Consider the following 104,166-nt stretch of genomic DNA (forward strand, 5'->3'; position numbering starts at 1 on the left):
GTATTGGCGACATGTGCGCTGGTAGTAAATTCCAATTTTCTTTGCTTTGAAGTTGTTGTTCGGCTTAAAAATAAAAGGGGATATATCTGACAGTAAAAGCTAACATTTTATGGCAAAGAAATGCTAATCTATTTTGTTTGAAAATGTTATAATATTGCTTTAACTACTGCGTTGCAGTGTTATTGGTTGGGTAAAAACCAATAAGTGACATACCATTGGCAAGCTTGGACTATAAGCTTTAAGCAAAATAAGTTTGATAATTATGTAAATTTTATGCAAATTAGATCATGAATAATTAATGAGCTCCTAGTCAAATATGAAAAAATATTTTGATTTACTTTGAAGTGTATGAGTACATCAATGTGGCATTTTCGTGCAGTTTTAAATACACTGCCATGTTTCTACATATAATAAAAAGAAATCTGAGTTTCTTTGGACTATATTTAAAAAGTTTATGGACATTTTGGGGCTATTTTTAGGGCAAAATTTGGCCTAAAAATGGTTAAAATATGCAAGTTTTCAACATTTTAAACCATTTTATGTGTAAATGGTAGATATATTAGGAAAAAAGGTTTTTTGTTGATAGAGAAGTGATAAATTATCAAAACTGTTCAAAAGATAAGACCTTATTTGTGTTAATATTTTTCACATGCATGTTAAGCCATTTTGTGCCATATTGCATGAAATTGATAAGGGGTAATAGAACAGGGTTAAAGTATATACAAGCCAAAATATGATGACTGTAATGAGGATATTGAATAAAGTTTATATAAAATATGGTGGTGATGTTCTTCTTTATGCATTTCTACTTTTAAAAAAATTCTGTTTTTGTCTGCCTGAACTATATATGTGTACATCCATATCAAAACGATGCACTTGTCGGCTGCTACATGTGTCTCATTTCACATAATTAGCTTGGAATAAATACCAGACTCATCTTAAGTGGAGGTCACTTCAAATCATCTCCAAAGTCACATATGGTCAAGGAGTGTCCTCTATTCCTAAAACCTGCGACTTGGGAATGATTTGAAGTGATCTCCACTTGAGATGAGTCTGGTATTTAATCCTAGCTATTATGTAAAAAGAGACACATGTAGCAGCCGACAAGTGCATCGTTTTGATATGGATGTACACATATGTTATGGCGACAATTACCAATCAATAAACCGGCAGTCTGAAGCTTTAAGCGCTTCAGACTCCGAGTATTGTACGTACAATATTGTATGTACAATATGTACGTTATTTAATCTATTGCCATTCTATTTCCAATAATGTTTAAGTTCTAACGAATGTTTGATGACGAAAAATCGATAATATGTTACATACAATATCTAGCAGAAATATATTATCGATTTTACGTCATCAAACATTCGTTAGAACTTAAACATTACTGGAAATAGAATGGCAATAGATTAAATAACGCACATATTGTACATACAATATTGTATGTACAATAAAAAGTCTGTATACTGCTTTAGGGTCCAGAAAACCACAAACTGCTAGATCTCAAGTGAACATTACTTGAGTTAGGCATGCGTTGCAAATAGACCCAAAGATCAGCAGCTGAAGATGCAACTCCGACCTTCACTACATTTCCCAAGCAAGTTTTAGTCGGACCATCCGGAATACAATGAATTACACACATTATAACTTATCTAAGAGTTATCAAAGTTATATGAGGAGGTATCCATAAAAAGCGCCGCATGGTAAATGAAACCGTATGCACCTAACAAAAATGGTGGTTTTATTCAAATGACTATAACTCTCATTTGGTGTAAGTAAATACACCAATTCCTTTTTTTAATTTAAAACTGTTCTTTTCAATGACATTTTCATTTACAGCAGATTCATTCTAGATTTCGTACAAAATTGCCACAAAAGTGAGTTTACTTCTTTTTTAATCAAGCTGATTTTTGCAACTCAAACAAAATAAGTTAATAAATTCTTCTGAATTTGTTAAAACTTAGGGACCATTATTTGTGATGAGATCCTTCATTCAAATTCAATATAATAGTAATACCCTAAATGCTGACCTGTGCTGCCAAAAGTACACCTTTTTCCAAAAAAAGTGTGAAATTGCTAGCATTTGCATGAAAAAGTACCCTTTCCTGCGGATTTCTGCTTGAGGATGACAACACATTTATTCTGAGTAAAATTAAAACATTCAGGCCTGTAGCCGGGGGGAGCTGGGATGCGCCCCCAAAATGCCAAAGGCCCAAAAAGTCCCCTTTTTTACCCAAAAAGTCCCATTTGCGAGCATAGCGAGGGAAATGCCTTTTTGGTCCAAAAATGTCCAAATCTGCCCCCAGCCTAAAAGGTCCTTTTTGGTTCAAAAAGGTCCAATTTGTCAAAATCAGCACCCCCCAAAATAAATCCTGGCTAAGGCGCGCCTGCGAGGAGCACAAAAAAAAAATGGAATGCGCATGCCTTGTCATACTGTTACCCCGGACTTTTAACCCTCAAAATTCTTTGATCCCCTATTAAGGACTGGATTTTTTTTATTCCCCTTTTTAGGACCAATTTTTTTAGATTATTTTCTAACCCCCACCCAAAAGTATTTCTGAACAGTCCCTTAGGGAGTATTCAGAAATACTTTGGTAGGGGCTGGAAAATATCATTATATCAGGGGTCATAAAATTTTAGGAGGGGGGTTAACAAAGTTTTGGGTGTATGAACATAGCCTGAATCCTTCCAGGCCCAGAATTGCGGCGTCTTTATATTACCCACAATCCTTCACGTTGCCTTATTCAGCACAACCCGATGACCGTGCGTAGATGTTGATAGGACTGGAGGATTAAGTCTAGTATGAACAGGGTGGGTTTAAAAGTTTTTGGCACATAGAGGGGGGTATAAAAACTAGCAACATTAGTCTTGAAGCAAAAAATACAAAATAGCCTGAAATTTTACCGTGCCCTGCACGCGCAAATGTTTTAAATCCAGAACAATTTAAGTACATGCCAGATAAGGGTATTTGATCAGGTGCTTAAAATGTATTTTGGTAAGTCATTCAATAGTCAAATATAATTATGAAGTGTTAAAAATTGTCTTGTCTATATAACTTAATTTTGAGGGGTTGTGTCAGTTCATTCTGGTATGCTCTTTAAATCACTAAAAAGCTGCAATATCTTTGTTCTTCATATTTTTACAATAATCTTTCAAGTAAATTTAATTTATTATCACTGTTCATTTACAATCATAGGCAGAGGAAGTTGGAGCAGGCGGCATAGGACACGCAACACGGACGTACGAGGCTGGCGAAGATACAGTGCTGACAGCCCCATTCACAATACACGGTTAGCGATTATAAATGGACAATTAACATACTTGCAGTGGGGTACTTTGCAGAACCCCAACGGTTTTAGAGTAAGATAATTTTGCTTTGACACCACATAACAAATTTAGAATTGTTTGTGAAGATTTCATGATTATGTGTTAATCCAATGGCGACGTCAAAAATAGCGATATCGCATCCACCATCATCTGGTTGGAGAACCGGGGTAAACGCCCTCATTTTTTCCATATGTTGACATCCCCCTAAAAACCCTAGAAGAAAATATAAACAGGCATGATAATTTTCCTGCTTTTGCAGGATTTCATGCTTGTAGTCCAAATTTCCGCACTTTCTTTTAACTTCAACCCGTTTTTTGGCCTTTTTAGCCTCATTTTACGCAATTTTTCAGGCTTTTTCAAACTTTTCAGTTTTTTTCATGGATGACCATTCTCATGTCTGCATAAAGCAATAAATGCCCTGTGCAACATTTTTAGCACATCGAAAAGCACCGTGTTTTGGGCCCAAATAGGGTAAAATTGCAAAATTTTGCGCTTCACTATCACACAAACTGGCCCATCAACTTTAATAGCAAAACATACATTTTAACAGCCAGAAAAAGGGCACAGGGAGAGTGCCCTGACAAAAAATGAAAGAAACAAATGCCCCTTTGACCAAAAATGAGAGAAAATCGGAGGGCAAAGTAAAAGGGCAAAAAGCCCCTTTTCCACCCAAATTCGATCAGTGGGCCAAAATAGTGCAAAATACAAAATGTTTGCACGCTGTGTGCGCACATTGTCACAGTAAAGGCATTTTCTTCCCCATCATAGCATGATAAGCAAAATAGTGAAAAGTACAATTTTTTTCGCATGCTTTGCTGCAAACAAAAAGTCCCAGTTAAACCAACCTACAAAACATAGGCCTACTTGCAGTGGCGGCACCATGATTTTTTTTTCGGGGGCAAAGTGGATTTCGGGGAGAGGGCAAAATCAACAAATTTTTTGCAAAATTGCTGAAAAAAGTGGAAATTTACATGATTTGGGGGTTTTGCCTCAAAAGTGGGGGGGGGGCAAGAAAAGTATTGGAGGGGGGAAAATACCCTTGTCAGTGCCGGCACTGCCTACTTGTCCCCCGACCGCCCCCCCCCTTTAAATTTTTATGCTTCCGTTTCCCCGACCGTTGCCACTGATTCCAATCATAAATGGATATCTACAGGGTTCAAAAGAAATAACTCCCCCTAAAATTACAAGACAATTTCTAAGCATATAACTTGACATACATTTTGTTGATTTGAAAAATTCAAAAAGCTGTGAATAGAGGAATCGTTTTTCAACCCTCCCAAAGGTGTTTCATTTGCAAAAAAAAATAATTTGGTCAAAAATAATCACATTTTCCATAAATGATGCTTTCAGAAAAAGTTGCACTTTACCACAATGTACCGGGTGTCCCCAAAAAAGGTTACATGTAGATTTTTGACAATGATCCAAGTTAATGTTAAGAAATATAAATGTCCCTTTCATGACATAATCTATGTACCCTCTACTAATACCCCTGTGAATGTCAAGTTCACAACTTGTGTATTTAGCCCGCATTCCACGCATTCCTGAGCAAGCTGTTTACGTGACATAATGCAACACGAGGTTCATTACCACCGTCACAGCCACCGTGCTTTTGGCGGGGCATTTGAGTAGGCCCAGTCATAGCATGACTGATGCATGCAGTGTTTAATTTTCGATGAACAGAGAATAAAACTTGTTCAGTTTTAATTCAAGAGTTCAGTCAGGATTTCAACTCAACAAAGCCTAAATGCAAAAGATTGCTATTAATTTTTACTATGTTGATGACAGGAGATGCAGCGTGCAGAAACACATTCAGCAAAAACGTGTTCTTCTCTGATGATCATCTTCCTCTATGTGTTACCACACTATAGAAGCTCTAAAAACTGATTTATTTTCAGTGTGCAATATTTTAAAAAATAATAATTTGTTTCTTTTGTGCAATAAGTTGAATCATGAAAAAAATCAGAGAAAAATAAAAAGTAATAAAGAAAACGTATGCTGGCGTTCAACTTTCCTTGTGCGAAATTTTGATGGTTAGCTACTCTTGACACCCCTGTCATCTTGCGTTCATAAGTTAAGTTGCTTTTAAGATACAGAGTTGAAACTTAGCAGGCATTTAGAAGAAGGATGAACAAATAATATCTGACAAAATGACATTGTTATGTTGAGCCATCACCAAATGCGGTTCATTTTCTACATGTAACCTTTTTATGGGACACCTTGTACAAAGCGTTCTCGATATTAATATAAGGGTCGATATTAATATAAGGGTGATTTAATTTTTGGTATTTTCCTTCACCTTTCTGTCTCTGATCCTTCAGGCACCCATGCAACCGTGCAAAACAAAGATTTGCTGAACTTAATTTTGACGTAAAATGGGATTTTCTTTGAAGTCTTTACCCGGGAGTTTATAATCAGCTGTTGTTTCAAAATGATAAAATCACTAGGAACGGGGAAATCCCGGGGGGAAATGAGCTCTCCATGCATATCCATGCATACATTTGACCAAAAGGGTGAACATTTACCTCAGTGTATTGGTTGAAGCATCTTGCATTTTGATTTAAAATGATGGCTTTCAAAAAGAAGAAGATTGGGAAGGTAGCAAATCTATTCACAAATTTAAATTTTTCAAATCAACCCCGTGAAATGTAGGCCCCTAAGTCAAGTTATCATGGTTATGCCAAAGAAAGGTTTTGTAATTTTAGGGGGGTATTTCTTTTGAACCGTCAGTAGTTTATTAATATTGGGTTGCTACTGCATAAATATACTTATGAGCTAGGCCTACTTTACAAAATGATAAAACATTTCCACAATTCCACATATTTTATATCAATGACATGGGTAGCCTACAATTAATATGTGGAATGGTGGGGGGGGGTCAAAATAGTTTTGAACCTATATGAAGGGGGTCAAAAAAGTTTTAGGTCCATTAAGAGGGGGGGAATTTGCCAATTTTGACATGAATAATATTTTTTTCCAGTCCCCCCCACCAAAGTATTTCTGAACACTCCCTAAAATTAAACTATCTGCATGTTTGCAGTGTGGATTTTAATTAAATTCAGATTTTTTTTTCAGTTCAAAAGTCAAAATCATGTATTTTTACCAATTTTATCACAATATCCGAGATATATATGTTTGGCTAAAACATTAGAGCGAATTCAAACTGTGGCATTTTGGGTTTGCAGTATATTGAGGATCTAATTTTACATGTGAATTGAGAAATATTGCACTTTCTGACAGAAAAAAAAAGTACATTTTCAGCGAACTCTAGAAACACTTGCAAAATTATTATGGACGTCAATCGGAAGAAGTATTTCTTCGGATGCCAATTATTCGTCTTACATTTATTCGACTTGAAGTATGGTTTGGATAATTAAAATGCATCAGAAACGATAGTTCTTTTAAGTAGATACGCTGGTAAGTTTCCGTTAAGAATTTTTGTGAAATGAACGGATAGAAAGTAATGTTGTAACTTGTATCTGATCAACAGAATAAGACAAGCCTTCCGAATTCTGCAGTGCTTTTATTTTGCACATAGGCCGAACACTTTATGGCAGAGAAGAACGTCATTTGTTTACATTTTGACAATTTGAGAGCATGGGGTTCTGATTGGCTGATTCAATCATCTGGCAATCATAACAGACCGATAATGTGATTTGGCCGATCGGATAACGGATTTATGTGTCAAAACGTTGATCGCCGCGCATGCGCGGCGCAAGGTAAATTGAAGGTTAAGGGGAGCTTGCAGTCCCAGACAAACGAGAACCTAGACCAGTGACTTTGACTCGCGTGAGTGAAGCTGACACTGCTTAGCAAACGACTTTGACGGGATTTAATTAAGCAGACATGTTCGCGCTCACGGAACATGTTGCATTTGACGCTGGCGATAACAGTGCAGTAATCACGCAAACGAGCGCGTCAAACATGTATGGGATATTTCTCCGCGCATAGTAACCCCGTTAATCCGTCAATATCACCTTGGATACGGGGCTTCACCTCCCGCTGTGGTAAGGGATGGGCAGTCATAGGTAATGTTGGCCGATACCGATCTGTGAATCGGAAGTCGGTGCCGATATGGACTGCATCGGCCTTGAATCTGAATCGGCAGATGAGCTATCAGCTGCCGATCTAGCTTACCGATCTCTGAACTTGACAGTAATAAAAGTACACAACAATTCTTTAAGCTTACCATTACTTTCTTATGTAACATTTAATAATGCCAATATATTTCCAAAAAACGTCTTTACCACCGCAAGAATCATGTCGTTTCATACTGTATTTTATGTACATGTATCCACCCTTTGATAGACCGAATTAAAATGTAAACAAACAATCACGTGTCTCACTGTCTTGTGCTTGCGCGTGCGCGCAGAGTAAACATACGGGGAATTCCATTAGCTCTTAAGTCATAACTGAGCATGCGCGATCATTTATTTATAGACGGTCGCCACATTGTCAATATTAAAACTAGTGGCATAGAACTACGAAACCGTACGATGGTACATCATTTAATGGATTAATGATTAAACTTCCGACAATCGGAGGCACTGAGCGAGTAACGCTGGGACTTGGGGTGTAAAATGGTATTTTATTTGGGTTGATATTGACATGAAAAACCTCTAAAAACGGTCATCATATTACATAGTTACAGGTTTGGGGAATTAAGCTTTGACTGTTAACATTACTGGGGCCCGACTTGAATGAACTTGTACTGGTTGTAAAATAACATTTAAGGAATCTGAATCGGGATCGGATCGGCCCGATCTGCTAATTTTCAGATCGGAGATCGGCAGATCCGATCTTGGGTTGGATCGGCCAACACTAGTCATAGGTCTAGGTGGTATGTCTATGCTCGCAGTAGGCCCTACTCTGGATTGAGCATGACATCATTTGCGACAGATTGCTTCTTCCCATCATGCCCATTGGTTGCTTCTTCACCATGTTCAATCAGGGTCTTTTTAAATTGAGGGTTGCCCTTCATTTGAATAAAATTGCCTGTCCTAATTTGCCCTTTAAAACATTTACCAGAATCCCCAGATGTCTATAGCCCATTGGGGGTTCAAAGAGTCCAAATATGTGCTGATATGGTCTTCTCCTACAAATCTGGTCTACTAAAAAGGTCAATTAGCTTCTCAAAACATAAAATTTATAATATAGGATAGCATCTGTCAAAGGCATTAATTTTGCCCGTCCCAGGAGCAAACTTCCCATCTAAAATGACGGCCAGACGGGTGGCTAGCTAACAAGCCTTGAACATTGCTCCTGGTTCACTGGGATTTTACAAGAACCAGGAGCAATTTCTGAAGAAACAGGAGCAATTTTCAATATTAAATCCTTTTCTGCATAGCATGACTGCATCAAGTGCAAAACTGTAACCAGGAGCAATTTATTTTAGAAAATTGCTCCTGGTTCATGTGAATTTTACAAGGACCAGGAGCAATTGGTGGCTTTACAAGGGTAAATTTGCTCCCCGCGCCCGCTTATTTCAAGGCTTGCTAGCTAAGACCCTGTGTTCAATGATGTTACTTTTGCCGATATTTGGCTGTTCCATCTCGCCCCCACCCCCGGACACAAATGGGACACTTACTATTGCACTCAATGAGGGAAATCACCAAAAATGCCACAGAATAAATACCTCTTTAGCCTAGCAAGGCTTTTAAATATTAACCAGGCACCCAGGCTTTTTTTACCCCATGGTTGCCCAGTTTTGGCTCCTGGTGTATCTAATATTTTACACTACAAACTATAGGACCAGGAGCCATCTTTGGGACCAGGAGCTCATTTTAGCTGCTGGTCCAGGCATACTTAATATAAGGCCTGTAGCCTAGTTGTGTTTATATCCAATTCATCAGCAAATATTACCCATGATGCATCTTGATTCTGGAATTGCGAAAGGACTTATTTTCTGTGCTGACAAAATTGACTTGAACTGAAATGCCCTGTACTCGAACCAATAGAAGTGGGTAATGCGCAGCAGCCCCGAGGTGTTCGCGTCAATCTGAGTAAGGGACTGCCGTTCTTCTCTGAAACCGAGTGTAGTCTAATCGGACATGACCTCATCATGACGTTAATACAGGTACTTTGTGTGACATTTGCAACTTTGCAATTCTCAGCAATGGGATTCCATGAAATTGCCAATTTATGTTAGTTATTCTGAAGGATTGGTAATAATTAATAGAATATGTTTTATTTTGTCAGTAGTGCAAGTTCAGTAAGTGAGTTTGTGGTTTGGTATGTTATTGTTTATACATGTAGTGAAAACTTAAATTGACAGGCTGTTGTGCAAGCAATCCATTCTTATAATCGTACTTTGGTGATTGGCTGGGCACGTCATACCGTCGTATGACATGTCCACACTGGGTATAATGAACAAGTAAAGATCACCTGTTAAGCTAAATTTATACTCCATCGCTGAGCGACAAGCAATGGGTTTTTGACCAATGAGGTAACACGCTTTTCCCAATGTCACAACAAAAAGTGAGCTTCCTCACTGGCTAGTAACCAATTGCTTGTAGCTCAGTGATGGAGTATAAATTCAGCTTACATGTAAATGTCACTGACGTCGGAGAGTGGATCCAGGATTTTTCAAGGGGGCGGAGCCACCGCCCGGCCCACACAAAGTCAGGCGCCGCTCTACAAAAATTGGGGGAATGGCGCCGCTCTGCAAAAATTAGGAGGGGCGCACGCTTCCCCCCTAAAAATCCGCCTGTGCTACGTGTACATGGTCAGTTATGGCCGACTCAACTTTAGAAGTGACAGGTATATGCCTACCGGCATGGCGTAGTAGGAGCCTATCGGTACAAAACGTTGTTTTCAAAAAGGGGGTCATTGGGTACAAACAAAATGATAAAGGGGGTCATAATATAATATTTTGAAAAAGGGGTCATTTTGTATAAAAAAATTTTCATTTCATTTCATTCTATTTGCCAGATAAAAAACATTAAACATACAGTAAAACACATACAATGATTGCACAATATTAAAAGTACGGTATTTAACATTTTCAATTGACCAGCAATTAACATGAGTTATATTTTTTTAGGAGTTATTAAAAGGCAAGACTCCAGTCCATGATGAGGAATCCAAGACTCCCTCGGTGTGCAAAAACAGGAGAACAAACAAGACACAGAGCCTCTGGCAGGGATAGCCAAGAGTAACAAAAGTCACTTTCAAAGTGGCTAAACCTAAAAACTCTGCAAAAACAACACAGCAAAACAGAGATCACACCGAAGGAGACAAGATTTCTCCCCATGAACTAGAATCGGGTAAATATATAAACTAAAACATATTACATAAGAAACACCCTATAAAAAATCAATTCCAGCTGAGATTTTTGAAGTGCTCTTTGGAATTTGTTAAAAACCTATTTAAACTGAAAAGAAGTTGATTACAGAGATCTTGAGGTAGTTGATCAAAAAAAGCAGGAAATCTGTTGAAAACAGTGAATTTAAAACCCATCTGTGCGAGCATAGGTGTGACTAAATTTTAAATTCTCGTTGTGGCGGGGATTCACTGATATAAACTTAAAGGGATTGATATCATATTTCCCATACAAACGTTTTGAAACAAAAGACAAAGCAAGGTAAATATTTTGAAAAAAGGGTTCATTTTGTATAAAATTTTTAAGGTTTTTTTTTTTAAATGGAGCAAAATTGTTCCAGTTTCCCAAATTTACAATGCAAATATGCTGAAATAAGAGAATTTGAAAGTTTCCACATAATTATAGTGGCATTTTGATGATACAATTCTAGAATAAAAAAGAGGTCATTCATGATTGGGCTGCACCTAAAAAAAAGGGGGTCGTCGGGGGACCTATTGACAGGCACAAACCGTTGCTGTTCTGTAGTGGATAGCTTTCTGCTGGCTCGAAGTTTTTTACTGCAAGCTTTTCTGCATCTTTCTGATGTCCCACCTTCCTTAAGGGCTGGGGTATGAGCGTTTGGACAGTATTTATTTTGGGACATTAGAGCACATCAGACATATCGAATTGCATTCTGAATCGAAGAATGTCATTCTGATATCAAATAATTTTGATTTTTGAAATTCGCAATTTAATACACATTTTATGACAAATCATTCAAAATTGATATTTTTGATATTTAACACTACTTGAAGTAAACTTTATAAATCTGATGATTTATACTTAAAGTGTATGTAGGTGGGATGAAAAGCCCGACGATCAATTGAAAATTTTGACCTTTTTCAGTATTGAAGATATGGATTTTTTTCCCAAAACACCAAAAAAAATTAGGTCTTTTGGGAAAAAATCCATATCTTCAATATAAAAGGTCAAAATTTTCAATTGACCGTCAACTTTTCCTCCCTGCTACATACACTTTAAGAATATATCATTAGATTTATATAATTTACTCGAGGACTGTTATATATCAAAAATTTGAAAAATATCAAATTTTTATAATTTGTCATAAAATTTGTATTATATTGTGATTTAAAAAAATGAAAATTATTTGATATCAGAAAGACATGCTTCAGTATTCAGAATGCAATTCGATAGGTCTGAGGTGCTCTCATGTCCCACAAAAATACTGTCGAAACGCAATAAACGCTCATTTTGGATCCCTTAAGCCCCAAATGGCTTACCAGTCTCTCAGACTACATTTGCATCCTTTACATGCCAGGATGTCATACATTACTCAGCTGGTCTGATCAATATCCTTTTTAGGATTGACAAGGACACTTTTGACTGACTTGTTTGTTGTTTTTATGGCCATTGTAAAACCGTGTGTACAAAAGACTTTGTAATTTTTGTACTGTCCGCATATAACAACCATGCCTTTTTGTACTGGTCTTGTTTGTTTTCTTCAGATGCTGTTTTTGAAAAATTACAAAATTAGTGTGATTAATACTGTATACGCCAATATTTTCGCGGGAATATATTTTCACGGTTTCATGTATCATTGACAATTTCACGGGTTGTTAAATTCGCGGTTGTGGATATCTCCTCAATAGAATAACATAGTAAAATGCTTAATTATCATGTTTTCGCGGGGTTTTATTTTCACGGATGCCTCTTGATCAGCAAAATCCGCGAAAACTAAACCACCGCGAAAATTTCAGCGTATACAGTAGTCAATACTTAAGGGGGTACTACACCCCTGGCCAATTTTGTGCCTATTTTTGCATTTTTCTCAAATATTATAGCACATTGGTGACAAGTAAGATACATGTATGTATATTATAGGGGCAAGGACTACAACTACTCTACTGAAAACAGTAGTTATTGATTTATTGATCAAATATTGGTTTTCCCTCATTTTTGACTGTAACTCCACAACTGTTGTCTGTGCTGAAATAAAATATCCAGTGTAGTACTAGTAGTTGTAGTCCTTGCCCCTGTAATATACATATATCTTACTTGTCCCCTATGCGCTATAATTTTTGAGAAAATGCAAAAATAGGCAAACAAAATTGTGCAGGGTGTACAGTATCCATAAGTGTACATACCAAATCTGTCAAAAATATCTTGTTGAGTATAGCCTGCCTAAATTGTACTTTGTACAAATTTCAGAATTCACCATGTTCTTTTCCATTTTATTTCTTTTTCAGATTTCAAAGAACATCATTCAAAGTGTCTAAAAAACAATATCACCATGCATTGATTCAGAGTAGTGCACTTCTGTATATTCAGTAAAGTTGCGATAAAGGCCAGATTCTAGCATTTTAAGACTGGCCAAAACAGAACAATTCCCAAGCCGAATTCTTTTCCATGGAGGATCAAGTTAGTCGCACGTCCGTCGATTCCCTCTCCGTAACGGAGGAGTTTGTGGTTGTGACACCAACGGACGACAAAGCTAGGAGTAGTTCGTCTCAAGGTTCCAATGGTGGAGATACAGGGCTCAAAATAACTGGAAACGGAAACATGGATGAATTGAAACAGCACCTTGAAGAGGTGCTCAGCGACGATAACGCAGATGACCAAAGTGACCAAAGTCCATCGTCAGCCCGATCATCCTTTAAAACAACGCACATCATCACCTGAGATTGACCACCCTTTGAAACTAGTGCGCTCCGATGTCCGTCCACAAATCCTGATGTAGCGGTCAGCGGAGGGGACAGTAGCATATAACATGCAAGTCAGTACGGGTAGTTGTGAGTCGTATGATATGATGCCCTCGTTGGGTGAGCGTGTCTTAAGTGGTCATGTAGGTAGTAACCAAGGACAGAGTCCTGTGGAAGATGGACAGCCAGATCCATGGATACCAAAGAATAATCCATATGCTAGAGGTAAGCACATTCTATGATACTCAGCGCTATGAACATACAATTTTCCGATTTTTAAGAAATTGTAAAAAAAAAATTGTAAAAAAATGTAAGTTCATGTGTTTTTCATTGATTTTGTATTGAATACTTAGGTCCAAACACACACTACCTCACATTTAGCTACAGGATTTGAGTCTAGATGCATTGGCCATATTTAAGGGGAAAAAAACACTAAATTGTGCCTGAAACCTAATTTTTACCTGGACCCCCAGCCATGAGGGGCGAGACTCCGGTAGCCTCGCTCCCTCCGTTTGCCAAAAACAGATATTTCAAAGACATGCTCAGGCCTGGTACATACATACATACATGTAGATATATACAGTTTTACAAAAACTTGTTCAATTCAGTGATCAGGATACAACGCATGATAGTCTTGAATGTTTGAAGAGTTTGGTGATGAAATGAACAACCAAAGAAAAAAATAATAATGTACATGTTATTATCAACAAATTAAAGGCACCATCACTATTAAAATTACTAAAGTTTTCAGCTCGTAATCGGTGGGAATTGTTAGGCTTTTACCACTACGCTGAAAACTGTAGTCCCACGTTCAGGGCCGGATTTACCTTTTTGGGGGCCCTGGGCCAGGCCAAAATTTGGAAGCCCCAAAGTCACCGTGAGTGAGGATCTATAGATGGGCAATTCCAAGCAAAAGTGGACATGACTCAAAAAAATGAAATTGCCAATATATATTTCTTTCAACTTTTATATTATTCCAAACAGATGTAAGGTTCAAGTTATAAACTTTTTTCGGCATTTTTCTAACATTTTGGTGTTTTTTTTTAAAGTTTCTTTGGAGAGTGTATTTTAAGTGAAAAACTCCTGTTCAACTTAGATATTTTCCAAGTGGGCCTATTTTATTAAACATGGGCACTTTTCTTTTAAATTTGATACATTTTATATCTCTGAAATATGGTCTTCAAGAAACATCCAACACATTTTAAATAATCCCCACTAATTTTTTTTTTTTCTTTCATTGCGTTTTCATAGCACTAAATATGGCGTATACGAGTTACCGAAAGATGCATTTTTTATGTATTTTCAAAATGTTGGCAATGTAATTGATGCCACTTATTATTTTCCTTCTACTAGTAGTGCCTTGAGTAAAAATAAGAAATTAATATACAAAACACTATCCATCACATAATAATGACCCATTAAAACTGTAGCACGAGTTACCAGTAGCACGAAGTTACCGATGTAGCACGAGTTACCATAGCCCACTTCCCCTGTACCAGCAAAGGTAATGCAAAATCTACCACTTGGCAGCAATAGAGGATCTCCCAACTACATGAATATGCATTTATATGTGACCATGGTATTGGTAACTATTTTTTTTCTTTCATTGCATTTTCATAGCACTAGATATGGCGTAGCATGAGTTACCGAAAGATGCATTTTTTATATATTTTCAAAATGTTGGCAATTTAATTGATGCCACTTATTATTTTCCTTCTACTAGTAGTGCCTTGAGTAAAAATAAGAAATTAATATACAAAACACTATCCATCACATAATAATGACCCATTTAAAACTGTAGCACGAGTTACCAGTAGCACGAGTTACCGATGTAGCACGAGTTACCATAGCCCACTTCCCCCTGTACCAGCAAAGGTAATGCAAAATCTACCACTTGGCAGCAATAGAGGATCTCCCAACTACATGAATATGCATTTATACATGTATGTGACCATGATATTGGTAACAGCTTTCTAGCAGCAGTGTAGCCAGTGTGGGGGGGGGGGGGGGGGGGGGCAGCCTGCCCCATGACAAACTAGAATTATGCAGTTCGTAATTAAGGTGCCCATACACACACACACAAAAGTGTGTAAATAACAAAGGTTTGTAAATAAAAAATAATATGCAATATGCAAATAAGCTCATTAATATTCATAAATATGCAAATAACATGACACACAATTATACAGCACATCAGGCCACCATATCCAACCAAACCAAGTTTGAAGTTGATTGGTTATTGAGTTTATAATGCTGCAAAGTGGATTAATGAAAATGTAGGCAAAATTTGTAAATAAGCTCATTAATATTCATAAATATGCAAATAACATAACACAAAACTACACAGCACATCAAGCCACCATTATTCAATCACCATACCGGTACCAAGTTTGTAGTTATTGTGTTGGAGTTGTACAGTGGATTAATGAATTTGCTTCTCCGCCCGGACAGCCGAACAAAGAAAGAAAGAAACAAACAAACAACCAGGCAACCACACATGTGTAGGGGCCAAAAATTAAAGAGAAAAGTGACCTCCTGTCGCAGGAAAATTAAAGTAAAAATATGGAAGGCAAAGATAGAGATAAGATTCAAGGAGCCAGTTTCCACCACGATCATGTGCCAAAATAGTGTAAATTTATTTATACCAAATTTGTGCACACACCAATAAAGTCCTTTTTTTTAAGCTCAAAGACTTGACATTGTACATTTTGTACAGTCTCTCTAAAAAAACATGCTATTTAGCATATATCCCACTATCAATACCTGGTCAAAATGATGCAACCAAAATTTTTAGCCCTCCACCCCCTAGGATCTAGCCTAAGAACCAATCAATTAATATGGGCCTCATGGAAGAACAGAAGATGTACCTTAAAACATCCACTGAATGAGTAACCGAGGCAAAAGAAGAAATAACACAAACAAAATAGATACTGGAAATCCTGAGATTAACAGCCACAGTGACATTGTTGATACTGAGATTTGTATAGTTCTGAGATTTGTATTGGAAATTGGTTTGTTGTTGAGTGTAATGAGGCTCATTTTCCAGCTTAGTGAAGTGATTGAAATTGGGCAAACTAGAGTATTTGCACCAAGCAGGAAATGGTCTCAACCAAAAGATGACCAAACATTCTATAACTCAGAAAGCAATTTTAAAAAAACTTACAGAGCAAATAACCATGAACATTACAAGTTTTGTGAGGGAATTTAGAGTCAAATAACATGGAAGTAAAAGTTTTATCAATTGTTGACTGTTCAATTTAACTGTTTAAATTTAAGCCCTAGAATAAAATATCCAAACAGGATCAAGCAAAGGCGTATGTAAGGCTGGGATGTTTGTATGTAATGTGTGTGGTACATTGTATGCTGGTACATACACTGAATAGTGTTATTTGTACATAGATGGGTTATTTGGGGGGTTATTTGTACATAGATTGAGTTATTTGATCATTACACCAGTTGTTGAATTGTTATCAAAAAAAAATTGACATTTAGATGAACAATACCATTTTATATATGGCGGACAAACTGTAGTACGAGTTACCGTAGTACGAGTTACCATGTTTTTGCCAGTCAATGTAAATCTATGAGGGGCACAACTTTTTAAGGTATACCAAAACAAACCTTATTATAGCAATTACTTATCATATAATCAATAAGGCTTTAGTGTTTTTTGTTTTAGCACACCATCAAAATAAAAATGAGTGATTTTAAGCATGTCCTCTGCTCGTCAGAAAGTACGAGTTACCGATTTTACAGCTGTCCCATACATACAAAAGTTGATATCCTGAATTAGCAATACTATGAGGATCTAGCCTTGAATGTTGGGTATTAAAATACAAAAAATACAGATTCCAATCAAATCAATTTAAAAGCTGGAGCACAAAGTATGTAAAAGGACGCCATAAAGTGTAGCACGAGTTACCGTGGAATTGCCCAGATATAGATCCTCACGGTGAATTTGGGAAGGCATGTGCAGATTGTGCCCTCAAGCATGTGAAGTTTTGGTTTACGTATGGCATGTCGTATGCTATCGACAGTGGCGACGGAAGCATTAAATTGAATCCAGATGAAGACAAGCATATATTGTTCAGATCAATCAATTTCAGACTATTTTAACAAAAAATTTACATAAAAATTGCTACATAAAAGGCTAGTGCGCGCGAAATTTTGCAATTTTACCATAATTTTGGCCCAAAACATGGGTGTTTTTCGGATGCGCAGGGCAAGTTTGGCCCATCTGGCCCGATGGTAAATCCGGCCCTGCCCACGTTAAGAGTGATATAGTTATAAGTTGGCCTATCTGATATATTTTGTGTGTCATATAAAGTTGATTGAGTACAGGACTTTAGACATCTCTCAAAATAAAAATATTGATATTAATCCGCGATTTTATAAGGCCCGCCGATTACAAGCTGATCAGACTATAGCTGTCAGACCAGTCCACCCAGAATTCCCTTGCCCCCTCAAAATTTCACATGTGCTGATTTATGAATATTAATGAGCTTATTTGCATATTTGCCTACATTTACATTAATTCACTCTGCAGCTAAAACACAACCAATCAACTTCACACTTGGTATGGTGATAGTATATGGTGGCCTGATGTGCTGTATAAGTCATGTTATTGCTATTTATTATTTGTATACAAACCTTTGTTATTTGCACACCTTTGTGTGGGGCCATTAACTGCATAATTCTAGTTTACATGTATGTATACATTTCTACTTCTGAAATACAAGACATCGTATATGGTATATGTTGAAAGTCCACTTGCCTGTCGGGCTGACAATGACATGTCAGCATTTTTGATTGCCTCAAAAAAATGTGGTTGTCCCTGGCTATAGGGGCAGGGGATTTTGCGAGTCCTGATACAGCCAGAAATAAGAAGCCCTGTAAGTTACAGGAAACACAAAGGGCTACATTTGTATTCCAGTTGAAATCCACACTATTCCTTTTGGAAGATTTTGGAAACATCTTGCACAGGGGGGAGTATGTTTTTCAAATGTAATTGGTCAGGGTTATTCATTTTAAAACCGTTACTCCCACTGTATTATGGCTTTACCTATATCTTCCACAACTGGAGTGAGTATTTCAAATGCAAGTTACCAAAATGTCTATTCTATTTGAAACTCATACACCCACTGTGGAAGACTTTAGCTAAATCTTCCACTGGGGTAGTGTGGAATTTAAATGGAATAGCCCAAAATCACACTGTATGTATTGATATTTTTATTACAGGTGACCAGCATGAAGGTGGAACAGCAAACATCCCTCCAATAGATAAAGTTTGCACATTGTTTAGCGGTATCATTTACCTTGGGGCAGCCATGGTGAATGCGCCAAAGAGCGAGAGTGAAGCCACAGTGAAGATGGGTATCTTGAAGGGCCAACAGAGTCAGAATGCCATAGAGATTGTGCTATCTGTGCCAAGGACATCGGAGGGATGCTGCAGGTAAGGCAGTTTATTGCTTACAATATTGGATTCATGGGTGCAGTCACCAAGGTGGCACGGTGGGGGGATATTTGCCCCAGTCAGAACTGTTGCCCCCTCCAGTAAAAACCCAAAATTACGAAAATTTCAAACTTTTTTGCTGTAATTGTGTGCAAACTTTGTTGATTCCCCGAAATTAACTTTTCCCCCCTCTCCCCACCCCCCCCCAAAAAAAAATTCCTGGCACCGCCAATAAACTGGATACAAATAAACTGCACACAAAATTCTTGATGCATTAAAAAGAAAGGCTAAATAAACAAATCAACTCATAACAAGAAAATGAGTTCTAAAGATTTTTTTCCACCATGAGCATCTTTTTAGTCAGAAAATAGGTCAGAGGTCATTTATGGTCAACTTGATATAGGCTTGTAATGTTAAATTGGATTTGGGCAGTTCCAAGCTGGCCTACAAGGAAGCTGGGTCACTTTTTGACAATTCAGGATGATTGGCGATTGCCCCCCCCCCCCCACATTTCAGACCGGTTTGGAGCTGATGCAGTAGTGTATACCTTCAGTGTGTGTGGGGGGATGTATTTGTATGTAGGGGTGTATCCATTTTGGTTTAGTTTTTATGCCTCCACCGCGAGGCATACTGTTTTTGCAATGTCCGTCCTTCCGTCCTTCCGTCCGGATGCCATATCTCGGGCATGGATGGGCGGATTGACTTCAGATTTTCAGGATAGGTGGGTCATAGTCGAAAACTCTGGCTACTTTTTTTTGGGTGAGGTTCAAGGTCATATACGGAGGTAAAAGGTCATTTGAGGTCAGGGGGCTCATTTTCCTTATTTACCTGTTTTCTCGGAGACTAGGGGTCGCATGTTCCTCAAACTTGATGGGTGGGTGCATCTTGACCCCAGGCAGAACAAGTTTGTATTGGTTAGTGGGTCAAGGTCACCTGAGGTCATGCAGGGGTCAAATTAGCAAATTTGAGGTCAAATTAGCAAAAACTGTCATATGGCCATGAAACTTGGTAGGTAGAGTCAACATTAAGAGCCGAATTTTTGGAAGGTCATTTTGGGGTCATTTTGGGTCACCCAGGGGTCATCTGAGGTCAAATTAGTAAAAACTGTCGTATGGGAATGAAACTTGGTGGGTACAGTCAACATTTAGAGCCTAATTTTTGGAAGGTCATTTTGGGGTCATCCAGGGTCACCCAGGGTCATCTGAGGTCAAATTAGTAAAAACTGTCGTATGGGCATGAAACTTGGTGGGTACAGTCAACATTTAGAGCCAAATATTTGGACGGTCATTTTGGGGTCATCCGGGGTCACCCAGGGGTCATCTGAGGTCAAATTGATAAAAACTGTCGTATGGGCATGAAATTTGGTGGGTACAGTCAACATTAAGAGCCAAATTTTTGGAAGGTCATTTCGTCAAAATGTCCGTCACATATTTGAGAAGGCTATTTCTCGGAAGTGGTATGGCATGTTGTGATGCACTTTGGTAGAATACAATTGTTTATGCAGTAGATTTCGGTGCAAAATATGCAAATGAAGTACTAGCTAATTTGCATAATGTGCTAATGTACAGTGATGGGACTTGGTGAAAAGGTGTATTGGGGTCAGGAAATTCTATGCTTTTTTGAAAGGTCATTTTGGTTCATCTTAGGTCAAATTCTTAATATTGGGCATGAAACTTGGTGGGTATTGTTACCATTTACTGCCAAATTTTTGAAGGTCATCTGGGGACACCCAGGAGTCATTGGAAGGTTGTTTTGGGGTCATCCAGGTATCATCTAAGGTCAAATTCAGTCTCCTCTTTTAGGCTTGAAGCTTTGTGTCAACTTGTGAGTGCCAAATCGCTCCCTTTGGTGGAGGCATCACGGTCGACGCTAAAAGTGCGTCAAAAACCGCGACATCCGAGAACCGCGGTCCATCTAGTTTAATACAGAAATAAGTTGTGCACTTTTATTTTTGTGGCACCAGGAGTAAAGAATCCACAGTGTCTTAACCCCCTGCCCTGAGCACTACCTGCAAATCTAACAATTCCTCTGATTGGTCAATTACATGATATATCTTCACTTTAATCACCAATCAGAATGGAGCTTTGCAAATAATTCAACCCAATTTTTGTGTGTGGTGAAATTATTCTAACAATGTTGCTGATTGGGCCAATTGATAATAAAGACTTCTATTTGGCCAATCGGCAGTTAGTTCTCATGGGGTTAAATGAATCCGTCAGTGATGAGATTTGTGATCAGTTTTTTTTCTACTTCATTAGTTAACTCATCAGCTTGCACTGGCAATTTCAAATACTGATAAAAATTCCTTTAAAAGGAATAGGGCGGGCAAATGAAAAATTGTCAAGAGAAATGAAAGAATGAGTAAGTCTTCACAATTAAAAACAGGAAAATATGACACAACATCGATTTCCAATGGGGAATAACACAAAGCGTATAAACAAAGTTAAAAGAGTTTTTAACTTTATACGTTTAAATACGTTTGTTATTAACTTTATACGTTTATACGTTTGTTATTCCCCCATTGGAGGTTGTGTCATATTTTCCCTGATTTTAATCTTGTCGATTTGCTTATCCTTTGTTCGCTGCTGGTCAGTTGGAACAGATTTTCCCTGTTTTTATATTAACCCTTCACATCATAACAGAAGACGTTTTATGTTAACATTTTAAATAAAACATTGTTATAAAACTTTTGTAGATAATAGTTATTTAAAACATTTTCGTAATCACACCTAGAGGTTTTTTTTAATCATCAGATAGAAACACTTCTGCTCATCTTCTCTGGTGAGACAACAGGGCTGGGGTATCTTTCAATTCCATATCAAAGTTTAAAAATCTGTCATATCAATTTCCTCAATATGTTGTCTTGATACAACTTATGAGGGGAAAAGTTTGATTTTACAATATTTCTATATAATTTTTTAACTTTGTAACTTTATTATGATTAAAATAACTGTATTTCAAAGCGTCAAACTATATCATTATTTTGTCCCAACAAAAATAATCCAGGGAATAAGATATTAATTCATATGTTTATTTATTTTATTCAACCTGGGCCATTTCTACTGGTGCACATGCATTCTAATAATTTGTCTATATATAATACCTTATACAAGCATCAGCGAGCACTATTTGTCACACGATTTGAAAAGTAAATAGCCTATGTACACACTGAACACAATGCACATACAAGCTGTATTTAAGTACATGCTGAAGCTGTCAGAATAAAATGATATATATGACCTTCACGATGCTATTAATTTAGCCCAAAGATTAGGAAAACTAGCAAAACTGGTGAACTGGTGCTGTTCAAATAAAAACATCTGCAAATCTTGCTGCAATTTCCAAATAGTATTTCTATTACTTAAATAATTATTTTGTTATTTCTTTTAATACAAACACCTTAATGCCTATGACGACTTTATCGTATTACTTACATATCAAAATCAAGTAATAATTACAAAACTCGCCGTAAACTATCACCTCTGTGGGTGTTTGGGATATACCCGGCACGAATATTTTCTCAACACTGCGGCATGTGAAAAAGTAGGTCAATAGTCAGAGAATATAGGGCGGGTGCGGCACGCACCCGCCCAAAAAAGTGGTAATTTTTGTGTACAGTTATTTTTGCAATTTGCAGTGAGACTGAGAGACACATTTTCCCGAATGTTATTTTCATGATTGCCCAATCCTTCCCTATACTTGTAATACATTATTGCATATTCGTGAGGTGTTATTTTTGTGGTTGGAGATCTAATCATGAAAATAAAACCCTCGCGAAAATTACCACTTATACAGTATGGGTAACTCAGACTGAGTTCAATGACTTCACTTGGTTTGGTAGAGATAGCTAGTATTTTGTCATATTTACTGTGGTGTGAAATTAGGGAAGTGATCTACCTTTTTATTCATGTATATGTACATGTACTTCAATAAAATTCTTTTATTATGTAGAATGCATGCACATAGAGGTTGACACACAGTTGAAAAGATGTATACACAGAAATAGAAATACAAATTTTTAACTTTTTGTGTGTGTAAAATTGGTCTTAGTGTCTGTCATGCATAGTTTTCAAAAAGTCATTTATTGCATTATATTTGCCATGTTTTTGAAGGTTTTTGTTTTTATTTTATTTGTCATAATTAATAGTGGTTAAAAATGCAACAAGCCATTTCAACCTAATGATAATTAATGCAGTAGAGTCAGGCAGAAGTCAATGAAAACTGTGTGTTCTTGTATTATTGTAAAACAACTACAGGCCTCCAAAAACCAGCTGGGAAGCGGCGTTCCCAGAAAGGTCACAGAGGTCACAGAAAAAAATTGCAAAAAAAAAAAAAAATTGCAAAAAAAAAAAAAAAATTCCAAAGTTTTCGGCGACCTTGGAGAACCACTGGACCTATTATGAAACTTCAGGATCATTCACAGTTAATTGAAAAAAAGAAAAAAATCAGAAAAAATTACGAAAAAATTACAGTTTGTTATCCTGTATATGCAAACCATTAACTAATGTTTATTTCTTCATCTATCACATATTATAGATGCATTGGTTTTTCATGCATTTATAAATGTGCTACATGAAGAGGTAAATATTAGTTAATGGTTTGCATATTAAGATAACAAACTGTAATTTTTTCGTAATTTTTTCCATTTTTTTTTCAAATTATCTGTGAATAATCCTAACCCTTCAGAATAGGTCCAGTGGTTCTTCAAAGTGGCAAAATACTTCTAAAAAAATGTTAAAAAATAAATAAAAAATTGTTTTGAGTTTTGACAGTAATACTTTGAAATTTTAAAAGTTGTGTTTTTTTGTGAAAAAGGATGTAAATTTTTATAGAAAACTGTTCCAAAATAAGGCTCAGATTGCACGAGAGAGCATCTAAACCCTGAGAGCTTCCAGGGCCCTTAAGCGGGCCCTGGACCCCGTGACAGTTAGGATTTCAAGCGCAGCGCTCGTGATGTCCGCTACGTGCACATAGGCCTATTTCAGTTATTTCACAGAAAATTTTCAGCACTTGTCATTAAGTTCCCAGACAGCAGAACATTTTCTGGAGGCCTGAACAACTACTGTCTTTTGAATCAACAATCTTTGTCTTTTGCAATTAGAAAATAAAAGCATTGTTTTGAGACCCACCCATGTCTTCATTGACCATGTATCATGTTATGCGCAACACAAACGATACACGCAACCACACAGTGAAATACGCACCCAGGCTATAATAGGCTATTTCATTTAAGATCCACTCTACCTGTGTGGAAGATTTTGAAAATATTCACCACATGGGGGGAGTATGAATTTCAAATGGAATGAGCACATTACGAGGGTTGACAAACAGAAGGCCTTAACTCAAAAAGTGTCTTTTTGAGAAAAATGAGTAAAATAAAATTGCATTGAGATGTGACCAAGTATTATTGTGCTAGATGCAATAGGAAGTTGAATTGAGATAAGGCTTATGATTTTAAGAATCTGTGGGTATTACAGATTATTTTGGTACCAAAATCTCAACATGGCCAAAAGTGAGTTGAGGCCTTCTGTTTGTCAACCCTCGATTAGGCAGCTCCAGTTGAATTTCATACACCCTCTGAGAAAGATTCAACCTGAATCATCCACAGAGGGTGGATGAGTTTCAAATGGAGCTGCTAATGTGTTCATTCCATTTGAAATTCATACTCCCCTGTGGAAGATATTTCCAAAATCTTCCACAGGGATAGTGTGGATTATAAATGGAATAACCCAGTCGTCTTGTACAATGTATAATGGACAATTTAACCAATGAAATTACAGGAAAAACAATAACTGTTTAATAAGAATTTACTGAATAATGTTTATTGAGAACAGCTTTCACTGAAATCATTGCATAGCATTCCCGCAACAAAATTTGTGCAAAAAAAAACTGCATTTTAATAATAAAAAAATTAAGCGGTAAATGTATGGTTATCTCCTTGCATATAATATATATAGCATTTCTAGGTACTAAAGGTAGCCACAAGCTGCCACAATCAATAGCCAATACGCCAACGGGTTGTACATATTTTCACACAACTTGTATTTTCACAATTATTCATCAAGTGCAAAATTTTAATTTAATGTCATATTTTTTTTAAGAGTGTTCATTTGGACTATTAAGTATTATAGTGACAATGCTCTTGTATGTTACATATTATTTTAAATCAACAGTCTTGACAATAGAGCTCTTGAAAAATGGCTATTAAAGTTACAGAAATAAAACTCGGCTGTCCGGCAGTCGGACTGGACACTCAAGGTAACATTTTATGCTACTGTTTATAATGGACTTGAACTACACGGATGAACGTCTTCATTAGTGCAGGCCGGTCATGCTGTGAATGCCTAGCGGGTAATTTGCCCTGATTAGATGTGCTTGGCTATCACTCGGGATTTTATGTACATGTCTTGAGTAACCTAAATACAGAGTTGTGGGAGATTTATGTATAGTGGAAATCACTGCTAAAATTAATTGATTGAATTGTGTACAAACATTGAAGGGTTATGAACTTAGGGACCGTTCACAAACACTTGTAGGGTGGACCTGATGCAAAAAAAAATTATCACGAAAATTTTTCGGGCCCCCCCTTTACAGACCTCAAAAATTTCAGGGCCCCCCTTTTTGACATGAAAATTATGGGTCAACCCCATAGAAAAGCAGGAAAATTTGTGGTCATTTTTTTCAGGGACCCCCCTTTTTGCATCAGCCCCCCCTTACAAGTGTTTGTGAACGGTCCCTTAGTTGTAATTGCACATGAGGCATCAAAAGATTAAGTGATGTGATGCAGCATAGGGTCTATGGATGTCATATTCTTGTGGCTATATATGTCTAGAAATTATGCTATACAAGGAGATAACTGATAACCATACATTTATCACTCAATTTTCAGCTTCATATTTTCTTTTCTTGATTTGATTTTAGGGACCGTTCACAAACACTTGTAAGGGGGAGCCTGATGCAAAAAAATTTCATCCCGAAAATTGTTAAGTGCCCTCCTTTACAGACCTCAAAAATGTCAGGGCCCCCCCTTTTTGACATGAAAATTATGGGTCAACCCCATAGAAAAGCATATAAACTCTATTTTTCCAGGAAAATTTGTGGTCAATTTTTTCAGGCCCCCCCCTTAGGAGGGTCAAAAATTTTCGGGGCCCCCCTTTTTGCATCAGGCCCCCCCTTATACTGGAAATGCAAGCGTTAGTCACATAGTAAAAAGAAATACTTGAGAAATATTTTGCCTGTACAATATATCCAGTGTCATTGAGTGGGACTATAAATACATGTATTGTAGGACCACTTCTCATTTCTTTGCCCTCCCTGAAGATCTTTTTAAAAATATTTTAAGGCACTCATATTTACGCAAATTATGTGAAAACATGAGTCACCGTGGCAGTATTCTGATTCACTAAAGATGCAGTCATGCTAAATCACCATTAATATGCCCCGGGCATCACTATCACAACAATTTTAAGATGACAATTTTGCAGTAATGTTGTGTACAATGAACACAAAAAGGGAATGTCCTATTTGGAGTGTACATGTATGTCTCATAGAGCAATAACAAGTGTGCATTATCGTATAAGCTCCTAGATATATGATCAGATTGCATGTTCACATTACTAAATTGTAATAAATTGTTTGAAAATAAGGTGACAATGCATGACCAGTTAGTATGACATCATTGAAGCACACATCAAGATTCTTATTGTGACCGCAATCCATGCTCTGCACAGGTTCATTGTCACCAAGGTACCTGACTGGTACAGGGCTTGATATAGCCGCTGGCCGTAGCCATTTAGTTTTCTCTTTGTGCCAGTAGATTTTCTGTCTGGATGGCCCAGTGAGCCAGTTGGGATTTTGGCATAATTATGAATTTATGACATGTTTATAGAATATTACCGTACTGACGCGAGTATAGTCCCACCTTCGAGTAAAGTCCCACCCCCAAATTTTCGAAAAATTTCAGAAATTTAAAATGTTTTTTTTTTTTTGTAAGTTATTTATTTTTTCGGCTTTGGAGTGTCCCAGGACCTAGACCTAAATGCTAGGATCATTCATGGTTGACCTAAAAAAAAAAAAAAAAAAAAAAAATTTCAAGATGTTTTAGTATTTTATGAAAATTGATACTTGGTATTCATGTCATAATCTATTAATGATTTCAAAATGCATTCAAATTCAATGCATTTTGAAATCATTAATAGACTATGACATGAATACAAATTATCAATTTTCATATTAAAATACAAAATATCTTCTTTTTTTTTTGAAATTCTCGTATAGTCCCACCCCCCAATTTTGCAAAATGTTCACCCAAAAACGGGGTGGGACTATACCCGCGTCAGTACGGTATTAACAACAAATCTGGGCCAGTGGATTTGCCCTTGGGTCAGTTGGAAATCTTCCCAGCTGACCCTTGGGCAAGCTGATTATTGCTCCTTATGTCTACCCCCTGTCGGGTACCTGACTGGTACACACAGAGTACACATAGTACCAATGCTGCTACTGCACTAGATCCACCAGCCATGTGGTGCTGCGCTGGTACTAGTACTCCCCTGGTAGTCTGGTACTAGTACTCCCCTGGTACTGTGCGGTAGTACCTCCTTTTCAACAAAATGGCGATGGTGTACCTGTGCAAACAGCCGCAATAGGAATCTGATAGTGTATGGTTGCTCTCAAGCTCACTATTCCGATGTCAACAGTTACACTATGGACCACTATGGCCTCACCCCAATGGCATACAATGTAGTCCAATAACTTCAATTAAACAATCATAGTGCAAAAATTGACATCAAGTTGCAGACTATGAGTTTTTGTACCCACATTTTCAAAGGTTATTCAATGAGTGTACAAATGTATTGGGGTTAGAACTGTTCACTAATAGATGAGAATGTTTTGGATCCTAGTGCAATATTCTAAACTTTATGCACATTTGAAAAAAGAATTTATGTTGTGTCAGTGCATTGTAGAAATATGAGTGCACTGTACAAGTGTTACTTTGAAACATGTTATTGATTTGTAAGCATGCATGACAATTATAATGAAATGGTCCATATAGTTTCACTTCCATTAACGATGCCATTAATTAATTATTGAATTAATTATACAAGTCATTTTGGTACTGATAAGGTCAATACATAATTTGAGCAAATAATACATGTATGTTTAATCAGGCCTTGCCTGCAGATATTTTTGAGGCTGTGGACATAAATGCTCTAGAAGATCTTACACCACTAAATCAAAGTCCCGTAAAAATATGTGCTAAATTTACCTTAAGAAAATGTCATATTTTCTTTTCACAGGAGCGACTCAGTTCTTAGCGACAGCTATGATAGTTGAAATCAGCCCTTGCCTGGTCCCTCTGGCTGGGAAAAGGTTGAAACAATTTAGATTTTTAGTAAAATATTGGCAAAATTTACATATTAATGAGCCTTTTCATATTATTAACTCATTAACAACATCGATTATTGATAAAAACAATAAGATACAAAGAAAATGTAAATTGATATATTATGAAAACTGTGTGTCCGATTTGCTTCAAACAAAAGGCAATATGGTAGTGCACTTTGTCCTATTCTATTAATCATTTAAAAACATGCTCAGACCATATTCTAGTTTCCAGAAAATGCCTCATATACCACAAATTGAATATACATGTATAGGCCTATATTGAAAAATTTAATAGAACCCTTTAATTTAATTGACCAATTTAAAAAGTGTGAAAAGGTTTCAGCTAGAGTATTACCTTGAAAATGTCACATTTTCTGGCTGAAAATAACTTGTTAACTGTGAAATTATGAATGTATCAAATTAGTAGCACTTTCTATCCAGCGGCGTAGCTGGGATTTTTTTCCAGGGGGGGAGGGCAAGCCTGTATGGGGCGGGGCCCAAATCCACCAAATTTTCCTGTACTTGGGGGGGGGGGGCCCAAATAGACAATTTTGCCAGGCTTATTGATAATAATCGTATGGTATTGCATATCGTATGGATTCCCCATCTCTCTGCCCCTCCTCTCCTCTCTTTCTCCCTCCTTTTTACTCTTTTTTCCTTGCACTAGGGGGCGGGGCCCAAATAGGTAATTTGTGAAGGGGGGGGGGGGGGCAATTGCAACTACGCCACTGTTTCTATCACAGTATTTATAACTAAGACTAGGACATTTTCCTTAGCTGTGTGTAAGCACCATTCACTGTGCATTAAAAGCGTCAATCCGTCTTGGAAATATGGGGGGGCATTCGGCCTAAATTTCTAACCTCCTCCCCCAGGATTGATGCCCATGTCCATATGTTTTAGAGAGACATTGGGAGATTTAAACTAAAGATTATGCATATTTTTTAAGTTAGGCCAAGATTTAATTTTTTCTTTTTCGCCAGTAATGGCAAGATACCACTGATCAAATATCAAATAAAAATCAAATAATTAAATATTTTGTAATTCTCAATTTTCGGTGCGGGTGGGAAACAGGGAACTCAAACTCAATTGTTAAGCCCTGGCCTAATAGGTCTTGTATATAAAAGACAACAGTTTTAGGGTGAAGGAGGAACATTGTACCAAAATTTGTCTGCCGAGTCCATTTTGGAGACATTTTTATTGTGCAAAATCAACAAAACACACCTACGCCCACACAACTATATGTACAAAGGCACAGAACAATGAAGCAAATAGGAACATGGTATAAGCGAGAAACGGCTAAGCATACTGATATAAAATTGGATCGATTGAGCCCATATTTATTGGTCGAGCTATGAGTTTTAAAATATTGGACGAGACGTAGTCGAGTCCAATATTTTAAAACTCATAACGAGACCCATAAATATTGGGTGTAAAGCATCCAATTTTATCATTATTATGTTTTGGATACAATATTTTCACACACTTGGACTCATGAAAACATAATAATGTGTGAACATGGATTCAAAATATGTGCCAGCTTGAGGAATTCAATCAAAATTGAAGCTTTTGACATCAAATTTATGGCTGTCAAGTTATTACATGTACATTCCTTGACATCGTTACATGTATAATGTCTTACATGGTTTATGCTGACTGCACTTATTCACAAATATTTGTTCACTCATGGTGTGTGGAGCCTCGGTAATGCAATGAGAAGCCTAACATAGGAACAGTCATGAAATATGCATGTGATGATCACCACCGTAAAGCCAAAAACAAAAAAAAAGATTGTTTGCTTGTCCTCCACAACTTTTTCAGAATTGGGTCGGTCGGTCGGGATTAAAAAAAATAAATTTTAAAGGTCAAAGCTAAAACATGACTGTATGCCTTTAATAAGCCCAATCGGCATTGGAAGTTTGCAATGCATTGTAGGACAGTTTTTGCAGTTTTAGGACACTTTGTCCTTTGACCTTTCAGAAAATTCAGACATATTGGGTTTTTGTATGTACAAAATATAATCTAAAATGTTTTACAATATTTAAAACAAATATAAAAAATATTAGTGTCTTATAAATTAATTATTTGGTATTTTTAATGATCAAAATTGTGACAATAATAAGAAAATTAATAATAATTACGTAAATTTTCCCGATATGTCAGAGGTCAAAGTGTCCCAAAACTGCTCTCAAAAACCGGAAGTTAGAATGGCGATTGGGCTTATTAGCTAAATAGCCCAAATTGTTGTGAATTGGGATATTTCCCTACTGCATACCACTTCATTTATGTTTTTAAACAGTTTAGAAGTGTGTAGAAACGGTAAAAAAAACTCAGGATGTCAAAAATGTTGAAAAAAAAAAAACCTTTTTCTGGAATTTCCAAAATTGGGGTCCGCAGTAAAACAAAAAAAACCCACTTTTTTTTCCATATTAGAGTCGGTCGGTAGAGGACAAGCAAACAATATTTCTTTTTTTTTGCCTAATGTCAACACGGCAATAGCACATTACTGGTACCATCTTCGTGTCTTTTGGAGCATATGTATGGCATATTGAGTTTGAGAACATTTCAAGTCATCAAGGGAATGACTTAATCACACTAAGTCAAACACATTTATTTACAGTTTCATGAGTTTTAAAGAAACAAAATTTTCTGTTTCAGTCAGAAAATTCAGATACATGTACAAACAGAGGAAAAGGCTTACGCATCATACACTGGAACAGGGAAACATTCAAACATTACAACTAGCGCACAAGATCAAATTAATGATGCTTAATCGTTATTCTTAATATATCAATATGCAGGGGAAAGAAGAATTATGCATCGCACACTAGCACATTTAAACATGAATTTACCAATGGAAACATAACATGCATAGGCAGATATATCAGAGAAAAAACTCCGGACATACCTGCCTGCGCGGGGACTTGAACTCCAGACCTCTCGCTTGTCGGGCGAGCGCTCTACCACTGAGCTACACAGACTGTCCCTGATAAACAGGACTCAAGTCTGATACTTATGGATATGAGCAGTCAAGGGTGAACAGTACAAACAACACATTACATACCAGTGTACGAGATCAATTAATGATGCTTACCCGCCAGCCTAATATAATCATACAAACAGAGGAAGAGGCTTACGCATCATACACTGGAACAGGGAAACATTCAAACATTACAACTAGCGCACGAGATCAAATTAATGATCATGTACAGTTAAATTTTCATTTCTTCCGTAGTTGGAGCTGTGCGTATTGCGTACACGAGCATAAACACAGGTGATAAACAGTCACACTGATTAGTGATTGGCTGATCAACAGTCTTGACAACAAGACGGTTTACCCATTGGTTGTCGGCACGTATTTAAGGTGAGGAGACCTCGCCACTTCAACACGATCGCCGATCACCAGCGTGTCCCTTGACCAAAGAGGAAATAACAAAATTACTTTACAACTGGTTGCTTGAGGTAATTGCAATATACAAAGTTATCCTAATTTTTTTGTTTAATATCTTTCCAGATTATTAGAGCCCGATGGTAAATCAGAAATCGCCCAGTACCGCATCACACGCATCCTGTTCTGCTGTCGTGGACGTGAGGGAACCAACATTAGTGACTGCTTTGCTTTCACATGCAGTCAGGGTACAAGAGAAACGCAGATATTCCAGTGTCACATCTTCAGATGTGAAGTTCAAGAAGCTGTAAGTTGTTTTGTTTTTTGTTGTTTTTGTGTACATTTAAAACAAGTATATTAGAAAGCACAGATAAAAGCACGGCTTTATCTTCTTCTTCTTCTTGTATACGTGCATACCTCAATTTGAGTATTGTCACACAGGCTTAACATGCACAGTTTTACCTAATATGCACGATCCTGGAACCTGGAATTGATTGCAGATATCACAACCGGGGATGGTCCCCCTTCTCTTTTCGAACAGCTCTGACACTTAACATGCACAGGGTTTGACTCTTCCTGAACACGGGACCAACGGCTTTATGTGACTTCCGAATCACAGACGTCACACATACACTGCACGTGCTAAGCAGTGTATGGGGGTGAGAAGAAATTCTACAATTAAATTCTGCAATGTAACTGAACTTAATTGAAGGATTCCTGACCAGATAGGAACTTTTTGGGAGGGAAGAGAATTTTCACCTAAGGCAAGCCCAAGGCTCGAACCCTCGTCGATCGTATCTCCCGACCGGCAACGCAACGCCTTTCCCACTCAGCCATCTCGCCCTCATATATAATGGCGTATATTATTTGTTTAAACTGGGCAAACATCTTTTTCTTTTTTTTAAATAAAATTAAAATACTGTATTCAACCTAATCAGAACCCGCTTGTACTATATCAGTCAATTTGGAATGAGGGCATTATTAAATGATGAAATGAGAGTCAAATTTGGGAAGTTGCAATGTATTTAGTAAGTCAAAATCATCTTGAGCCAGAAGGTTTAGGTGATTATTTTTAGACAACATCATTCTGGTCAATTTCATGTAATTATGATATAATCAGCCAGCCCAATTAAACATTTGATATGTTGCTGGTATATGTCTGAAACATATCATAACTCATGCACAAACTAAGCTTAGCTGGACATATTTATAATGTACCATATCATCATTTGGACTAATTGGCAACTAAAGTTAACATCATTATATAACATCTGTGATAACTTACATCTTTCTTCAGTTAACCCCATGAGAACTATATGCCGATTGGCCAAAAATAAGTTTTCATTAGCAATTAGCCCAATCAGCAACATTGTTAGAATAATTTCACCATGCAAAAAAATTGGGGTGAATTATTTGTAAAGCTTCATTCTGATTGGTGATTAAAGTGAATATATCATGTAATTGACCAATTAGAGGCAATGTTAGATCGACAGGTAGTGCTTAGGGGGTTAATATCATTGAGGTACTAGTTGTGATCTTTTGTTTTATCACATCAATTATGGTTCAAAGTTCATACATGTATCTCATGATACAGGTTGTATCAAAATGATTGTACCCATCTGTTTTTAGTGATTATGGATAACAAAGATAGATCCACTAATGTGTAGTTACATGAACTGAACCTTAGCATGGTATTCTTGTGTACTGGCATGGCATATATGCATGGAGATGAATATCTCGAGTTTCAGTTACTGGAACTACCTAATTTGTAGATTGCATTTGACAGAAGCTGGCTTTTCAGTCAAAATCAGTGATTATTTTCAGTTGAAATCAGTGATTATTTCCAGAGATGCATTCATACTTCATGTTATCCTGCATGTAGTAGTACTATGTCGCTGATGAATATAGTATGCATTGGTTGACAGATGATTACAGACTCTATAAATTGCCCTGCGCAAGTCCAATACATAATGCATACAGTATTTAGCTCCCACTCGAGTTTGGAAGTAATGGGGGTGTGTGGACAGCAGTTCAAAGCAGGGGGTCTTTCTGTGAGAGCCTAATCACCGAAAAAGAGGGTCTTTCAGTGAGAAGGCCCAAAAAAGGGGGTCTTTCTGCGCGACTGGGGATAATCTTACCAAAAAGGGGGTCATTCAGTGAAACTGGGAAAATGTTTAAAAAATTTGATGAAAAATAATGAAAAAAACAGGGTCATTCAGTGAGAAATTTTTAAAAAGAAGGGGGTCTTTTGGTGACTGGAAAACAAAAAAGGGGGTCATTGGGTGAGAGGGAGTTCAGTAAAACACAAAAGAGGGTCATTGGTTGAGAGGGAGTTGAAAAATGGGGGCCAATGTCTGGGGCCGCACATCCCCGTCGCCCATTTTTAGTGAGTGTCCCCCCCCCCCCAGGATTTAGCCCTCAATCAATTTGTCAGCGAGGTTGTATCAATACAGTAGAAAAACATGGTAAATGTTGTGTAGAAATGTGCTGATGAGCTTGTTCTTTTGCTGTGTAAATATTGACTTGCATGTAAATAATCTGTTGGTAATTAATCTGTACTTTTTGTTATCAACAGGTACAAAAAATCCTGAAATGTTTTGGTCAAGCATTCCACAGAGTCCCAAAGAGCCCCGGCCTGGTGGACAGCGTTCCCGGTGCCCTGCCGATGCCACGAGAAACCGTCCTCAATTTTGACATCCCCGTTCTGGTGGACATCAAAGAGGATGATGGGAAAGGGAATTTCAATCCGGTACCAAGGGATAAGAGATGTTTCAAGCTGAAGCAAGGCTGTAAGAAAGAAGTGGTGGTGACAGTTCATCAACAACATCATAGGATACTCATCATTGAAAGGTAACAGTCACATTGAGTTATTCCAGTTAAAATCCACACTACCCCTGTGGAAGATTTTGGAAAATTATTGATACCCTTCAGTGTAAATTTCCATTCTGAAACTTTTCAAAGTTGCTCAAACTGGTTAAAAAACACACCAAATTATTATTCCTCTCATTTCAAGGATCCAGAAAAAGTATAGTTTGACCTACCTGTGACACACTGTTCTTGAGTTATAAGCAAAAAGGTCAAATCTGGGGGGTGGTCATTTTTTTTCGGCCACACAGGAGCCAAAAATTAAAAATGCTCTGGTCTCAAATTGTTCGTCATGTAAAAACAAATCAAAGAAGGAATCGTTTGCACTGTCTAAAGTGCTTCGTTGTTAACAAAATTGGGCAATAAAGGTCAATCCTTATTATTTTTTGTTAACATCTTGAATGTGTTATAGGACCATAAAAGGAAGCTTAAAAAATTGGTTTGTTAGAGTCCTGGGGGGGATGCACATTAAACTTCGGTATATCCTGGACTAATGTGCTTTCATAGTGATCTATATTTAGTGATCCCAAAATAAATTGTCTGACTAGTACTTAGTCTGGATGTCTGTCATTTGTCCACATCAGTTTCATCTAATATTTGTCTTCATCTGTCTGTCATGTTTTATACAGGTGTTTTGGTCTGCTCATATGTCCTGGTAGGGAGGTACCAGACAGGGAAATGCATCTGCTGGATGTGGTACGTATGCCTTTAGTCTAGTGGTGGTCACACCAATGCTAAGCACTGGAGGAAAACGCAATTATGGTATTTACGGCCGCAATTGCGTTTTTTGGGTGCAATTGTGTTTTTTCCACAAAAAAAAAAAACCAGCCAGGGACATATTGAATTAACATGCATTGCTAGCTGTTCAATAGAAGCAAAAAGTAATTAAAATAGGCCTACAATTCATCCAGCTTTGTTTGGGTTTTTTTTAAGACGGTTTTATCCAGTGCTTACCTAATTTCTAATCCAACTTTCCCCTAATCCTATTCTCTTGGAGTGGCCACAGTTTTTCTAAAGTCATACCAAAGTGGAAATGGTATGGGATGAATTCACTCAGTCCCCCATGAAGTTAACCCTCTCCACAGGGGTGTCGTCTGCAGACGACAAGTTCCAAATTTTCTTTAAAAATTCCAAAATTTCACATTTTCATGTCTATATTTGGAATCTGCATGAAAATTGTATTGAATGAGAACAAACAAGTCTAGTATTGGTTCAGAGGCTCTTGAGATAGCTCTTGATATTTTGAGAAAAAAATTCAAAACTTAAGCCTATGGCCAGCATGCAGAGCATCAGGATCCAGTGAATTGTGACTATGCAATATATACAATATGGAAAAGAAAACCTTTCAACATCCCACAGGGTTCTTAATTTAGACACACAGTGTCATCTCAGTCACTCATATTTTCAAGCAACTGCCATATGTGTCTCTTTTACCAAGTGGCTGCCTGCCTGGTCTGTATGTTGGTAAATATAACTTCATGGGCTATTCCAGTTGAAATATATACACCCCCTGTGGAAGAAATGACATTAATCTCTCACACGGGGAGTGTGAATTTCAAATAGGGTTACCAGAATGGGTAACTCCATAATTGAGGGGAAATGCATGTTTTGATTCAATTGCTGTTACAACGACACAAGTCTATCTAAGCACTCAAAATCCTGAGTAGGCTAGGCTAATTAATTCTCTGTGATTTTAATATATTATGTAAATTTTGATAATTAAGGTTATTAAGAGATATTGATACTGATATTAGTCTTTGTATAAGTCTTTGGACTTGATTGTCACAACATACATAAAACACCCTAAACACCCATATGTTTTGGCCCATATTCCAAATATTGGGCAAACTTTTAAAATTTGACTTTCATTGCCAGTTTGTTCCAACTAAAGGATTAGGATTTAGCTATGTTTCATTTGGCAAAACAGAATAATATATTTTTAAACAAAAAACAATTAGGGGCTGGCATTTTCTTTGGAGGGGGGTCCAAAATATACTGGGGGTCATACATAGGAATTTTTGGAAAGAAAAAATTTTTGAAAAAAAAAATAGAGGGGGGTCATAAAATTGTTGATGACCAAAATGTAGGGAATCACAAGATGACCGCAGATAGTATGTTTATTTTATTCAAAGAGACTGATTTCAAAACAATTTTAGCCTGTTTAAGGGGTAAGGGGTATTGGTGGAGGGGGGGGGGGTCATAAAATTTGTGTTGCCGAAATAGGGGGGCACAATTTTATTAATGCTGACTTTTGTAAATTTGGGACCCCCCCCACCTTCTGAAGAAAATGCCAGCCCCTTTAGTGCTTGTATGGAATCGGGAGCAGTGGTTATCACATTTGTTTGTTTTCCGTAGTGACCTAGTTCTGAATCTATTGGGGTTCACTCTTGCGATGATTTTTGCTGGGTTGCATATTGTTATTTATGGAGTGCATGTTAGAGCAGAACATGTCTGTGCAATTATATTCAACTAGTTGATTTTGAATGAACCCATGGGCTGTGTATCTTCACCCAGAGATTTCTCATGGGAATAGGTACATGTATATGCATGATTACAGAGAGTGCACAAACTGGGAACAATTACAAAACCATTAGATTTTTTTCCCCTGAATGAATGTTGGACATATTGTCAAGTTGGTTTTTAGGTCATTGAAGCGTGTGAGCCTAACATCGTCAGATGGGGTGTTTGGTACCAGTTTGGTGGGGGGGGGCAAAGCTGCACTGCTACCAGAGATAGTTGACATCATGGGCTACACAAAAATGCATGATAGCAATTGAACCGGAGTAGCTTTTGGCGGGGAAAAGTCATCAAACTTTAGACAGAGTCAAATTTCAAAGTTGCTCAAATTGTGTTAAAAAACATTTCAATGATTTCCTCTAGTCACAAGAATTCAGAAAATGTATAGTTTGACCTATATAGGACGTACCATTCTTGAGTCATAACCGAAAAGATCAAAGGTCACATTTTTGTCTCTATGGGGGTCAAAAACATCAAAGTGGTCCGATTTTGCCAAAAAGAGGTGTCAAATTGTTCGTTTTGATGAAACAAATTCAAATAAGGATAGGATTGCACCATCTAAGATGTTTTGTTACCAAGGTAACACATAGTGCACATAGTCACTTGTTAACTTGGTCAAGCAGCCACCATTCAACTATTTCTTTTATTACATATTTATTGGTAACTGTTACAGGTGAATCTTGAGCATAGTAACGATGGCAAATCTTACACGGTAATGAGTCGTTGGGATCCAAACCAGGCTGATTTAGAAGTACTCAATACAGAATCACCTCCTGGCTTAGGTAAGTAAACTTTTATCTTGTCTGTATAACTATAGCTATAGTCTTACACTCATGAGTCTGTGTCTGAATCAGTATGAAAAATGCATTGAAATGAGTACAAACAAGCCTAGTATTGGTTCAGTGGTTCTTTAGTCCGACTAGACAAGTCAACATAAGCAAGTAAGCAAGGTTCTTAAGATAGCTCTTGATATGTTGAGAAAATATCTGAAAATCTGGAAAATCTGTTGAAGCCTATGGCTCAATGGTGAAAATAAGAGAGCTTGAACCAGGGGCCACTTTGCCAAAAAAGTGTCCCCTGGTTCACCAAGATTTGGAAGAACCAGGGGCCATTTCCAATTACCAAGGGGCCAATAAAAATAAAGATGTGCTGGATGAGTTAAATAAGCACTATTTGCTTGTAATTTGATATTTTCGTGTCACTATCCAGGGGGCCAGTTTTGTGAGAAAAGTGTCCCCTGGTCAACTAAAATTGAAATGGAACCAGGGGCCATTTCAGAGGTTCTGGGGGCCAAACGGCTCCCGTCGCCCACTTAATTTCACCCCTTCTATGGCTAGCATGCAGAGCATTAATTAATAACAAGTCTTAATTTGAAAAAGGAAGTATGCATATAACAATAATCATAATGTGTTTTCTCTCTCATGTACAGACAAGGGCATGTTCATGACCATAGCGGTCGACCTAGTCATAGCAGGCATACAGGAACCAGTGAGGTTTGTTGTCGAGACCAAAGTCCGCATCTTTCCAGCGCCAGAGAAATTCTGGTACTTCAACAAGAAGCCGGTGCAGGAGATGTTCTATCTGGTCCTCGAAGAGGTTAGTGATTTAATGTGGTAGACACCGAAATACAAATAATATGCAGGCCTAATGACATTGAACCTGCGCAGTGGAAGATTTGTTATATAACTTGATGATAGGTGTCTGTTTAGGCAATAGAAACTAATCAGTTAATGCCCCAGCCTTATTTTGATGAGGGGAAAGAAGGAATGAAGAAAGAAAGAAGAAGAAGAGAAAACCTTTTTTCTCATGTGCGGTTATGAACCAGGGACCCCTCATATGCCAGACACGTGCACAGCCATACCTTGACATGGGGGTCTACCTTGCCCGGCCAAGCTTTCCATGCCCGTATCATATGAGTGTTTGACTGTTAGCATGATGACACAAAGTCACGCAATCACATCATGTGGGATACCTGCGCTTGCAGATGCTTTGTGAATTGAGGTTTTATGATGTTTGGTTCGGTTATGGTTAATAAGCCTTTCTGACATTTTAGTATATAGTAGCCTTTATTACTGGACTTTTTAACATGTTTCGGACATCTTTTGGACATAATTGATTGCAATTTGACACCTTTTACTTAGGAATGACTGATTTTTCAGAATCACTGGTGGAATATGTGTGTGGGGCTCCATTTGATCATCATGCAAGAAATTACAGTTAAATGTCTCACTTCTTTGCGATTATAAAAGATCTATTGACATGAAAGTGATAAAAGGATAAATAAAGCTTTAAATGGGTTAAAAGTCTCAATAATCAACTGATGGCCATTTATCAGTCTATAATATGAATTGATTAATTTAATGAGGACACGGTGGCTCAGTGGTTACGGCCTTGGACTCATAATCTGAGAGCTTGCTCGACGTGCGTGGGTTTGAATCCCCGTCCCACAACTGTGTTGCGCCCTTGGGCAAGTCGCTTTGCCTCGCTTGCCTTACCCCACCCAGGTGCAATGGGAAGCTGTTAAGGGTAGTCACAGTCGTTGTACTGATGAACCCTGCGCCACTTGTAGGCAGCAAACGTGGTTTCGACATATTCTAATGATGGCGGAATAAATGTAAAGCGCTTGGAGGCTGTTTACGGCATAAAGCGCTATATAAATATCTACATTTAATTCAAATTAAACAATTCATCAAGTGGCCATGGCAGCACCATTAGACATGTTACAAGACTTCAAAGTGACAGGTGATGGACCATACACACACAAAAGAATAGGCACTTTTTTGATAATTTTCATGAAAGTTACTCAAAACTTACCTAGCAAGTTGATTATACAGCAGGGGTCTCTGCCCTTTTAATATGTTATGAAAGACTTAATTTTAAAAATATTTACTGACAGCAAAGTCTTGTTATGCTCTGGAAAAATTGGCCACGCTTACTGCTGTCCCATTCAAAAGTACAGGAAGACCACCAACAGCGTGGAGGTCACCTTTCCCGACATCCTGTCTACAGGCAGTAATGGATACTACCCATGTTAAAATCAATGAATTTATTTAAAAAAAATTAAGTTTGACCAATTTATGAAAGCATGTGCAAAGAAGATGATGTAGCAAACACCCTCCACAAGAACATTACAATATAATAATGTATATTCATACGTAGCGGTAAACGTAAATAGAAAGCAAATTTATACTTCTACGCTACTCAAATTTGGTACACTCACCGGAGCACAACATCTTCAAGTTTGACGTCATCAACATCTGTGACGTCATCGGAGGTGTCCTAGTACTACATCAGTAGCAACAACAATCTTCAGAGCAATAACATCCGCTAAAGACGCAGGTTGACCCGGTGAAAGCGCTCCGGTGAGTGTACCAAATTTGAGTAGCGTAGAAGTATGAATTTGCTTTCTATTAACATTACAATAGATTGGTCGTACATTAATACATGTTTGTACAGTATGTTAGTGCTATAGTAGGAAAAAAAAGCGCAGTGATTTATAGTGCGCTACACACAGGCACAATGCCTAGACGTTGATCCACAAGCCTCGGCACACTTTACAGTAGTACCATATGGAGATTTTGTTTTGCATCCTTTATAGGTCAACCCTGATACAGATGGATACATGGAGGTACATCTTCCATTTCAGATTTGAATTTTTCCATTTTACATTACATCACAGTTTAATTGTTTTATAACTGTTGCACATTTCTAGTTATTTTTATTATATGCTTCACTGTTAGAATGGCTGTTCACATCTTTTGAATGATACTGCACAGTTCGCACGCTGACGCTGTTGCATGCATACACATTTTCAATTTTGCTTGTGTATTATCATTTGCGTGATTTCCTAGTGTATGCAGCTGTATTAACATATATGTAAACAGCCTTTCTGACACTGAACATGTTTGTTTTAAGTTCTTTCTGTATTATGTTTTTGATTTTTATTTGTCAGCTTTTTAGGCAGATTTGTACTTTATACACAGGGGTTGATGTACATAGACCGCTCGATCACTTGTTAAAAAAAGTTCAAAAAAAGATAACTAAGTCGAAGCCAACCAATTACTATGTAATGAACTATATGAACGATAATTGTACAAGGATTACTTGGCGACTTCAAACAAAATTTGAAGAAAAAAATCGCCTTCGGCTTATAAATCCGGTAAAACTTGAAAATTTATGAAAATTCAGCTCAAAATCCAAGATGGCGGCCGTAAATTGAAAATTGTCAGAAGAAGAAAACTAAATCGAAGCCATGCCATTAACATGTCTCACATGATAGGTAGTTGCATACAGATTAATTGGGGACTTTAAAAAATGAAGAAAAAAATTCGCCTTTGGTTTCAAAATGCACAAAATGGCAAAAATCCAAAAAGGCCGGATATACCAATAAATGATCAGGGCCAACACCTGTGTATAAGTTTTTATTACATTACATTGTTCAATAACAAATTATAATATTTACTGATTATGTATGTTAGTGTTAATACTAACAATGTACAAATGAATTTTTTCAGACCTGAAATAAGAATGATTAGTTGAAAATGAGTATTGCTTGAGAGAAAGATGGATGCCTAGTTGCTCAGTTGGTTAGAGTGTCATGCTAGGATAACGATGGTCGCCAACCAGATACACTGTTTTGGGGTTTTTTTTTTCAACATTTATGTGTGCTGGCTGCTCTGGGTAAAGATTCAAATTTGCTCATCGATGATATTATTCTTTTGCAGGTTGAGACCAGTGTGGAGAACGAGATGGCATACAAGGTTCTGAGTCTTGAGAGCGAGATGCAGCGTGAGAGACGACGTAACACTGCGACCATCCATCAAACCAGAGCTACCAATGTCCAAATGATGGTCCAGACACCGGACAGTATGATATCTTATGTACTGGAAGAAGAAAGTGGTGAGTGAGGATGTTCCATTCCAAAGATTCAGTAGCGTAGCCAGCAGGAAGGGGAAGGAGAGGGAGAAAGAGAACAGAAACAGGGAGGAGAGGGGAAAGAGAAGAAGGGGAGGGAAAAAGAGAAGGGAAAAGGAGGAGAGGGAGCGTAAAAATAGGGACGATACTGACGTTTGGCCCCCTTCCCGACTGACATTGCTAGCTATGCACCTGCAAGGATTGTTACACACCGGCTTCCATAGCCGAGGTATTCCTTATTAATGTAATACTGTAGTATTCCAACTATTTAAGTTTACTTCGCCCCCTGTAAATAAATTTGTCTTTATTACGCAATGATCATGACAATAACAAAAATATTGTCAAACTTGAATACAAAAAGGCCCTTCATTATGTTCAACCGCACCTTCCGAGATTCTGTCAAGCTTGTTACCGAACAATAGACAGCCTGGAAGGAGAAATGTATTGCAATGAAAAAAATAAAGCGCTTCAATATCAATAAAATCATATCCAGTCATTAACTTCATTTGTAAACTACATTAAAGGATGTATAAACAGCAAAAAAATCCCTCATTAGTGGCGCCCCAAAATTCCCATTTGCAATTTAAGTGACCTAGCCTTTACTTTGTAGGTACACAGAAAGATGTGCACATAAATGTGTTCGTAAAAGGCCTGTCTGTCCTCAACCGAGGCACCCAGATTTTTATTTTAACACTTCTTTTACATGTGTGATATATACGGAAATAATTCAAGATTATAATGATAGTACTTGCATTTTTCTTCTTCTAAACTTTCAGAGGACGATGAACCACTTCAGAGTGGTTCCGGCATCGTTGACAAGGACTGTGATGAAAACATCCTACTCAGCTGGGGCGACCTCTTGGCAAAATGGCGAGCCGACTTGGCAGTGCGCCCAAAACAACTCAAAAATATGGTGCGTAAAGGCGTGCCCGAGGCATTGAGAGGAGAAGTGTGGCAGTTACTAGCTGGTGTTCACGATAACAAGGGATTGATGGAAGATTACAGGGTACTCATAACTAAGGTAAGATCTTGGGTAATTTGTTTATCATCGCTGGACAGGAAAACTTCCTATGTAACTTGTTGGCAGATTTGTTTTAAACATGTTCAGGGGCCACAAGCACATGGGAGGTTTTTCCTGCCCAACGATGTTAAATTCTTCCCAAAGCACATCTGGATATGTTTTCAGCTTTGTCCAGTCTGTGACATCAAATCTTTGATGCGTTTGTAATGAACATGCAAAGCAGGGTTCCCACGGTCCTTGAAAGTCCTTAAATTTGAAAACACCTTTTCAAGGCCTTGAAAGTCCTGGAAATTTGCACAAGGTCCTTGAAAGTCCTTGAAATTTGGAATTTTACCTTAAGTATAATTTTGACAAAATTTGGTAGGTGGAGAGGAGCTATCATTTTCGTTGATACGTGCCGCATGGAGAGCTGCTTCATGATTTTTGTGTTGTGGTAATTCCTTGAAAATCATGCTTTTGGACCTTGAAAGTCCTTAAAAAGTCCTTGAATTTTAAAGGCTTCAAGGTGGGAGAACCCTGGTAAAGATGCATGGGTGTATATGACTTATTTACTGCATGCTGTAGAAAACACACTTATTGCACTAAATTCACAAGTTGAAAAGTGGTAGGAAATGATATGACTACAACAACAAAATATTACCAAAAGTGTAGGGTTATATACAGTGGTGTAGCCCTTTTTGCTCTGCACTCCCCCCCTTTTTTTTTTTAGATTCTTGAACGCATTGGTCAAAATAAATTGGGTTCAACAGTTCACAACTTCCGTCAGCAAAAATATTTCTGTCACCACTGGTGGTACCAACAACAAAAACTATTGTGTTCATAAAATGTATTTGTCTATCAAATATTCCAAAAATATTGTGATCCTGCCTTCTAGGATTTCTGTAAAACAATCTTGTTGAAGTTGACTAAAAAATACAAAACTAAAAAATGGAGAGGAACTTGGCAGATAATTTTCACACCACCAGCAATAGTTCATCTTATTCCAGAGATGCCAACCCTCCCTATTTTAGAGGGAGACTCCCTATTTTTGTAAACATTTTTGTACATTTTGACACCCAAATTTGGTTGGCAAGTTTTGTGCCATTGAAGTTGCGTGTAATAATTTTGAAAACCTCCCTATTTTTGTTTGAATCCTCCCTATTTTCTGGATGTTATTGTTGGCATATCTGTTATTCAATGTTTAATTAATTGTTTGTCTTATTCAAAGTGTTTAACTGCATTTGTAATTGAAGGATGAATAAGGTATGACTACTCATCAAAAAACCCCAGCAACCTGGAAGTAAATGAAAGTGCTAAATTGACTTGTATAGATCAATAACTGCGCATCAGGTATTTGGAGAACATTGCGAAAAAATTGAAAGATTTGGCCTTTGGAACCACAAAATATCCTGTGTTCCGGAAGATATTCTGAGGTCCAAAGCAAAATGTTCAGATTTTTCACAATGCCTTCCAAATAACTGATGTAAAGTTATTAACCATGCCCATTACTTTTTAACTCCTCACACAATCAAGACCTGAATACCCAATATTTTTATCTGGGGTGATGGGGTCTATATATATATCTGCCTTATGCCAGAAACAGTAGTTACTAATAGTAGTTACTAATGAAAAAAAATGTAGAAGAACATTTTAGGTTCGGTGACTTTAAGACAAATATTATTAAAAAAGTCATCAAAACTATTATACCCATTATCCCTCCAGAACAAAAATTCACAGTTGAAAGGGTGAAAGAAATTGAATATACCCCTTTGGCAAAATGCTTAAAGAAAATCCAAAGTTTGATTTTGTCTGACTCCACTCCCTTTAATCATAAATTACATCATTTCTTGCTATGAACCTGCATATCAAAAAAAAATCAAGAACATTGCAATTGAATGAAGTCAGTCGGTCTATGATGTCTTCACTCCCTGCATGTGCAGACTGCCCTCTGTTGACAGATACATAATGCTGTTAACATATGTTAACATTATTTTGTTTGCTAATTTCAACCGAGGAGCCTTTTAGCCCTTTGAGCACTACCTGCCGATCTAACATTGCCTCTGATTGGTCAATTACATGATATCATTACTTTAATCACCAATCAGAATGGAGCTTGGCAAATAATTCACCCCAATGTTTTTGCATGGTGAAATCATTCTAACAATGTTGACGATTGGTCCAGTTGATAATGAAAACTTCTTTTTGGCCAATCGGCAGGTAGTTCTCATGGGGTTAAATAGCCATATACCAATACCTATTAATCACAAGGAGTCATTTGTCATAAAGATTATTTATATATGCCCAGTTAATCATACTTCACTCCATAAAAACAGTTGGCTATTTTTAGCATCAATTCAAGTACCTGTTATGAGCAAGGCACTTTGTGTTACTTTTCTTTTGAGTGATCTACAACTACATGCAGACAGAGTTTATATAAGACAACTCAAACTTTATTTGCCCTCTTTATTGTCAAATATGCAACTATAGATTGGAAATTTTTGTGGAGGTTATTTTTTTACATTTCTTGATTTCACATATTGAAAACAAAAGTGTGTACGAGGGGGTATCAAAAAGTTTTAGAAATCACCCAGAAGTGAAGGCGCTATATCGTTGAAATGTTGACAGTGTAATCACTGATCCTTATGTACAATATGGTGCAGAATGGTCTCATAAGTATGGCGTACAACCAAAGTCACATGAAAATATTTTCATGAGTCCGACACAATATGAACGGTAATTTTTCAGTCAATACAAGCATGACACAAATACATGGGCATTGTAGACTAGGGGTGCGATCCTTCAGGGTGTTTCCTGATTTCCTGATTTTTTGTGGCCAAAATTTACGCAAATGTATTGTTTGTTCTGGGGTATTTTAGCCCAATTTCAAACTGTTTTTTAGGATTTTCTACTAGTTTCAGGATATTTCACAAGCTTTGAATCATTCCTTGAATAAATTCATCAGGTCTGTAGTTAGTCTATAACATTAGATCGAATTAGATCAAATTTCATCACATTAAGACCACATCAAGCTTTGAATTACACCCCTGAGACTATGAAGGATTCAGGTTACCACATGGTGATTCAAGAATTATTTTGTTAATTTATAAAATCCTAACAATCAAGCAGTATTAACATGATTAACCCACATAATTTTTTTTTTATTAATTCATTCTTGTAAATTGACAAGGGTGGTTTTTCTTTTGTTTTTGGTATGCAAAATTGGCATTGCAATCCTTTTTTAGTGCATTCATTTGGAAAATAATAAGGTACTTTTTAGGCCTAAAACAAATTGTTTGATTGGCGTAACCCAACTGACCCTAAAAATATGCCTGACCCTAAACTTTTTTTCCTTTCGAAATTTTTTTTAAAATTTAAAATTAAAAAAAAAAGAAAAAAAAAGTTGCAAAACCTTTATCATACGCAATTTACAGCTTAAAACGTGCGTGTAAAAATAATTAAAAAAAACAAAAACAATTGCCGACCGACCTACCCTAAAAAAAACAGATTTTTTTTTTTTTAATTGCTGACTGACCTACCCTAATTTTTCATTTTATGTTACGCCAATCATACAATTTTTTAGGCCTTAAATTTGAAGATTTTTAAGCGGTAGAATACTAGGAAACTTTGTTAAAGTGATTTACGATGCTTATCAACTTTTTTAACCATCATAATGAATTGCTGGAGCTTTAAATTGAAAAGTTACACTTGAAAATTAAAAAGGAAAACAAATATGAACCAACTCCAGAAAACGATTCAGGCCGGGACAAAAAAACAAAACATTAATTTTATACAGCATGAAACTTTACATTAAATTGAAAAGCTGTTATTTATTATGAAGGGAATGATTATCTATTGCACAATGCCCTAAGGGATGAAATCAAAACTCGACCGGTGGTTGACCGCTGGTTCCGTCCAGTTGCTATTTTTTAAAACAATGGCAACCGGACGGAACCGAATGTTACTGCCAATCGAGTTTTGATTTCATCCCTAAACGTAAGTAATTGAAAGAATAACAATATATTTATATATTAACATATCACATATCATGTGAAGACGAGCTTCACAGTCTGCATGGGACATCATCAAGGGCCGCATCATCAAGGGCTGCATTATGCGGCCTGTAGGCCCCTCTATTAGAATATTATCTTGATGTTACAAAAGTAAGAAATTTATGGTAATTGTGAGAGTAATGATAAATAAATCTTTTACATATATGTCAAATATGTTTGCACCATATGTTTACTTATGTGGTTTGCATCTGTCAAAAAAGGAAGGATAGTATAGACCACTTGACATCACTGTTTATCAACAAAGACGAGGGACTGGTCTATCGATATGCTTGTACGAACCGCTACACTGTCTTGTGCTATATGAAATGTGGTGGGCGATTTAAAATGCACATGCCCTGAGCAAACTATGATGCGTATGCACACTGCAGGGCAAAGAACAATAGAAATTGCCATAATTCGTGCACATACTGCCGGGCAATGACATCACATGTCAAGTGGTCTATAATTTTTCACATATAACTAAATTCATATTCATTATGCAGAAAACAGAAAATTACACTTCAAAACTGTTCATTTTTGTTAAATAAGTTTTTCACAAGTTATTAACCTTGTCTTGTCCAGTTTCTTACAAACTATATCAGTATTTCAGTTCGCTTTAGTATCCGTTTACACTAGGATTCACAACATGCTCATCTATCAGGGTCACAGTTCTTTAACCCCAATACATTTGTACATTCATTGAATGACCTTTACTGTTTAACTGAGGTTATTGAACTATGCCACTGGCATGATGCTATTGTGGCATGTGGTCCATAGTGTTAACGTCAACACTGTCATTGTCATGTCAATCGTTTGTCAAACAGCATCTTCATCATATTTTACATTGTCAGCATCCTCATCATCATCAGCAGCTGTAGTCTGTTGAGTCCTTATCCACTGCTGACTTGTCCTGGGCCCACCTCTACCACGGGATGAACTCCTGTCACAAGGAGCAAGACATTTCCCCCATAGTTTTAATGCTAAAGACCCGCAGCCTTTTCTGAATGGTCTGTGGCAGATACTGTATATGAAACAGTTGAGAAAACTGTTCATCAGTCCGAGCCAACCAGTGAAGAACAAGAGCGCAGGCGAGAGTTCCGTGTCGGAGGTTCCTTTAATGATCCGCACCACCACAAACGGTATCCATGTGACATAAAAAGCGCTGATGATGATCAGGAACATTTTTGCCAGAAGTTTTTCGTGCCGCCTCTTGAACGAATCCGGGTTAGGCTGCTGTAATGCTAGTTCGTACTGGCGTGTTTTGCGTTCCTGAATGATGCAGACGCGTAGGATCCAGAAGTAACAGAAAGCAGATATGGCAAGAGCTGGCAAAACCACGATTGAGATGAGATAAAATGAAAATGTTACGTTATCTTCCCAGTGCATGCTGCAGTCATACGTAACAGAATTGTAATAGTAATTATTATCACCCCAACCGAATAGAGAAGGTAGAAATATTATTGCACTCATGATCCATATCGTAATAACGTAAATTCTTGCTCTGCGTTTTGTCAGTAAAGAATGATATTGAAGTGGTCGAATGATAGCAATATAGCGATCTATAGAAACACCTGTCAAACTTAGAATAGAAACACCAACTGTGACGGCGATGAGATATCCAACAAGCTTGCATAAGATGAATCCATACGGCCACCCCCCTGCAAACCACGAATGTACAGAAAACATACAGTTGATGCCGACTCCGAGGTCTGCAAAAGCTAAGGATTTGATAAAAACACTGGTGGTGTTCTTGAGTGAATGCGTGTAGTGGAACACAACCAAGACGATGATGTTGCCAACTATAATGAGTATAGTGGAGAGTAGCATAAGTAGAAGCGCTAGCCATCCGAGCCAAAGTGGCGGATGGTATCTTGGCGTCATCTCTGTTGCACCTAACGTGGTCATACTGGTAGTCTCCATGTTCAATGCAGCTGACCGGTAGAAATATTTAAACATGTTTTATTTTCTCCTGCTTTCAAATCGTCTATTGCCAGTTTGATAGTAGGCAAATAGTTCAGTTTCACATTAGCAACTTGTCCAGGCTGTAGGCTCAGTCTGTGTTAGTTTCAAAATGATGAGAAAGTTACCCACTCAGTGTTGCTTTATATGAGCACCAGCATTAATTTAACAGCTTATATGATTAAGTGTTTTCCATTTTGTTCAAAATAAGTAAGTCCCACCAAACTGCCTCCTCTTCATTCTCATCACAAACCGCTATCATTAAGAACCGTGTCAGCAAATCTTATGTATCCAGTAATTCAACAATATCCTAAAAAGCTTTTAAGAAGCGCTGCTTTGTCAATATAATCAGTGCAAGTTACGATGTCTGAGTAAGATGATACCTAAATGGGTTGTGCGCGACTGGTTGAAGACATTTCAACGAGGAGGATCACATCGTGATTAGTCAAAGGGATAATAGTGTAGACAGCCCAACTGTTTGTCTAAGCGCCAATAACAAGGGATAATTCACTGTTGCAATTTACAAGTATGACCACAGTCAACTGTTTGATCCAAGCGCCAGTAACAAGTCATAATTCACTGTTGCAATTTACAAGTATGGCCACACATTGTAAGTGAGCTCATTTTCTTCTGCGAAATCAACTCCTACTCATATTGGCATGTAAATAACGTTATTTGAGCAAATCCCCGTTGGCAACTATCGTTAAGTCATCTTCGTGGAAATGCGATTCTTCATGGAATTTGAGGCGACAAAAATGTTGGTGATATTTACACGTAATTTTCTTTCTTTTTTTGGATTCAGGCATACTGTCATTTTCATGTAGATGCTATTTCATTGGTAAATGTAGGTTAATGATCATGTTGCCAGTTTTGCCTGTAGGCACTCTACCCACACATTTTGGGCTCCTTCAGATGCTAAAAATACCACAATACATTGGGCATACAAAGCAATGGTTATGGTAAACATTTAGCTGGTTTTAAGCTGCACCTTTCCAGGAACAAAACTTGAAAACTTGGCACAAAGTTTATTAATGGTAGATTGTTATTGACATCAATCAAACTTGCTAGGTGGTAATAATTCTGTGTTGTCCAATCTTTTGTAGTATCAAAGATATTATGTGCAGTTCTTTGTGACATCCATTTTGATTTGAGTTCATAGGTAGATTATTTCATAGGCCTTTTGTTTTGTATAACCTTTTCTGTGGATGGCTTGTCTGTTGGTTATATGCAGCAGGTGAAGTTTGCTTTTGTTATGATAACCCCACCTGGATAGGGAATACAAAAGTACAAAATTTAAGTTCATAGAAATTAGTCAATATATTTTCAGAAATCAAATTTATTAATTCACTTGCATACGTGGTAGTTATCAGCTTTGAATATGTACATAACCTAAATTGTTTGGCTCGTTAAAACCATTCATACGTCAGTGAATATTGTGACCAGCTCCAACAAAACCCGGAACAAGTCGCCAGGCATGTTTTTGAGTTATAGGCCTTTAAAGATGACATTCCCATAAAAAAAAATCAAATTTTATTTTGGAATTCTTAATTTCATGGTATTTGACTGTGGGACTAAGTGGACTTTCAAATTGTTGAAAGTACTTGTTAAAAAGAGGTTTATTTAATCAATAATTAACAGTTGAACTATGATAATCTTAGCCTATCTGTATATTCAATCCTGTGTAAGACAGGAAACTAATTAGCCCATTACTCAGAACAGCAATTTGGCAAAAATATCGAGGCATCATTTACAAAACTATCCATATTGTGAAAAGTATTGATGCTATGTATATAATTTTGGTATCATTTTAAAGCTTATTGTGTAATGCTTACATTTGTATTCAAATCATGAAATGTCAAATTCCTGGTTTTGTCAAAACTGGTCACAATTAACAATGCTTAACACTCTCCACACGGGTGTCGACTGCAGACGACAACTTTCAATTTTTTTTCAATTCAAAAATGTCAGAATTGGCCATTGTCATGACCATATTTGGAATCAGCATGAAAAATGCATTAAAATTAGTACAAACAAGCCTAGTATTGGTTGAGTGGTTCTTCAGATAGATCTTGATATTTTGAGAAAATTATCTCAAACCTTGGACTTTTTATGTTGAAGCCTATGCTAAATCAGAAATTTAAAAAAATTAGAAAGAGTAAAGGTATGTTAACTTTTAAAGAGCATAGGTGAGTTAACATGCCATGCAAGTACAACGACCGAACACGACCTAAAAGTAAAAGGTCACATTTGAGTCAATGTTGGAGTTTGTCCTACTGACACTTGTAGAGCAGTATTGTTTGTATTAAACGCTCCCCCTCTAATAAATTCACACTCCCCCTTCCACAGGGGAAGTATGCATTTCAAATGGAATGAACACATTAGCAGCTCCATTTGAAACTCATCCTCACTCAGGGGAAGATTCAGGTTGAATCTTTCGCAGAGGGTGTATGAAAATCAAACGGAACTGCCTAATGTGCTCATTCGATTTGAAAGTCATCCACCTTGGTCTGGGGCGGACATTTTAAAAATGAATTTAGGAGAGCAGCAACGACATCACTTGCATTACATTCCAGATGTTAAAACTACATCATATGCAAAATTTGAGGAAATTCCTACGAGTCCGTTTTATTTTCGGGCCATTTGTCTATAACTGGTCTTTACATGTAGCCCTATGGAGAGAGTGCCCGTTGAGGGAGCTATAACCAACATTTTAGGAACAAAATGTGATTTAAAAAAAAACGGACTCGTCATGAATTTTCTAAAATTTTCAGAGTAAGTAGTATGAACATGTAGACATATAATCAAGTAGTTGCCCTACCTGCTCTTCTCCGAAAAAATAAAAAGTCCTATACCTCAATGATAATGAAACCTAGGTGATCCCCCATGTGAAAGATATTTCCAAAATCTTCCACAGGGGTAGTGTGGATTTTAAATGGAATAGCCCAATTTGATGTACACTCAAAACTACACATGGCATAACGCAACATGTATATACATACTATTGTCTTTAATGATAGCTTTTAATAGACCTGTGGTGTTAGACTTTGCCATTTATACAAATGATGTTATGATCATTTACAGAGCTTTAATATTACATTATGTATTTAGTATTATATTTCAAATTCATATAGTAATACCATACCTTAATAGCACTGTATCATAAGAGTGTACCATTCACCATGCCACATCAAAAGTATGCCTGCAGTCCTCATCTCATATCCAGCAACAACAACCTGACAGTATGAAATAAAGAGGGAATCCAGGATCAGAGAAGATATGTTACACTTCCCACAATGCATTTCTTCAATATCAATTTTCTCAACTGATTTGCTATCCAGTGCAACGTGAGTCGATAGTGACAAAAAGTACCTCAATGAACAGAGCACATCCAGATCTTGCAAAATATGTTTATTTCTGGACTATCAACCAATGTTTAGCTAATCTTTTCTCAAAATGAAAACAGGGAACCTGTACAAAGTAATACGAGTGTTATATGATGTAATGAGGTGATGCATCATGTTGCAAAGAATTCTGGGAAGGGTAAGATAGCTTCTGTGATCTAGGATGGTAATAGTACTTGAACAAAGGTCACTCACTGGTAGATTACAACTTTGTAATCAGGAGTTTAGGAGTTAAAAAGTTCACAAATGACTTATTCCAACATTATGTTGGTGATGAAGTAATTAAACATGTGGTGGTTTTAAGGGACCGTTCACAAACACTTGTAACAGGGGGTGCCTGATGCAAAAAGGGGACCCTTAAAATTTTAATCCCTCGGAAATGGGGGCCTTTAAAAAAATCACCTTATTTTTCTCTTAGAACATGAGTTTATACTATTTTCTATGGGGTTGACATGCTATTTTTGTCATAGAATTTATGATTAGTACAATAGTCTGAAACAATCATGAAGACAGGCTTTATTGCTTGATCACCTTCGACTTCCTCTAAGTTCCAGAGGACTTCCAGTTTAGCTCAAATGAGCTGCTATAGGAGGTAAGAAAGGAAAGGAAAGGACAGTATTGCCTAGTTTTGATCAAAATTTGCTGTCAAAACCCATAATATACAGTTTCTGTCAAATTTCAGTTTTGTTATTTGTTATCAAAAATGATAGTAACAACTGTCAGGAAGTTTTACACATGGCATTTTGAGCAGAAATAATGAGGCACATTGAAAGAAAACTCACTGTCTTTGCTGCTTAAGGGATCGGATAGCAACATTTGCTCAGTATTTTTTGTCGGACATGAGAGCACATCAGACATATCAAATTGCATTCTGAATACAAGGAATGTCCTTCTGATATCATTTTTTTTTAAATTCACAATATAATACAAATTTTAAATACAAATGTGACATGATCAAGAGGAATGAGTCACATGTCGGCAATTTAGTTTTTTACATCAGTTTATGAATGCTACAATGATGCAAACCCCATCAAAATTGGACATCTGGTTACCAAGTTACAAGCAATTTATCAATGGCTGAAAACAATATAAAACAAAAGAATTTGAACACTGTTTTTTCCAATATCTCAAAAACAATATTAGCGACATCCGACTCCTTCCTCTTGATCATGTCACATTTTATGGCAAATTTTTGTATGGGGAATTTAATAATACAACATGAATTCAAATTGTTCTGTTTTCCAACAAGCACAGTGGCATCGGCTGAATTAATTTGACATAAAAAAAACCTGCATGATTTTTTTTTTTAATTAACAAAATTCAATTTTAAAGAATAGACAGTTTCATTAGATAAATAACATAGATGCCCTATTTTAGAGGGAGGCTCCCTATTTTTTGGAACATTTTTGTCCATTTTGACACCCAAATTTGACAACATCCCTATTTCTGGCAAGTTATGTGCCATTAAAGTTCCATTGAAGTTACATGTAATTTTGAAAACCTCCCTATTTTTTGTTTGAATCCTCCCTATTTTTTGGATGTTAATGTTGGCATCTCTGAAATAAAATAATGATTAAACATAAAATAAAATAAAAAAGAATAATCTCTTCAGTGACATAGAAGACCTGTAGATGCAGGTCTCAAGCTCTGAAAATAGTAAGGAAATCAGTAAGACTGTTGTTTTAAATCTATACTGCTGTACTAAAAATAAAAGTTCATTGTTTATTCAGCAAACACACATGAAATTAATTTGACTGAATTTTTATTCTAGAAAAGGATGCAATTCAATATTGACTGAATTAAATAATTTTTTATCTTCCTTCCTTATTTGAAAGTCGTAATGGGCTCTTCCATTTAAATTTCACACTACCCCTGTGGAAGATTGTGGAAATATGATCCACAGAGGGAGTATGAATTTCAAATGGAATTAGCACATTGGGCAGCTCCATTTGAATTTTATACAGACTCTGAGAAAGATTCAATCTGAATCTTCCACAGAGGGAGGGTAAGTTTCAAATGGAGCTGCCTAATCGTGTTTATTCCATCTGAAATCCATACTCCCCCTGTGCAACATATTTCCAAAATCTTCCACAGGGGTAGTGTGGATTTTAAATGGAATAGCCCATATTGAATAGCACCTGTACCCGTATACACTTTACTTGGCACTGAATTTTGATGATGAATTCAGTCAAAACGCAAATTGAGACTTTTTGAGATGGGTCATTGACATTTACCCACCGCTGAAAAGGTGAAAAGGGTGGACTCCCTGTAAAACATATACCTGGTGTGTCCTTATGGATGGCATGTATAGACACTAAGTATTGCACTGAGTAAATATATAAATAGCTTACAATAACATAGTCGAATGCAGACTAGCTCTAAATCTGCTGCTGTATAAATATGTAGATTTACCTAGGGCAAACAACCCTGAGCACATACAGGTGGTTTCTGCGAATCTGTACAATGCTCAGCTTTGCATTTTGGGGCGCCCTCTACGGAGGCGTCCCACAATATTGGCATGTACTTGTGAGTAGCTTCTAATTTCAGTCTTACTAGATTTACTCCGCAATTGTTGTGCTATTTTGCTAAAATTATGCCCTTGCTCAGAAATAAATCCACAATATGCTTGGATTTTATTTTATTATTGTTTTCTGTTATGCACAGGATAAAATGGTGTGCGATATTCTTTGTTTAAAAGACAAAATTAATGGATTTGTAAAAACACCAAATAAATCGAGACCTTTGACCTTTGTAACCACTTTGACCTTTGTAACCAGTTTACCGCCTCTTAGAACCCGATAGACGGTGACCAACACTTTGGATTACAATAGCCTAATCTGAATGGCATAGTCCAATAAGCTCAAATAAACAATCATAGTGCAAAATTTGACCTAACTTGCAGAGTATGAGTTTTTGTACCCAAAGTTTCAAAGTCAGGCATCTTATCAAGATCAAGATAGTGATAGTGACATAACAATTAACACGCTTATCTTACCAAGGTCTTATCTATCTGCATGGGGTAATTGGAAATTATGGTGTAGCCTATTTGTTTTAAGGATGAAACAACTGGCTCCTTTTGCATGGAAATTAGAACAAATTACTATACAAGCTGTATCAAAAGTTTGGTACCCAGCAGTTTTGATAGTAATTGAAAAGCCTGGTTCTTCCAAATGCAATATCGGGTCCCCTTAAAATGATAAAATGATCAGACCATAAATCTTTTGTGACTGTTTATGACATTAATCAACAAATTATGCGGATCCTAGATGTGTCGAGGATGTTATGTTTATGAACAAAACGTTACGTTTGTATTTTCAACATTGTTAATCATTGCTACGTGTATGTTAACAAATGAAAGTTCTGTAATTATTTTAATTCTTCAATGCTAAGTTAGTAAGTATTCTTTTGGATATCATCAAATTGTAAATCTCTAGTCAGATTTTCAGTGTGTTAACAACTATGTATCAAAGATGTTACGTTCATGTACAAAACATTAACGTTCTTATCTTGTAAACATTGTATACCCATATAGCTACTTTTGAAGAATGAATGTTCTGTAATTGTCTTTTATCCTTCATCTCTATTAGATTTTCAGTGTATTAGCAAGTAGATGATGTATATGTATCACAGACGTTATGATGTATATGTATCACAGACGTTATACATTCATAAAAACTTTTCTTTTGGTCAACATAGGTGTAGATCCTCTTCTATACTATCCATCATATACCCCCTGCATACGAAATTCAACAATATTCAATATCCAAAGCAATATCATCACTACAATATGCCCCAAAATTGAACTCCCCACCCCACATAATCGCAAATTGACACGACAGCTTCATTCCAATTCAATTTATTTCATCCAAAACGGTCCTGTGATACACCTTCCCCAATCAAACACATTTGTCTTGCATTTGATCATCTTCTACTCTTCCCTAGAAAAAATCATTATGATACCAAATCCCGGGACCAAATCTAAACACCATGCCATGGAATTCACCATATCACGTCCAAGCTCACATAATTTGGGCGCCCCATTCCTTTTTTAAAGGAATTTTTATTTAAGAAGGAAAGTGGGAGACCACCGCTTAGGACTGGATCCATTTTGGAGGACAATTTTGTATTTTTGGTGAATCTCAAACTAAGACCCTGTTTACACAGAGCCTGAAGTCTTTGAACTCGACTTCATTTGTGTGTAAACAGGGTTGTCGTAATTTGAACTCGACTTCGGAAGTCGACTTCAAATGACGACCTGGAGCAACATTTGTCGAATTCAAAGTTGACTGCAAACCTGACTTTTGTAGTGTAAACGAACACGTAATTAGAACTTGAGTCGAACTTCATAATGGTTATTTGAAGCATGAGCATGTGATGGTATAAAAGTTGAATTCACAATTTGTTTTGAAGTCGACTACCGTGCAAACACCCCGTTATAATTTATGCTAATCCCTAGTCGCAATCTGAATTTGATGTCGCAATTAAAATCGATTTCTCTCTGTGTAAACGGGGTCTATATGTTATCATATGGGTAGAGTATTGTCTTCTGAATTAAAAACAAAAACTGCACCTTTTGTAGTTGGATAACTATAGTATAGCATCTGCATCATAGCATTAAGCGTAACCCTAAACCCCAAACAAACCCTATCACAAATCTTAACTTTAACCCTCCCCCCATGCACAAATTCTGCTGTTGTGCCTACATGTATACAACTTACCTTAGGTGTACCATGGTGATGTGTACAAGCAACACACAGATTAGCGGGTTAACCAGGTCTCCCACCACCTGCCATTATGCCGTCTCACTGTTAATGTCACACCAGGAAACTAATACATGTGATTTCAGCTTTATGTCCATTACAAGCTTGTACCACTGTGATGCAAAACCAATAACACTGGTATTATTATATGGATGGAAATGAGTTGCTCTGTTGTGATTGGTGCAAGTTGTATGATGTCATCAACATCAGGTACACTCAATCCAATGTGGCCATTTAGGAAGCAAAATATCAGATATATGCCTTTTAACTGATTTGTTTTAATTTGTTGAATGGGTGGTATGATTCGAAATTATTTATTCAAAGAAAAAATTAATTCCCATCACATGCTCATCTGCAGGGCACAGTTCTTTAACTCCAATACATTTGCACATTCATTGAATGATCTTTGAAAATTTGGGTACAAAAATGAATACTCTGAAACTTGAGGTCAAATTTTGCACTATGATTGTTTAATTGAGGTTATTGAACTATACCATTGGGATGAGGCCATCGTGGTCCATAGTGTATAGGTATGGTTACTGTCGGCATAATGGTCCACTTTGTGTGCCACATTGAGTTTTCATAATTCCTTGAGAGGAGGACAAACATGCCTAGTCTAGATATGGTCAGTCAACCTTGAGATAAATTGGGCTATTTCATTTAAAATCCACACCATCCCTGTGGAAGATTTTGGAAATTTCTACATCAGGGGGAGTATGAATTTCAAATGAAATTTGAATTTCATACACCCTCTGAGAAAGATTCCACCTGAATCTTCCACAGAGTGAGGGTGAGTTTCAAATGGAGCTGATAATGTGTTAATTTCATTTGAAATTCATACTCCCCCTGTGGAAGATATATCCACAATCTTCCACAGGAGTGTGGATGTTAAATAGAATAGTCCATTTTGACCCAGTCCCCCCCTGTTTAAATCTGAACACATTTTAAAAGGGAAATGAAGTCCCAACAGGAACTGTGAATGGAAAATTTAATGGGGCACATTATTTATGTTACAATAGTTGTGTTCACAATTTGAGTTACACCCGGCGTAAACTTACACTAACAGCAATAAAAATTCCACAATTCCAACCGTGTGTCCATACCTAGCCTTCTCCTAGCACTACGCCGACCTATTCCACCAAGCATTCAATTCTGGTCAGCATAAACATTGACTACCACTCCCAGTGTTTCTGTGACCTTTTTTCAACCTCGCAAAATGTAATTTCTTAGCTTACACCGAGTGCCAGGTGTAGCAGCGTTCACATTGCAAAATACACCTGGTGGAGATTGCATCTAACTCGCTATGCCTGACTTTTGTCAGGAGTAAATCGTCAAATTTATACCTAGCGGAACTTATGCTGACCATCGTTCACACTGCCACTACTCCTAGCTGCGTTTACCGCTACTCCTAGCAACTTGCGCCAACCAGGTTCAGACGGGCATACATCTGACAATGTGAACACAACAAATAATAAACAAACATAATTATCATGTTGCTCTGATATATAGTGTTATTTTTATAAAAGCATAATATTGCATCCTGTTGAAAGGTATAATAGAAATAGGTGGAGAGAAACTGAAACAATATCTCTCATACCGATGTGAATTAAAAATAAATATTTAAAAGATTAATATTTTATAGGAAAATCTGTTTTTAAGGTGCTATATGAGGACATTTCTGGAGATCAGGATTTACTCTGAGCATGATTTCAATAGATTATTTGAGTAGGGCAAAGTACACTGATCAATATGCCTTTTGTTTGAAATCGGACATTCTGTTTTCATAATACATCAGTTTATTTTCTTTTTATCCTATTGTTTTTATCAATAATCAATGTAGTTAATGAGCTAAAATGACTGTAAAGGCTCAATAATATGTAATTTTTGCCAATATTTTGCTAAAACTCTATGCAGGGTACTTTTATTTTGCATATTTTTGCCTTGACTTGTTTTTGTTCAAATGTATTATATGGTGAAGCCTCCCTCCAATTTTCATAATTGCATAATTAGCTAATTTGCATAAATGCTAATTAATTAAACAAATATGTAAATTTGGTAGTTAACAGCATCTTGCGTAATGGTAGTGAGCTTTGGTAAAAATTACATTGATCATTTCATAGCGAGCATGTGGAGAAATTTAATATCACAGAGATATACTTTTGTAGATCCTGCATGTGGTTCTTGAGTTATGTTGTAAAGAGGGCTGAAACAACAACACTTTTGTAAAACGTACATAACTCATCAACAACAATAAATCAAGTATGTTTTCAAAGTATATGATACTAGTTAATCTTTTAAATTAAATATAGTAATCAGAACTATAATAGATTGGCTTCTAGCATAAGAGATTATAAGCACATTCCATCCAACATTGTTAGCACCGGAAAGACGTGACTCAGTACTTATTAGGCACATTCTCCGATACAGTGTTCAAAATGCCAAATATGTGTCGCCCATAGTTTCAAGTCGTATTCAGACTTGTTTCGTCAGAAAGAAATAACTTTTATTAATATAACTTATACTTAGGAGTTGCTTTTTAAAATGTGTGAGGCTGGAGGTTGTAACATGCCTAGAAAGTATAAAACAATAAAGCTGATTATGCATGTCCATTGTTTTCCTCCATGTCGCCAGCCAAGGTGTGTTCCGTATAATGTGTCCCTGCTCTCTAAACATGCACGCATATAATGGATTATATTACCCCCACGACCCATTATTCAAAATCGCGCACTGTGATTTGTTGAAACGCGTCACGTGACAGACCATTAATTAGCGATAAAGTGTCAAGGGCAACAAACTTTATGTTCTTCTATCATCACAGCGCACAGCAGAGCGCACAGCACACCTGCTTATGTAAGGGAGAATGGAATGTCAGGGGTGTGTTATTGTATGTGCATACCTGCTTATAGGGGAGAATGGAATGTTAGGTTGTGTTATTGGAATGTGCATACGCTTTGGCTACGCGTATGCTCTCCACCTTGAGGTAAACAACTTGAAATATTTGGGCAAAAAATTTGATATTTTCTCTTTAAATCACACTATTTTGTGGTAATAGAATAGAAATAAAGGGTGCAGCATTATCCTTTACACGCAGATATAATGTGTCTCGGCAGTAAAGCGTTTAAATAATGGGTTCGCCGCCTCACCCATTATTTACGCTTTTACTGCCTCGACACATTATTTTCGTAAAGGATCATGCATTACCCTTTATTTCTTAATTATAGGCCTTACCACAACAGATAATTTTTATGTTAACCATTCTGGAGGATTCTGGAAATAGGCCTATATATGCACGTGTTTGCTGGAGGATTCCGAAATAGGCCTATATATGCACGTGTTTGGTGTGTGCACGTGCTCGGTATTGAAATATGTGTTGAAAATAAGGCCTATAATTATTGGTCTGATGAGATGCACTTGTTAGTCACACTGTAATGCTTTTCCGATCGCGCAAGACTGTACTCGCGCAAGACACTCCCGTTGATACTCCGCGATAGAAGATCATGAAAGCACGCGATAGTGCACAGCGTGAAAGCGAACCGCATACGTAATGTGATAAGGCATGGACGGACGGACACGCCGTTATTAGTATTAAGATGTAGAATGAACTTTTGCAAAAAATTAAAGTTATTTTTCAATAATTTTGGTTTAGATAATGAAAATCAATATTTTGGCTGCTTCAACCAACAATACCCCATCTGCCCTTAAATGAGTGGAAACCTGACTGTAAAAATCACTGTATCTAAAAATCTTCGCATTACAATTACCACTTTACAATATTGTACCATCTTTTAATATTTTGAAGGATTTACTTTTATTGTTTGTTTGTGTGAGTCTTGTTTAATTTTTTCAGATTCTAAAAATAAGTATCTATTGTTTTGTTTTTGATCTGTCTCCAGGATTCTCCCATGGAAAATGTGATTCTTGCCGATATAAGCAGAACATTCACAGCACACGATAAATTCAAAACAGAGAGTGAAGGAGGACAAGATGCAATGTACAAAATTAGTAAGGTATGGAATAAATCTGTCAACCAGTACATTCATTTACAATGGCTCTCATTTATTTATGGCTCTGTATAATGCATGTATGTATGAGGGTAAGAGTGCAAATAACCCTCTCCATGCCGGCAGGGGTCAAAACAAGAAAAAAATCCAAGGGTCCTTCAGACCCTTGCCTTTGAAATGTCAAGGGTACTCACTAATTTTCAAGGGTCTGACTATTATGAAGTATTAAATGTTGGTGTAGAAACAATAACTAGCAATACCTCCTGCTTGTGCACTATAGCAGTCTGAAGTCATCGTTGTCGATAATAAGATAATAGTATGATCTGTACTTGAAAGTAAGTTGAAATCGTCATCATTTAATGTTGTAACTTGAAGTGTAAATGTTTGTTCAAACATAGATCATCATCTTTCATACACATCTTGATAACACGTTTAAGATAAACAGACAGTCAGTTTCAAACTTGCAACTTACAATATAGCTCAGGATGAAGAATAGGATTAAGGGTCCAACGATTTTTGCGGCGGGGAATGAGAACTTTGCAGCATGGGGAATCATTAAAAAAATTATGCAACCTTGTCAAAGGTTGGGATTCTCTAAAGAGAGGGCGCTTTTCAAAATGGCCACCAAAATGCCTAAAAATTGTCAAAAATTGCCACATAGTGTGATTTAGATATCATATTGCTAAAAATTATATACTTTACATGACACGGTGTATAATTTCATATTTTGACATGTCTAAAATTGACATGTGTAAAAGTTACGTGCAATCTCCACATAATTGGCTGTTTTTTCCATGTATTTCCGCACAATTTGCCTTTTTTTGCGCAATGTGCTATTTTGTTCGTGCAAATCATTTGTCCTGCAGATGACAAATGAATAAACACACAAGGTGCCATATTATATGTGCACATAGTTTTTGTAGGGACATGATTTAACTAATAACGTGGAGGCATGTGTTCAACTTGCATAGTAAATGAATCTTTATGGTGATTTTTCTTTCAGGCATACTCAGTGTATGATGAAGAAGTGAGTTATTGTCAAGGACTGTCCTTCCTGGCAGCCGTCCTATGGTTGCATGTAAGTTGATTATCTTCTATTCATTCCAAATATATATCATATTATGAAGAATATTTTGATTCTTGATATAACGGTATTTTCAAAATTGTTAAGTTGTCCTGATACCACTATCATGAATGCATACTAGGACTCAACCGATTATCGGATAAGATATCGTATCGGCCCGATATTTTCTATACCGGTATCAGATCGGATATCAAATTTTTGAAAAGTTTCAAAGTTTTCAGCAACTTTGGAGAACCACTGTCCACTGGACCTATTCTGAAGTGCTAGGATCATTCACAGTTAATTTGAAAAAGAAAAATAATAAATCGCATTCCTTATGATCATTTAAGGAGTGCGATCGCACTCCTCAAAACTCAAAGCCTGAATCCAAACTCTGTATGCATTTACAAATTGTTAAAGATGGGTGATCTCCTAGTAATAATATTTAGACACTTAAGGTTTTATCCAGAATTTGAGAATGTTGTCCTCATAAAGCTGGACCTTGAGAATTATTGGGGAAAAAACACAATGTTGGGTACCAGTTGGTGTGGTTCCATATGTTTTTTGGAAATTATGATTTGCATTAATTGAATTGCTATTTAATCATAATTTTTCTATGTATATAATTAATATAAATTTGTTTCAATATATAATTTCGGAAATTGCGATTGTGATTTGCAATATAACCATTTAATTCTGTATTATCCTTCAGATACATTATGTTACCAACTTAATTAAATTTGTTTTGTTATTGATGCTTAAATTTTGTATATAATACAGGGTGAGTCAAAAAAACTGCAATAGAGCAAAGAATCAATATTTATGTAAGAACTAAGTTGAACTTTCCCAATATTGAAATTTTTTATAAATGATACACTCATTCTGTGAAAATATGAAGTGAATCGTGACTACCGTTTAATTTTTATGAGTCCTTTTGCTGCGATACCCAATTTTGTTATTTGTCCACGAGGTACCATGGATTTTGAATGAGAGCACACAGTGCACGCTAAAGACACCAGATCTTAAGCTGACTTTAACTTAAATAAGGTTGTTTTGGCATTATTTTAATTTCTTTTTTTTTTTCTGTTCAAACAAACTTTCTAACATTACTTTAAGTCCTTCATACCTCACTTGACTCCAACACCAGTTTTTTCAATCCCAATATGTCCAACTTTTTGGATATTTTGAAATTCACTCCACTTCAATTTGCGCGCATTTTATTTTGACATTTGAAAAACCCGCCTACAAATTTGTATCTTTTTGATAGAGAATAAACTTCTTTAAAGTAAGGGTAAAATGAAAATAACATCAAATAATGTTTCTTCTCCTTAAACAAGACCAAGGGCAATAACACTTTGGGTGCTCAATTTTATTTTAATGCCAATGAGGTTAAGAAAATGGCAGTTGTTCCAAATCTACCTAACACAGAGTGGGCTGACATTCAAATTTTAGATGTCTCTTGGACAAACATTAAAATTGGGTAGCGCTATAAAATGTGTCATAAAAACAAAACGGTAAATGCTAATTTCTTACTTTTTTCACACAAGGTCACTGATGGATATACCATATATAAAATGTTTTAAAACCTATAAAGTTCAACTCGGTTCTTAAATAAAAATGGATTCTTTTCTCTATTGCACTTTTTTTTACTCACCCTGTACATATTATATATATGATTTTGGAAATATTGTTAGTATATATATGTGAAATCATGTGTGAATAAATTTAATGAAATTGAAATGAGAATGGTGACTTGAGTCCTATTTCTAACTATTGTCCAAGCCTAAATGGGCTGTTCCAGTTGAGACCCATATACCCCCATGGAAGACATGGCCTTAATCTCCTACACACAGGGAGTGTGAATTTCAAACGGGGTTACCTGAATCAGTGACTCTATTTGAAATCTTCACCCCCTGTGTGGGAGATTATGTTTGTCACAGAGGGTGTATAGATTTCAACTGGAATGGTCCAGTAGGATGAAATTGAGTAGCACTGGTATTCAGAATTTGTTCTTGCCTTGAAAAGATGGAGGATAATTATGTTTCAATAAAACAATTAAAATAAGTGTCCAAGATAATCATTGTTTTAGTGCATAACAGTTCTGTTTCAATGTTGTTTCCTTGCAGATGCCAGAAGAACAAGCCTTTGCTGTGTTGGTGAAGATCATGTATGAATACCAACTGAGGGACATGTTCATGAATAAATTCATTGAACTTCATATCAAACACTATCAACTGGAGAGACTTATTGAGGTAATAGACCTTTTCAAACCGATTCATTCCGATGAAACCTGAAGCATGAAATAATTCCGATTGTGCGCGTGCATAAAATAGTACCTCTTCAGCATCATGTACAGTGCGAAGTTGCTATGTGTAAGAGGCATCATAACCATGATGAACTTTCAGACCGTCAATTATGGATGAGAGAGGTACTTTTGCCAGGGATACTCAATGCTCAATCAAGCGTGTAGTGGTACATCTTGTGTAAGAGACTTACTTGTGGAAGAGGTGATGCATATATTTTTCGTTCTGTAAGAAAAATTTAACTGATGAAAAATGACGAACATTTGATCATTTCTTTCCATAAGTACCATATTGTGAAAAACCAAGTTGCTGAGGTGTTAGCTCAATACGCTAGAAAATATTTAAACCGATGATCCCATGTTCCCATTGGCTGAAATTCGCAAAAGGATACCATAATTCATGACATCTCTTGCCCGCCAATTTGACCCCCTAAGGTACTAAATAAATAGTGTGGTTTACCGAACTTTTACAATCTTGATTTGAAATGGTCTATAGAGACAATTTTGCTTTCCTCAAATGCCACAAATTACTGACTGTTATAGCCCAGTGACTTCAGCACAACGTCTAGACGTTGATCCACAAGCCTCGGCACACTTTACAATTAGTTGCTGACCACTACAGCCCCACATCATTCCATAAACCATTTAACAACAGCACAGAGCTTTGCTGCTAGTGCTTAGAAGCGCACACCCTAGACATTCCACAATTGACCTTCACAGCCAGGATCAGATTCCCGAGTTACGTACAGGTTACATCAAGACAATTAGCAGGAAGTTCCTTGTGCTGGGGTATTTCAAACTCAGTTTGAAAGCGCACACCCTAGACATTCCACAATTGGCCTTCACAGCCAGGATCAGCTTCCTGAGTTTTGTACAGGTTACAACTATTAGCAAGAAGTTCCTTGTCCAGGGGCATTTCAAACTCAATTTCAAAACTCAATTTTTCCATGAGAGCGTACTAAACCACCACCAGGGTTCGAACTTGCAACCTCTAGCACCATATTCGAAGGCTTTATCAATTGAGCTAACTTGATTGCAAGGACAGCTGTGCAAGAAGAAAAGAACAGTTTTTCTTAATTCAAGTAAAAAAAAAGTCACAAAATAAATTATCAAGCTGTAAATAATGTTAGCATTTCATCTTATCTTAACAATTGTGTCAGTGAAGTAAAAATAAGCTTCTTTGTTTATGTTGTGTACAGGACAATCTTCCAGATCTTCATTCACACTTCATGCACATTGGTGTTGAGACCCACATGTTTGCCTCACAGTGGTTCCTTACTTTATACACAGCTAAATTCCCACTCCATACAGTATTCCACATTATGGATGTCTTCCTCTCTGAGGTAAGTTACAGGATTTCTGTGGTCGCTGTACGAACCAACAGGAATAGCGACAGTATGTCATGCACATAACAATTTTTCTGCCTGAATTTGCCAAGTTGTTATAATCTTGGTGTTCTGTTGATTAGAGTCCGCTAATTTGTCAGGCCAAATTAAAAAAGGTTTGTCTCAAAACTATCCAACTCTGAAAAACCAATGCGAAATGCATTTTTCTTCCCAAAGATTTTATTCAAATGTGAAAAAAACCCAAAAGTCCTATTCTACTGTATGAAGTGTTGTATTGAACAATAAAGTGATGCTGCTATTGTATTGAAGTGAAGTAATCTAAGAGCAGGGGTCTAAAATTGTCAAAACAGCATTTAGATCGTATTTTTTACACTTTTTCTGAAAATAAATAAATAAAAAGAAGAAATTTGTCTTTTTACTAATGTGGGTGAATAAACTAATGTATGCAGGAGCTTTGAGACAAACATTTTTTTTTTAATTTGTCCTCAAATGAATAGCACACTGGTATGTGTGTAGATTTTAATTATTTGGTAGAGCTGGGTCTTTTTCTTTAAAACATGGTAAGATATATTGTTGAAATATTTTTGGTTCTCCTTTCTTTTTCAGGGTATGCCAGTAGTCTTCAACATTGCTCTGGCTTTACTGAAGGTAAGTTATACTATAATAAACATAATTACAATAAATGCCACTGTTTTTCCATGTAAGCAATACTGTGATTTCCCACATGAATTAAACCAATGAAAATTAAGTTTATTTTAAATATAACTTTTAAAGATCTTGACCTTTCTTAACCAGAGATCCTCAGAAATTTTCTTCTTTGACAAGAAAAATGACAAGACTAAAATACTATACAGCCACGTTGTTTAATTCCTTGTTCTTTGATGTTCAATCAAGATGTATTTTTCACAAATTTGTTTTAGGCTGCAAAGAAGGAGTTGTTGGGACAGGATTTTGAGGGTGTTTTGAAGTACTTCCGTGTCACATTGCCAAAGAGATATCGTACAGAGGAGAGTGCTCAGGAACTCATGCAATCTGCAATGTCTACGAAGGTAAATAAACTGAGCTCAAAAAGAAACTTATAATTTTTCATCAGGTCATATCTTGAAATCCTGTCTATCAAATTCTACCAAAATTACACACAGGTTTACTTCAATACTCTACTCTTAACACATGTCAGTAACCAAGCAGTTATCCAACTGACACAACAGCAAAATGCACTGACATGGAACAGCTTCCTGGAACACATTCACAGCCCAGCCCTGTTTCATGAAAAAAGTGTATGAAAAGCAGAAAGCAGCACCGTTTTATCATCTGTGTAAGGATCTTGTGTGCATTCTCACAGATTTTTTGTGCTGGGTGCCAAATGTTGGGCTGTGAAAGTGGAGGAAGTTCAGGAAGCTGTCCCATGACAGTGCATTTTGCTGTTGTGTCAGTTGGATAACTGCTTGGTTACTGACATGTGTTTTGAGTAGAGTATTAAAGTAATCCTGTGTGTAATTTTGGTTCATTTTGATTGACAGTATTTTAAGATATGACCTTATGATTCACGCGTTGCAAAAAAATTATAAGTTTCTTTTTGAGCTCAGTTTAGTTACGATAATGTTTGAAACATAAAGTGTATTCTCCTGCAACAGTTAGTACAGGGTGTATCACATCAAAATGCAGTCAAGCATCCACCGTTTGTCATAAAAGGACATTAAACTATAAATTGTAGTCATTTCAAGAGGGTCTAACGCCGAAGAAGCAGACATTTTATTGTCCGAGGTCACCCATGGGTCATCTGAGGTCAAGTTACTAAAACTTGGTGGGTACAGGCAACATCTTAAAGCCAATTTTTGGAAGGTCATTGTGGGGTCACTGGGGGTCATCTGAGGTCAAATTAGAAAAAACTGTTGGATGGGCATGAGACTTGGTGGGTACAGTCACCAACAGCCAGGGAATTGTGCCCAGCTGAGAACCACCAAAATTTAGGGGTCAAAGGTCAAATTTCAATATTGGTCCAATCAAGCTCAAATTGAACAGGCAAATCACCATGGGTTGTTCCAGGTTCATTTACTTCTACCAAAAGTAATCGCGAAAGCAGGCGGACGCAAAAGCAGGCGAGACTCATGGTTCGAGAACCGCCTTGTTAGACAACAAAACTGATGGGTACCAATCATTTTGATACACCCTGTATGTTGGTGTAATATTTGGCTGCTTTGAAAGAGTATAAATGATGTATTTTATGCATCACAAGTAACTCCTCAAGCAAAGTGTAAAGTTTTCATAAAATTTAGGTGCCAAAGTTTCCATTGGCACAGGTGCATAATACCTGCCCGTCTGAAGTAAAAAATATTAACAATTACATTGACAAATTGCTGATAATTGGCTGCTGCCTCCTCAGATGACTTGCAGTTGGCTAAAGTCCAGTTGAGATATAACAACATGCTGAAAACCAATCTTACTTGGACTTAATACTCTGCGTACTGGCTTCAACATAAAAAGTCCCAAGTTGTGAGATATTCTCTCATCATATCAAGAGCTACCTTAAGAACCACTGTGGGAACCACTGAACCAATATTAGCCTTGTTTGTACTCTTTTTAATGCATTTTCATGCTGATTCCAAATATGGTCATGGCAATTGGAATTCTTAGATTATTCAAAATTTGAAACTTGTTGTCTGCAGACGACACTCTTGTGCAGAGAGTTAATATTCCTTAAATGGGGCCTTTTATCTGATGGAAAGTTTAAAGATCAATGAATTGCAAATGTGTGATACTTACTTCATGAGTAATTAATCATAGCTTGTACTCTTCTTGCAGTACCATTTAGTAAGAAATGTATAGGTGAACAAGCCTTCTCTGTTGCAGGCCCATCACTTTGGAACTCACTTCCGCAGCATGTAAGAAATGCCAGCTCAACTGCAGTTTTCAAAAACCTCCTGAAAACTCATTTGTTTTAATCTGAATTTGTATTTTTGCTTTGTATTATATTTCATGTGGTATTGTTTGTTGTATTTTGTATGGCGCCTTGATCATACTGGATATTGCGCCTTATAAGAAATTAATGTGTGTATGTATGTATACCATACAGAAGACTAGAGTACTTGAGTCTGAGACCCAGTCCACAACAGTATATTTTTGTCATCGTGTCGTAATTAACCGATTATGACACAGTTATGATAAATGAATGGTGAGAGTGTCCAGAAGGTCAGCACCTCGTCATCTGGTTCTGGTTATACACACACCACAGCAATTACGAATTTTATTGAGTAAACATAAATACAATGACAAAATGTGTAAATACAGGTAATATTTTCATCTGCAATTGCGACAAGATCATGCTACATATCGGCCCAATTCATCATTCCCAAATGATGACACGATTCTAGTATGCCGACAACATTGAGTGGACACACGGTACTAATATCATAACACGATTATGACATAATCATAATCGACTGGAAAAAACACACTCATTGTGGACTGGGTCTGATCCTTCCTCATTAGATATTATCTAATGGTAAGGGCTGTATGGTAATCAAAAGGCATTATTGTCAAGAAAGATTTTGCATTAATTCCATTACCTAATGCATCTCATTTTGTTTATCTAGGTGAGTCTCGGAAGCTGAAGAAGTATAAATTGGAATTCCAAGCCATCAAAGAAGAGGAAGACAGAGAGGACCCTGCAGATAAGCTGGAGGTAAGAAATTATTTTAAAACAAATAAATAAAATGGCTATTTTATTGGACTCTCTGACATTATTGTTATTATTTTCATGACATTGGCTTTAGCCAAATTAAATACAATTACATTTGATGTTGTTAAGGGGGTACTACACCCCTGGCCAATTTTGTGCTTTTTTTGCATTTTTCTCAAAAATTATAGCGCATTGGTGACAAGTAAAATATGTATATTATAGGGGCAAGGACTACAACTACTGCACTGAAAATTCAGCGCAAGTAGTTATTGATTTAGTGATCAAAATTGGTTTTCTCTCATTTTTGACTATAACTCTACAACTGTTGTCTGTGTTAAAAGAAAATCTGAAGCTTTCGTCAGGAGTAGCTCTGACTTCTGCAGGACAAAGTACCTAAGAATGAGACATGTTGGCCCCTATCTGCTAAATTTAAAGCCTATCCCACAATTTAAATATTGCATGTTTCATCTTGTTTTTAAACAGCGTGAAAATAAGCAGTTCCTGCAGGTGAATATGCGATTAGAACAAGAGAATGACGAGTTGGCTAGAGAGCTGATTACACATAGATTGTCTATGGAAAAACAACTAGATAGGGTAAGTACTAGTAGTCCCTTGGTCAGGTCAGCAGTATATGTCACAAAGGCTCTTATATGTGTCACAAGACTTTAAGATACATCACAAGCTTCTTAGATATGTCACAAGGCTCTTCAATATATCACAAGGCTCTTCAATATATCGCAAGGCTCTTAGATTTTTCCCTACGACTCCCTAAATATGCCACAAGGCTCTTAGATATGTCACAGGCTTCTTAGATATGTCACAAGGCTCTTAGGTATGGTATGTCACAAGACTCCCTAAATATGCCACAAGGCTCTTAGGTATGTCACAAGCTTCTTAGCTATGTCACAAGACTCCCTAAATATGCCACAAGGCTCTTAGGTATGTCACAAGCTTCTTAGCTATGTCACAAGACTCCCTAAATATGCCACAAGGCTCTTAGGTATGTCACAAGCTTCTTAGCTATGTCACAAGACTCCCTAAATATGCCACAAGGCTCTTAGGTATGTCACAAGCTTCTTAGATATGTCACAAGACTCCCTAAATATGCCACAAGGCTCTTAGGTATGTCACAAGCTTCTTAGCTATGTCACAAGACTCCCTAAATATGCCACAAGGCTCTTAGGTATGTCACAAGCTTCTTAGCTATGTCACAAGACTCCCTAAATATGCCACAAGGCGCTTAGGTATGTCACAAGCTTCTTAGCTATGTCACAAGACTCCCTAAATATGCCACAAGGCTCTTAGGTATGTCACAAGCTTCTTAGCTATGTCACAAGACTCCCTAAATATGCCACAAGGCTCTTAGGTATGTCACAAGCTTCTTAGCTATGTCACAAGACTCCCTAAATATGCCACAAGGCTCTTAGGTATGTCACAAGCTTCTTAGATATGTCACAAGACTCCCTAAATATGCCACAAGGCTCTTAGGTATGTCACAAGCTTCTTAGATATGTCACAAGACTCCCTAAATATGCCACAAGGCTCTTAGGTATGTCACAAGCTTCTTAGCTATGTCACAAGACTCCCTAAATATGCCACAAGGCTCTTAGGTATGTCACAAGCTTCTTAGCTATGTCACAAGACTCCCTAAATATGCCACAAGGCTCTTAGGTATGTCACAAGCTTCTTAGCTATGTCACAAGACTCCCTAAATATGCCACAAGGCTCTTAGGTATGTCACAAGCTTCTTAGCTATGTCACAAGACTCCCTAAATATGCCACAAGGCTCTTAGGTATGTCACAAGCTTCTTAGCTATGTCACAAGACTCCCTAAATATGCCACAAGGCTCTTAGGTATGTCACAAGCTTCTTAGATATGTCACAAGACTCCCTAAATATGCCACAAGGCTCTTAGGTATGTCACAAGCTTCTTAGCTATGTCACAAGACTCCCTAAATATGCCACAAGGCTCTTAGGTATGTCACAAGCTTCTTAGCTATGTCACAAGACTCCCTAAATATGCCACAAGGCTCTTAGGTATGTCACAAGCTTCTTAGCTATGTCACAAGACTCCCTAAATATGCCACAAGGCTCTTAGGTATGTCACAAGCTTCTTAGATATGTCACAAGACTCCCTAAATATGCCACAAGGCTCTTAGGTATGTCACAAGCTTCTTAGATATGTCACAAGACTCCCTAAATATGCCACAAGGCTCTTAGGTATGTCACAAGCTTCTTAGCTATGTCACAAGACTCCCTAAATATGCCACAAGGCTCTTAGGTATGTCACAAGCTTCTTAGCTATGTCACAAGACTCCCTAAATATGCCACAAGGCTCTTAGGTATGTCACAAGCTTCTTAGCTATGTCACAAGACTCCCTAAATATGCCACAAGGCTCTTAGGTATGTCACAAGCTTCTTAGCTATGTCACAAGACTCCCTAAATATGCCACAAGGCTCTTAGGTATGTCACAAGCTTCTTAGCTATGTCACAAGACTCCTAAATATGCCACAAGGCTCTTAGGTATGTCACAAGCTTCTTAGATATGTCACAAGACTCCCTAAATATGCCACAAGGCTCTTAGGTATGTCACAAGCTTCTTAGCTATGTCACAAGACTCCCTAAATATGCCACAAGGCTCTTAGGTATGTCACAAGCTTCTTAGCTATGTCACAAGACTCCCTAAATATGCCACAAGGCTCTTAGGTATGTCACAAGCTTCTTAGCTATGTCACAAGACTCCCTAAATATGCCACAAGGCTCTTAGGTATGTCACAAGCTTCTTAGCTATGTCACAAGACTCCCTAAATATGCCACAAGGCTCTTAGGTATGTCACAAGCTTCTTAGATATGTCACAAGACTCCCTAAATATGCCACAAGGCTCTTAGGTATGTCACAAGCTTCTTAGATATGTCACAAGACTCCCTAAATATGCCACAAGGCTCTTAGGTATGTCACAAGCTTCTTAGATATGTCACAAGACTCCCTAAATATGTCACAAGGCTCCTAGATATATCACAAGGTTCTTTGATACGTCACAAGGCTCCTAGATGTGTCACAATGCTCCTAGATTTGTCATATTGCTCTTAGATATGTCACAAGGCTGTTCGATAAGTTCATGTTATGTGAATCATATATTCCATCCAATGAATAAATATGTCTTCATTGTGCTATAATAGAGGATAAAGGGATGCAGTTTTTTACACTTTGCAAGGGACAATATCTGTTCCTCCAAAAAAATAGTAAAATGATTGAAGACAAAATGAAAGAGACTATTGGAAAAGTAACAAATGTGATGAAATTTGAAGCTCATTTGAGTCACTATAGTCAAATCGTAAGAATCTTAAATCATGAAAAGCACCTTAAGGTTAGCAACTATTTTAAACTGTTGTGATTTGGTAGTTTACAGCATCTTGCAAATGGTAGTGAGCTTTAGCAAAAATTGCATTGATCATTTCATAGCGAGTGTGTAGAAGAATTCAAATATCACAGATATACTTTTGTAGGTCTTGTGGTTCTTGACTTGTGTTGTAAAGAGGGCTGAAACAACAACACTTTTGTAAAATGTACAAAACTCATTAACAACAATAAATCAAGTAAGTTTTCAAAGTATATGATTTGTAGAATCAACTTTTGCAACACATCAAAGTGTTATTTTTCAATAATATATTGATTTCAATAATGAAAATCAAATTTTTGGCTGCTTTGTCTACTTTTAAATTGGCAAACTATTCTGAACAGCCAGGATTCCCAGGAACATGTTGTAGCAAATATGTGATAGACTACACAGAATTTGCATAACAATATGTTGGTCTTTTTAATATTTGTTTCAGGAACGAGATAGAGGTGATGAGTTTGAGAAAGAACTGAAAGCTACGAGACTGCAGGTGATAGAATTGGAAGAAGAAAACAGACACTTGGAATCGGAAACATCACAGGTATGTTGTTTGTACCAAATACAATATCTGAAATATAAACAACAAATGGAAATCAATCTAGAAATGTAAAGTGGAATTGGTAGTTTGCATTTGGCCATTTCATTTAAAATCTACACTCCCCCTGCGGAAGATTTTGGAAATGTTTTTCACAGGGGGAGTATGGATTTCAAATGGAATGAACACATTAGCAGCTCCATTTGTTACTCACCCTTCCTCTGTTGAGGTTCAGGTTGAATCTTTCTCAGAGGGTGTATGAAATGCAAACGGAGCTACCCTGTGTGTTCATTCCATTTGAAACTCATATTCTCCCTGTGGAAAATCTTTCACAGGGGGAGTGTGGATTTTAAATGGAATGGCCCATTTTGTTCTGTCAAAACTTATAGATGAGCCCAATGTTGCTGGGAGTTATTGCATAATCATCTGTAATAAATATATCATGAAATTGATAATAATATCTGCCAAACTTATACTATATAGAGCATTATGCGAAACATAAAATTCCTGCAAACATTATCATTCAGAAGCACAGGACACCACAGATGTTTATCCTTTCATACAAATAAAAGAAAGCTTTATTAAACGAATCTTGTTTCTCTACAGCAGTAAAATAGCTCACCTTTTGGGTAGTTTTCTGTCTGCAATTCGCTAGACTTTCTTCAGCCCCAATTAAGAGAGCTCTGTGTACAGTTTGTCCACTGTGAAGTACAAAGTGAACAGTGTGCAGTACTGCGTCTCTGCTGCAGGTATGCTTACCTTCAAAGTCGGCACAATGTGGGTGTCCGCGTCGGTACTTTGTACTTCAGAGTAGACTCTGACTGTAGATGTATACTGTGACACAAACAGTTCTTGTATTTTCAGTTCAGTTATAATAAATTTGTTTCATATGAATTTTTTTTTTGTATAGGTGAAAGAGTTGTACAGACGAGACATGGATAAAGCTGAAACTGATGGTAAGAGGAATACTGCCATCATTGCAGACTACAAGCAGATATGCTCCCAGCTAAGTGAAAGATTAGAGAAACAACAAACAGCATCCAGACAAGAGATGGCGAGGCTTAGGGTAAGTCTAGATTAATGAGTGGGATTGGTGGGAGGATAAGGGTATGGTGTGGTAGTGAGAGACTAGAGAAACAACAGACAGCAGCCAGACAAGAGATGGCGAGACTTAGAGTAAGTCTAGATTAATGAGTGGGATTGGTGGAGGATAAGGGTATAGTGAGGCCTTGTTCCTTTATTGGTTTCCTGTGACTTTGTTTCATCAGTGATGCCAACGCGCCTTAGGCACCTAATTGGGCTACTTGGCGATCACTCAAAAATCTGTGCCGCTAGTTACCTAAAATTGAGCTACTTTGCAAGAGTCAGGTCGTGGCAGTAGTTCAAGGTATTTTCCTTTCCTTTCAAGGTTTTGAGTCTTGGAAGCTCCCAATTGCAATTACAAAGGGTTTTGTGACCATTTATTTGATCGGTCTGTGACTTCCCATTAAGTACCGGAAATCTAAAATCAAGTGCTTTGCCGCCCAATTTGGTGATTTGCATTCTAAATGCGGGCATATCTGCCCAAATATCCAATATTGGGCACTTTTTGGAAGCTTAAAAATTGGGCTACTTGTGACTCCTTTAACGCGGCCTGGCGAGCCAATGTGTCTGTCTTGGTCAGGGCCGTTCCTTGGGATTTTGCCGCCCTGGGCAAAGCCTCTCCCTGCCGCCCCACCAGTGGCGTAGACTTCTTTTTGACATTGGGAGGATGGAGTTGGATTTATTTTTTAAGTATAGTGAATCCAGCACCTTATATATAAGCTTATGGTACAAATGCGCGCAAAGCGCGCGAAACATTTTGCCATATGGAAGCTAAACCGATCATGTGCAAAAGTGGAAAAAAAATGGGCACTTTGGGGGGCTAAAATTGCCAAATATGAGGTTAATTTTGTCAGAAACCCACACACAGCATCAACATGGGGTGGGGGATGATTGTATGGACCATCCCGCCCTGGCAAAATATTGGGGGGAAATTTTCCCCACATCTCCCGAGATCTACACCTATACGCCCCACCATACCCAAAAAGTGTTAAACCCTTGAAAATTCATCATTTTTGACCTATTTATATACTGTCCACGACCGTTTTCCTTCTTTTCTGTATTTTTTTAATCCCACTTTTTGTTCTTCTTTGGCCCTTAGTATTTTGGAGGGACCGGACACGACCCCCATCGAAGTACTTCCGTCCACCACCACTTACACAAATTAAGAATAATACACATGATATCATTTATTTTTCTTCGCAATTTTTCTTTTTATCCGCCTCATTTTTTCTTCCCTTCTCTTTCTCCATTCACGTTTTTTCTTTTTTCGACCCCTTCTTCTTCTTCTTCTTCTTTTTGCGCCCCTCTGCGTTTGCCGCCCTAGGCAACCGCCTTACCTGGCCTAATGGTCGGAACGGCCCTGGTCTTGGTGCTGAAAAGTTTTGGCAACACTGTGTTTCATAACCTTCCACTGACCAAATACACAGTAATGTGGAAGTAGACAAAGATGCAAGAAGCAATAGATTGTTATACCAGAGAAGATACAAATTCATGCTATTCCATATTTACGTTATTCTCAAACAGGTTAAGGTCCAAGATTGCGACACATGTTCCAAATTCTTCAATGAAGACGGCAAATTGATCATCAACCCGTTAGATCCGGATGAATTAAATGAACGAGTGGAACCGGATCTCGCCGCGGCACAGACCCTAATCCGGGAACTGGAGTTGGAGCTTGCCCAGACCAAACTGCAGCTGGTGGAGTCAGAATGCAAATCGCAGGATCTGGAGCACCAGTTGAATTCTGCCGTGGGAGAGATCCAGTCGTCGCGTACCAACAGCTGGTTGACCAAGACGTTTACAACTCTGAAGGAGGCAACGACGCAGAAGACTGCCCTCAAGGAGCCTTCCACGCAGAAAAAGGAATAAAGCAATGTGTGTACTATGTAAAAAGTGTAAGCTTTTGTGATATTATCAAAATATTGTTTGCTGGCTAAGCAAGTACTGATTATAATGTATTAAGAAGCATCTCCATATTTTTGTGAGAGAGTATATTGTTTATAAATCTCTCTGGATATTGTGTGTATATTTAATAGCTAATGTTACGCCAGATGTGTTATGGATATTTGTATCGAAAGGTAACAAGCCTGAAACTTGTGCCACTTGATCAGAAGGACAGAGACGACTACATTCCATATAATGACAATTTTCTGGTTCCTTGTATTTCAAACGGAGCCTTGTTTGTGTTTTGAATGACGTACATTGAACAAAGTGAAGAATGTATAGTATGCATTTGTCATGTATGGTTGCAACCTGTCCCTGTTACACAACCAAATTCCTACTTTATTGGAGTTCCGATTTGTTGGGATCCGGTAAGGTAACGGCTAACAAGGAATTTGGCTGTGTTTAAGATTTTTACCTATACTGAGTGCCAAATTGTGGTTTTAAAGCGAAAGGCGAAACATTGACAAGGTTTTACGCTATTACTTGTCCAATTACATGTAATTAAATTTTAAATTACGAAAGGAAGGTATTTCTGAAGATGGTTTTAAACAAGGTCATGCACATTTCTTATATAAGATAAAATGCTAGTTCATATTGTACAAAGATTTGATGCAAAACTGTTTATATGCATTTGCAATTGTATTTATTGACATGTACTACGCATTGAGCCTGATGTTTTGAGAGAGTTGTAAGAAACACATGATAATGCTTTGCGATATTACACCGGTGTCATGTTTTGCTGTGCATACTGCTCCATGTATTACTGACCAAGCCTGTGCTGTATAATTCAGTATCAATTGTCACCATGTAATCTAGATTTTAATTAAATTATGGGACCATGTGATAACAGTGTCATTTGTGGAAGCCTGGTACTTATTTGGAATCAATTGTTAAGAGCCAATTGGGCCATTCCATTTAAAATCCACACTACCCCTGTGTCAAGATTTTGGAAATATCTTCCAAAGGGCGGAGTATGAATTTCAAATGGAATGAACACATTGGCAGCTCCATTTGAAACTCTCCCTCCCTCGGTGGAAGATCCAGGTTGAATCTTGTCTTAGAGGGTGTATGGATTTCAAATGGGGCTTCCTAATGTGGCAATTCTATTTGAAATTCATACTCCCCTGTGGAAGATATTTCCAAAATCTTCCACAGGGGTTGTGTGGATTTTAAATGGAATGGCCCATTGTTAGGCAGATAATTGCTGGATTTCAATTGGCTCATGTTTGTGAACGCTGCATATTGCTGTACATTGTATATGTTCTGCATAGAGACTAATCACAGACTATTAGAAACTGTCCCTTTTGTATTGTGATGAACAGTGAGGGCAACATGATCATATTTATCTTTTGCAGTGAAACCAATTGTTGCCCTCCTTGCTTGGTGTCACATTTAGGGCTTTGTAATTTTGAAATTGTCCCTACAAGGAAGGCAGGACAATAGCATTGACATTTAAAAACAAAGCAAACAAAAGCCTCAACCTGTACATGAGGACAAGTAGCATTAGGAGTAAAGATTTCAATGTACGCTGAAGATATAATCCAATCCAAGCGTAAACTATGATTTTCAAGGACTTCCGACACATCAGAAAGGTCTAAATCAATGGCAAGTGCCTGAACTTATCAATATTTTGTGTTAGACAAGGTTGAGTGCTTGCATGTTAAATGGGCTACAGAGGGAGTACGAGTGTCAAATACTCACTCCAATTGTGGAAGATATTGGTAAAGTCGTAATACAGGGGGAATATGGGTTTCAAAATGATTAACCCTGACCGATTACATTTGAAAAACATACTCCCGCTGTGGAACATATTTCCAAAATCTTCCACAGGGGTAGTGTGCTTTTCAACTGGAATAGCCCATTGTAGCGTACCTTCTGATTTATTGGACCCAGCATGCTTTGATGTGTGCATGTTTGCGATATGCATAAAGCATTGTACTAGTCATGCACACTAAGTGCTACTCATGCTAACCTTTGCAAAGGCTTAAGTTTCTGATTATATTTACATTTCTAGCCTTTACAGCAAAATGTACACAATTTTGGTCCCTGTCGTGACAATCCAAAGTGGCCAGTTTCCTGAAGTATAATTTTTGCACAGGGCTATTCCATTTAAAATTCACACGCCCCCTGTGGAAGATTTTGGAAATATCCGCCACATGGGGAGTATGAATTTCAAATGGAATAGCACATTAGGCAGCTCCATTTGAATTTCATACACCCTCTGTGGAGGATTCAACCTGAATCTTCCAATGAGGGAGGGTGAGTTTAAAAATGGAGCTGCTAATGTGTTAATTCCACAGGGGTAGTGTGGATTTTAAATTGAATAACACATTATAAGAGAGCTCTGACTTGGTATAATACAAAGTCAGAGCTCTCTTATTCAGAGTTGCAGCTCCCCTAGTACTTATGCAAATAATATGAAACTAAACGTAAAAGTTAACAAAAGTTTGTGTTCAATTGTGACAATGTCACCTTATTTAAAATGTAAAAATAAAACCCATGTCTAAAAGCTGAAAGGAAAAAGTTAGAAATAATATTATTTTTAAAAGGGCATTTTGTGATCCACTGCATCATCCCCGACTTTTCTTTAAAAAAGTTGAGATTTGTACACCACTGGAAACCTCTGGTTACATAATGTTTATGTGCAAAAAATTTCTTGCATATTAAATCGTTTAGCAAAAATATTGTATACCAGATCACTGGCCTGTGGAGCATTGTAATACATGCATAACTAAAAATATCATAAAAAAGAGGATGCTAGGATCACGTAAATACTCCTTTAATTGAAAATACGGTAAAAGTAAAAATGTTCCATTTGTAGTGTTCTTGTCTTTCATCAGCTTCAATGATAAAAATGTTATGATTTTCTACAACTTACTCAGAAACCACCCAGTGCTCCTTCACCGTTTTGGTCGTACAAATTTTCTATTTATTTAGTTGAATGAATCATTTCATATGTTTAAGTTGGATCCATTTTATGCCTACACATTTTTGTATTCAGTAAATAAGCAATGTACCTGTACATAATTCTATAACAGTTTGTGTGACCTTACCGTGACTTCTCTCTAGTCTCTAGTCCGAAGGGTCGCTAGTCCGAAAACTGAATTATGTTTGCTAATCCGAAGGTTCTCTAGTCCGACTATAGAATAAGGGTTAATGTTAGGGTTACATTTAGAGTTAGGGTTGGGGTAAGGGTTAGGGTTAGCAAGCCGTATTCTATGTTCGGACTAGAGAACCTTCTTTATCATTCGGACTAGCAAACCTTCAGACTAGAGAACCAGATATTCTGACTAGCGAGCCTTTCCCAGAATTCCGACTAGCGAATGGTAAATTACGTGTTCGGACTAGCGAACTTTCGGACTAGAGAGTTGTCACCGACCTTACACACTCAGTTGTGCTAAGTGCTTTGTTTGTCCATAACATAATACAAAATACCTATTTTTATTGTATATTACAGATATTACCGTTGACCGTAGTCTGCAAGAATAATGGGCCATTGTGGTTGAAATCCTTACACCCCCTGTTGAAGACATGACCTTAATCTCCCACACAGAGAATGTGAATTTCAAAAAGAGTCGCCCATTCAGGTAAAGCCATTTGAAATTCACACTCACGGTGGGTGAGATTAAGGTTGTGTCTTCCATAGGGGTATTTGGATTTCAACTGAAATAGTCCCAATGTTTCATAGTTGCTGAAGCATGTCATAATCTTACATACTGTTTAATACATGTGAAATAGAAACTGGAGAATGTTGTTTGATTAATGTGACTTAACCCCCTGAGCTGAGCACTACCTGCTGATCTAACATTGCATCTGATTGGTCAATTACATGTTATCTTCACTTTAATCACCAATCACAATGGAGCTTTGCAAATAATTCACCCCAATTTTTTTGTGTGGTGAAATTATTCTAACAATGTTGCTGATTGGTCCAATTGATAATGAAGACTTCTTTTTGGCCAATCAGCAGGTAGTTCTCATGGGGTTAATCAACCACACTACTCCCTTTTAGGGTTTATGTGGTTTTAAATAATATATGTACGGATGTATGTATGAGTTCACCTGCAAGGTTTTTGAAATGGTCCATGCGCCCTGTTCTGAGTATTGACTTTTTCGGTAAATCCCATTTAAACCTTTGCGAGTACACCTGAGATGTCATCATTTCATGGTTGGAATTCGAAGTTTGTCTGTTACCAGTGTTGTTAATGGTATTTCAAAGTTAACCCTGAGCACTACCTGTCGAATTAACATTGCCTCTGATTGGTCAATTACATGATATCTTCATTTTAATCACCAATCAGAATGGAGCTTTTGCAAATAATTCACCCCAATTTTTTGTGTGGTGAAATTATTCTAACAATGTTGCTGATTGGTCCAATTGATAACAAAAACTTCTTTTTAGTGAATCGGCAGGTAGTTCTCATGGGGTTAATCAACCACAGTGCTCTCTTTTAGAGTTTATGTGGTTGCTTTAAATAATATATGTACGGATGTATGAGTTCACCTACAAGGTTTTTGAAATGGTCCATGTGTCCTGTTACGAGTATTGACCTTTTCCGTAAATCCCATTTAAGCCTTTGCGAGTACACCTGAGATGTCATCATTTCATGGTTGGAATTCCAAGTTTGGCTGTAACCAGTGTTGTTAATGGTATTTCAAAGTTAACCCTGAGCACTACCTGTCGAATTAACATTGCCTCTGATTGGTCAATTACATGACATCTTCATTTTAATCACCAATCATAATGGAGTTTTGCAAATAATTCACCTTGATTTTTCAGATGGTAAAATTATTCTTAACAATGTGGCTCATTGGACCAATTGATACTGAAAACTCCTTTTTGACCAATAGGCAGGTAGTTTTCATGGGGTTAAGGAAACTTATCAATCATGCTATCCGCTGCTTAATAATGTACTGGCAGGTTTCATAAAGCCCACTATTAATTGTGTGTAATTAATATCTACCATGTTGGACAGGGCTATTCCAGTTGAAATCCAGTATGTTTTTCTATGTAATTGGTCGGGGTTAATCATTTTGAAACCCATACTCCCCCTGTATTATGGCTTTACCTATATCTTCTACAACTGGAGTGAGTATTTCAAATGGAAGTTACCCAATTGTCTCTTCTATTCGAAACTCATATCCCCTCTGTGGAAGACTTTAGCTAAATCTTCCACAGGGGGGTGGATTTTAAATGGAATAGCCCATTGTAGGGAATAAACATAACTCGCTGAACTTGAACTATGCCAAGATTAATCCCCTGGACACTACTGGTCATCTAACAGCATTTCTGATTTAGAGAATAAACGATAGGAATTTTTATTTTGCCTATCCTCTACCGTGTGATAGACGACAGGCAGGTCCAATATTTTGAGTAGTGGATGCCGGCGCAGCTTGACATTTGAGTAGTGGATGCCGAGTAGTGGATGCCGGCGCCAGCTTGACATATCATCTTCGAAACCTTTCTAGGATCCGTAGGTGTCTTGATCGTGATACTTGCCATCTTGTCATCCGTGCCCTCATCTTGTCTAAAATAGACTATGGCAATGGACTGCTCCTAGGGTCAAACAAAACTGACATTCAGCGTATTCAACGCATCCAGAACTGGGCTGCGAAGATGATATGTCAAGTCCGTAAACAAGATCATGCAACTCCATGTTTGGAAGAACTGCATTGGTTGCCTGTGGAAAAAAGAATTGTGTTTAAAGTACTTTTATTTGTTTACAAATGCCTGAATCATACGGCTCCCAATTACATCTCCTCTTGTATCACTCTCAATCAACCTGGTAGAGCTGGACTGCGCTCAGCATCTGACACCACACGACTGACAGAGCACAATACATCTAAATTGCTGAAGTCTGCTGAGCGGGGCCTTCTACTATAATGCTCCCAGAATGTGGAATCGACTGCCGATCAAAATCCGTGAATCTGCATCACTTGCTGTTTTTAAGAAGGCTTTAAAGACACATTTGTATAAATCTTCCTAATTGTTCTGTTGCTCTGTATATATTTTGCTTGTGTTTATATTTTGGCCTTTTGCCACCTTCAATATTGTGTGTAGCGCTACGCTCTTAATGTAGCAGCGCTTTATAAATGTTCAATATGTATGTATGTATGTAAATATTATTTTAATAACTGTAAACAATTTTTTTAAAGCAAAAACTAAGTTACCGTCATAAAAACTCCCCTCATTATAAAGTTAACGAAACTTGTTTACAACTTTCACGTATTCTGTTGCGCTGTGACTGCTAGCGTCGCGTATTCCGCACTAGTCTCACGATACAGCGCGATACATACGCCGCACCTCTACAAGCGTGTAAAGCATTATCAAGACGCATGATGACGTGGGGTTGTCTACGGCCTGATAAACGGCACCCGAAATCTTGTGATTGTCCAATCAAAAATGTGTCTACGAACTAGACCACTCCCACTGACTAAGAATGGTTGATAACTTGAAATGCTCATTTCAGTTGCCAATTATGACTAGGCTTTAAACTACTTATGGTCAAACTTGTATTTGCAGATAATATTATTAATACCCTCCTTGATTGGTTCAAAATTGGACACAATATTCATTTTGGCCAATTGGCAGGTAGTTCTCATAGGGTTAACTAATTTTAGAAATTTTACCCATGCCATATATAGAATAACTCCAAATCACTGCACAAATAGTGTAACATTTACTGTAGATTTAATAAACCTGTACATATAAGGTACTGTGTAGTGGTAAATACATTGGCCCTCATATATTATATAAGCATAACAGGTGTAAACTAGGGTAATAGGTAGCCCTATTCTTTGTGCAATGCTAGTAATGTAAACTATAGGTAGGGAGGAAATATGGAAGATTATCAGGTGTTTAACGGACTGTAAAATAAACAGAATAGCTGGTGGGAAAGTACCTTGAATTTGTTCAACTGTCATTTATTTTAGCTTTGCGTAGCAGGAACAGCACTGCTACAACATATTGGGATCAATTAAAGCATACCAAAACCACTTTTTGCCATATTGAAGCTAAAATTGTGGTGCAAAAGTGGAACAAATTTGCACAAAGAGAGCAAAAATTGGCATTTTTTAGGCTAAACTGCCAAATGAGCATCAAAATTCCACATGCCAGTCGGGCTTGTACTTACACGCCCGACAAGTTACACGTCCAACGGCAAAAGTATGTGCGGGCATACATGTGTAAAAGTCAAGCCCTGATACCAATACTGTGCATTGAGTTTCAGCTAGAAACAGATCCAAACAAAAATGCAATTTTAAATTGTCTTTGTGTGTGCATTATTGATTTACATCTTTGATTGGTACCCAAACTTCAGCTTAGCATCAAAACAGTTGCTTTCCACAAAAGGTTCTTTACGTGCACCAAGCAGGGTGCATTTCACTGACATTCAGGGCACATCATAACTCCCAACCCAATGGTAAGTCTGGAACTCATTGTAATTCTTTCATAAGATTTGAATGTAATATTTACAATAAATTTGGACATGCCACCAGTTACTAGGCTTACAATGTGCTGTAACAGTGAAATGCACCCCTGGTAATCAGTGGCGGTGCCACAGGGGCCATGGAAATGACCCCCAGTCAGAACTCTTGTCCCCTTGTTTCCCCCCAGTAAAAACAAAATTATGAACAATTTAATTTTTTGTGGCTATTTTGTGCAAAATTTGTTGATTTTGCCCCAACCCCCCTGAAATTCACTTTACCACCCCCCATCCCCTGCCAAAACAATTCCTAGTGCCGCCACTGCTGGGAATAAGAGAACAATATGTAGTTCAGCCTACAAGCTTGTGATAATATACAAATACAAGTTTGTCACTCTGAATATATCATGATCCAGCCAGGTGAAAAGTGTCCGAGTTCCTGGCAAAAATATTAAAATACTTTGGAGAATTGCCATTGTATCAGTTCATAATGCAGCCTAGTATGTTTGGGATTTCAGCAGCAGTATGATTGGTTACTGGGTGAATTTGTTTAAACGGTTGCTCCATGTGGAGACACACTTGAATGCTGATGGGACCAGGCACAAACAAAATGCCCAATCCCAGGCTTACATGTGATACGTTACAGCAAATGTACCTTATGCAGACTAGTTTCGAGATATTAATGAAAAAAATTCACTTGTGTTTTCTTCATATCTTCACAATAGAAACCACTATGAAAACCAGAATGGTATCATTTTAAAGCTTATTTCATTTCTAACAAATTAACATACAATGTACAATCTCCAAAATCCAAAATATTACCCCTAAGGTACATAACAGGTCACATAAAAGCGCAGCATGCTGGCCTATATGGAAAGAGAAATGAGAAACAGATTTGATGATAAAGAACAAGGGAAAAGGACACTCAACAATCAAGTGGGCAATTTATTGTTAGCCTTTGGGCAGAGGGAACAGAAATTCTTATCCAATCTCAACTGTCACCGAGGCTGTTGATAATGGGGTCTCCCTGTCAGTCTAAAACACCGTCAACCCTAACCCCCATCAGTCCAAAAGCCTGTTGGGGTTAGGGGTAACCTTAACAGGTTTTTGGACTGACGGTTCGGATTGACAGTGTTTTGGACTGACAGGGTGTCCCCGTTGATAATAATTAATGATAGTAAATTTTTAAAATTACCTTAATGGATATGGTCGGATTAGGGTGTGTCACTGTAAGAGATATTTTTTCACTCATTGTGTGAAAAATTGCTGTATGTAATCACATCCCAGTATCCCTATGATTGTATACATCCATTTATGTATAGAGGTTATCCACTTTACTCATGCGTGACTTCTAACAAAAGGCGCTGGTTCCCATAGTATTCCTCATTCAAACCAATTCAATGCACGACCTCGGAGTTACCTGCATGACTTTGGCGGGCTATTTTGAAACAATTTTGAAAAAGGTACCTAACAGGTCACATAAAAGCGCAGCATGCTGGCCTATATGGAAAGAGAAATGAGAAACAGATTTGATGATAAAGAACAAGGGAAAAGGACACTCAACAATCAAGTGGGCAATTTATTGTTAGCCTTTGGGCCGAGGGAAAAGAAATTCTTATCCAATCTCAACTGTCACTGAGGCTGTTGATAATGGGGTCTCCATCCCTGTCAGTCCAAAACACCGTCAACCTGAACCCTCATCAGTCCAAAAACCTGTTGGGGTTAGGGGTAACCTTAACAGGTTTTTGGACTGACAGTTCGGATTGACAGTGTTTTGGACTGACATGGTGTCCCCGTTGATAATAATTAATGATAGTAAATTTTTAAAAGTACATCAATGGATATGGTGGGATGAGGGTGTGTCACTGTAAGAGATATTTTTTCACTCATTGTGTGAAAAATTGCTGTATGTAATCACATCCCAGTATCCCTATGATTGTATACATTCATTTATATATGCACTAGACAAGGCATTGTCCCCTTAAGGCCTCGTATCCATAGGCTGTTCCCTTGTGGCGTGTGCCCTTGTTCCGTGTTTACTTTTCCCCACAACGAACCGTAGCGGCCACTAAGCAAAACAAAGGTTCGTTGTCTGTGTGGCAGGTCACATGGGGAAAAGTAAACAGGGAACAAGGGCACACGCCACAAGGGAACAGCCTATGGATACGAGGCCTTAAGGTCTTCTGATCCATGTATGCTTGTGTGTTTCAATGCAGAAGTTGTGTTGTGATGTAGTAACCCACCCTATAACTGTACAAAATTGAACTTTTGTGTTGAAAGAATTAATATGTTATATATGTATGCCAATGCAATAAAATTGTATTTATTGCCATGTATCAAGTGTTTTACTTTTGATTCTTTGTCGGAGTTGTCTTAGGTTGAGGTTTAATCATAATTTGACTTTGGTAAGGCTAAGAGGTCTTTCAGTTGTCAATCTATCAAAATATTTTCTGTAATAGTCTGGCTATTTTAGGTCAGGATAAAAGACATTCTTATCCAATCTCACCTGCCACTGAGGCTGATAGTTAAATTTCAAAATTACCTCAATGGATATGATTGGATCAATACAAGTCTACACACATTGCACACAGATGCTTAAGCAGTATGCAGACTCTGAGTATTCGACGTACAATATTGTATGTAACATATCTACGTTATTTTATCTATTGCCATTCTATTTCCAGTAATGTTTAAGTTCTAACGAATGTTTGATGACGTAAAATCGATAATATGTTACGTATAATATCTGGTAGAAATATATTATCAATTTTACGTCATCAAACATTCGTTAGAACTTAAACATTACTGGAAATAGAATGGCAATAGATTAAATAACGTAGATATGTTACATACAATATTGTACGTCTAATAAAAAGTCTGCATACTGCTTTACTCCCCATACAATTGTACAGTTGAAATCATGATATCATACTTTCTTCCTATGCACACTGTACATACAGAAACCATGATACATTAGTTCCCATACAAGTCTACACACATTGCACACAGTATGCTTACTCCCCATACAATTGTACAGTTGGAATCATGATAGCATACTTTCTCCCTATGCACACTGTACAGACAGACACCATGATATCATACATTAGTTCCAATACAAGTCTGCACACAGATGCACACTCCCCATACAATTGTACAGTTGAAATCATGATATCATACTTTCTCCCTATGCACACTGTACAGACAGAAACCATGATATCATACATTAGTTCCCATACAAGTCTACACGCATTGCACACAGATGCTTACTCCCCATACAATTGTACAGTTGGAATCATGATATCATACTTTCTCCCTATGCACACTGTAGACAGAAACCATGATATCATACATTAGTTCCCATACAAGTCTACACACATTGCACACAGATGCACTCCCTATACAATAATACAGTTGAAATCATGTCATACTTTCTCCCTGTGTACACTGTACAGACAGAAACCATGATATCATACATTAGTTCCCATACAAGTCTACACGCATTGCACACAGATGCTTACTCCCCATACAATTGTACAGTTGGAATCATGATATCATACTTTCTCCCTATATGCACACTGTAGACAGAAACCATGATATCATACATTAGTTCCCATACAAGTCTACACACATTGCACACAGACGCACTCCCTATACAATAATACAGTTGAAATCATGATATCATACTTTCTCCCTATGCACACTGTACAGACAGAAACCATGATATCATACATTAGTTCCCATACAAGTCTACACGCATTGCACACAGATGCTTACTCCCCATACAATTGTACAGTTGGAATCATGATATCATACTTTCTCCCTATATGCACACTGTAGACAGAAACCATGATATCATACATTAGTTCCCATACAAGTCTACACACATTGCACACAGATGCTCACTCCCCATACAATTGTACAGTTGGAATTATGGTAGCATACTTTCTTTCTATGTACACTGTACAGACAGAAACCATGATATCATACATTAGTTCCCATACAAGTCTACACACATTGCACACAGATGCTTACTCCCCATACAAATTGTACAGTTGAAATCGTGATAGCATACTTTCTCCCTATGTACACTGTACAGACAGAAACCATGATATCATACATTAGTTCCAATACAAGTCTACACACATTGCACACAGATGCTTACTCCCCATACAAATGTACAGTTGGAATCATGATATCATACTGTCTCCCAATGCACGCTGTACAGACATAAACCATGATATCATACATTAGTTCCCATACAAGGCTACACACATTGCACACAGATGCACACTCCCCATACAATTATACAGTTGGAATCATGGTAGCATACTTTCTCCCTATGTACACTGTACAGACAGAAACCATGATATCATACATTAGTTCCCATACAAGTCTACACACATTGCACACAAATGCATACTCCCCATACAATTGTACAGTTGGAATCATGATATCATACTTTCTCCCTGTGCACACTGTACAGACATAAACCATGATATCATACATTAGTTCCAATACAAGTCTACACACATAGCACACAGATGCTTACTCCCCATACAATTGTACAGTTGAAATCATGATATCATACTTTCTCCCTATGCACACTGTACACACAGAAACCATGAAATCATACATTAGTTCCAATACAAGTCTACAAACATTGCACACAGATGCTTACTCCCCATACAATTGTACTGTTGGAATCATGATAGCATACTTTCTCCCTGTGCACACTGTACAGACAGAAACCATGATATCATACATTAGTTCCAATACAAGTCTACGCACATTGCACACAGATGCTTACTCCCCATACAAATTGTACAGTTGGAATCATGATATCATACTTTCTCCCTATGCACACTGTACAGACAGAAACCATGATATCATACATTAGTTCCCATACAAGTCTACACACATTGCACACAGATGCTTACTCCCCATACAAATTGTACAGTTGGAATTATGATATCATGCTTTCTCCCTATGCACATTGTACACACAGAAACCATATCATATATTAGTTTCCATACAAGTCTACACACATAGCACACAGATGCTTGACTCCTCATAAAATTGTACAGTTAAAATCATGATATTATACTTTCTCCCTATGCACACTGTACACCATGGTATCATACATTAGTTCCAATACAAGTCTACACACATAGCACACAGATGCTTACTCCCCATACAAGTGTACAGTTGAAATCATGATATCATACTTTCTCCCTATGCACACTGTACACACAGAAACCATGATATCATACATTAGTTCCCATACAAGTCTACACGCATTGCACACAGATGCTTACTCCCCATACAATTGTAGTTGAAATCATGATATCATACTTTCTCCATATGCACACTGTACAGACAGAAACCATGATATCATACATTAGTTCCAATACAAGTCTATACACATTGCACACAGATGCTTACTCCCCATACAATTGTACAGTTGGAATCATGATAGCATACTTTCTCCCTGTGCACACTGTACAGACAGAAACCATATCATACATTAGTTCCAATACAAGTCTACACACATTGCACACAGATGCTTACTCCCCATACAATTGTACAGTTGGAATCATGATATCATACTATGCACACTGTAGACAGAAACCATGATATCATACATTAGTTCCCATACAAGTCTACACACATTGCACACAGATGCACTCCCTATACAATAATACAGTTGAAATCATGTCATACTTTCTCCCTGTGTACACTGTACAGACAGAAACCATGATATCATACATTAGTTCCCATACAAGTCTACACACATTGCACACAGATGCACTCCCTATACAATAATACAGTTGAAATCATGTCATACTTTCTCCCTGTGTACACTGTACAGACAGAAACCATGATATCATACATTAGTTCCCATACAAGTCTACACACATTGCACACAGATGCACTCCCTATACAATAATACAGTTGAAATCATGTCATACTTTCTCCCTGTGTACACTGTACAGACAGTAACCATGATATCATACATTAGTTCCCATACAAGTTTACACACATTGCACACAGATGCACACTCCCCATACAATTGTACAGTTGGAATCATGATAGCATACTTTCTCCCTATGCACACTGTAAACAGACAGAAACCATGATATCATACATTAGTTCCAATACAAGTCTACACACATTGCACACAGATGCTTACTCCCCATACAATTGTAGTTGGAATCATGATATCATACTGTCTCCCTATGCACACTGTACATACAGAAACCATGATATATATCATACATTAATTCCAATACAAGTCTATACACATTGCACACAGATGCACACTCCCCATACAATTGTACAGTTGAAATCATACTTTCTCCCTATGCACACTGTACAGACAGAAACCATGATATCATACATTAGTTTCCATACAAGGCTACACACTGCTTACTCCCCATACAATTGTACAGTTAGTTGAATTACTTCCAATACAAGTCTACACACATTACAAACTGCTTACTCCCCATAAAAATATACATTGAAATCATACAATGCACACATGATATTATACATTAGTTCCAACATACTGCACATACTGTCCGTTTTCCTATACACGCAACACACTTACCTTGTAATTAGAGCGTGACCTCAAATTTTGAGCCTGTGTTGAAGGTATAGCCGACTAGCTAGTTAGCACTGTTGTATCAAATATACTTGCTCAAAATCTTAGGAACTCATATCACTGCGTAGGGAATTTATTCTTATATATTTTCAATAAGAAATACCTATCATGATCATGGGTGCGGCGAACATTTGTGTAGACCGATGCCATCTGAAAGTTATGACATTTTGTCACACTTTTACGTGCAAATTCAGTGCCAAGTTTTTACCAGCCATGTATCAAACTTGCTGACTTTTTAGTGCAGCCGCTGCAAGGTAACCAAGAAGCCCCACCCCTTAGGAACCCACATGTCTATAAAGGTCTATCGTTTCTCTGTGTTGTCATTAATAAATCAATTTCATTGGACCTTCAGCACAATCGCCAACCCCTTTGGATGAGTAACACTTTTATACACATAAACAAGCTCCATGCCCAAAATAAGATGCACGCCTTGTGCATGACTTCTATTGGCAGTATTGATCGTGTGCGTGAATCCTGTCAACTAAATTAATGTGTTTGCATAAGGCAGTGAATACTCGAGTACATGCTACATGTCCATCGCTAAATGGTTGGATTTGTCACGTGGACAGTAATTGATATACCATAAAATGGTTCATGGTACCGCTAATCCGGTTTTAGACAGGTAGGGGTCGTGGCAAATTTGCCGTGGAGATAACTGCCACATGATACAGGTCTACACACATTGCACACAGATGCTTACTCCCCATACCGTGAATTTGTCTTTGGTGGAAATTCTGTTGTCAGTGAGTGTTTTCATACAAACAAGTACTTCACATTATACTTTACTTTTAGTGCTGGGAAAAAAAGAAAGTGATCTATGGACAAGCAATCAAATTATTTATTTTGGCCTAAGAGTAAGTTTTTGAGAGTGCATGTACATGTATGCTTACATATGTTTGACTAAAAAAAATTAACAAATGAGGCAAAGAAATAATGGACACAACAGTTATATTCTGAAGAATTTCCAAGAATGGAAATATATTTGCATCTGAACCATTCCATATAAAGGGATACAATGTATCTATCTACAGATTACTACATGTCGTAACAAGCTTTAACATCAATTGTAACATCAGCAACAACAATGATTCAAAATACAATGGTCCAAGGTGAACATTGAAGAAACAAGATTTACATAGAATTATTTTTGTGCTAAATTTTGTCATATTAGAAATCACACCATTTAAAGTCACATAAAATGCATGCAATGCATAGAAGAGCAAACAAATTTTGAGTAGGGACTGATTGTCATCATGAGCAGATGCATCGAAGTAATGCACAGCATCACTTTGTAACAAGTGGGAGTAAGATAATGAATATGGTGTATGGACAAAATACAATCATGTTGACTTTTGTTGTAGTTGAGGCACCTATTTCAATAGGGTGACGCACATGATCTTGCTACATGTTCATTCAGTGGATGCCCTATGAAAAAGGTGTAATATGAACACGATCATGCTGCAAACCAGCCCAATGATGGGATTGAGAATGATCAGGACACAATTGTTGTATGCCGACAACATTGAGCGGACACACGATACTAATTTTGTAATACGATTATGACACAATCGTAATTGACAGGAAAAAACACACTCATGTGGATTGGGTCCATCTTTCATATTCATTCAGCACTACATACGATTATAACTATTTACCTAGTACAGTGGCAACTCGTTAACACGAACCCTCTTAACATGAAGTTCCTGATAACAAGAAGTATGTTTTACATTCCCAAGCATACATTTCACATGTTATTAGAACTGGATAACACAAACTCCTGATAACAAGAAGTAAAATTTGAATTCGCACAACCGTGTTAATGAGTTTCCACTGTATATGGAAAAGGATTGAATATGTGGCATTGCAAAAGAAAGATAGTTGTGGTTCAGCCTTGGTACGCAGGAATAACTTTTCTAAAACAAAAAGCAATGATACTGTATTACAAAAGTAGTATTGCAACAAAAAAACATAAAGATGAGGTTTAACATATTATATTTTATATAAACAAAAGATCATCAGCCTTTTTCCATATATTTCAATCTGGTCCCTCCCCAAATTCTAAACCTTACATATAAAATTGTATATAATTCCGAGTTGCATTCAGAAATGTGATGTGTCATGTCAAAAGGAGACACTTTTGGGCAGTTTATCAATTTTGAGGTTTTTACATAATTATCTTAAATGTAGAGATATTTTGCTCCACAACGCCGTTTTCCCCAATGAAATCGGACATTCCTAAGCGAAGATATTGAGTTCGTAAGTTATGGTATTATAAAATTGGAAATTGAGATATCAGCCTTTAAAAATAATATTGACAATGTTGAGATAGAGAGTAGGAATTACCTTGAAAAATGTCTCAAAAATACAAGATGCCAGTTATATTCTGGTCTGAAACTATCAGACAATATTTTAAACATTAATAACATTCGCAACAAACCCAAATTGTGAAAAAATCACCCGGGCAGATTTTTGGCTATTTCTCCATTTACGATCCTGCCCAAAAGTGTCTCCTTTTGACATGACACGTCACAAATGTTTATGTCCAACTCCAAGAGCAAAGTGTTACTACAATGGTAAACATAACAAGCTTGTGTAATTAAGACATGGTTAAATTTAACAGTCACTTCAATAATTTTAAATCATTTTTGATATACATCTTTTTAAATTGAATGACCCAATTACACTTGTAATAAAACAAATTTGATAGCACCCCAAATTCAATTGACTTCTGGTATGTGTAATAACAGACTCAGTATTAGTTGGATAACATAATATCATACTGATATTCATGCTTTATATAACAAGTGTATACGAATTGTAAACAAATAATACATGACCAAAATAGTTTACACAGATGGAGAGGAAAAACAAAGCTTCAAATATAAATACAAATCCTTCATCTCTCTGTTGTTTGTGAAATAAAAGATGCTAGTTCTCAAAGGGGGTTAAGTTAATAAAAAAAATGGAAAAGAAGATTGCTTAATGTAGTTTCAATGCAAGGTGGTTGTTATATCCATGTAGTTTCAATCAACAAAACTTGCATGGATGGTGTAGATAACCCCGCTGTAGCAGAAACTGATATGTACTACTTCCATTTTCATGATTTTGTGACTTAACCCCCTTTTAGAACTAGCATCCTCAATTCGCTGTCGTAGTGCACGTTAGAATATGACCGTTGCTAGGTCAACTGGATCACGCTTTCTTTGTTACGAACCACTGACCGAAATGATCACAACACAAAGCCTATGGCATATAAAACTTCGGAACATGTGTATGAGCCCAGGTTTGGAGCAGTAACCAATGGTTACTAAGATACACTACGACAGCGAATTCTCCACTTTACTACATCAACGAAAGACATTAAACTACAACAGAGATGGTTTCAACATTGGCCAGCAGATTAAAATTAAATCCTTCAATTTAGTCCAAAATTGAGGGAAACGATGTTCTTTGGCCAACAATCTCCTTTTGAATGGTTTAGATAAAATATAATGTATAACTCCCTTAAACTAATGCAGCACCAGCATACCATATGTGTGTATTTGTGTGTGTGTGAACTTTTGTAAACACCATCAGTCGGGGACACAAACATGAGAAAACAGTGCAATATAACTGGGGATACATGGGAACTACATGCACGTATGCCCACACTTGCTGTACAGTGTTGATGGATCGCACATAGCATGAAAATGCACTGTAAAAAAGAGGGGTAGGATCATACACACTGGAGCTAATGTGGTTAGGTGAATAATACTTTATGTGTATGTCCCCAGTTGGATATTTAAGATACAAAGTGTATGTTGATGTCCTCAGTTGCTGGTGGTTACATATGTTTTTGTGTATGGTTGTGTGCCCATTTTAACTTGTGCACCCATATTTAAAATAGCCTATCTATGAAACATTTAGCACCATTTCACAACAACAAAAAGAATACCATATGAATTGATATATATTGCACAATTTTTAGGCTACATCATTTTTAAAGTTTTTATACCAAAGCATTATAGTTTGCACAAATGCTTAACATTACGCTAATTCAAGACTAGTCTCTTAAGAATAACTAGTCCAACTTTGAGTACTGGTTTTATTTTTAACTGCAAGTAAGAACAATACAATTAAACTTAGGATAACTTAAATCCATGAGCCATTCAGCTTTCCTTCTGTCCATACAGGTACATAATACAAACATGTACTATGTAACTCCATATATCATGAGTGTTATGAAACTGTTTTATATTTCAGAAGTTTACACATTTCCAAATCTCAATTCAAGGGAAAATTGTGGTTAACAATGCAAATGTCTCTTTTTACCCCCCTGAGCACTACCTGCCGATCTAACATTGCCTCTGATTGGTCAATTACATGATATCTTCACTTTAATCACCAATCAGAATGGAGCTTTGCAAATAATTCACCCAAATTTTTTTGTGTGGTGAAATTATTCTAACAATGTTGCTGATTGGACCAACTGATAATGAAAACTTTTTTTTGGCCAATCTGCAGGTAGTTCTCATGGGGTTAATATAGGCCCTACTGCAAATTCTGCTTGATAGAAACACAAAAACATCCTAATACCCAACAACATAAAAATGTCCTCCATTTAATGCTATTCTGTCAAACACACTGATTACCCCTATATATAAGCACACGTTATAGTAGTGAGTGTATATCAGTTCTTGGTGTACATCAAATCTGTTTAATTTAAAAGAAATAATTGAATCCATCATTCTCATTAATGGGAATTTTGTAAGCATGCAAGTCACTTGCAAGTTATCAGTTCATGTACGCACACAAACTTGCAATTACATATCCACTATAACTTACACTAGTCTACACCATGTGAAGTTATCAAAAAGACTAAATAAACTGGAATTTTTCCCAGGGACTGATGTGGGTGGCAGCGCCCGCCTGTGCACATGGAAATAAGTAGCTGCAAGACATTTGCATACAATTATTTGCATAAATCTGATTTTGCAAAGATGTGATATGAAAATAAGTAAACTTCTGAAGATAAGTCGGTTCTTTCTACATACAGTTGGAAAACTGCAATTTTGAATCCAGAAGGCTACCCCAGCTGAGATAATATGGGTAATAAGAACTGAGACAACTACAGTTTTTGGCAGAAAAGACTAACAGCAGTTGTTTACATTTTGAGAGCGTGCAGAGCGTAAACACAGAAGTAGGGTTCTGATTGACTAAATCAATTGTCTGATAATCATAGCAACAGACCAATAATCTGATTGGCCGATTATGCATCAAAACGTTGGTCGGCGCAGATCAGCGTCCTTGAAGGGAACGCAAAGCTCCACGTATGCCGCTCATTAACAGGGCGCTCGCGTCAATCTGGGATGAGCAAGGGAGTGCCATTCTTTTCTGAAACCCAGTGTATGTTTGCCTTGTTTTCAATTGGTCACAGCAAAATAATACATACTTTTGGTCATGGGGTATGTGATAGAATCTTATTTAAAGACCAACAGCACAGCTACTACCTTGACAAGCCTGAAAACAGTAAGGTTCACAAGCTGACTAAATAGTACAGTTAACAAATTGCATATAATTATAATAACATATAGATTAATTTAAACAATTATTTACAAGAGTTGAATAAAAGAACATTTCCCTGTGAAAATTAACAACTTGCTAAGCTCAAACTATATGGGAAAAATTGTATATGGCAAGCCATTTTTTCCAGTAAAGAAACAAGCAGTTTCATTACATGGACATTTTTTAATCAAATGACAATATGACTGTTAGATACATACATATATATGTATCCAGCAGTATGATGAACGCCACCATGTGTATATGTGTGGTTAATGCGTACATTCCTTTAAATTTGCAGTTAAAAGGCCGCTGCATGGCAAGTGAGGGAATATCAGGAGATGTACTACTCATATGGCAAAGATTACGGCATTGAAACATAGCAAGTTGTGATATCAACAGGGTATAGAAGCAGCTGACCATGACTTTCCACCCCAATCAACAATACAGTATCATATTTGGTGTGTGTGCGTATATTTATGGAAAATATACAATTGCCTTAACACATTGCACATCATTTGAAGTATATACAGCATTATATATATACAATGTGAATTACTCTATCAATGCATAATATTCTACAGAAATAAGTCCTATGATATTAAAAAATTGTCTAGTCTTTTTCTTCCACAAAAATAATAATATCGTTGTTGGGCAGGAAACACCTCCCGATGTACTTGTGGCCCCTGAACATGTAACTGCCAACAGGTTACATAGGAGGTTTTGCTTTAAACATGTTCAGGGCCCACTGGCTTGTGGCCCCTGAACATGTTTAAAACAAAACTGCCAACAGGTTACATAGGAGGTTTTGCTTTAAACATGTTCAGGGTCTGATGACACATATGAGATTTTTCCTGTGCAACGACGATATTCAGTTTGAAGAAGTCATGTCAAATATTCAAGAGAAAAGCATATCCTGCAATGATCCAATATGTGACACGATCAATGAGTCGGATGTCGCTAATATTGATTTTGAGATATTGGCAAAGAAAGTGTTAAAACTCTTTTGTTTTATATTGTTTTCAGCAATTGATAAATTGACGTAACTTCACAAAGGAAAGTCGTATCAACATGGGGGTTTCAGTTTCTGAAAGCTCTAAATGTCCTCTTTAGAAACATGTGTAAAACTCATTTTCGACCAGGGTCGACATGTGACTCATTCCCCTTGATCATGTCACATTTATTGATAGAAACAAAATTGGCAAAGTTAACATTAATGTCCTGTTGGGACCTCTTGGGAAATGATTCCAAAAACAATTTCTCCTGGTTTTGCTACAGAGGTACATTGGGTTATTTAAAATCCACACTCCCCTTGTGGAAGATTCTGGAAATATCTTCCACAGAGGGAGTATGAATTTCAAATGGAATGAGCACATACATTTGTAAGGCAGCTTCATTTGAATTTCATACACCTTCTGAAAAATATGTAACACAAATCTTCCACATAACAGGGGGAAGGGTGATTTTCAAATTGAGCTACCTTATGTGCTTCAAAATCTTCCACAGGGTTGTGTGGATTTTAAATACAATAGTATTTAGATAGGGGATGTTCTTTGTATGAAGTTGAATTCGTATCCATGTACTCTTTAACTCATAGTGAGAGCATAAAATAAAATTCAAAGATTAAGTTTATTCAGTAATATAGGTTATCCGTGTTATATAAGCTGCATATCCTATCAGCAACTGCTATACTTTGTTTAGGACTATCAAAAAGAAGTACCCGCATGTGCAACCATGACTGTTTCAAAATAGCCCGCCAAAGTCATGCAGGTAACTCGAGGTTGTGCATTGAATTGGTCTGAATGAGGAATACTATGGGAACCACACAAGTAAAGTGGATAACCTCGATTAGTTTTTGAAACAAAAAACAAAAGCCCTATGTAAATAACAATAGAATTATTATTGCCAGAATTGTCAGAAAATGGTATAGTTGACATATTAAGTTTCTATCAATACCATTAACATTGTTGCGTCATCATCAGGATAATTTTCCAAATTTGTACAGTTACATACCTACTAAGACTAAAGCACACAGCAGTAGGTAATGTTGAATTGGTCCAAGGGTTAAATAAGAATGTTATGTATATACAAACACTATATTGTAGTAAGAATTAACATAGAAAAAAAAACCAGTCTGATCAAGATAAATAAGAATGGTGTTATCAAAGCTGCTTCTAACTTAAGAGTCAATTACTCTTTTAAAAGGGCATTTCGTGATCCACAGCATCATCCCCCCACTTTTCTCAAAACAAGTTGAGATTTTTATATCACTGGAAACCTCTGGCTACATGTTTATATACAAAAAATTTCTTGCAGATTAATTAGTTTAGCAAAGATATCGCGAAATTTGAATTTCGTTCTAGTATACCAGAACGAAATTACAACACATTGTCTATGGAGCAGTGTAATACACATAATCATGCATAACTCGCAAACGCAAAATCGAAACCAACTGAAATTTTGGGAATAAGCTTCTTTTGCGGATATCTACTGAAAAATGTCATAAAAAGAGGATGCTAGGATCATGAAATACTCCTTTAAAATATGCATGCACATGTTTGTTTCCATTGCCCTTTTACTGTACCAGCAGTATTGACAAAGTTGAGGCTCTATTTAAATACATGTAGTTAATTTCTCTATATAGAAATGTCAGATTCATTTAAAATGTGTTATTTTGTCTTCAAAGTGGTATTTTGTGATCCTAGCATCCTCTTTTGATGACATTGTTCAGTAGATATCCACAAAAAAAGGTTATTCCCAAAATTTCAGTTAATTCCAATTTTGCGTTTGATTATGATTAAGTGTATTTTAACTACTACTGCTCCGTAGACAATGTACTATTCTGTATACCAGAATGTAATTCAAATATCACAATATTTTTGCAAAACAAATTAATCTGCAAGAAATATTTTGTACATAAACATTACCTAGCCATAATCAGGACTTAAACTGAAACATGCTCTGTTGTCCTAAAAAACACAATGAATTTGGCTGAATCCAATTAGGTGTAAGTTGGAACATTATGTAAACACTACAAATATGCCAAAACATTAGGTTTGAAAAAAATTGATCAAAATCGTTAAAAGATCATACATTTGAAAAAAATTGACAAATTGGCACTTCACATACACTATTTCTCACTTGTCTTAAAGGAGTATTTCGTGATCCTAGCATCCTCTTTTTATGACATTTTTCAGTACATATCCACGAAAAAAGCATATTCCCAAAATTTCAGTTGATTCCGATTTTGCGTTTGCGAGTTATGCATGATTATGTGTATTACACTGCTCCATAGACAATACGTTGTAATTTCGTTCTGGTGCACCAGAACGAAATTCAAATTCACGATATCTTTGCTAAGCGAATTAATCTGCAAGAAATATTTTGTACATAAACATTATGTAGCCAGAGGTTTCCAGTGATATAAAAATCTCAACTTTTTTGAAAAAAGTGGGGGATGACGCTGTGGATCACTGAAATGCCCATTTAATCAGACTACATGTTTTTCTAAAGTATTTCAACCATATAAGAAAGAATGACAAAGAAAAGTTGCCTTTCAGAAACATTGGGCTATTCCAGTTAAAATCCACACTACCTGTGTGGAAGAGATTTTGGAATGTTTTTCAATGTAATTGGTCAGGGTTAATCATTTTGAAACACATACTCCCCCTGTATTATGGCTTTACCTATATCTACTACAACTGGAGTGAGTATTTCAAATGGAAGTTCCCAAATTGTCTCTTCTATTCGAAACTCATACTCCCTCTGTTGAACACCTTAGCTAAATCTGCAACTGGAGTGTGAAGTATTTCAAATGGAAATTAACCCAATTGTCTCTTCTAATTGAATCTCATACTCCCTCTGCGGAAGACTTTAGCTAAATCTTCCACAGGGGTAGTTTGGATTTTAAATAGAATAGCCCATTTTGTACAGGTTGTTATACATCTTTAAATATGTAGTGATAACTCCTAAATACTATAGAAAATACAATATTCCTAGTACTATTATAAAACGCCCTGGCTAAGAATAGTTGAGGAACACTAGTACTAAGTTATAATAAGAATAAAAATGCAATTCTATATACATGAAAAATTATGTTGATAATAAAGGGATGCGGGATGCAAGGAACAGAAAAGCAATGGGGTAAAACTGTATACCCTTGGTACAAAAAATGGGCTATTCCATTTAAAATCCACACTACCCCTGTGGAAGATTTTGGAAATATACAGGGGGAATATGAATGTCAATTGGAATTGGCATATTAGGCAGCTCCATCTGATTTTCATACACCCTCTGAGTCTGAGAAAGATTCAACCTGAATCTTCTGCAGAGGGAGGGCGAGTTTCAAATGGAACTGCCTAATGTGTTTATTCCATTTGAAATTCATACTCCCCCTGTGGAAGCTATTTCCACAATATTCCACAAGGGGAGTGTGGATTTTAAATGGAATAGCCCAATAGAGGTTCTTCAAGGATTGGAAATAACCCAAATTTAATTTGCTTTTTGCAAATACTTAATGGAATAAATGTAAATTTACATAATTATTACCATATCTCCATAGTTTATGAATGGACAGGGTGTGCAATTACTTATACCAAGACAAACATCAGAACCCTTTGAGGTGGGCAGTGTTGAAATATTATGCATCACACATGCACACATTCAATTGCACCCAAATTGAAGCTGTTTTTAACACTTTTGGCACACTTGCATACCTGGTTAGACTCTAACGTGTGTGTGGGTAGATTTATCTGATTGCAAAGGGTTTTTTTTTTTTCAGTTCGAGTTGAGTTGAGTTGACACCACATAATAATGGGTGATATATTACAAAGCAAAAATACAGCCAAAATGCTTGTTTACTGCAACGATAGTAAAATAAGTATGGACTTTATTATCAACAGTATACACAACAGGTAGCACACTATATAGAAAGATTGCTATGGGTTAATGTATAATAAAGCTTTAGGCAAGATAAGACAAGAGAAAAAAAAATAATTCAGTTGAAAAATTGCAATATGATGCAAACTGAACCACAGCCTCTAAAATGCTGTGTGTTTAACCACACAATGAAAGCATTGGCAGCTAATACTTCATAGGGCAAACAATATATATTATATAGAAACACTGAATGAAAACTAGTAAAACAATATTTCATCTATATACATTGTAGCAAAACACAAAAATTGGAATATATGAACTCAATTCCTTAATACACAAAACAAGTGATTCCAGTTCTGGAATATCATAGTCTAATTCAATTTGATGAGCTGTATTATTAACTGTACATATTGCTACAGGTCCACTGATTTATAAGGGATGAAGTAGTATAAGCACAAAGTAATGACTCATTGTTTTGTGTGCTGGTTGGCTTCATCATATTAAGTTCCAAACTTTGAGATATTTTCTCAAAATATCAAGAGCTACAGGGTGTCCCAGAATGATCTGTACCGGGAAAGATGGAATTTTTTAGGTATGAAGGGCATGTTAAATGTTCATATTGTTTTACATTTTAAGTTTTACATATATTTAGCTTTCTCAGATTTTTAGATTTTAAAATTGGACGTTTCTAGTAGAAGTTATAGAAGATTGCGTAAAAATGGTGAATTCTAAGTTTTGACAACGCAACCTATTTTGAAAATCTAACATTACTAACCGTTCAGCACAAAGTTCTTTGGAAAAAGTTATGCAGGTATTTTAGTGGTGCCCTGTTCATATATCCACCAAATAGCCGATATCTATCTATTATTTATGACGTTACGAAGCAATCATTACATGGAATTAAGGATTTGCGGCCTAATCCCATTCTCTCTTTGGCAGTAGTTTTAGTTATTGTGGTGTGAGGTCCATGTCATTTGAAATGCTTGCAGAGGTCGAACTGGTTGTGGTACAATAAAGATGGCTCCTCAATTTATTGGGCAGCAGCGTAGATTTCTTTCAAAAACTTACTGGCAAACCGGCAGCTATGTTGAGACGCAAAGAAGATTCATTAGGCGATTTCATGAGCACGCGTTCCAGTCAAAGGAGCGATAGTGTATAACGTAAAAAAGTTTGACGAGCGCGGAACGGTCAGGAATCGGCAGAGTGAAGCTTCAGGTGCTCGTAAGACTGTAAGAACTAGAGCGAACATTGCAGCTGTCTGGCAAGCTTTAAGGCCCAACCCCAACAGTAGTTGTCGTCGAAATGCTGTGCCAAACATCCCACGTTCTTTATTTAATCGTATCATGCCATTTTCAAGGGTATGCGAAGTCGTTTCGCTGAAAATGAAAAGCAGTTTTTCATTGATTTTACATTATTGCATGCCACGCCAAAACAAATAAAGGTAGCGTGCTGAAATTAACAGAATAAGTAGGAGACATGTCCAGCATTATAATGCATGTATCAAAAATAGATACACTGCCCGTCTTCTATTTTTAGTTATTTTTGCAAACACGGTACAAATCATTCTGGGACACCCTGTATCTCAGGAACCACTATAAAGTCTTATTCAGATTCCCTTTTACAAATTAAGTGTACTGCTAGCCGTCCAGCGCGTATTATTTGCACAAGGTCCAATGCACACGCTTGACGTCACGCGCGTATACGCGATGGTTAAGCTGTCAAATGAAATCTGAATAAAACTTTAGTGGGCTTGTTTGTACTCATTTTGATGCATTTTTCATGTAAATGATGTTGATTCCATATATGGTCATGTAAATGTACAATTCTGAAATGTTTGAATTTTGTAAAGAAAATTTGGAAATTGTCATAGATCTGCAATTGACAGCTGTGTGGAGAGTATTTACCATTGATGTTTATAATAACAGAGGCATAACTAAGATCACTATGAGCCTTGGGGAATGCTGCCAGGGAGGGGGTGCCTAAAAAGAAAATTCTGACTAAGTCAATCCTGCGGGGATGAAAACAAACATAATCTCCTGAAACTGCTTTTTACATTTCCTGAAAATATGTATTTCCCTATACTTTGTACAGAGAAGACCCAAGTTAAATTTCCTGAAATCAGGAAATTTCCTGGAGATTTACATCCCTGGACCTGTAAACATGATCAATCAACTATTGTGGTCTGTAATTCTAATATCATCAATTAGCCTGTGACCTTGAACCAATTTAGCTGTGAGCACAACTGTTATTCGATACACCTGTCCTTAACTTTGACTCAACAAAATAGCAGGAAATCTTAGATTGAAGAGAACAATTTTCATTTCTTGTAAACAGGAACAATTGGATCCTATCTACTGTAGTCCCCATGTCTTCCTCAAGGCCGTAAATTTAGATATTATTTTTTATTGCATCTCTAAATGTAATCATGGTAATGATGACAAGTAAATAAAAGTATACATTTTCAAGGAATTGATGCAAGGAATCTAAGTACATGTAGCATAACAGATTCCTGCAAAACCGAGCAGTTTTTGAGAAACATTTGAATTTAGTTTACCATGTTTACTGCCTCAAGGAAGACATACAGAATATGAAAGGGGCCCACTCATCTATATTTGGTGTACACATACAGGACCAAAAAATGTGTGAAAAGGAGTGTTTTCAACATCAACTTTTCCATAATTGTGAAAGAACACAGAACAAGCGTTCCACTTTTATGGGTCTTCTAAAACTATTTCCAAGAAAAAAGGGGTGTTTTCCAGCTATTTGAATGTGTACTATAAACCTGATTTAGGGGATCATATTTTGGTCTAAACTTGTTTAGGGGTCCAATTGGGTGCGTAAATCCTTGTTTAAGGGCCGTTTCTGGTAAATACACACAAACTTGTTTACGGAGTACTTTGCAAACAGTCACACGTGTGTACATTATTTTGGTTGAGGCCCCTCTCCTGGGCCATCCTAAACCAACAGAAAATTTCCTACCAACAAACAATCATAGAAGATGTTTAACATGTTTAAGCCTCAGTTCAATCAATTTCATTGAATCATTTTCTTATAACATATGGTCTACATACAAAAATGTCATGTGAAAAAAAAAAAAAAGTTTGTGTACATTTTCCAATCTGCTACAATGATCTCAGCATGATATTGAGACCATCACACATACAATGACATTGTTCACATACTTTGTATTTCACTTTTTTATAACATCTGTGCTTATACTACTTCAACCCTCCTCACCATTTTAATGCTATAAAGAGAGCAATTTTGAATGCCAGAT

The 104,166-nt window shown here is 37.0% G+C and overlaps 2 protein-coding genes across 2 annotated transcripts; one reads left to right on the top strand and one right to left on the bottom strand.

Moving 5' to 3' along the window:
* Positions 1-13,374: 13,374 nt before the first annotated feature.
* On the top strand, positions 13,375-77,949 carry LOC140136830 (rab GTPase-activating protein 1-like). Its single transcript, XM_072158428.1, has 20 exons — positions 13,375-13,572; positions 18,586-18,799; positions 31,695-31,875; positions 34,144-34,418; positions 35,063-35,129; positions 37,624-37,732; positions 38,380-38,546; positions 41,675-41,849; positions 42,641-42,885; positions 60,927-61,040; positions 62,038-62,112; positions 64,224-64,349; positions 65,599-65,742; positions 66,352-66,393; positions 66,666-66,794; positions 69,344-69,427; positions 69,908-70,018; positions 73,260-73,364; positions 74,269-74,424; positions 75,966-77,949. The coding sequence occupies exons 1-20, from the start codon at positions 13,416-13,418 to the stop codon at positions 76,308-76,310; spliced, it is 3,021 nt and encodes a 1,006-aa protein (XP_072014529.1). The 5' UTR covers positions 13,375-13,415; the 3' UTR covers positions 76,311-77,949.
* LOC140136829 (probable G-protein coupled receptor 21) lies at positions 46,865-50,092 on the bottom strand. Its single transcript, XM_072158427.1, has one exon. The coding sequence runs from the start codon at positions 48,867-48,869 to the stop codon at positions 47,730-47,732; it is 1,140 nt and encodes a 379-aa protein (XP_072014528.1). The 5' UTR covers positions 48,870-50,092; the 3' UTR covers positions 46,865-47,729.
* Positions 77,950-104,166: the final 26,217 nt, after the last annotated feature.

The sequence above is a fragment of the Amphiura filiformis genome, chromosome 17, assembly GCF_039555335.1.
Source record: "Amphiura filiformis chromosome 17, Afil_fr2py, whole genome shotgun sequence".
NCBI lineage: Eukaryota > Metazoa > Echinodermata > Ophiuroidea > Amphilepidida > Amphiuridae > Amphiura > Amphiura filiformis.

Coding starts and splice junctions, on each gene's coding strand:
- LOC140136830 (XM_072158428.1), top strand. CDS start 13,416: ATGCAAGTCAGTACGGGTAGTTGTGAGTCGTATGATATGATGCCCTCG. Junction 42,886..60,926: donor ACAGGGTACTCATAACTAAG/GTAAGATCTTGG, acceptor ATCTGTCTCCAG/GATTCTCCCATGGAAAATGT. Junction 64,350..65,598: donor AACTGGAGAGACTTATTGAG/GTAATAGACCTT, acceptor TGTTGTGTACAG/GACAATCTTCCAGATCTTCA.
- LOC140136829 (XM_072158427.1), bottom strand. CDS start 48,869: ATGTTTAAATATTTCTACCGGTCAGCTGCATTGAACATGGAGACTACC.